Raw genomic sequence first — 109,473 nt, forward strand, 5'->3', positions numbered from 1 at the left:
TGGCATCTCTGATAGGATCAGCGAAGTCTTCCACACGAACGAGATGTGCGGGCAGCACTGCACTGGCCCCGTGGAGAGACACGTTCACCCTCAGGCTGCATCAGGAGGTAGCGGAAGGGTGGTCACCTGCAGGACGAAGGTGGGAGGTCAGCCTGTCACACCCACTTTGGGGTGGGACGAGGCCAAGGTTTGGGTACAGGACACAGTTTTACCCTGATGTTAAAAAGGGCAGACCCCTACAGCCACAGAATCACAGAATGTCAGGGGTTTGCAGGGACCTCCAAAGATCATCCAGTCCAATCCCCCTGCTGGAGCAGGAACACCCAGATTGGGTTACACAGGAATGTGTCCAGGCAGGTTTCGAATGTCTCCAGAGAAGGAGACTCCACAACCCCCCTGGGCAGCCTGTTCCAGTGTCTGTCACCCTCACTGAGAAGTTTCTTCTCATATTTAAGCGGAACCTCCTGTGTTCCAGTCTGTACCTATTGCCAGTTGTCTTATCGTTGGTTGTCACAGAGAAGAGCCTGGCTCCATCCTCGTGACACTCAACCTTTACATATTTATAAACATTAATGAGGTCACCCCTCAGCCTCCTCCAAACTAAAGAGACCCAGCTCCCTCAGCCTTTCTTCACAAGGGAGATGCTCCACTCCCTTAATCATCTTTGTTGCCCTGCGCTGGACTCTCTCCAGCAGTTCCCTGTCCTTCTTGAACTGAGGGGCCCAGAACTGGACACAATATTCCAGGTGTGGTCTCACCAGGGCAGAGTAGAGGGGAAGGAGAACCTCTCTCGACCTACTAAGCACCCCCCTTCTAATACACCCCAGGATGCCATTGGCCTTCCTGGCCACAAGGGCACAGTGCTGGCTCATGGTCATCCTGCTGTCCACCAGGACCCCCAGGTCCCTTTCCCCTACACTGCTCTCTAACAGGTCGTTCCCCAACATCATCAGAGGTGTTCAGGTGTCCCCAGGTGAACTTCCAATGAAACCGAACCACCACTGAGAGTATGGGCCTTGGGACTCACAGACGCCTGTGAGGCCACAAAGACCCTATCATGCTTTGGCCAGAGACAACGTTGGCCTTTTCTCTAAAGTAGCAAGTGACAGGACAAGAGCAAATGGCCTCAAGTTGCACCAGGGGAGGTTTAAATTGGATAGTAGGAAAAAATTCTTCACGGAAAGGGTTGTCAGGCATTGGAACAGGCTGCCCAGGGAAATGGTGGAGTCACCATCCCCAGAGATACTTAAAAGGCGTTTAGACAAGGTTCTTAGGGACATGGTTTAGTGCCAGATTTAGGTTAGGTTATGGTTGGACTCGATGATCCTGAAGGTCTCTTCCAACTGAAATGATTCTTCGAATACCAGAATACATCAAACCCCATTGCTCTCTATTTTTTGACAAGCGCACAAGTGAATTCCAAAGCAAAGTTCAAATTTGAAACTAACTCCGTAACTTTTTCACATTAAGCATGGCATTATTATTAAAAATACTTTCTTGAATTCTGAATTAAAAAAATATTTTTGCTGCCCTTGGTTTCCATATAAAAACTTTAAAATTGTGCAAAGATATGACACTACAATGTCAGCATAATTCTTTAATCTGCTCTACAATATCTACTGTTCTGGTTAGTATGCTGCATTACTCATTTTTACTAATTCTGTGTAGTTCCTACTTATCTGCATATTGCTCTGTAATCATGCTGGATATTCCTGAAAAGAAACAAAAGTTAACATTTTAAATGCTTACTTGTTATCAGAGATCATATTACTGTACTCTTAATACAGTTGAGAAATACTTCCTCTAGTTCCCAAGAGAAAACTAAAAGACCTATATAATCACTTTGTATTTTCCTCCCCCTCCCTAGCACTTTGCTAATTCCAACCACATTCAACAAGGACACAGAGATCTCAAAAGTATAAATTCCTGAAGGTTTCATGAAGACCACTCAATGGACAGCAGGTGGAAAAATCAAACTAGCAAGTCCTTCACTTCCCAACCTTAACACCACCCATGTAACCTGAGACCTACCAGTAGCTAGGAAACGCAGGCGGAGCTAAGTGGCCATACCTGGGCCACAGGAAGATTTAAAGAAGTGGGACAGGAGTATGGAGGACCCCTGGCCGTGCCAGTTCTGCTGCTCACAGCCTGCACAGGCTGGTGTAGAAAGTCTTGTTTTATTATTTTAATCGAGTACTAATTTTGCTCCTTTGAACACAAGTTCAAAATGGCATGACTTTGCACATGTTACAAACAAGGACTTTTGTCTAGCTAAAGCATAACTGAAGCACTCAGTGTGTACTTATTTTATGTACTCAAATTTTTACTTCGAAATAAAAAAATAATTCCTAGAGCATAAAACTCATGTCTGCTGGGTTTTCGAAACATGGTTTGCAGAACAAGTTCATAATCGCTCCCATTTGAAAGTACTTAATCAGTTATTTTGTTATTCTTTGACCTGAGATGTATATACCTTGAGCTGTCTTAAGTAATAGACTACTAGACACAAAAGCCATTATGGATAGACAAACGAATTCAGTGGAATGAAAAGCTTAATTAAACTGTTCAGGAAGTGTTATTACAAGGGTCTGAAAGCTAACCACAGTTATGATAATAGCAATTACACAGCCTTTAAGTTCTGTTGGTGAACAAACCAAGAGGTCTGCAACAGTAAGATCTGAACTATATTATCATGCATATATTAACGACAAAGCCACACAGCTCTGCATTAGTTATTTGATTAGGGTATGACAGCAGCCATATTCCCCATTGTCTGTGGTGACATCAATGAATCCAGGCCGAACAGATCAAAAGTAGAGAAAGAAGTTTGCAAGAAGAAAGGAAAATATAAGAAAATAAATTCTCAAAGTGCAAGTCAAGGGAATAAAATATTATCTTAAAAACAAAACAAAAACCAGAAAACCTTCATTTTTGTGAAACAGCATGATAATTTTTAGGCCCAGTACTTGCAGCCTCCATAAATAAAGGACAGTGATTCTCCTCCCTCTTCTGCAATTCACATGGGAAGGTCAGCAGATACTCTAAGCCCAGAAACATCAAAAACTTATGACCAACAATATGGCGAAAGGTGCTGGGCTCCATTACGGAATGAAAAGTAAGGCTTGTACTGGCAGCAGGAGAGGCCCAAGTGGAGCAAATATGCACTCACCAGCGTATATTTTCTTTCTTCTAAGTCCAAGCAGGAGCAAGTCTTGACTTGTCATGTTGGGAGGCTGCAAAGTTGATGCCTCCATGTTTTCAGTCTCTATTTCTACTGCGCATGCTCCTCTGCTGCACCACGTGAGCAGCTGAATCTGCTACTGGCTGCGGAGAGGAGGTGGGTTTACTGCAGGGGAGGGGCAGGACGGTGTAAAAGAGTTGTGCAATACACATGTTCTGCCGTTTACTGTGAGCTACAGTGGGCGGGATGTGAGGGAGATGTGAATGTGAGTTTCCGCTTGCAGAACATTAAGGAATCACATGCTTGTGAAATACAGAGTGTCCTAGCCTGAGCTTTTGGTGCGGGATGAAAACAGGCAGAGTTCATGTTTGTTAAGTATTAGATTGGTTTAATACATTACTTGCTCACCAGAGCAACCAGAAAGTACATTTCCTTTGTAATGGACCATGGTATGTTGCTTCTATGATCCTAATGGTTCAGTGCCATAGTTTAACATTCAAAAAACATAATAAATTTATTCCTATTCTGTAGAGTTCTAAGTAATGGTTTGCATACCATAATTATAGCCAGTGATTATATTAAAATTATGCTACAATTAAAGCTATTATTTGAATTATTGCTATAGTTAATGTGGTTAATTTAGGTGGTCTTTCACTGTGAAAATGGTCTGATGGAAATACTACCAATACTGCTAAAACACTGATTCTTAAACGAGCTATCTGCAGGAATCAGAAAGTAAATAGTAAAATAGATATTGCAAAAAATTATTCAGCAAAACTAGATTGAATTATATCCTTTAATAGTAAAAATACCAATTAACAAGGTAATTTTCCCATTGCAAATGTTTTTAAACCCACACTACAATGTGTACATTACTCAAAACATGTACTATTCATAATGAGGTTCTTCCATTCATTTTGTTTTCAAATTGTAAATAAATGGATCTATTTACTTACTTTACTAAACACAGATTATATATAGTAAATTGAAGTTTAGAGCAGAACTATATTGAATATTTTTTGCCTTTAAAACTGTTCTGAAAAAGCTTTTTTAAAAACTTTCAATATAACTCTATAAAATATTTTTAACTAATTAATTCCTCATTGAGAACCCTGAAAACATTCTGATCCTTGTATTTACCATTGTGCCAAGAGTAGCTCTGTAAACTTTACTTTCTAACTTGAACTCTCTAAATGTAATTTATATATGTTTATGCACATCGACTCAGAGAGCACAAATACAAAATGGATGTTTAAATCTCCTTCAAGAGACAAAAGGCTTCTTAAACTTATTGTTTCTATGTTAGGAAACATTAAGTGGAAGAACTTTATGTTAAAAAGTGCTACAGAGGTATTTTATTAACAGCACAGGAATAATGAGCTAATATATGAAGATTCTAACACCCACACTGTTCATATACTTGATTCAGAGGAAACTAACATGAAATATGTATCTGTCGATGAGATAAATGAACCCAGAGTATCAAGGCTGTAACACAGACCAGTCAGCAAAATGCTAAGCAGTTGAAGTTTGAATTTTCAAGTATAGGAAGAGCTTGATCTTTAAAATAAATTTAGTTACCATTAAATTCAGTTACCATTCAACTCTTACTTTCAACTAAAAAAAAAATAAAAAAATAAAACTTTAAAGGTTAAGTATTAGAAAAGCTTTAATTTTAAACACATTCTGTGTTTTCTTTCCCTTCAGTAATTTTTAGAGGCATGCTGACAATATCCACCAGTTTCCAGAGTCATTAAATGCAGCTTCACTCTTTGTGGCAGCCAAGCTTGCTGAAGGGTCTCCGCGTGACAGCAGAAAACTTCTCAACACCTGCTCAGTCCAGAATTCAATGCTAGAAAATTGCTTTTTGAAGATTATCATGGGAGAATTACTTTTTCAATTCAGACCATTTTCTAAAAACACCAATTAGTGGCTGATCAGACAAACAGTTAAACTGCCAGAGCAAGGGTAAGGTACATGCTAACAGGGATTATAACAGGCAGACGGTGGCCGGTAACCCCTGAACCCAACTAGCAGGTCCTGGAACAGTTTGCCTGAGTCCTTATTTGCAATGTTACTGCTGCAGAAAGGCAGATACAGCGTGTGCTGAAAGACAAACAAATTTGTACTGTTTAATAGTATAGTTTGACTGTCTCCTTAATCTGCCATAAATTTTCACTGAATGAATGGTATCAGATATTTGATATCTCGAAACGTAACTGAACAAAAACCTGATCAGATCTGCACTTGCTTCAGCTGTACAAGCATCTAACTCGATGCAAGTCAGAGGACAGATCTGGGGCAGGAATGAAAGTCAGATGGTGGAAAAAGAGTGGGACAACTTCATTTAGTGACAGGGCTGACTTAATCCAACTTTAAATGATCAGGAATTCACAGCACACAGCATTGCTTGGGCTGTTTGCTACTTTTTTTCTTTTTCAGCAGCTTCACATTCTAGGTTCCCCTCAGGATTTGGCCAAAACCACTAAAACCAAGTACCTCATACGGATTTTTCCCTGTAGCATGATCTTGTTAGAAGATGTCTTATATCACATGAGAAAGGCCCCAGGTTGCAACTGAGATTTTTGGGGATTTGTGTTAAATCTTCATGCACTGAGGTATATTTATACTTCATAGTGCAAAAAAAATGTGTAGATTGACACAGCTTTCAGAAGCCTAAATGAAGTCTGTTGAGACTCCTACGTTGTTGTGAGGAGTTCAGAAGTAATACCTGGACTCAGGGGCCTACAGAGCTGGGCCAGGGGGCATTCCCAAGCTCCGGGCACTTGGTGCACTGTCCAGGGTGTGGGCATGTGCAGCATTGCCAGGGGTGGAGCAGGCACTGAAACTGAGTGACTCCAGCATTAAAATAGCCCATTACAGTGTTAGCTAGTTACCCTTCTCCCAGACAATTCCTATTATGGCCAAGGACCTAATACCAGCCAGGGATCACTTCCAATTGCTGGTTTGAATGTGTACACCGTATTTTGGAGGGTAAGAAACTTTCATAATATGAATATGGTCAGATTCCCTGGCACTGCTTCATTTACAAGATAGATGCACTGCCTGCTTATCACAGTCTCTTCTATCTGCTGCCCTAGGTAATTGGGTTGAAACATCAGAAATATGCCCAGGTCCCTGATAGGGAGAAGCTGGGTAGCAGAGCTGGTGCTCTTGCCACAGTACCTGCTGCTCAGGTACCTATGAACGTGTCTGGGGCTAATCAAAAAATCCGAAGACCATAGGCTCAATTTTATATGAGGAGTCACAGGCAGAAAAGGGGCAAGGGGCTGGAAACACATTATATATTTCTGGTGCTGAAGTTCATAACTTGTGGTAAGTAACTCGCCTGATTTCTTTGCCCACCTTAAGTCTGTTATTTGGCAAAATACTTGTATTCCAGAAACTTCGGGTATAAAGTTTCTTTCTCATGTCTAAAGGTCTCAAGTCTGAAGTTGCTTTGTGAAAGTGGTTCATGCGTGGAATGTGAACAGGTTAATGCAAGAAGTGATAATGTCTCAATATGTTTTATGTTATCTTGGTTTCTCTCATTGGGAGCCAGAGCAGAAAGACCTTTCACTCATATCCTCCATGCCTTATCTCTTCAGGAAGGACTTTGAAGCTGAAAGGTGGCGAACAGCAGAAAGCCCTGACATGGCATAATGCTCGCAAACCCAGACCGTGAAAGCGGTGTTCTGACCGCCCGTGCACTCCTGTACACCGTCTTTGCAGTCTTCTTATGCCATTAGCATAAAGCAGTAGGAGTAGGTTACAATTGGCCTCGTACAATATTTTCTCTCTCAAAAATACTGTAGGCATGTTCAGAGATCCCTGCTCTATTCTATTTCCCATTTAGGCGTAGGAAGTAGTAAAAATTGTGGTAGGAACCATCTAAGACATTACGACCTCTGATTTTTTGTTTATTCTGAGAGACTATGTCAGATGGGAAGCTTTAGTCACTTCTTTAATTGATCCTTTCAGTTTTGAGAGCAGATTTCTCAGCTCGCTGGAAGAAATGGTGTGGCTGAGCACCCTGAGAGTGAGGGGTGGCTGTGATGAGGTCTGTGCCCAGAAGTGCTGGCTGCTGCCCGAGGTTAACACCTGCCCAAGCAGCCCTGCCGCGCTCCACAGAGCACCTGCCAGCAGCTGCCTGGAGCTCCACAAACGTGAGCAGCACGCGATCAACACATGCGCTGCGATTAGTACTCCGCGGTATGGGCTGTGCGCTCCAGCGCAAGCAAATCTATAGCATAAAACACCAGTTTTCACCATAAAATGGCAGCAGGTTGGCTTTCCTCTTGGGAAGAGATACAAAGAAATTTGAACTAGGTATAAGGATGGGAGAGATATCCTGAGGTCCCTTCCAGCCTGAATTATTCTGGTCTGTAATCCTGAATTCCCCGTTAGGGAGAAGTCTAGAATTTTCCCCCCATTCTGAATTTTAATTGCTATTTATTGTTTCAGAAACACTAACTCATTTATCCTAATAATCTTCCCTTTAAAGTCAGTAAATATTATCCATGTCACAGACTTTTATTTGCAATATTCACATAATTTTATTTGCAGACTTTATTTAATGTCTCGCAGACATTTGTTTTCCTTACCCTGTGGAATAAAGGCAGGCAGCCTGACAAGTCCACCATTGTTTGCAGTAGCTTTGTGTTCCTTTTCAAGAAGTTGAGGAAAGCACGGAGGTAAACAAAATTTTAGACTAAACACAACTTTTAGTCCTTAGCACACAGGTTCCCTTTTCGGGAATACGCATAACCTAACTCAGGAAATTAAGTGCTTGTTTAGATGTTTGCAGGATCAATTCACAGAAAGACGTAGAAAAAGAAAATACACATTTACGTCACATTTAGCTTTAGCTCAGTGATCAACACTAACCCACTTGAAAAACCCGTCCACTAAAGTTCAGAGCAGTATTTTCCCATCTAAAAGATGGCTATGAAGATTTTTAAGTTTTGTGTGGGTTCCTCCCTGCAGTTACACGTTTTGCATGAAGAGGGCTGAATTGCACGAACAGTACAACCCGCCCACCCGGCTCTTGCGCCGCCATTTCCCGCGGGAACATCCCCTCTGCGCAGGCGACACCCACACGGGGGCAAAGGCTTCGGCAGCTGCTCTGCGCATGCGCCGCTCTCGTCTGTGCTCAACTGCGCGCGGTGCATTATGGGAGCGCGTCGCTGCCGTCCCCTTAGCAACGCGGCGCGGCCTGGGCCCCGCGGTCTCCGCTGCGCTGGGGCCGGGGGGAACGGGCCGCGGCGCTGCCCGCAGCTGGAGGTGGGCGACTGGAGAGCAGGCTGGGCGCGCCCTGTCGGGGTGGGGGGGTGTTGGCACCGCCGCGTTGGCTCCCCGAGCCTTCTGCCGCGCCCTGCCCGGTAGCGCGGTTCCCTCCGCCGTGCGCTCGGTGCGGCGGGGCCTTCCCGCCGCACCCGCTCCGGGCGCTGCCCGAGGAATCCCGGAACAAGGAGCAGTTCAGCTTCGGGCCGTGGTGCCGCCGCGGGGGAAGCGGGGCGGGGGGGTGTCCAGCTGCCGGAGGGAACCGGCCCTCGGGGGGTGTGCGAGGCTTCATCCTGCCAGGGCTCACTTGCTAAAGTGCGTGTATTTCGCGTTATACATGAAATCAAGTGTTATCTTCTTAAGATTTTAATGAAAATAGGTAGCCAGGTAAAGAGAGACCTCCCTAGTGTCCTCAGTGAAGGAAAGACCACGAAGCGAATGCAGCTGTGTTAGGCACTAGCGTGTTTGTGAAGGAAGACGTTGGAACCCAGGCTTCTTCAGTTCTGGTTGTTAAAGACCACTTGAATTGAAATGGCAAAATTATATGAAGAACGTTGCATATAGAGAATAGCTGTGGCTGTGTTGATACAAGGACACAGGTGAAGGAAGGAGGTTTTGGAGCTGGAGGAGATATCTTTTGTTAGACTGGCTACTGTTGTTTGATCTAATAATAACAGGCAAACTTTATGAGAGAATTAGTGTAAATCTGAATTATCTGAGAATGTAAAGATACCATTTTAAAAGTAGTACAGCTGCTTGTTATGATCATTTAGTTTTAATGATAAAACAATTTTCATGATGGTGTAAATACCTAACAAAATCTAATTCTGTTAAATGGTGCCGTTTAATATTGTTTATAAGCGAACCCTAGTTTTTATGACTAATCATAGCTTATTTTTAATTTCAGAGGTTGCAATTAAAAACTGAAATGAAATTGGAGCTCTTTTGAACTTGTAGACCTTATTACTATTTATATTTTACATTTTAAAATATATATATAAAACCAGAAAAATGATGCAAAATGTACATCTGGCTCCTGAGGCTGATGAAGATGATCTTTATTCTGGCTACAATGATTATAATCCTGCATTTGATACAGAGGTAAAAATATTTGCTGTTTCCCACCTTTCCTATACATAGGATTTTAACTTTCTAAGTACAAGATAAGAACATGTGAGTACAGTAGTACACAAGTCTACTGCTGCTTTGAAGTTAAATTTTGTTTATTTAGCGAGAAATAGATGAAGTTCCACCAGGATGTCTTTAAATAGTTATTTCTTTGATAGTTTTCTCTTCCAACCAAATACTTGTCTCCATCTCATAGCAGATCTAATATGCTGTAATGGTTAGAATTTATGAAGTATAAAATCCTAGTTATTTGAAGGCCATATTCATATTGAGGCACGTGCAGTGTTGTACTTCCCAGACAGCATAGAGCAGCAAGTTTTCTGACAAAAGAGGCTATTTATTAGTCAATAGGTCATTGATCTCTTACTGTGCTGCAGCTGAAGGAGGTGACAGTAGAGGAGAGTCCTGCATGTCTCTGTGCAATTGGTAGAGCATGTGAGATGACTTATAGTAACCCTGCAGACCACTTTCTGCTAACTGTTCCTGTAGTGGAATTGGAACAACAGGGGATCCTTTGTTCCAAACGCACTACCCTGCTCAAAGCAGGGCTGGTGTTGCAAGGCTTGGCATCTTGTGTGAAATCCCAGTGCCAAATTCATGGGACCTCAGAGACATGAGAAATCTTCATGTGTTGATATGACAGGCATCAATGAGAAAGTTTAGAAATAGTGGTAACAGTAAGCTTTTGAAGGGAAATAAGATTTCATGTTATATTGTATCACTTAAACTCTGCTTCCTCAGTGAGTTTTTATTTTGCAGAAAACAATGATTTTTTACATTTCCTAATCTAAAATACCAAAAAGCATAGACCAAATAATATAATCATTATTGTCAGTAAAACCTGTCATTTGGTTATCTTCAAGTCAGGTATTTTTTGAATAATTGTTTTTCTACCTATCTGCTTTCACTAGTCGTAAGGTTCTGGATTTGTGGCTTTGGGTGTTGTGGTTTTTAAAAGAGTTCATATTTTTATTTTATCTTTTCCAGGACTTGGAAAATGATGTAGCTTTTCAACAAGCAGCAAGAACAAGTCATGGTAGAAGACCCTCTGTAAGTACCTTTTAAAATATTATACATTGTAATAGTGTGGACTTTCTCTAGTGCCCTAACCCTAATTTTGCCACTAACACAAAACTTACCTTGGGAATCTCCTATCTTTTTTCTCTACTATGAACATGATATATTGGGTTTGCATGGCAAGGTTTCTGTAGCCAGGGGGGTGGCTTCTGTGAGAAGGTACTAGAAGCTTCCCCTATATCCGGGTGTGAAGTTGAGCCTGGGAAGAAGGGAGGGATGGGCGGAAAGTGTTTTGGTTTTATTTCTCATTATGCTAATCTGATTTTGATTGGTAATAAATTAATTTTCCCCAAGTTGTGTCTGTTTTGCCTGTGACAGTAACTGGTGAGTGATCTCTCCTTGTCCTTGTCTCGACCCACAAGCCTTAAGTTACATTTTCTCTCCCCTGTCCAGCTGAGGAGGGGGGTGATAGAGCAGATTTGGTGGGCACCTGGTGTCTAGGCAAGGTCAACCCACCACACATGAAGATACAGACTTCAGTTATTTATATGAAAAATAAATAAAAAATAAGCAAAGCACAAGTCCCATTAAGTTCTGGAGCTAAGCTGGAACAAACAAGGAACTTTGGAAGTATGTATTCTTGTTTGATAAAATTAGATAAAACCCTATTAAAGAGCAAAATTATATATTCTGAAAGGACTTTGTTTAATGTTCTATTAATAGAATTACTGGTTCTGACATACGATTATGAAGTTGACATACAGACAAGACAGTGGGATTTAGAAAACCATGTGTTATTGTTCTGATCATTTCTTCCTACATATACATGTAACTTATGTTTATTTTCTTACTTTCATTTAGCTATGACTTAATCTTATATCAGTTTTCAAAACTAAATATAAAGTTGGCACCTGCACTTTAAAAGTATGTTCTGTACATCTATAGAAAAGCTGGAAGTGTCTGATTAATGTTATTTTTTTGCTAGAGTAATCTGGTTCTACAAAGAGAATGCATTCTATAGCAATTGAAGCATAATTTCCATGAATTCTCTACAGAAACTCTATAGAAAGACTAGTAATTAACACAAATAGTTGTTAATTGATTTTTTTTGTTATGTTTTTTTCACCCAGGTGACAGGCAAAATTCCTGGGACGTCATCTTCAAGACCTTTAGCTACTGGATTTGGGGTAGGTTTCTGTTGTGTTGTATTCTTAAGGAAAATTAGGTGTTTACCAAAAAATAAATTTACCATTTAATCCCTTGCACAGAGTGAGCTCTATATATACTATATGTATTCATTAATTTTAATTCATTCACAACTCCATTTGATCAAGGCATGTTACTGATTTGTTTTGTTTTGTTTTTTCTCCCAAACCATACTGCAAATGAACTTCTGTACTGCATAAGGCAGTAGTTTCCAAGGTATTAACTTGGTTTTCTTGCAGAAGGAACTGGATGGCTTGTTATATGGGCTTGGGAAAGTTTTCTGAAAGTTGAGGTGAAATTAAGTCTTAGAAAATATGGGCATTCGAATCACTTCCAGTTTAATGAGAAAAGGTTGGTTATATTCTTTGGTATACTTAAGCTATTGTATCCCTCAAATAACTAACACTTTAACCTGTTTTGCTATGGGAACAGAAGTTACGCACTAGTGATATATCCACTGTCCCCTTATCCCAATAAATTTCCAACCTGTTAGCCTGTCTTGACCAAATTTGAAAAGACAGTGCTCTTGGATATGAAGTTACTGTAAGTTTTATGACAAATAAAGATGGGAGATCACATTGCTATAGATTTCTAATGCACGTTAGCTGGGTAACAATTTCAAGAACACTAAAGTTCTATTATAAGTCATTGAAATACAACTTTACTCTGAACCTTCTGTTACCTGCTTTGGATAGATTCCTTTTGAGACTGCTTTTTCTTAGCAGATTTATTTGCAGATGTTTGGTGTAGTACTGTGCTGTGACAGGAAAAGCTATCTTGTTAAAGGAGGGTGCGAAGAGGCATTTCCTAAGGATAATAAATCCTGAGGTGTTTACTTGAATTAATTGAGCTAGAAGCCTCCAAAGCATTGTCCAGTCCACAGTACTACCTGTTTCACTCTGCAGATTTGCTTCTCCGGCACTACAGTCCTTGTTAATGTAGATTCAGCCTTAGCAGAAAAAATGAAAAGCAGTCATGATGTGTGATGGACAGTGGGTAAAATAGTAAAACATAGGCCTCTGAGTGGGAATTAGGGAATACTTTTTTGTGGCCTGAAAGCGTTTATCTGTTTGTACTGTATATTTGCAGCAATGTTTAGCACTTACTACTAAATATTTCACATTTATTTATTTACATTCTTAACACTACTACAGAAGGACGATATGCGGCATGTCAATTAATGGAAAAGATACCCCTTGGCAGTTTCAAAGTTTATATTTCTTGTAAAATAAATCTTCAAGAAAGTATGACTGAAAATCTGCCCTCATATTAATCTCTTAGCAGCTGTACTGAGAATCTTACCGAACTATTTAACGTAAATGATTTGTTCAATTTAAAGGTAGTAATTTCAGTAATTTAATAATGGAAGGTACTGCTGCCTGAGATAAATTTCTATGAAATATTTTTTTAAAAGGTCTGACAGAAGTATCCACATAAAAACCAATATTGTGAAATTGTGCTAACTGAAGTGTTCAACATCTTCAAGTCTGTCAGGCACCGGCAGTATAGTGCGCATGAATAACATAAATGGGAATTTTGCCATGAGCTTATTTGAGAATTAGATCAGCTCTTAAAACTCAATATCAAGAAGACTGTGCAAAGCCTTTACAGGCTTCTAATGCTTTGTGAATGCCAGTTTCAGACAATTTACTTATTTTTGTAGTCAAAAGCAACTTTAAATTCATCTATGGGAAGACCAGTGACAGGAGCTATACAGGTAAAAGTTTCAATATTTACATCTTAGATTGATTTAGAATGGTGGAGTTTTCTGATAAATATTGGTATCAATCCTGAACACTTAAAAGTTTGTTGAAACAATACCAAGTTGTTACACTGTTTTAATTTGTCTTTTTTTTTTTTTTTTTTTTTTTTTTTAAATACTGTTGTTGGAAAGCATGAGGGTTGTGATGAGTGTTTTATCTGAGCATAAGGTTGGAAGCAATACCAGTGTAGTACTTTGTAGCACTTATTGACATGCAGTGAGTAATTTTTAATTGAAATAGGAGTGAGGTAGATTCTGGTTTAAATGTTTTTCTTATGTACTTGTACTCTAATAAGAATCTGCTGTAATTTACCAATGTCTTTCCCACCACCACCTGTAAGTAGATTGACTTAATGTTAAATATATCCATAGCCCCTATATTCTTTTGTGTCAGCCCAGGAATTATTAGGGAGCACCAAGAGTAGGGCTTCTCCTGAAGGGAAGGCAAGCCAGGAGGGAGCCTAGAGGGAAGTCATATGGCCAGTGGTGCAGGGGCCTCACCAGCCAGGATCCAGTCCTGCAATACTTCAGCAAGGTACGCAAGATACACCCAGTAACTGTGGCCAGGTCCAACCAAAAGCCCAGAACATAAGGCAATATCATGGTGATGAGGGAGATCCAACACCAAGACAAAAGGCCGATGCGTAGGCCAGGGTTAGGACTGATGATCACTGGCCAGGAACATAGTGACAAGGCAAGGCTAAGATCAATCCAGGAGGTCAGTCCACAGGTTGAATGAAACATGGATCAAGGGACTCTGGTGGCCAGGCGTAGCTGTGGCTGATGTGGAAACCAGTAGTCCCCCAACAAAGCTCAGGCAGGGTCTGAGGGACCAAGATTGAGCTTAAAGCTCCTGGAGCCATGGGTAGGGTGTATGTTGCTGGAGGCCCTGGTGAGTCTGGTCAGGGCCATTAAGTCTGATGAGGAGCGGTGGAGGGAGCTGGGGCTGTTCAGCCTGGAGAAAAGGAAGCTGAGACCTTCTCACTCTCTACAACTACCTGAAAGGATGTTGTAGCATGGAGGGTGTTGGGCTCTTCTCCCAAGTAGCAAGTGATAGGACATGAGGAAATGGCCTCAAGTTGTGCCAGGGGAGCTTTAGATTGGATATTAGGAAAAAGTTCTTCATGGGAAGGGTTGTCAGGCATTGGAGCAGGCTGCCCAGGGAAGTGGTTGAGTCACCATCCCTGGAGGTGTTTAAAAGACACATAGAAGAGGTTCTTAGGGACATGATTTAGTGCCAGAATTAGGTTAACAGTTGGACTCAAGGATCCTCAGGGTCCCTTCAAGCCAGAATGATTTAATGATTCTATTAAGGTTTCTTAGTGCACTCAGTGTCCTGATGGGAAAATTGAATAAGCTGGCATGGGGCGGAGGTGGGACGTTCTTATGTGGGGAGGCATTGTCTGGTAATAAGTTACAAATACAAAAAAAATTGTGGTTTGTTTATGCCTCTTCGTTTTGATAAAGCAAAACATTCTGATCCATGCTCTCATAGCATTCTGTTTATTGTCAATAAAAATTTAAAAAGCAACTGACTTCTCAAACACAGATCTGAAGACCAACAATTAGTAAGAATTTTCTAAAAACAAAATATATTTGAAATTAAGTATCTGGAATACATATAAAACTTACACAAGGTAATAAGTGTTCATTTGTTTCAGTTACAGCTACCTTATAGTGATTGCACCTCTACTTTGTAGACAGTTATCACAAAATACCAGGTCAGAAGGGACCTCAAGGATCATCTGGTCCAACCTTTCTTGGCAAAAGCACAGTCTAGACAAGATGGCCCAGCACCCTGTCCAGCTGAATCTTAAAAGTATAAAGTGTTGGGGAATCCACCCCTTCCTGAGGGAGATTATTCCAATAGCTGATTGTTCTCATTGTGTAAAATTTTCCTCCTGTGTCCAGTTGGAATGTCCCTGGGAATAACTTGCACCCATTACCCCTCATCTTTTCCATGTGAATCCTTATAAAAAGGGAGTCTTCATCTTCTTTGTAGCCACCCTTTAAATGCTGGAACATGGTGATAAGGTCATTCCTAAGCCTTCTTTTCTCAAAGCTGAACAAACCCATATTATATGATGTATAATATTTGAGAAATACAAACATTTTCTTAAACATTCAGTTTACTGAGGTGGTAACACTGTTTTTGTGTGTGTGTGTGTTTAAAGGTTTTTGTAGTACATAACTGATATCTGTACTGTCTACAATGTGTGTTTTAGGAAGATTTTAATTAATTTGGGAAGATTTTATTTTAATACATCTTCCTTTTTATTTAAGGATGGGGTTGCTCGACCAATGACAGCAGTGCATGCGGCAGGTTACACTAAGGCAGCTATGAGAGGTATGGTTTGTAGAAATAGCCAGCTGCCAGAGGGAGATGTTATTTTACAATTTGCAGTTCTTTGTTAATTTTGCAGGTTCTTCATTTGATCCTCTTGGCCAAGCAAGAGGTCCCGCTCCACCTCTGGAAATGCAGAATTCAGACAGGTTTGTTCCGTTTTGTATTCAATTATTTCAAAGCATTAACAGCAACAAAAAAAAAAAAAACAACCATAGTTAGAGTTTAAAAACAGCCAGGGACTTATGAAACCTGGAAGGGGCAAACTCTCAACTTTGGAATAATGCCACAAACATACATGCGTGTGGTTAGTTGACTCACCAGAGCAGTTGCACTGACTTTCAGGAATGTCTTATTTCAGTGATTTCTCGTTCTGACTGTAGCTCAGCAACCTGGATGTAGCTGTTGCCACACAAATCCTGTTACATAGAATTGTGGAGGATTATGGAAAAGTGTGTGGCAGGCAAGGAACACCAGCTCTCTGGGAAGAACTTGGGGGAATTTTGCCTGCTGTTTTTCTTTGTTCACTCTGACCTTAGTACTTGAGGTAAAACTGAGGTAGAAGGTTTTGCAGGGTGGTGTGAAAGTTGCGGAGTTCTCTGAGAACAAGTCATTGAGCTTTTCAATACAGAAGTTGTATTCCTCAAATGTAGCTATAAAGGAATAGGGAATCCTGCTGAAATGTTTGGTTATTTAACTGAGAAAAGAATCTAGATTAATAAAAACTATGTATTAAAATCTGCGTTTGCAAGCTATACTTTGAAGTTATCTGTGCAAATAAAGGTTCAATTAATTGCTCTTAATACAATGTTTCATTTTGCTAGGTGTTTGATTTTAAAGCTTTACTAGCCCATCTGTTTGTTCTGTCATTACTTCTCCTGGACAAATTGAGTCCATGAAACTTGCATGTCTGTCTTGTTCTTTTAAGAGGATTTGTTTTCTTATGTTTCTGTTCTCAAATTAAAAGTGTGAGCATGGTATCTTTGGGGGACCTTCTCTGGGCATAGTTTCACATTTTGTTTTCTCTAAGGGGAAAACCAGTTAGTTGTGACATGTGATACATCACTGTGGTATTTTATTGAGAATATGCTGTGTAAAAGCTTAGTCTTTGCAGTTATGTTACTAGTGTTAATCCTTTTATTGTTATTTTCATTTTAGTTCAGAAGAGAAGATTAGGCAGTTGGAAAAAAAAGTGAACGAACTGGTTGAAGAAAGTTGCATTGCCAACAGCTGTGGAGACTTGAAATTGGTAATTTTTCTGGATTTCACTTCACTTTTGCTATTATGTGAAAAACAATCGATATAGATAGACATTTCAAACTGACTTGGGTTCAAACATTTCAAATTCTTAAAATCATCTTAATTCTAACTTTGCTATGACTCCTCCAATCCAGTGATACCTTGTATTGCCCAAAAAAAACCCAAAGGTAGGAGCTCTATTTCCTGTGTATATATTTGTTAAGATTTCTGTGTTACAAAAGCTCCTTTCCACATATCTCCATTGGCCTCTTCAAATGGGTCTGATGAATTAGTCATACTGGCACAGATTGCCCAGTTTAACCTATCGACTCTGTGGGAGGGGGAGACCCTTCTTCAGTACCAGGCTTGTAATAGGTATCTTTGCAGCATTTGATCCTCAGATATGTGAGGATCTTGTCTGAGTGACATTCCATTTCGTTGACGTTGCTTGGGCCCTATAACGTATGGTAGACACTGTACTGCTTTTGTTGCACCATAAGGGGTCAGCATCAATATGAACTATTTCATCTTCTTTCACTCCTTCATACAAGGAGACCTTCCAAGCTAAACAAACCTTAAAGTGCAAATGCCAGTATCCTTTACAGGACGATGGCAATAAAACACATCAGCCTTGGGTTCCAGTGTATCAAAATAGCCTCCAACCCTTCCTTCTTGAGACTGGACTTATGTTTTATGCCATATGCTTTGGACTGGCTGGTTCTAGCTCCTAAACTCCTGGAGGCAGAGCAGGCTCAACAGTCAGAAATAATAAGATATGTTTGGTTCTTAGGAATGTAGACTTCCTTTGTGCACCTTCATTGCCCTCTCAAGTTGATTGCATCTGATCTATAAGGGGAAAAATTAATTAGAGCTGTAAGAGATGGTGCTTCTTGCTCAGTCATCTGAACTGCAAAGTTTTTTATTCTAGGAGTGTATTCTGATGAGGTATTGTTAGAGGACAAGAATGGGTGAAGCATCTCTCCTGAACTGCTTGATGTTATCCGATACAGATCCTAGGCTGGATGGCTGTTGGTTTGATGAAATTCTTATGTTTTGGAGACTAAGAGCTCCAAAATTCGTTACAAAGATTGCAAGTGGTCTGTAATGGTCCAAGCCTTGCTACAAATCAGGAAAATGACAATAGTGTTTGTCCACTGTACACAATGTCTATATTTGTGAATCAAGCAATAGGTTTGTAAATTTTTTAGTGTGGTTTAGCACAGTTTTGGACCAGGCTAACTAGCATTTTTCTAAACAGTTCCTAGATATGGTTGACAGTTACTAGAGATAAGGAACTATTTCCAATAGGCAGTTTGAATGTATTTGATCTGTTGTAGAGGTTACTAGAGCAGTGTCATGCCAGTTAGTAGTGGCTAAATAACAGGTTCTATCCCAGTTGATTTACATCTAGTATAGATGTAATGAGTGAGTTCAAGCTGTTTGGACAAGTTAGCACTTGTAATAAATGTCTTTTTGTCTGACACAAAGGAATATTTTTCTGTCTGCACTCTGATTTCAGACAATTTCAAGTATCTCTTTAGGTCTTGTGAAACGTGGTGGGTAAAGCATCATTTAATCTTACCTCAGCTGCAGTTTGGATCTGTTAAGAAGAATGCAGTCTATATTTTGATAGATCATCTTTGTTCAGAAGTCTTTGTCTTTGCATTGAGGTCTACAATTGATTCAGCTCTCAGGAGCCATGCTAGACATAGTGACCATGAGGGCTCTCTTATCTTGAATGGATTATATATTGTCCAGTGCTTCCCACACACACTGAAGACCTACTTATCTCTTTTATGCAGGGTGATATTGTGTGCCTATGTGGTGCATCTTATCAGACTACATATTTTATCCTTACAGTCTTATCTATACTTGGCAGATTTCTTTAGTAGTTATCCTTTGTTTGCATGTGTGCAATGTGCATATGCACATTTATGTGCACTTTCTATGATAAATGCAAGTAGAAAAATCTTCCAGGGTTAAGTGATTGTGGCGTGTGTATTTGTGTGACTGCACTTCTCTAAAATTATACACCTAAGCAGACTTAGACTAACTGTATGTCTGCTTGATGCTAATTAACAACTTTCTGTGGGTTATATTGCTGCTTTTCAGGCATTTGGTACAGTCTGTGCATCTAAAGAAAATGGACATGAGTATATCCTTTTTGTACTAGTTTGGAATGTATTTTGCCATCTTGGGTTAGTCAGATTCAAGGCATTGCTAAATTCTATTATTTTGTTTAAGGCTCTGGAAAAAGCAAAAGAGGCTGGAAGAAAGGAAAGAGTATTGGTGAGACAACGTGAACAAATTGCTACTCCAGAAGACATCAACCTAGACCTCACTTACTCAGTAAGTGCTTAGAAATCTTTGATGAGTGAAAGGCATTGGTAGCAAACATCCCAGAGACATTTCAGTGTTTGCTGAGTGTGTGTGTTGTAATGCTCTTAGCGGTGTACCAAGTCAGATATGGTCTACATTTGCGAACAGGGGAAGTTTATGAAGGTGAAGTGAATGACTTCCTGAAGTTAAAACTTAACATTAGATTGTAACGATCCCTTTTTGTAATTGAGTCTCTTCCCTTGTAATCTCAAGTACCAGAGAAATGACATAGTGAACATTAAGTGAAGAACAATGCCCATGAGCATCTGCTCCAGCTACCAAAAAATGCTTATCAAAATATAAGAGATGTAAACCCTGTACTTCAAAAATAGTCTAGAAAATGTAACCTGCCAAGAGAAGAAAACAGATCAGACACTGCCTTTACCTTGAAGCATGAAGTGACAGAGAATGTATTGCATGAAATAAGATATATTAGTATTCCTAAATCCTGAATCTTAAAGCAGGTATATAGATTTACATTCTGGTTTTCAAATTAATAGTAGACTTTTTTTTTTTTTTTTTTCCCTAAACAATACAATCGACATAAATATACTTAGAGGGAATTTGAAGTTGTGCTCCGGGTAGTTCTGTAGAGAAAATTATTAACAATGAATACATTGAGTTAGGCAGACCTAGTAATTTACTTCATGGTGAAGGTCGGAGTAAAGCTGGGGGAAAAATGTGAAGATATTTTATCTGACACCAACAGAACTTCTGTTTTGAAACAGCAATTTGGAAAAATTCTGTCTTCATAAACTAAGTGACTGCAGGTAATAGGACTGTTTTCCACAGGTCATAAATTGGAGTAATAAATTAGATTTTCTGAGAATTATCTTGTATGGATGTTTTTTCATACCTGTGAATTATCAAATTGTGTTTACACATGTTTAAGGTGTGCTAAGCATGATCTTTATTGGTAGCTATTTAAGTACAAAAATAAAATAATTACCTAAAATAAATAGATTTGAAACTTGTTTTCTCTGTGTCAATGTGCAAGAACAAAGGAGCATGGGAAGCTTAAAACTGGTAAAAGCAATACTTCCAAGGTAAATTAACTTCAAATTATCCATTTTGAATTCACGTTTATTACTCTTGAGAGAATATTATTTTATTGTACTTATAATTCAATTTTTCTATAGGTTCTTTTCAATCTTGCCAGTCAGTATGCTGCTAATGAAATGTATGCTGAAGCACTGAATACTTATCAAGTTATAGTGAAGAATAAGATGTTCAGCAATGGAGGTAGGTTACATTCCAAAGTGGATTAAAATTGGTAGTCAGGCATTCAAAATAGGGACTTTATCTGCATGATGTTGACTCGCAGAGATCTCAGCCTTCATGTGTGCCAGTCAGAGTGGCTGAAAGATACTCATAATCTGTGACTGAGTATAACTTAATGAGCTCTTTCCTTTCTGTAGGCTTTCTTTCCATAGGCTAAGCTACACATAAAGCTAAATATCATTTTCTCATGCAGCACTATATTCTCTGCTCTGATACTAATTTTTTCTCTTTTGACTCAGCTTTCCACTTCTGAAAGCTTCTTTTAGTATTTTGCACATCTTTGAGACTCCTATAGCGCACTTTTCTCAGAGATGCCTGTTTGCAGCTGTCTTCCTGGAGAGCACTATAAATAATCTCTACCTCATCGCTTAAGTCACAATCAAAATCAGAATACATCGTCCATCAATAGTTCTTTTCTAGGTTTCATTACTACTTCATCTTCTGAGTGAAAATTCACAGAGAGCTGTTCTGTGCAGCACTTCTTTAAAGGGCCAGTGGTACCCCATAAAGAAGACAAATTTATTAAGAAGTTGTTCTACTCTGTCACTCTGAAACAATTTAAAAATGCCGTAACTATGCTTCTAAAGTCTGTAACTCATTGACTTCTTCTGACAGGTAGACTGAAGGTGAATATGGGAAATATATATTTAAAACAACGGAACTATTCCAAAGCTATCAAATTCTACCGTATGGCTCTAGACCAGATTCCTAGTGTCCACAAAGAGATGAGGTGAGTTTCTACCAGTAGGCATGGTTTTGAAATACAAGTTTTGGCTACAGTGTGATTTGATAATTAAAAATATAACCTAATTCTGATTTCTTTACTTAGGATTAAAATAATGGAAAATATTGGAGTTGCATTTATTAAAACTGGCCAATACATTGATGCCATTTCTTCATTTGAACATATAATGAGCATGTCTCCAAACTTGAAGGCAGGCTTCAACTTGATCCTATGTTACTATGCTATTGGAAATGGTGAGCAAATGAAAAAAGCCTTCCAAAAACTGATTGCAGTTCCCTCAGAAGTGGATTATGATGACAAATACATTTCACCAAATGTAAGTTTGAACAAAATAAACCGTGTCTTTATATGATAAATCAGGAGAAAGAGTGAGAGACATTGAATGCTTGAACTATACTGAATATATAAATGCACATCTATTTATGTATCTAAAATAACTTTTTTTTTTTTTTTAACCAGAAAATCCTAGTTTGCAAATGCTTATTTTAGTTTATTAGACATTGTTGGGAACTGGACTTCCTTTGTACCACGAAACCAGCAGCTTCTGATGCTAAAGGCAGGAAAAAGTAATTAATAGGTTTGGGGTCCATATCAGAAAAGTCCTATGTAAAACGATCAAGTCGTATTCTGTTTACAGTCTTTTTTCAATGATGCAAAGCTTCCACTTTTGGTCCTGAAGATCAAAGATATAATTAGTCTTCAAACTGTTGGCAGCTTAAGAGTAGCTGTTGCTTCCTATTGTCCTAGCATAAGCTAATAATATTTAATATATGAAGCATATGTATTTATTTTTATGTATCAATAAATATGTGTATAATATCTTTTTATGCGTAATTGATATGTGTATAGTTGTGTTAGAAATTATGGAACAGTAAGGGTCATTAAACATGTGAATTAATTGTAAACTACGTAACATCATTAATTGGAAGAAAAGCTTTAGACTGTAGAAGTCCTTTCTAAGGATAGGCAGGCTGCAGTTTTAACAGGCATTCCAAGTTCTGAATTTTGTTATGAAGGGGTCAGAGGAAAGATCACAAAGTGTCCTTCTGGTCTTTATTTTGTATAGATCCATGATCTGTTCCCAATAAATGAGAAAGCGGTGGCTACACAGCATAGCTGCATTAGTTCTTTTAGATCCAACAGAAATGTGTGATAGAAACTACAAGGTGACCATGTGAGTTGTGGTAATAAGAAGGTAGCACAAGTCCTCATCTGCTGAATAGCACTGCAGTTCAGCAGATTCTTAAGCGTGCTCTTATTTTTAAGTATGTGAGTATTCTCACTGTGATTTGCAGCCTTCCCAGTCTGACACACAATATTAACTACATCTGTTAACAATCCTAATGTGAGCTATGACCATAGACATGAGCAGAAAATCGGGATTAAAGTAGTTATAATGCCAAATTTCAGTTTTTGTGCTTAGAAAACTACTTTAAACTGGAGCTAGCTTTTTGAAATGTGAAAAGTAAATAACTGACATTGTAGACTATGTGATTTGCATCAATTTATGTTTATGCATCAATTTATGTTTAGTTAAACTGCATGTACACTGGCATAATTTGCAGTTGTTTTGTCCCCCTCCAGGATGATCCACATACAAATCTGCTGATTGAAGCAATTAAAAATGACAGCTTAAGACAAATAGAACTTGAGAGGTAATGGTGGAGTATATTCTTTCTTGAATTTGATTCCATGGACTTCAGTTCCTGAAAGTATTATCAGTCTTCTCATGTGCCCACAGCTCTTGTTATAAAGTGTCCTCAATTCTTAGGCAAGAACATGCTTGGAAGAACTGGTTGGATCACTCAGTTTAGTGTACTGCATTGAAGTAAAATATCTACCCCAAGTGCTGTAGGTTACACTGCTTAAAACTTGCAGCATTGGGTTTTCTTTGAAATACAACTACCCTGTGTGGTGAAAGGAAAACAGAAAAAACTGAGAACTTCATCAAGATACAAGGTAGTAGTGGTAGCAGAGGACTAGTTAGATTGATTCTAAGATTGTCCAGAGTGCAGGAAGAAGCAAGAATGAGATTTTATTTTTTTTTTCTACAGATATGTTTTTGAAATGGTGATGTGTTTGTGTGTTGGCGTTTAATTTTTGTTTTCGTTTCCTTAGGAAATCCATGGCAGAGGAATACATCATGACAGCTGCTAAACTCATTGCACCAGTAATTGAGACATCTTTTGCAGTCGGCTATGACTGGTAAGAGTCAAGGGGGGCTTTTTTTGTCTGAACTATATACCATTCTCTCATGCTGGTTGTGAAACCAGACTCACAAACAAACAGCCTGGACAAGAGTTTGCACATCTCAAACACAAGTGTCCAGGCAATTTTCAGTTTGCCTCCAAAATGCTGTGGAGAACAAAACAAAGCATTAGACTCTCTTCTGTGTTAAAAATTAATTTCATTTATCATTGAAACTCAGCTGTTAATTACACATTTTGATCTGTTCTGTGTTAGCACAAAAAGAGCTCCTTAAAGTTCAATTGAGTTTGAAAGCTCAGTTTGAAAACTGACAAACTTTTAAAGCTCTTGATAGACAAATGCTATACAGAAGGCAGTGGTTGCTACTCTTTACTGTTAGTTTCAAGGTAGCGTAAGGAAGACTTGGGGTGCCTAGGAAGTTTGCATTACTCCATGGAGTCAATATTTAAAACATGTGAATCTAAATACTTTTTAGGTTTATTGGTAAACTTAATTTACTGTTTCTTAAAATGTATACAGTGGTAGACTGCTGATACAGTTTACCATTTTGATTTAATGTCCACTTTTTTAATTTACAGTTTAGCTTTTGCTTTCTGTAGTGTTTTCTACAGCAGAATACTCTTCGCTTTAAAACAAAATAAGACACACATTTCCTTTAAGGACAGTCTAAAAATTATTAGCATAACTTTTCAAGATGCAGTTTTTAGTTTGCTATTACAAGGACTTACTTGGATATTTTTAGTATTTTTATAATGTTACTGGAAAACAACATGTATGCAAATGAATCTGCATCTGCAGCCACAACATTACTAGCAGATATGTTCAGTGTTTGGGAAGTGAAGGAAGTTTGATGGGAAAAGAGAATGTTCCTTTACCTCTTTTGTTTTGCTTTGGGTTTTGTGGGTTTTTTTTGGCCAGTTAGTTAGGATTATTTTCAAATTTTGCAGGTCCTCTAATTATAATTTACTGATAAAACTGTTTATACGAACACAAAATAATCTCACACAGACATGTTTAGTCTGCTAGAGTCCACAAGGTGGTGTTTGATGCTTTAATAATCATTATAATCTTACAATTTCCCTACTTCCACCATTCTTACTTACCAGAACTTAAACAGTATTTATTGTGAAAATTAGCTTGCTGCTTCAGAACATGTTAGCATAAGTAAATCAGGTTTATTTGCTCTGTATCTTGGTTTTTGTTCAAGAAAAATGGAAAATGTTGACACATATTCAGTTTCCTTAGTGCTGTCCAGAAAATCCTTGTCATGAAGTAAAACACTTTCATACCTGTTCTGGCTAATTAATCACTTTCTGGTGAGATGTGTGGGATTCTTTGTGTATATCGGGACAGATTTACACTGTTCTTCTTCACGGGGCTTGAATTCCCCAGCCTAGAAGTTTAACCAGCAGTTTGAGCTTTGTTTTCCAAATACTGCGCTTTGTTATGAGCCCTCCGAGTGCTAAATATGCTTTTAATCAGATTAATTTTATTTACAGAAATAAAGTCAGGAAAAATAATCTTCAGATTTCATAACTTCATACTTAAAATGTGACATAATCTTGGGATTATTCCATCATGTTGCATGAGGAACAGTTGGATAGTTAGATTTCATTGCATTTTATGATTAAAAGATGTTAACAGTAACACTTGAAAACTAGTTTTTGATTTTTATTACAGATGTCTTTGCAGAAGTTGCTATTTTTTTAAATATAATTTTTCCTCCAACATCAAAAGGCACTTGTATAATTTGTAGAGAGACTGTCTATGTGCCAAACCAATTATAGCAGCAGGCAGCTCGTTAAATTAAACTTTTGTTGGCAAATTAGCCAACTATTATTAGAAGAAAAGAAAAAGGCTTTCCAGCACTTCAAAGAGAAATGGAAGGGATTGAAGAATCATCCTGCAAAGTTGTTAATTTAGTGTGCTTAGTTCCAAACACTTCGAGAGAACAGTATATGCATACAATAAATAAAGGTCTTGCTTCAGATGATTAGCTGATTTTAACACAGCACATCAAACCCTGGAAGATGGTGTGTGTGAATGAACACCTGAACTCTCTGCTATGTTCTGTTCTGCTCTTATTTTGCAGAAGACCCTAAGGCAACTGGGGGATGACCAGAAAGAAGTTTAGTATTATGACATTAATATTATTATGTAGCTCAGGGACACGATCTGCAGTCTCTGGCTTTGTTCACTAAGTTGGCTTATGGGTTTGGTAGTATATGCAACGGGACATCAGGTTAGAAAAATCATCTGGTGGAATGTATCCAAAAAAAATGGTTTGAAAAATGATCTTAGTGAGTATCTGACATCAAGCATCACTAATTGATGGACAATAACGTAATATTTAGGTAGCTGACTGAAAAAAAAGAGATCAGAGATAGCATTGTTAAGGTAGGTTATGGGAATAAAATGTTTTTTCAAATATTTTTAATCAAAGTGCTCTTTGCCTCTGTCAAGAAAGCATAACTAAGAACAACTCATTTTAAAAAGTGAGTTGGCTGCAAAAGCGTGTAACTTAGTGGCATTTTCACAGATGCATTTTATTTATCTTTATGGCTTGCTTTCTGTTGCAGGTGTGTTGAAGTAGTTAAAGCTTCCCACTATGTAGAGCTAGCCAATGACCTGGAAATAAATAAAGCTACTACTTACTTGAGGCAGCAGGATTTTAACCAGGTATAGTAACTTTTCAAATTACTATTTTTAATACTGTATTGGCAAAGATATCTTTCTTAGCCACAACATATTTTTCAGCAAGGAAAATAATGATTTATGCAAACATAATTACATTGATGTTGCTCAGTAAAATAACTTCATAGAAACACTGGCAAGAGATGGGTTTAATATAAACGAAATTTCTACCACAGAAGTTACAGTGGATGCAGTTCATTTCAAAATTAAGGCACCTAAATTTAGTTATCTCTGCTGGGTGTCCAAGCTGTCATTAGCATTATTGGAACTGTAGTCAGTACAGTCTATAGAGCCTGAGAAGCATGTTGCTAATCAATGTGGAGCTGTTTTCATTAGTATGAGCTGAATCTTTCTCTCAGTCAGGTTGACTATAGTACCAAAACTTATGCAGATGCACTTTATATGCATCATTGTTCTTTATATTATGGTATTCTCACTGTTCCTTGTGTGTTATGGCATGCCCTAAAATACTATAATCTGACCTTGAACTTCAGTCATTGAAATAAAAACTGGAATTAAATTAAGCATCTGGTCAGGAGATTGGACAGTTCTGCATCTCTCATAAAAGATTGTTTCCCTTGCGGGCACAGAGGGCCAGCATGAATCACCATTGCTGAAAAGACGTTACAGCAGTCTAAGCAGTAGTGTATATTAAATGAGAAAGGTCATAGAAAAGATACAGTATCATTACTTCCACGGAATAGCTTATTGCTCAAAATTCAGCTGGCAGAAGTTCAGACGATAGATCTACCAAAATCTTTGTGATTTTTACAGTTTTTATCGTGCATATTATTATGTTCCATTTTAATTGGTTTGTTATACTTTTAAATATATATGTAAAGTAACTTTTGACTATGTTGAAATTATTTAAGTAAGTTTATGTAGGTTAGATTTCTTTCTGCAACCAGCCATACAAGCACAAGTTAGACAAATTTCTGCCAATTAATTTTATGCTGAACTGCCTTCATGTTAAAAATCATCACCAGTCTCTTGCTGATAAGTACAGCAGGTTATTAATTGTAGTTTTCCTTTTCTATGCATATAAATTGCCAATGTAAGTGTATAAATTCATACCAAAACTTACCATGTTTAAGTTTTTTATATTATCTAAGTGAACGTGCAGCTTTCTTATAGTGTTTTAAGATGTGCAGATTTTTTTTGCCTTTAATCAAATTTTTGTAGGTTGTGGGACAATTTACAGTTCCAGATTTTTGTCAAAATTGTCATGTGGTCTTTGCCTGTGAAAAAAGGTGTGGTTTGAACTATGAGCAGTTGCAAAAGAGCTTTATCTGAACAAAAGGAAACTTGGGTACATGACAAGATTTGCTGAATTTCCTTCTAACATGCACCGTTCGGTGCATAAATGATATGAATGCTGAATAAATAAGGAACATAGCAACCCCCGGGTTTGCATGTGTGGCAAGAAGTATGAGGGATCATATATAGCAAAATGACAGCTGAAGCTGAATACCTCTGTCGTCTCGTAAGGTTCCTCACCTTCCCATAGCCTGGAGGGAGGCACAAAGGGCCATGTGCTTAACTCCAGCACGCTTTTCATTCTCATATTTAAGCTCTTCTGGTTTCCTGAGCAGCTCTTGCTTCTCCTATCCTCAACTCCCTTGCTGTATCTACAGGGAAGGAGAAATCCTTTATTGCATTTCGTGTTGGAGAGTTTGGGAAATTTGGGGCATATCTAGTAGCTTTATTGATGATAGCTTTTGAAAAATCAGAGTATTACAGGTAGGTAAACAGTCATACAATCTGAAGGGTTTACTATTTTGGTGGTATTTTTTTGTGATTTCCAGATAGCATCCAGTATGGGTAACAAAAAAATAATTCTGAGGTAAAATGAGATACAGAGATTGTTGGTGATGTTTCTGTGGAGTACTCCAATGGAGGGAGAGGGGAGGGTGCTGGCAGTTAGGAGTAAGGGGAGAAGATGCCCTTTTTAGTTTGATTATGTGATAGAAGACCTTTAACCTGCTCTGCAACTACTTAGTAGCAGAGTTGGACTGCAGAACGGTGATTGTAGAGAGTCCTGTTGTTGTTGTTCCAATAAAACTGCAGCTGCCACTTAGATCCATCCTGTCTGTTGTTCATATACTTATCAACTCGCCACCTGTTCAACACACCTTTGGCTGCAGAACAGGAATGGAAACTTCTTGAAATATTCAGTTTCAAGGCTGAAAGTTTTATTGTTTTGCAAAAAAAAGAACTAAAATAGATTTCTGCTGTACATATAAAGGGCTTAACTATGTGCTCATTGTAATAAATACGTTATTATAAAACAATCCTAGCCAAAAAAAAAACCAAAACAACAGCAAAAACCCAGGGTACAAATTACCCTAATATGTCTAGATTGTTATTTATTAATAAGGGTTCTTGTGTGTTAGATATTTTGAATATTTTCTTAATTTCAAAGAAAAATGTTGAAAACTAATTTAAACCCAAAATTCTGTGGTTAGCCATGCAACTCCATAACATCTTTGGCAGGCCCAGCTTGGGGCAGGCAAGATGCTTTGAAGCTTAACTTCTGTAAGCAAATAACTTAGGTACATGGGAAACATGCTACGAAGAATAGTTTGGATAGTCTGTGTTTTGATTGTTGAATCTAAGTAATTGTTAAAAAGTTAGAAGTTATTTAGAAATATATACATCTAGCTGATGATACAGTGAGACCATTTTTATTTTGCAAGGATGAAAGGAGAATTGCTATAGATTTTCGTCCAAGGGCTCATAGTTGCTGAAATGGTTCAAGAGACCTGTAATGTAATTTACCAGTAACTGAACAGAGTTCAGAGTCGTATGAATTTTTCATTGTACATGAGAAAGAGATTACTTCCACGCTGATGTTTATCTTCAAAGGTGCCATTCAGCAGTAAAAGCAAAGGTAAACAAATCAGCTACAATGAGAAATGGCTTTTCAGAAAGTGACTTTGAATTATAGCTTGAAGTTCACTAAAAATAAATTCCCCGAAGAAGCAAGTATTTGCTTAAGAATAGAGTACCTCAGATACAGTAGTGTTACATCTGTAAACATTTGGGACCATTTCCTTTTTGGAGAAAGTCACAGATGTATATAGAAGTTTAAAATTATCATAGTGGAAGTCTTCCATTTCAGAGATCACGAAATCTAGAGCCTAACTTTTGAAATGCTTTCCTTGATTGAAATCTGTGTATTTCTTTAGAGAATTTTCTATTATTAGGAAAAATATTATTTTCTTTAGTAGTTCCTGGTTCTTGGGTGGAATGTAGTCGACTAAATCAATGAACTGCATCTAGTTGTATATACTTTGTCATTTTACACATCATTAGTGGTCATGGTTTTGTGTAAAGTAACTGTAAAATATGTATGACAGTCAATTAAAACTTGTTTCCTTTATGTTTGTTTTGGCATTCCACATACAGTATCATGCATTCACTTTGACATGTGAACAACAGCTATAGGTTTCATACAAAGGAAGAAATAAACTTTTGAATTCCCAGTGTTAATGGCTAAACTGAGGTGTCCACATCTATGTTGTAATAGATGATGGAACTGGGCTCACTGTGATATTCTAACAGTTTGTGTAGTTAATATAAATATTTAGTGTAAAGTAAACATTTTCTTAATAATTTAGTCTGCAGTTATGAATGTAATCTCATAGTCTGTGAAACAAAACCACTCCCTTTTATTTCAAAGTTGTTTTGATAGTTTATTAGCTATGAATTTGCTTACTTTTTGTCCACAAACTTCTTCATTTTGAAGTTTATGAAATTCAGTTTTCTTGTAAAAGTTAAATTCTGATGGCCTCAGTCTTCACATTTGAATACTTCCTAAACTTAGACAGGTGTCAGCTCCTTATTGCACAAAACAACTGCAAGTTAAAATTCAGTCCTATATTGTCTTGCATTTTTAAATGTATATATAGTATGTCCTTTTTTAGCTTTTTTTAATAAGAGTTCTAATGTCAGTCCTTTTGTGTTCACTTGAAGAAAGATAGGGATGAGAATTTTCATTAGTTAAAGAGATTAAAAGCAAATAATATAAATTTGTGGTTTGTATGTATAGAATTGTCGTATCTGTGTACTTCAAGGCAGCCATTTCGCATCTACATTTTGAACAAGTAATAGTCAATGCTATTGAAATTTTGTGACCAAGATTAATATTATGTATAATATATAGTTCCGTGTGTACATGTTTACAAGTGTGTGTTACAAGCTCTATTAATTATCATGTATGTGAGTATGAGTGGATAATTTTGGCTGTTTGTTACTGTGAAGTTTATCAGTGCTTTCTGAAATAATTTTGGTATACATTTGCTACAGCGGGAAATGAGTTGTTTCCAAATTACTTTTAGGCACTGGAGACTTTAAAAATGTTTGAAAAAAAGGATAGCAGACTGAAGAGTGCAGCTGCAACAAACCTTTCCTTCCTTTATTATCTCGTAAGTGTTTGCTTCAACAAAACTAGTTAAGAACAGTTTATGTAGCAACTTCTGTATCTTTGTAGTGATTTTTGTGTCTAAGTAATCTCTGTAAGCAGCAAGAAACTCCATGTTGTCGGAGTTACTCTGAACAGCCGTTGTTGGCAGCAGCCGGGTTCTCTTGGCTGTAGCGGGGGTTTGTTGGCTGTAGCTGGGATTTGGAGCATGTCCTCTGTGTCCTGTTGCTGGGAGGGAGGGTGAGGTGGAGCCCCAGGCCCCAGATGTTCTCCTCAGTGTGATTTGTGCAAAAGCTCAGCAGCTGCATTTAAAACCTGGGTCCTGGAGAGCCTGGCTGAACTCGAGAAACATGTGAAGTATGTAGCTTAGGCAGGTGTGTTTCTGTACGAAGTTTGTAGGTTATGGGGATTTATTTTTGTTTTTTAAAGAGATACCATTTTGTCGCAGCAAAGAGAACGTCCAGACCGAAGGGTGCCAAAACACATCTCAAGGGTTAAGTTCTTTGAAACTTGAAAGAGCTTATCTGCTGTTTGCAAATCCATAAGGAATATTTTAGGACTGAAGATGTTGTGGGTTTTTTTCATTCTCAATTTTTGAAATTCTACTATATTAACTGTAAGAAGCCACAGCTGCAAGAAAATTGACTGACAAATTACTAATACAATGTTTGTTTTGTTCATGTAGGAGAATGAATTGGCACAAGCAAGTAACTATGCAGATTTAGCTGTAAATTCTGATAGGTACAATCCAGCAGCTCTAACTAACAAAGGAAATACTGTTTTTGCAAATGGAGACTATGAAAAAGCAGCTGAGTTTTATAAGGAAGCTCTTAGGAACGATTCTTCATGCACTGAAGCACTTTACAATCTTGGTAAGCCAAAGGTGCTTTTGTGGTTTAGCTTTTGTCTAAAGGTAAAACTAATGTTTCTGAGAATCTGGCTTTCAAAATTTTCTTGTATAAAATATATACTACTTATTATTACTCTATTCAGTCATCTGTGATATAGCAAGGTATTAATTTATACTTCCTGTCTGTTCTGAAAAAAAAAAATACCAGTGTTAACCATATCATCTAGTAATTTGAGATGATTAAGTCACTTTGAAGATAAAAATTTTTACTATCTACTGAAAATATACCAGTTTTAGCATTATTAAAACATCAGAGTGATTCCCCTCTAAAAGCTGTCCCTCTCCCTTGTTCATGTTCAAAAGGTGAGATTACATATGTTCCTGGTCTTTGATTAGATTTGTCTTCCTTGCATTTATCAGTCTGGTAAGTCATACTAGCTGGTAAGAATTATGAGCATGGCTCTCAGGAATAGAGTACGTCAGTGTCAAGGCAGTTAAACTGCCTCTGAGCACTGTATTCATATTTCATTTTTCTTGGTTATTCTGTCAGTCAATAGGCTGAAGTAAACTTTTTCTCATTCCATTAATACTGTAATCTTTATTTTCTTAGGTTTGACGTATAAGAAGTTAAACAGAATAAATGAAGCTTTGGATTGTTTTCTGAAACTCCATGCAATCCTTCGAAATAGTGCCCAAGTCCTTCACCAGATAGCAAACATGTATCTTTTTCTGGATTATGATAAAGGATGGTGGTTTCAGTAAACTCATTTAATCTGAAATATGTGTTTCAATCATGACACAATGACTTTGAATTTTACTATAGTGTCCATTATCATTAGGGTTATCATGCATAGATTCATTTTCTGATGTTGGTGAAAATGAGAACAGAGCTTAAGACATTCTTGGACATTTCCAGTGAAGCAAGTGAAGAAATACTTTAAGACTGTTCACATTACAGGGAATACATTTACACTCCGTATTAAACTGTGTCCTGAAATATTTAAAATGCTGCAGATTTTATTATGAAAATAATGTGACAGATGTAAACATAATTGAGTAAAACTTAAAAAAAAAAAAGTTCATGAAAGTGAAATTCTGCTCTAAAAGCTGTTTTCACATTGCTTAGTGTATGTGTAAGAAAATAGTTGTATTCCAGCCCTGCAAAAGCTCAGCAGATTGAAAAGCTGAGGAGGGGAGGGGTTGGTTTTGCGCATTGCCAGTGATATTCTACCCTATGAATTTCTCTAACAATGCTTCTGAGGATGTGCAAACCATAATAAAATCCTCCACAAGGCAGAACAGATTCCAGTTGCTGTACTACACTTTTAAGAATAGTGAAAGTAATAAAAATGTATTTTACTCAGTAAAAAATAAGTAAACTCCAAAGATACAAAAGGTTATGATCTCTATTCCTCACATAGCCCCTTTACAACAGCATGAATGTTCCTATACTTCCCAGTTCCCATCTAGGGGAGAATTTCTGCGTTCCACTGCTATGTAAAACTGCTTTCCATCAATATTCAAGCTTTTTCCATGAAGGGCAGGATGCAGCAGAAACTGAAAAACAACCTTGGGCGTTGCTGCGCAGGTCAGAGCTCTTGTGCTGCGCAGCGGTGGCTGAGCTCGCTGCAGGGCTCATCAGATAAAGCTGCTGCTCTTCTCGGGACCAGAATCACACACTGTGCTGTGCTGCTGGGACACACACAGCAGAAAATCTCGCTGCGGGCAAAAACCCGTTGTGAGGACAGCACTTTTATCTAACCACTTGCTTCAAGACATAATGACACATGACAAAAAACTAACCAAGTTGTAAAGGCTACAAATAAATGACCTGGTTCTCGCACTCCATACTTAGAAATGAGGAAGTCAAAGTAAAATCAGTGAGGGAGAGGACAACCAAGGCCAAAGCTCTGTTGAGCCTGAAGTGTGATGACTTTTCTTTACAGCATATGGATTACATTATGTAAAGTAGTAAGAATTTTTTCAGTGAATCAAAATATCATCAGCATCAGTCCTTGACTGAAGAAAACTCAGATATGAGATCATGGAAGATCCCAATCAAGCTACTGAGTGGCTCTTGCAGTTGATCAGTGTAGTACCAACTGATCCACATGTACTTGCAAAACTAGGGAAATTATATGATAATGAAGGTGATAAATCCCAAGCTTTTCATTATTACTATGAGGTACTTGCTCTTTATTGCTTTTCTAATGCACTTTGTCATAATTTAAAAAAAATTGCCATAGGTTCCTATATCAAACAGTTCATTCATTTAAACTTCTTAAAATGTCATCCAAAAAAAAAATTTGGAGGGAGAGTTGACAAAATCTAATTTTTGTAGTCAGATCATAAGGAAACACATAGACTCATTTTCCTATGGTGGTTATTTACACTAACCCCTAACAATTTTAATTTAAAATATAGTCTGAGATGAAATTTTAAAAATGATATAATAAATTTGATTTTAAAGGTGTGTAGCATGACTACGTTGACTGGAAGCTTTATATAATGAATATGGAGATGTATGTATATATAAAAGGTGTTTGTATGTAGGTTCATATGTATATTAATGGTATATATAATGATGTGTGTATATATATATAAAATGGTATCTATATATAACGGTATACACATTATGTATACACAGTTGCCTGAAGCTCAGCATCCTCTGTCATTTGAAGCCAGCTGCAGTACTGTCTAGTTTGTAGAGATTCTTCCAGACTGGAAGTTGATTTGCTGCAATCTGAGAATTCCTTTATCCACGTAAAGTGAGGATCTCCAAAGGCTGTTTTGCAATCTGACTACTCCTGGGGTTGTACTTGGTGATAATTTTGCTGTCTATTTCAGTGGGAATTTCTAAAAAGCTTAAAATGTTACTTACGTATGCATTTCATAGCAAAGAATGTTTTTAGGTGAGTTTTCCAGCAGACTGATTTGAGTGTGGAATTGTCCACATTAGTTAGCACCATGTAATTTTTTTAGGTAACTTAATCACATGTAGACATGATCTAAGTAAACATTTTTGTCATTGCAAACTATTTAAAATAATATTTCAAATAAGGTGAGATGGAAAATGTGACAAACTCATCTCAGGTAGGTTCTAAAAAGCATTCTGTAATTAGAAAACTTGCTGTGCCTCTTTTTTTCAGGATTACTTACTACAGCACACTACTTCTATTCATATATTACACGTTTTTGGCATCTGGAGAATTAAACACTTGAGTAAGATATTCCAGAAGTAACATAAAGATGTTGTTTATCACTAAAATTGTGTTTCTTTCACCTTTCCTATTTTGTCAGTCATACCGGTATTTCCCTTCAAACATTGAGGTCATTGAATGGCTTGGAGCCTATTACATTGACACCCAGTTTTGTGAAAAAGCCATTGAGTACTTTGAAAGAGCAGCATTTATCCTGTAAGTAATTATTATTTTCGGTCTACTCAAATATTTTGCGATTAGACATCCGTAAGTATACCTAGAGATAAATAAGTTAGATAACTCTGGTATTTTCCTATAGTATTAAAGCTAAGAATATTTGGGATATTATTTAATTTTCTCAATTTACTGTTTGTTTGCAGTGTGTTTTGCTCTTACTGTGCGATTTCTGTGTTATGTAGGGTCCTCCGTTGGGCCCAAGATAGTTGTAGGTATTAGAATATCTTTTCTCTATCTTCTGCCATTAACCACAACTATGAAGTGAGGAGCAGCTCTCCTAAGCCACCATGACCCTCTGTCTCTGGCTTTCTGTGAAATATTTCCTTCCTGTTATTTTATTGTGTGGTAAGGATGCGATGGTTTATGAAAATGCATTTTTTAGCAGTTCTCGCTACATTTGCAATTTTGCATAATTTCTACTTCCTTAAAAACGAGATTACAAATGAAGTGTAAGAGTAGGCAAAAATGTGCAGTGCAGAATTACTAGTGGTCAGTGAAAATATTAATAAGTTGACAGATCAAGTTGATCCTTATATTTTAGAAATACACTGAGTTTGGTTCAGCAGCTGAATTGCTGAAATTGTCCTTTAGCAGAATATGACACACTTAAGAAAGTATATAGGCCATATATTTTATTTTAGATCAGAAAGTGAGCTTACCAGACAAATGGTTAATAAACAAAAATTTGGTCAAATTTAAATTTGTAATCCAGAGTTCAAAAAGAATTTTAAAAAGACATGCATGTGGTCTTTATATGTGGAAACAAGTATTTGTCTATATGTTCATGAAGAATTTTGAGGTATTACACCAACTAAAATCCATGCAACTAAATTCACTCAAACAGGTGTGAATTTCTCTATTTTGTGTTTCGGGAAACCTATTGAAAATCAGGTTAAGCAAAACTCAGTCATGGCTTGTCTTGTGGTTATCTAAAATTTGACATTCTTTTTGTTCTGTGAATCTGAACAAGACAGCGTATGAACAAAACTGTGTACAACATAATTTAAGGCAAGGTTATAGTGTGGACAGGTTGTTAGAGGTTCAGTAGAAAATAATAATTCTGGTTTTGAAAGGGCTTGAGTTAAAGTAGATATTCATTATAGAAGAGAAAAATCTGAGTTTTAAATAAGGATTAAAAATCAAAACAAAAATAAATAGAAAAATATAAACTTCACCCAAATTGTGGTGTAAAAAATTAGAGGTGTAGATTAGATGAAAATACACAGGAGATAGTTTACAGAAATCACAGTTCACAGGTTTGCCATAAATACTGACCACCTTAAGTTACATTTTAGCCAAGCTGTGAGATCACATATGCTGACGTGCACGGCCGCCTTAGACACTTTGGAAAGAAACAGCTGAAACTAAAAAGAATTATTTCATAACTTGTTTTGGCAAAGATCTGAATATTTTATGCTTCATGTTGCACTCAGTCCATGCGTGAAACATGAAATATGTGGATTGTAAAGTACTTAAAAATAATTGGCATATGAAAATCTTCATTAATATTTGTATTTGTAATCTATGTGTAATACAGACAATTTTTTTTCTCTATGGGATGAGATTGTTAATGACAGTAACAGAACACAGATGTTTTGGTGTTTGTTTGGCATTAAAAATAGAGTCCAGATATGCTAATTGATAAATATGAATGTTGGGTTATAAATTGCTACTAATTGTAAATACAATTACATTTTTAAATTACAACTTTATTTTAAGCGCCACCAGCATTTTTTAGTTTATTGTTTACTGTGTTCAGTGTTTTAATCACAATAATTATATTTTAAATTGCATCCTAAAACGTTAAACAATGAAATGAGAAACAGTTTTTCAGTATTTTACATTTACCAGCATGCACAAATCTATCATTAATAAAAGGAGTTGTGCAGCTCATGTGCAGGCTGCTGACAATTTATTCTCTCTAGAATTTTCATACTAAACTGCATAATAAACTTTATTATGGTGTCTGCTTGGCTGCCTTTATTGTTTGCGGGAGACATATTCAACCAAGACTCAAAAACGTGAAGCAGCTGTCCTTCATAATCTAGTTTGGCAACTACCAGGCAAACAGATTACTGAGAGTTAAAAATGGCCTGTGCTGTGACCGGAGGGAAAAACTGCGGGGAAAAAGTAGAAAATTCTTCTGGAAATGTTAGCATACAGTGCCATGGGGATATGCTACTGAAGAGTTGTAAGCCGTATGTGAATAGTGCTTCAGCTTACAGAGCATCCTTACACTGCTGACATGAAAATTTCCTAATTTTCACATTATCTTGGGAGGAATGAGGAGAGAGTCCAACAGTTTTGTTGCACTTGCTCAACATCTCAAATAATATTTTCTCTAACTGTATCTGTCCCCATTATGTGCTAAAAAGAGAAGGCCAGGGAGCAGCTAGGGCATCGACGTGGCGACAGGGGCGAAGCCGGGGTTGGGAGCTGTAAGTGGGGAGTGTGCTTCGGACAGGGATCCCTTGGATGTGCGTGGGACCCTGCTGGTAGAACTCCCTCCAAATACAGTTAGCATGTTGTTCTCCCCCATTGAGCGGTTCTGTACCTCAGACAAAGATCAGCAGTTCACGTGTCAGGTCTAATTGTGTCTGATGCACAGAATCATGAGCAGGAGAAAGACAACAATATGGGACTACAAACGAGCAACATCAATGCCTGCACACAGGAGCATGATGAAGCTCTGTGTGAACTGAGCAGGCTAAATTCTTTCTAGGAAGGCAATAAACTAGGTATAAAATTTTAAGACTGGTTTAGTAGTAGGTCTTTACCAATGCCTCACAGATTATTTTGCTTATTTGTTGTTTGGCAGTGTGCCTAATTTTATTTTATTTATATGCAGACCAGCACAAGAGAAATGGCAGCTGATGGTTGCCAGTTGCTACAGGAGAAGTGGTAAGCTTTGTAACTTTTTTCATAATTGTTTGGATGTTGTTAATGTTTTTTTGTAATTAGTTGGGGTTCAGCTTGGAGAATATGTGAAGAGGGCTTATGAGAAAGATGGAGAGAGACTTTTTACCAAGGCCTGTAGTGACAGGACAAGGGGAAATGGTTTTAAACAGAAAGGGAGTAGACTTATGTTGGACATAAGGAAATTTTTTATGACTGGGGCAGTGAGACTGGAAAAGGTTGCCCAGAGAAGCCGTGGATGCCCCATCACTGGAAGTGTTCAAGGTCAGGTTAGATGGGGCTTTGAGCCTGATACAGTGAAAGATGTCCCTGCCCATGGCAGGAAGAGTGAAACTAGATCATCTATTCTGTTTAATATTTCCTTAATGATGTGGACAAGGGGATCAAGTGCACCCTCAGTAAGTTTGCAGATGGCACCAAGTTGGGTGGGAGTGTTGATCTGCTGGAGGCTAAGAAGGCCATACAGAAAGATCTGGACCAGCTGGATCATTGGGCTGGGGCCAGTTGTATGAAGTTCAACAAGGCCAAGTGCTGGGTCCTGCACTTGGGTCACAACAACCCCAGGCAGCGCTACAGGCTCAGAAGAGTGGCTGGAAAGCTGTCTGGTGGAAAAGAATCTGGGGGTGTTGATTGACAGCTGGATGAACATGAGCCAGCAGTGTGCCCAGGTGGCCAAGAAGGCCAACAGCATCCTGGCTTGTATCAGGAATAGTGTGGCCAGCAGGACCAGGGCAGTGATTGTTCACACTGTACTCAGCACTGGTGAGGTTGCATGTCGAATCCTGTGTTCAGTTTTGGGTCCCTCAGCACAGGAAAGACATTGAGGTGCTGGAGAGAGTTCAGAGAAGGGCAACAAAACTGGTGAGGGGTCTGGAGCACAAGTCTGATGAGGTGATAAGGAGTGGTTGAAAGAACTGGAGCTTTTTACCCTGGAGAAAAAGAGGCTGGAATCTCTCTCCCACACCCGCGGACAAGGGGAACCCTGCATCACCCATCCTCTCTGTGTGAAACTTCTCTCAAAATAAAATTTTCTGATTTATAAACCTATCGGCTGGTTCCTGTTTCTGTGGTCTTTTTGGGGAAATTTGTCCATCTCTTTTCCCAAGTAGCAAGCGATATGACAAGAGCAAAAGGCCTCAGTTTGCACCAGGGGAAAATGAGGTGCTAGAGCAAGTTCAGAGAAGGGCAACGAAGCTGGTGAGGGGTCTGGAGCACAAGTCTGATGAGAAGCAGCTGAGGGAACTGGGGCTGTTCAGCCTGGAGAAAAGGAGGCTGAGGGGAGACCTTATCACTGTCTACAACTACCTGAAAGAAGGGTGTAGCACGGAGAGTGTTGGTCTCTTCTTCCAAGTAACAAGTGATAGAACAAGAGGAAATGGCCTCAAGTTGCACCAGAGGAGGTTCAGATTGGATATTAGGGAACACTTCTTCACAGAAAGGGTTGTCAAGCATTGGAACAGGCTGCCCAGGAAAGTGATTGAGTCACCATCCCTGGAAGGGCTTAAAAGAATGTGTAGATGTGGTGCTTAGGGACATGGTTTAGTGGTGGACTTGGCAGTGTTAGGTTAATGGTTGGACTTGATCTTAAAGGTTTTTTTTCAACCTAACAATTCTACAATCTTCAAAAGTCTTTTCCATCCCAAACCATTCTATATTTCTGTGATTTCTTTTGTTTTCACTGATGTTTTGATTTTTTTTCTTTTGATCGTTTCTGTGTGATTTGAATACTGCTCCTAAAGTTTGTTTGAAAATTATCTTACGTGTTATTTTGTTACAAATTTTCTGTGTTATGTAAAAAACCATGACTTTTCTTTTAAGTGCAGGAAGCGTGCCTACACTGACTTATGCATGAAACACTCCTTGTGCATTTAAATAAGTAAAACAAAGAAGATAGCACAGCATAAATTATCTGATAGGAATTTTATTTAATGGAATTATAATACTATCTGATCCAACATAAGTTATTAAATTTTAAAGTTGCATAATTCCCATTCATTTTCAACAGCAGGTATAATTTTTCAGTATTAAAGTAGTATTTGCATTATACACACAAGACAGCCTTTTTGTGCTGTGTTTGCTTACTGGGAATATTATATGCCAGTAAGCAAAATGAAAAAAGACTAATCATTCTGGGGCTTTTTTTATCACCTAAAAGGCATTCAAGACACTTGATGATTACGTGATTTTCTTCTTTCTTGCTATCCCATTGTGTCATTCTTGTTTATGTTTCCTTAGAACTTTGCAGAACAGGCTTCCTTAATAAATGAGTGCATTTTCTCATTCTGCTCAATTACCTAGTACAACAGTGAGAAAAGGAGCAGGACGTTGGGAAGTCAGTGAGTTAAGAACAGTCAGCACCAGCCAAAACGAGACAGATTGTGCTTCTTTGCTGGGAAAACAGTTAATGGCTTTGGCTGCTTTTTAGATCATTTATGACTCACTGGCAAAATTCCCAGCTCATTGTGTTAACACACAGAAGGTCAGTTTGATCGGTACCTTGCACTAAGAAAGTAAAAATAGCAATATCTCAAACTTTTTTAGTCGGATATTTTATGGATACAAGATTTTAAATTTGCAGGGTCTATCAGTCCTTTCCATAATAATCAAGCTGAGACAAAATTGAAGGCAAAAGTCTTAAAGAACAATTACTTTGCTACCAGATCTGGGCAAAGGAGAGGCACTCAGACAGGATTGTGATGGAAGGAAGGGCAGGCAGAACTCCACCGTTACACATTTCCATCTGACCAGTCCATACATCTGCAGCCTCAGATAAGCCCTGGTATGATTGATGCATCTTGTTTTGTGTCATTCAACAGTGGGATCCTAGAAGAAGATCAAAAAAGGGCAAAAATCAGGAAACTCTTCTTCATTAATTCTGTCATTTACTGGTAGTTTGCACTGTTTTCAGATGCTCTTAGTTTTTATTATCAGTAATTAAAGAATGTTAAGTTTGATTTTGTCACATTTGGTTTTATAATGTTATATACTCAAACTAAAGATATGAGGTGATGTTAAACTGTGTCAATATCTCATCAGATATTCTTTTTTATGTTTGGAAATGTGGACAGAAGTTTGTTTTGTTTGCAGGTAACTACCAGAAAGCTCTAGAGAAATACAAAGTCATTCACAGACAATTCCCAGAGAATGTCGAATGTAAGTTGTTTCATTGAGTGGTACAGCTATCAAAGGAAACTTTGTTATACTGAATATGTGTGTTAGTAACCATCTGATATAAGTATTTTTCATGTAAAAATATTTTCATGAACTATCATTTTTATTCATGCTAATGCTGCACATTTTCTGTGGCAACACTAAAGCATGATTTGAGAAATATCGGAGTCATGCTGAAGAAGAGAGATGAAAATAAACAAATTGGTTGAGTTGTTTCTCATACATACTTCCTAAATTTGACACCTGTGTTACTTACTTTATCTTTCTTATGATAAAATATACATATTTTTACTTATAGCCTTTGCTAGTTGAAACTCCTGCTTTAAGTTTCTAGACAGGAGAAAGTCTTACTATGAAGTTTTACCAAAGCCAGACCGTCCGAGGGTGAGATTTTGTTGTTGAGTTTTTAAGTACAGTTGATCAACCGGTCTCTGGAAAATCCATAGAGAATTTCAAACTAAACTACAGGAGACATAACTTTGAAGCGTAAGACATTTTGCAGAGTCAGTCGCACTTGTACTCTGAATGAAAAAGTGCCACAGAAAATAGGGGTTGTCACTGGTTGTGAAAACATCCTCTGACGTGCCACACTGTGCGTCACTAATCTCAAAATACAAGGTTGTCACCAACAAGCCTACGCTTTTTAAATGCTATGTGGGAAGAACAGTCACTGTATTTTAAAATAAAATTGTATCGTTCTGCTTTAACAGAGGTACTGGTTTTTTAAAGAGATATCATACATCTCTGTTGCACAAGAGAAATTCAGTACCATGACTTGTCAAAGTTACAAGCAAAATGTCACGTTCATATTGGTTGCACATATTTCAGAGGGGCAGAGTATTTAGCAAACCTTTTAGAATGCTGATGTTTTTCTGAATGTAGTTTCTACAAATTACGAAATGGAGGCAGGAGTTAGACAAGACAGTTTAACTGATTTAAAAGTTTTTTGCTGCTGAAACAATGGTTCCTCACTCATCCCTCCCTGGCCATGTGCTTCCAACCATCTTACTGATGCTCATGGTGGCGCTTATCTGATCCCTCAGTGACAAGTTCAGCTCCCTAAACCAGCACAAAACTAACTCAGCACAACAAGAAAATAACATTTTTGAAAGCAGTGAGGAGAGTAATGGATCATTTCATAGTTGTTGCTGCTTCAGTGGCAGCTCTTTTCACAGAGATGTTGATAAAAACATAGGAATAGCAACAATGTTTTCAAAGTGTGGTGTAGTGCCTCAAGAGACTGTTTTTAGAACTTCTTTTGGTTCCATCATACAGTTACAGTTGATCTTCATGCCTGGTTTGTTGTTGTTTTAATTCTATAAATACTAATCTTTAACAAAATCAACCACAGCAACAGAAAAAACAAACCATTCTGATTCACTGGGCATTTCTAAAATTGTTTTCAGCAAAATGCTATTGATGTGGCTCCTCAATAATAACTTAGTATCGTTATTATGCTTTCCAGTTTCCAAAATACGTTGTGAATGTCAAGAGTTCAGAGCCATATGAGTTAGTATGTCTTGTGCCTTCCACATATATGCATACTATTTGTACTGTTCATGGATATAGACACTGCATCACAGAAAATGTTGAATTATTTTAAAAAAATCACAACTTTCATAGTGATACTGGAGTCACTTTGTATTCAGTTATTTGCATCGTTTGCCATTCTTTATGTCCAGTTCTTTTAGGGTACCAGAAGCTTAACAATGTCTTGCTTTTCAATTAGGCCTCCGATTTTTAGTTCGTCTCTGCACAGATATGGGGCTGAAAGAAGTCCAGGAATATAAAACGAAGCTCGAGAAAGTGGAAAAATTAAAAGAAATAAGAGAGCAGGTAAGCTTGGTTTTTTTCCTGTGATTATACAGTATCACTATGTACATAGATGGAGCTAGAAGAGCATTTATGATACTTCAAGACAAAATGTGTATTAACTTCCTGGTTTAGAGAGACTTGTGTTTTGTATTATTTGGGTTTTTAGTTTTAAATTACAGATCAGCGTGATATCTGTCTGAATGGTCTTTGAGCCGCAGCTTTTCTGTCATTGTTTTAAGTACTAGTGAAAGACAGTTTATGTGGATGTGATGGGAATGCTGGAGCCACCTGCATAATTCCATGTCTCTGGAATGTCATCTTTCCTACTTGTTTGCCAGACTCTATAAAGTGTATTTCTGAGCCAAGTAATAGCGCAGCTATAGGGAGAGAAGGGGAGCCTAAGAATTTGTCCATGTCCTTTTTGCTATATACAAAGCTGCAACATTGACAGATTACATAGGTAAAAGTAAATTAATCACGTTAGTGCCAGTTTTTAAACTGAAAAAAAATCCATGGAAGAGCTACAGGCTGTGAAAGGTTTGAGGTCATAACTTGTGCTCTGTTCAGAGGAGTGAGTGTGTGTGTGTGTGTGCATGTGCATCATTTTCTTGCTATTCTTGTGATAAAGTAAGATTTTAAAATTAAAATCAGCTTCTTGTTTAGAAAGCTGCTGAGCCACAAAGTGTTCAAGCTTGCTCTTCCTATCCAGTGAACTGCCTCAAAGCTACATAGTCACGTTAGGAGACATCAAGTCTTACCTAAGGTATTCTGCTCCTACTAACACTTGCTGGCTCCTTTTTGGTGTCAGGTGATGTGTAAATGCACCCTTAGTTATTTCACTTTTATTTCAGTTCCAGAGAGTAAGTATGTACATGTACACTAGGACATTTTAAAAATGAAAGTCACAAAGGGAAACACTGATAAAATGATTCCAAATTTATGCTACAAGTATATTGGTTTGGATTTTCAGTAAATGTAAAATTTAAAGCACTTGGGAAATGGACAGATGGAAGCCGTTCACTAATGTAGTAGGGCTAATATTCTGCAGTGTCTCCCCCATGATGGTATCAGTAAGCAAAGCAGATCATCAGATATAATGTTCCTATTCCACAAATCTCATAATTAAGAGATCTCTCTGAAGTGTGTTAAACAGGCTTTGCTTGGTTTCTAGGGAATATCAGTTCAATGTCAGTGATACACATAGTTCTTTGCAATAACTTCCAGTATCTCAGTGCTTTACTCAGGAAAGCTCAGAGATGAAACCAGTTAAAACTGGATTATTTTATAGTTTGTGAGAGAGAGATGGGTCCTTGGAGATGGAGAGGGTTATCTATTTCCTCACATATAGTTCTAGCATTTTTTACACTCAAGGTATTAATTTGGTACTATAGATCTGCAAATTTTGAGGATTCTAAGAAAAGGGTTTTTTCCTTTAAGAAAGTGAATGATTGAATAGTGAAAAAAAATAAAATTGTCCCATCTCTTCCGGTTTATTTCATGTTGGCAGCAGGAGCTTCCCTGAACACATTTCTGTGCTTTCTGTTGGGGCAGAACCTACCAGTAAAATATTTAAAAGACTAAATAATGTAAGTTATTTGAGATTTTAGTAACATAATTAATGTTTAAATTCTGCCCCAGGGGTTCATAGCACATTCTCTTTGGAACCTCTGAAGCCTGATCGGTTGCTTTGTGCTCCTTCATGCAGCTCCTTGTCGTGGAGGGACATGCTCCCATCTCCCTCTTGTCAGCCACACTCTGAAATCTCCCAAGTTCAGTGTCTCCTCAAGGAAAGGAATAACTTTTTCTGTCTGCCAAGGAACCCACTGACCCAGTTTTCTTAAAAATAAGCAGCCACTGTAGATGTAAAGGAACAAAGACTCTAAGAAAGATCTTACAGAGGGCCCTGTCATTTAGTGAGCTGCTGCCCTTTATTAGAAGTTGAGTGTTTTCCCGTGACAGAATCTCAACATCAGTGCTGTCTCGCAGACAAGAGCCCTGCAGTTTCTTGTTGCTGTTGGTATTGGGTTCGCTGCCCCTGGTTTTGGGGCTGAGGGTTTTTTTTTGTTTGCTTCGTTGGTTTGCGTGTGTCTGGTTTTTTTTAGTCTTACGTCCACCATCTGGATTTGGAAATCACTAGGTATTTTTGTCCTAAGAAATTCCTTCTGTCATCCATGAGCCTGTAGTCATAAACTGTGTCTTCAGGTTCTAAAATTATGAAATTTTTGTATTTCACCACCAAGTTTCCAATAGGAACACTGGTTTCAGTTAGCAATACCAGTTATAGTTCAGTTCATGCTCCCAATTTCAGACTTGTGATTTCTTGATTGTACCCAGTAAAGAGAAAACAGATCAATGCTAGGGTTATGTACCTACATTTCAAAGTCCGCACACAGACTTTGTCTTCCCGTAGAAATTTATCAAAGTTTGCTATGCTGGCATTGTTTTTCCAGAGTAAGTATATCCACATGGAGTTTATACCAAAATAAATACTCAGTTCTTAAATATGGACAAGTTGTTAAATATTTCCAGCCAAGAATCTGGAAACATCTGTGGGGTTCATTCCCTGTAGAAGTTTTTCTCCCTGCCTCTCACAGCATTGATTTTTTTACTGTAACCTTCATATGTTGGTGTGGTTTTTTGGTTTTTGTTTGTTTGCTTTTTTAGACTGCATTAATTGTTTTCATTGTAAATCGTTTTCAGTGTAAAAAAAGACAGGTAATCATGTAAAAAGCTCACACAACCTTCTTGGCACTGATGTATACACGCTTTAGTATTTATTTCCGTTAAGTGTGCTTAATGACTGAAAATGAGGGACTGATTTGGTGTGGTGTGATGCAGCGATGATAGGGGCAAACACTGGGGGAACTTGATGCCTTTACCTCCAGGCATCTACATCTGGACTAATCATCCTAAATTTCTTTCACAGTCATGGGAGTGAAATAGGCATTTTTAGGGTGGAAATCATTGGACATGTTTTAAATGTCTGCTTTCAGTATGGGATGACTTACAAACTACTCACTTGGAACTTCACAGGAATTACTCATATGCTTAAGTTGTAGTACTTCTATCATATTTTGGGGAGGAAAGTCCTGTTGTGCCGACGCCATGAGGGCACGATGGGACAGGGACCGCTTTCCTCTGGCAGGCAGAAGCTGAGCTTCCACTGGCAGCCGTGCTGTCAGGCTTACAACATTTGGGGAGCCTGAACATGCTTCCTGAAGGACTGAAACATGCTCCTTCACTGGGCTGCCAATAGGATATTCAATCCAGAATTCAGAGAACATATTTCAGACTTGAAGATTTCCCAAAATAAATAAAAAGTATGAGAAATTCTGGTCCCAGACTGGGTCATTCCAAGACCGTTCCTGGTTTCACGCTGGGCTCACTGCTTTCCTGTCTGACTCCTGTGAGTTTTGATTTAAGGGTTCGTCCTTTTTCTGTTGCCACAAATCTTGAAAGTTCTTTCACTTCTGTGTCATTTCAACTTTGCCAAACTCCATGATGTTTTTCTGCTGAAAAATGAGTGAAGCTGCTACAGTAATTCACTTGAAGATACGGTTAGGTAGTGTGCTCATGTGTTTTAATCAGATCCTGAACACGTATTTTGAAATAATATAGAGAGACTGCTTTATTAACAGCTGAGTGCTTTATACACCAAGTTTTTGTACCTACCCATCAAAAAGTCCCTCACTGAGATGCACCTTCTTGTAATTGAGGCGATACGTGCATGAGAAAGTTGGTGTTTTGCCAGGAGAAGCGAAGTCTGCCATGTGATACAGAGGTTTTGCTGTGGTAAACTGTTGAAGTTTTCAAATAACACTAACAAAAACGCAGCTGGAAGATGTTTATGGTGCCTTCCTCAGTGCAAGAGAGCTGACTTTTTAAACACAACTTTTAAAATATTTACCTTCACCTTTATCTTGCATTTAACACTCAACAGCAAATTAAGTTTTGCTGTAAAGTACAGTGCTGTGCCAAGTATTCAAAATTTAAGATCTATGAGGTGAATAGTTCTTTTTATAGCTCTCCCTACTTCCCCCACTTGAATCTTTACAATAATAAAACGCTTGTGGGATTTACAAGACGTTAATAGGCAGAGGCTACTTTGAACTCATGCATGGAGGGCTATGTTGCCTGTTTTTTCAGCTGTACTTTAGAAAGCTACATTTGAACTAGTCCTATGCACATTCCTTGTATAAATTTTATCTGAAGAAAAATAATTTGTTGAGATATTCTCTTTGAATTTCATAGAACTCTTGTTTAATGTAAACATTGGATTTAACACTGATTTCAATGACAATTTTGTGCATTAAAAACCAGATTTATTAGTTACAGTATAGTAAGCCTAGTTTAATGTTGTTCTATTGTTTTATTAATAAGCTGAGTTTTCAATCATTATCTCTAATGTATATTAGTAAATGCGGGTTTTGTTGTGTTCTTTTCAACCTTTTTTCTCTGTTCTGCAGCGCATTAAATCTGGCAGAGATGGCAGCGCACGCAGCCGCAGAGAAGGAAATGCTGCTGGTGGTGAGTACTTATGCCTCTGCTTAAATATCAGATTTGTCAGGATCCTAAAGAAAGTAGTTTTTCTTGAAGTGTTTCTAAAACCTCCTTACATTCTGAAATGCACACGAATATGCATTGAGTAATACGCAAGTACTTCACAAATGTTATTTCATACTTTTGGATTGTCTCATTGCTGTATGAAACCTCAACCAGTATAGTAGTATTGATTTGGTGTAAGATTTGTGCTTTGTAAATGGATCTCAGTGTATTCCTAAAGCTAAATTTCCACTTGTTTTCAATACTGTGGACTGGAACATTTTAATCCCATTAACTTGGAACTTGAATATTTTTATTGCATTAACTTTGGAATATTTACTACAAGGAATCATTTATTGTAATAAAAACAGAACATGTAGGCCATGAAAAACAGGAATTCACTGAGTCTTTATTTAACACGGAGAAAAGGGAACTTTGTGTCCACTATCTAGTCTGTTACTTTAGGTGTTCATTACAAGGTCAAGAGGCTATTTTGTGCAACCAGCTGTGTAATAAGGAGAAGGCACCAGTACTGTCTTTGAGCTCCTTCTTCCCCTTTTCCCCGTGTAGCAGAGCGGAAGTACTACAGCCTTCCATAGAGGAAAGCTTGCTCTCTGCCTATGAAGTCTCTCTGCTCCTACAGATTTACAATGCTGACTTTCATAAATGTAAAACTCCAGCAGTGTAAGTCTGGAGGCTGGCCTGCTTTGTCACTTTTGCACTAGGTAGTCTGCATATTGCAGAGGTAATGATTTTTCCTTCCCATGATTAAATCCATGAAATGTTAGTAATTTTAAACCTAACTGTTCCCCGCTGCTGTGCTAAGGAAACTACCAAACTTCAGGCTACTTCAGCTGCCTGGGAAAATATCCCTATTTTGACCCAAACAGGAAATGGTTTCTTTGTATTCTGCTTTTGGTTTATCTTAATATCAGCAGGTCTCATAAAAGGGTATCCTGCCGCGATTGAGAGACGGGGACGCAACTTGATGCAAGCAAAGTGTCCACTTTATTGTTCTCTACACAATCCTTTTATACTGTTACATACATTACAACTACTATCGTGGATTATACTGATTGGTATACCAACTAATTAGCTCATACATATTACAAAAGCTGAGCTCATGATAGGTTAGTAAGAAAGCATGCATATCTTATCTTAGGTCCTTGTAACTACATGCCTTTCGTGTTAGGAAAGCTTCGCGCGACTATAACAAGATACTGTTGCCAAACCACCAGTTCCTGTGCTTTGTTCTTACACCCATCGGCTGTAATTTTCCACAACCCCCCAGTAACTTCCCATGCTAACACAGCAGGTCCAATAACTAAAATCAGCACATTGCCTATAAATACAGCCAAGATAACCCACATCTCCCCCTTTTTGTTTTCAAACATTTGCTTCTTCCCAAGGTCGGCGCCCAACCAGTTCGAGGACGTCTTGCTTCACCAACATTTCTGTACTGGGAGTTTTCGGGAGGTCTTGTGCTTGTACAAGAAAAATCTTATTTACTGAAGCGGTTATCGACTTTTGTAAGCACTGCAAAATACATGGAATCGTTAGTAATAATACACAAATTACTAAAAGGATCAAAATTCCCTGCGGTAGCACAACCCACTGATATCTTTGCAAAGGAGCTTGCATGTTGACGCTTGGTACAGAAAAGGCAAATTTAGGGGCATCGTCTGGATGCAATGGAATGTTGAAAAAACAATCTTTGAGGTCTATGATGGTTAAATGCCAATCTCGAGGGATCATGGTAGGTGATGGAAGCCCAGGCTGCAGGGTCCCCATGTCTTCCATAGCGTCATTAATTTTTCTGAGGTCATGGAGCAGGCGCCACTTGCCAGTCAGTTTTTTAATAACAAAGATAGGCGAGTTCCAAGGACTCGTTGAGGGTACAATATGTCCCATAGATAGTTGTTCGTTAACTATTTCTTGGAGGGCGTGAAGTTTTTCCAGTGGCAGGGGCCATTGATCAATCCAAATAGGAGTGTCTGTCTTCCAGGTTAACTTTGGGGTTTCACGCCCCTCAATGGCCCCACCTAAAAATGTGTCTGGATAGACACCCCCCACTGAGACAACACGTCACGTCCCCACAAGACCATAGGTACTGGTAAGATAAACGGTTTGACTGAGGCAACTTGTCCTTCTGAATTTTGAACTTGTATCATTTCTGCGCTTTGGCGGCTAGCTCCGCACCCCCCAATCCCTGCTAACGTCTGAGAGATATCAGCTAAAGGCCACCTAGAAGGCCACTTCGCTTGAGAAATAACGGTAACATCTGCACCTGTATCAATGATTCCACTCAACACGACTTGCTGACCTCTGCAAATGAGGGTACATTGACATATAGGACGCTTTTGTGAGATGGCTTGAGCCCATAAAATTAGTGGTTCTCCCGTAGACCCAAAGCTTCCCTGTCTCCGCGGGAGCATTTGGTCAGGGATTGAGACATAGTCCTCCTTAGGGATCAGTATCAATTGAGCAATACGACTTCCCTCTGGTACTGTGCAAGGAGGAAATGGGGTCCAAGCCATAATTTTGATTTCGGAATTACTGTCAGGATCAATTACTCCAGGCAATACAAAAAGCCCTGACAGGGTGGTGGATGATCTTCCCAATAATAAAGCCTGCGTTTGAGGAGGCAAAGGGCCTGCAACTTTGGTAGGCAGTAAGTGAACAGAGGAATCAAGCAGCGTTACTGTGTGGGCGGTTGCCAGGTCCAGGCCGGCGCTCCCTGCTGTTGCGGGAGAGAGACTGGAAACCCTCCGGTCCCCCGCTCCTCCCCCCGCGCTTGCAGGGGCGTTGAGGCTGGCCGCGGAACTTGTGTCTGTGCGCGCCGCGCTCCCGCGCTCCACTGCCGGTTTCCCGGTATGGGATGCCCATTCACATCATATTTAGATTTACATTGGTTTGCAAAATGCCGTCCCTTCTGGCATCTGGGGCAAATACCAGGTGCTGGGGGTCTCTTCCCCCCGGCGCTGCGACAATCTCTTTTAAAGTGACCTGGCTTCCCACAACCGAAACAGTTCTGTTGCTTACTGTTTCCCACAGGTCCGCGCATGGCCGCAAAGGCAGCAGCCATCGCTTCATATTTATAATCCATAGTGCCAATTCTGTTACACGCCTCAATCATCTCAATCAAAGTAGGATTTTGGTTCGGAAGCGATTTTAAAAGTTTTTTGCAATCAGCGTTGGCATTTTCCACTGCTAATTTAAGTAATAGGATATCTCGAGCCTCGGTATTATCTACTTGCCGATCTAAGGCTTGTTTCAACCTGTCTATAACTTGCATATACGGCTCTCGGGGCTCTTGGGTGATATTAGTAAACGCTTTCTGAGGCTTTTGAGAATCAGGAACTTTCAATAAAGCCTTTTTCGCTTCCTCCCGGACTGCTTCTAAGGCTTCTCGGGGGATATCCCTTGCCTGTCCGGCCGGGTCTGCATGTTGCCCAGTCCCAGTAAGATGTTCTATGGTTAAGGCAGCTAGGGCAGCATTCGCGTGTCCTGCATACCCCAACAAAATTGTCTGCAGCCCCGTTCTCCATTGAGACTCCCACATTGTATATTGCGTCGGGGTTAATAACAATCGCGCGAGAGATTTTAAATCATGTGGGGTCATGACATATGTATCGAATACAGAAGATAAAAGGCTTGCAAAATAAGAAAAAGACAACCCGTGCTCGGTAGCCGTACGACGCAACTCCTTAATCACTGAAAAGGACAATGCTTCCCATTGAGCCGCCCCCCCCCTTCCTTGATATATAACAGGCGCTACTATAGTCCTTGCTATCTCTAACTCCCCCTCCTTTAAGGCTTGGCGTTTGATCTCTCCCCAGGCATTATGAGGATCAGGAGGGAAAAGATCGGGTTCTTTTTCGGGATCAACAGGTCCGGGATCAAAGGGATCATCCTCCGGGGGATACCCCGCTGCACAGGCCAAGGGGGGTGGTGACGGTAATGATGGTGCAGAGGGCTTTGTCTCCCCTTCAGAACCTCGCTGGCTCTGCTCTTGCGCTTTCACAGTCTCAAAAATTTTTCTCCAGCGTGGGAGCATATGTTGCGCTTCCTCATCTCCAGAGGTAGCTGCATCCCATAATTTCACCCCCACATCGTCCCAAAGTTCCCGGGTAAAAATCGAAGAAGCAGTAACTGTAGGGATCTTAACCTGGACCCATTTAAGGATCAGCTTGAGGTCCTGACCCGAAAGGGTTTTTCCCCCATGCTTCTTAAGTAAAGCTTTCATTAGCTCATAAACGTCTCTTTCAGGGGAACTCGTCTGATTCCCCATTTTGCTAGTTTCCCGCAGCTCACCTCTCGTTCCAGACGGAGGGATTGTTTGGCCGGCCGGCTTATCCTGCTTCCTTTCAGCAGCTCATTCCACGTTCTGCGGGACTCGCGACATGCCACCAGGTAGGCGGTTTTTCAATCCTTGGCGGTTTCGTCGCTGACGATCACGTCGGAGGTCACCAATTTGCCGTGATTGAGAGACGGGGACGCAACTTGATGCAAGCAAAGTGTCCACTTTATTGTTCTCTACACAATCCTTTTATACTGTTACATACATTACAACTACTGTCGTGGATTATACTGATTGGTATACCAACTAATTAGCTCATACATATTACAAAAGCTGAGCTCATGATAGGTTAGTAAGAAAGCATGCATATCTTATCTTAGGTCCTTGTAACTACATGCCTTTCGTGTTAGGAAAGCTTCGCGCGACTATAACAAGATACTGTTGCCAAACCACCAGTTCCTGTGCTTTGTTCTTACACCCATCGGCTGTAATTTTCCACAACCCCCCAGTAACTTCCCATGCTAACACAGCAGGTCCAATAACTAAAATCAGCACATTGCCTATAAATACAGCCAAGATAACCCACAGTATCCCCTATAAATTCTTGCCTCTCTTCCCTTCCTTTTACAGAGACATAATTTATGGATTTTTTCTTTCCTATTTGGTAATTTTATTTCTCCACCTAAATAGTAGAGGCTTTACTACATTTATAAAGACTGATCTCCTGGGTTCTCCAAGGGTTCATAATGAGTGTTGGATGCTTAAGAGGGATCTCGTTCCTTTTTCAGCTCAGTAGTTGCACTAGAGAAGCTTTTAAATCATTTTTGGTATGTAGAAAAAAACACCATTCTTCTAGGATTGAATTTTACCTGTTCTGGGCCTCAGGCCAAAGTCATTCTTGGGGTGAAATTCCTTATTTTGATAACAGAGAGGGATGGAAATGTTTCTGGACTCTTCTTTGTTATATGAACCCTCTGATCAGGCAGCCATCTAGAGGTGCCAGCAGAACAGCAGTTTGAGACAGCATCAGGACCTGTTATCTGCCAGAAAATTGAGACCCACTTTGCCTTATAATAAATAGAAATGAAGAGCAGCATCAGTAGCAGGGAAGGGTATTTACAACTGTGCAAAACATTGCATTAGGCATACAGGCGAACAGCACAAAGAGTCTCTTTTTCTTACAGCGATAAGACTACCGTCATTAGTAAAAAAAGGGGTATGTTATCAGGAAAGAGTCAGTAGTTTAGCAAAAGAGGATATAAAGAGCGACAAAGCTGTAAACATGCTAAGACAACGTTACTCCCCCAAACTACAAGTTTGTCGACACTTATTTTGAAGACAGAAATATCTATGGAAAGTTGTCATTTAAAAAAAAATTTAAAATAAAATAAATCCCTTTCCTCCCCTCGCAAAATGGAATGTGTGAGGAACTGTGACTGCAAGCTCTAGTAATTCCAAGTTATTATTCTTTCCCCTCGTAACCAGCGTGATGGGGATGAGCAAATGCAGACATTTAGGATGTCAACATAAAAAGGACGAGAGGGTAAGCAGGATCAGAATTGACCCAGAGTTTGGGAACGAGTCTGTATAAAAGCATGTTTGAGAAGTCTCTGCTGTACAAATTCAGCGCCAAAGATCCAACCTTTCTGGAAATGGCTGATCAAACAAGCAGAGGTACAAAGAAGGTCCTGTCCTGAGCCTGGAGCTAATTCTCTGCTGGGATTCCCAGTTAAAGTTGTGGTGAGATGTACTAAGAGGTATTTTTAGAAGTCAAAGGCATTAAACATTTTTAACTAGTGGTGTTGACTCTGGGGAACCTTATCAATGAAGAAGCTGTACACTCACAGCAATGGATGTTAAGGACTATGTTGCAGTGTGTTTACCTTGTACTCAGAATGACTCAGAGAAACCTGAAAACCCAAAACCTATTTTGTCCAATGTTTGGCATTATTTGCCTAGGGTATGAGGCTGTATTTTGCAGTGTAAGAAACTTCTGTACATGGCCTGTGTGAAGACACACATGGAATACAAACATGAGTTGTTTTATTTCAGAATCTTAGTACATTTTTGATAAATTAATGGCTTAAAAAAGAAAAAAAGAAATTTTGTATACATTTTAAGATTAATCTTTTCCAATGGTGTTGCCAAGAACAAAAGGAATCAATTTGCTACAATGTATGAGGGATTTGCCATCACTACTGAACGGGTGAAGCATTGAATCGTGCTTAGTTGAGTTCTTACTAGCTAAATTAAAGTCCTTACTAGCTAAGTGAAGGGTGTATGCATTCCAGATACTCTAGGTATAATGCATGTTTTATTTCTTTCGTCTTACCAGCTCACTGTCCCTATACTTGCTGATATTCCTAAGTGAATTTCTTTTTTCAAGTATTTTGTCCCTACATAGTTATTTATATTCGGAGTATTAATAATGCAGGCTTCCTTGTTTTAGGAAATATGATCTGAAATTAGTTTTAAAGAGGAAGCTAAGAGGAAAGAGAATTAAGTCAGCAGGGCTTATATTTAATAGGATCCCTACTGCTTTGTCAATATAAATTAAAACTAACGCACCAGGTCATAGTTTTCAGCATAGTAGTATATGCATGGATAGTAGACAGAATGGAAAAAGGGAGACCAAGAAAACTGAGATCCACATCAGTGTCAGCTGGAGTCTGTTCTTGTCTTGTGAGAAGGACATGCATTAAATCTGAAATCCCTACCCAAAATTGAACATGTTTGTTAACTCTTATTATAAGAAGTGAAATTTTCTTCTCCCCATGAATATCAGATTTATTATTTTCAGTCTTTTTGATTCACGTTGGAAGCAGATGACATTGGTACACTCCCTTAAAATTCTTTTTCATTAAAAAAAAAAAGGAGAGAAAAAAACAAAACAAACAAAAAAACTCGCTAAAAACTTGAAGGGAGCTAACAGTACATCTCAGTTCTCAAAGGTTTAATTTTCAGTAACTTTTTCTTGTTTTCATACTCACTTTTTTGTGTTTTGCAGAGATGTGATACTAACATCCAGAATTTGGAAGTTAGGACATTGTGGTTTGTACTACCCTAAGAGATTTTTACTGTTCAGTAGCATAAGGCCTTTCACAGATAAAGGAGAGTCTGACCTTGAGGAATACATTACCATAGCGGTGTTTACTTGGTCTCTGCGTTTGCTCTGCTCTCTGAATGGGGAGTTTTGTACTGGATGAGAGGGGAGCTGTGTGCAGGGGGAGAGGAGCCGCGCAGTCTCGGACAGGAGCCCGAGGAAGCATGTTGAATTCCGAAGATGAAAGGCTGAGCACTTTGTATTCTCCTTGTTACCCGAGCCTGGCCGGATGAGCTTGGGAAGGAAACAAGAATAATCTAGGTATCTTTTCCCTTTTTCATTCCACCTGTGGTGGTGTCAGTGGCAAAATGGGTTTGTCCATCACAAAGAAACATCTCATATTCAAACACCCTTTACCAGCACCTCAGGATCTCCTCATATAATATGCAAGCACATTATAGATGTTAGGGCAATAAGCATTGTAATAATCTTCACTGTGACTGAAGCAAGAGGTTCTCCTGTTATCCTGCAGCCAGGACTTCAGGATTACTTATTTTTTTTTACATTTTCAGTGCCTGTTGATGCCTCATTAATTACAAGTCTTTGTGCAATGGTTCCATTGGTTGTGTGTACAAAAAGAGCCCAAAGCTTTGTTTTTATGGACAGGGAAAATACTGGAGTGAAAAGAACATCTTAATCTGTTTTCTGTATCTGAACTCACCTAAGGTGTTAGCTTCACTGACACACCAGAAACAATTCTCATTCAACGGAATTTCAAATCTAATTGAACTGCAGTGGAGTTCAAAACTGCATCTGCTGCCCATGCCATTTCTCAGTTTTAATATAATATTCTGCCTGCTATGCTGAACTCGCTGTTGCCTTCAGTCGAACCGAACCAAACCAAAGCCCTCTCTTCTCCAAAGATGATGTCTTCATCCCACATATGAAAGATGCACAGAACTGCATTGAATCCCATTCTGGATTTAGTGAAGCATCTGCAGTCTTTAAAAGCGTTAGCCCTCTGTGCACTTTGTTATGTAAACATTTTACAGAGGAGGGAGATTACCAAACCACCCTCCACTTTCATATCTTTTTCCTGATGAGTAAAGTGGCACTAAAAATTCTAATTTAATACCTTCATGATACTGAAGGAATTTCAGAGGCGATAGTCTCATTACTGTAAGTGCCACCAGCGAGAGTCCTTTAGAAAATAAACATAAAATCGTGGATTTTGTGGGTTGAAGTGACATACAATCAGGTGTCTTGCTAAATAGGAAGTACAGAAATGCAAAGATTTAGAATCCTGTTTTCTATCACTGCTTAAAATAGGATTATTCCAAAATAGAATTAATTTTGCTGACTGTTGTATTATTCATTATTCTGCAATATAAAATTAACCATTATTTTTAAAATAAGTTTTATACTTTGATTCTCTTCTTAAATTTTATGTGGAGGATTTAGTTCAAGTTAGGTTTTTTTATGGGAGTTGAAGAAATCTGAATGGACAGAACATATTATAATACACTAATGTAATTAAGTATCTTAAATTTAACATTATGGGCATGACTTTAAAGCAGATGAGGAAGGAATGCACTTTAACTTATACCAGTATGTAGAGTATATTTTTTTATGCATTTATATGCATAGCTCCCAATTAATGCTATTGCACACAGTCTGAGGGGAAGATCATGTCAGCATGATAACCCAAGTCTCAGGTATAATCATTTTACAGAGTAAATAAGTTTATAAATCAGATTTTGAAAATGTAGTGACCAGCTCTGCTCTAATCAGTTCCTGTTGCTTTTTCAACTGAAATCTGGAGCCGTGTTCCTGCAGTCAGTTTATGTTTATGTGTATATGTGCACATTATCAACCCAGAGTGAGTACACTGGGAGTGGTTTCCATGCGAGCTACAATAATAACAGCCATTTAAATAAAAGTACAATAAGTAAATAATAAGCATGTATTAATTGCAGTAAAGGTTTTCTTGGACACAGAGAGCAATTTAATTCAGCACTAATCTTCAAGTATTCATAAATTTCATTTAATTGGGGATGTGTTTTTGTACAGTTACTAAAGTTGGTCAGCTGCCATATTGGCAGCCAAATCCTGGATCCCATGGCGGAGTGTCAAGAATAAGCCTTTACCCCAAATGGCTCAACAACTAGGACGTTCCTCCTGAAAGATGGAGCTGGGTGTTTGGACTCCCTCATGTGAGGGAAGGCATTGAATCCAGACCTCTTGCTTCCTCACATCTACATGTTCTTGGAGAAAAAAATCCACTATTCAATATGTAGAGTTGCCCCCCTCCCCCAAATATAAGCTTGACTTACAAATTGTTGGAGGCTAGGAAATAATTCTCTGAGAGCTACTGTATGTGCTTGCTCTACTTTTGATGCTTATCCCTAAGTATATTGTTGGTCAATTTTGACAGGTATGCAACCTTATGTAGTAAGTATTGAGGACACTATATCAAGGTGGTATGTACTGATTGAATAACTTGCTGCTTGTAGAAGGAGCAGCCCATACCCCACCTCAGCACTTCTTTTCATTCCCATTCCTGGTCATTTATTCTTGCTGCTTCCCTTGCGCTATTGCTGGCATTAATCTAACCCTTTGGTGAGCTGGTTCAGTTTATTAAACTGACAATAAATAATGCGTTTGGGCAGCTGAATCAAATCTGAAGCCAAAAAGGCTACATTTGTGGGAAAAGCTTAACAGCACCAACATTTCCATTGACTCTATTGGTTCATATACTGAAAGGGGGAGCTCACGCTCCCAGGCCGAATGCTGAACACCCGGCAGGCATCTTGCTGCTCAGATGGCCATTCTGGGGAAGTCAGTCACACCGGTTCAAAGCTGTGCGAGGGGAAGCTGGTGAGGTTTAAGCACTTCAAGGGTTGCATATGATTCTATATCCACTAGAGAAGAGAGAGAAAAGAGGGGAAAAATTTGCTTCAAATTTTGGACTTACTGCTTTATCTTTTTGGATGTAACCCTCATAAAGCGTAAAGGTCCTAGGATGTCCAAGAAAGCTTCTGCTTTCAGCTGTTTGTTTTGGAGCAGAAAGATGTACAGGTAACCTGGGGGCAATATGTTTATCTCAGACATCTTGGTTTGTCTACCATCTTTATTTTTCTTCTTTTGGTTAATATCAAATCCCTCGGCTTCATCTGGTTGTGTCAATAAAACCCACGTGTTTCCCTCATTCACAGTTGAAAATATTTGATATGCCATATTCTTCCTCTTTTATTGTTGCTACACTAAATTCTTCCTTCCTGGAACCAGCCCGTTAAACCTCTGGAGTTTCTCTGACTAGTTCAGCTGTCTCCTGGCATGGTTTCTGCTGTATCATTCCTATCTTTGCATCTCTTTACCACTTCTTCCAACTTTATTCCTTATTTTATAAATTGTTTTCCCTTGTACAGGAGTCTGTGCCTACTCCTATATAACTTTTCTCTGCTTGTTAAACATTCTGTATTCTCCTCCAAACTGTCCTCAGCGTGTCTTCATCCACACCATTTGTGAAGCTCGCCACTTGCCTCCTTGCTGCGCAGGCCTGTCCAAAGCCCCCTGGGATCAAGAGGTGGCTCTTGTGTAATTACAGAGCCCTTTGGTTGAGACCCCCCATTGATGGGTTTGATTGAGTCAAACCCATTGATTTATTTCAGTTTCTTCGAATCCTTCATTAAGTATTCACTTCTTCCATGGGACCTGTCAGTGAGAGTTGATGCAAGGGAGGTTGATGGACATTGAAATAGATTTTCCTTGCTTTGAAGTTTCAACAGTAATCTGTGTCTTGTAAACATATTAACTGTTTGACATGTGACTGTATGTATTAGATCTTTCTTGGAGTGGAGACATTGTCTTCCAATTCAAGGCTGAATAAACTGAAGTCTACAGTAGTATTTTTAGAGAAATAAAGATTTGTCATCTTTGTGGAAGATTTTTTTTTTTAAATAGTAACAATATTTACGAAAAGAACATTTACAGTAAATAAGACAATGGAAATGTGTCGCCAAGTCCAGACTTTGTAATTAATGTTTGCTGAATGAAACTCATTTTTCCTCCTTACAGATGGAAGACTTTTAATACCAGCATTGTTTCATGTTGTAAATGAGCATGTTTGTATTTGGCTGCTTGGCATGTCCTGCCTTGTAAATATACCAAGCCAAACACGAAACGTTTTCTCCTAGGAGAAAAAGATTGCATAAAAATTTGTTGCAGCAGACAAGACTGAAAACTTGCCATGAATGTGAAAAAGAGATTCAGAGGTGAACAGAACATTTAGAGTGTCTGGAATACTGCTGTGGCAAGAGAATGTTAATCTGACCTTGTCTGGGCACGAGGCAGCGCTCGGAGCCGACACATTCCTTGGGGCCCCGCTGCAAACTGAGCTGCCAGCGCGGGGTTTGCAGCGAGACGCGGGGCCAGGATGGCCCGTGTACACGGTCCGTGCCTGCCCGCCACGCAGACAGCACGTGCCAAATAATGCTCTCCTAATTAAAAGCAAAGTTAGTGTTGTATTTAACCTTGACAGCATTCAACAGGTGGATCATACTACTATGTTAGTAAGCACACAGACATATGAAATGTCCGTATACATCGTGACAGTGTTTATATTTATCATGCTTATTTTAGCTCCGAAAGGTGACTGCAATTTATAAGCAACTGAAATGTCAGCATTTGAAGCAAAAATATTTTAATGTGTTTACTCCAAAGAAAGTAAGGCTGTATATATTTAAAAATTAAAAAAAAAACAACCACACACATGTGGACACACTGTCCATTGTGTTTTAATGACTACTATTACAACTGAGAACTGTATCCATCATGAAAAGATGGTTTCATCCAAATCTTGTTTGACAGATAGCAGCTGAATTTATGTTGTTCTTGTATCACATAGCAGCATGTTATTTGTCTTCAACTTTTTTTTCCCCCCCCAGATAGCAGTGGTACCAAAGGGGAAAGACTGAGTGCCAAACTGAAAGCTTTGCCTGGAACAAGGGAACCCTATGAAAGTAGCAACAGTAAAGAAATAGGCAAGTGGGCATCTTCTACCTTCTTACTTTCCTGGCCCTCAAGGAGAGAGGAGATGGAAAAAATAAGTTCTTGGAAGAGCATGTATAATTAGACAATTGGGAAAACATGTTCCCCATGAAATAAATGTGAAGAATGGCTTTGGTTTCATTGTTCAGAACTCACTATAAAGTAATTGTAAATATAAAGAAATGTGGCCCATGGAAATACTTATTATTTTTGCTATCTGTCTGTTACATCCTTTAGTCAGTTCTTGTGGTTCTGCAGTCATAAGTGCTTCACTAAGACTGAATTTTCAAAGGGGGTTAAATCCCAAATCCATGTGAAATGTCGTACTTCCTAAACTGCCTTCTTTAACCAGCTCATCTGTCTTCCTGTTCCATGCACTTTCCGAGGTCTTTTTCTCACTTAATGATTGTAATAAAATAAAGAGAAATTTATTTTTTTTTAAAAAGAAAGGAAAAACATGCTTCTGGCGCTCAGGTACTTTGGTCCTGTGCCATGCCTTACTTCCCAAACGTGGTACCTTGTTCTCCTTCAGCGTTCACATGCTCTGTCTGGTCTGCATTTCAAAGACGCCTTACAAATGTGTCATGCTAAAACCTACTCTTGTGTTTGATTTTATATGTTTGAAACAAAGCTAAAATTACTTGCAACTAACTATTTGAAATGTATTTATTAAACCCTAGATGCCTCTTACATAGACCCACTTGGCCCGCAAGCAGAAAGACCAAGAACTGCAGCAAGAAAAAGAGCTGAGGAAGATGACTTTGCTGATGAAGAACTAGGAGAGGATTTGCTTCCAGAGTAGCATATGGTCCACTCATGACCTTTTCTCCTTCTAAAAGCTTGAGCAGGACAACATTAATGCAGGATTTTTTGTAGTGGATTTTGATAAAATATTTGTGAAATACTTTGGATATATGGTATCTTACATTAAAAACATGGATTTGAAATTGCAGTGTTTTTTATAATTGATTTTTTTTTTAAATGCTGAGATTGTTTTACTCATGCATAAAAACTACACAGGCATTCAAACTCATTGCAAACCATATCAAATGCATAAAACTTTTGTTTTCAGAGGTATGTCTGATTATAATAGGAAACATAGCAGTCTCTTAAATTTCACCTTTCAGTGCAAAATACCTCAAAGCAATATTATGAGGTTGAAAGTCCCATATCCCTCATCAAAAGCCAGAACTTACTTAAAGCCTGTGAATTGACTATCTGAAAATGCCTTTAAGGCCCAAATTCAGCAAAGCCCTTAATACCGATACTGAAGAAGGCATCTTAATTTTAGTGTACGCTTAGCTGAGCTAGGGCCATTTTGCAGTCTCTTGGCAATCTCCTAGGTATGTTTGCAATCACAAAGATGAGGGAGTTTTATTTTGAATGGTCAGAGCGGGCAGGATTTCAATCTAGTTTGTTCAGAATTGCTAATGAGATTTCAGCTTTTGAATCATGTTGGGGACTGTGGCACTGCCTACACAGAGGTAGCTTTCTACAGCCTTGGTTGAGTATGTGCAGAGTTGTTATAGAAATCATCATTTTGCTTATGAACTGAACAAGTTTGATCCAGAGTCACTGAGGCACGTTAAATAGGAACATGGGGTTCCTAATTTCTGTCACTTTTTGGAGGTAAAAATATTAGATATTCAGAATTTCCTAATAAATACTTACAAAACTACTACAGTGGGGTGGCAGGGACTTGTTTTTGAAACATTGGTGTGAGTTTGGTGTGACAGTTAGACTTTAGTTATTGCACTTTGAAATGCAAGGATTCAGTCTTCTAAAATTTCCAATGCTGATTCCAAGTGTTGGTGCTTAACTGCTTCCTGACAAGTGCCACTGGAAAGTTTTCTTCATATCTTCAAGAAACCTTCTTTTCAGGTTTTAAAAACATCTGCCCAGTCACATAAGATACCTCTGCAAGTCAGAGAATGATAGAATGTCTTGAGTTGGAAGGGACCCACAAGGATCACTGAGTCCAACTCCTGTCCCTACACATGACAACCCCACAGTTCACACCATGTGTCTGAGGGTGTTGTCCCATCTCTTCTTGAACACTGTCAGGCTTGGGGCTGTGACACCTCCCTGGGAGCCTGTTCCAGTGCTCCAGCACCCTCTGGGGGAAGAACTTTTTCCTAATGCCCAACCTAAACCTCCCCTGGCACATTTTCCTGCCATTCCCTCGGGTTCTGTCATTGGTCACTGAAGAGTTCAGATCCTGCCCCTCCTCCTCCCCTTGTGAGGAAGCTGTAGCCACCATGAGGTCTCCTCTCAGTCTCCTCCAGGCTGAACAAACCAAGTGACTTTAGCTGCTCCCCATACAGCTTCCTCTCCAAACTCTTCACCAACTTCGTGTCCCTCTTCTGGACACTCTCCAGTAGCTTTATATCCTTTTCATCCTGTGTCACCCAGCACTGCACACAGTGCTCCAGGTGAGGCTGCACCAGTGCAGAGCAGAGCGGGACAATCACCTCCCTGCCTGGCTGGCAATGCTGTGCTGGATGCACCCAGGACACGGGTGGCCTCTTGGCTGCCAGGACACTGTTGGCTTATGTTCAACTTGCCATTGACCAGAACCCCAAGATCCCTCTCCACAGAGCTCCTCTCCAGTATCTTGTCCCCCAGTCTGTGTGTACAGCCAGAGTTGCCATGTCCCAGCACTCGCTCTTGTTGAAATTCATGTGTTTGGTGATTGCCCAGTTCTCTAGTTTGTCCATATCTCTCTGCAGGGCCTCTCTGCCCTCCAGAGTGTCAACAGCTCCTCCCAGTTTTGTGTCATTGGCAACCTTAGTATTCCCTCAAGTCCCAAGTCTAAGTAATTTATGAAGACATTAAAGAGCACTGGCCTTAAGATGGATCCCTATGGGACCCGCTAGTGACTGGTCACCAGCCCAACATAACCCCATTTACAAAAACCCTTTGAGCCCAACGTGTCAGCCAGTTGCTCATCTACTGCATTGTGTGTTTACCCAGCTGTGTGCTGGATGTCTTGTCCAGGAGGATACTGTGAGACACAGTATCAAAGGCTTTGTTGAAATACAAAAAGATCACATCAACAGGCTTCCCTTGGTCAACTAGGTGAGTAATCTTGTCATAGAAAAATCAAATTTGTTAAGCAGGACTTTCCCCTCATGAACCTGTGCTGGCTGGGACCAATGACTGCGTTGTCATTCAGATGTTTCTCAATAACTCCCAGAACAGTCTTCCACATGATTTTGCCAGGCACTGGAGTGAGGCTGACAGGCCTGTTGTTGCCGGGATCATCCCTGTTGCCCTTCTTGTAGCCTTCCAATACCTCTCAAGGTTCCCAGGAGCATTGAAAAATCACAGAGAGAGGTCTTGCTTGACGCCAATCAGCTCTTTAAGCATCGTAGGATCAATCCCATTAGGCCCCATCGACGTAGGGATCTAGCTGGAGTAGCAAATCCTGTACAAGTTCCAGATTGATTGGGAGTTTATTGTTCTTGCAGCCTGGTTTTCTAGCCCAGGGCTACAGGGCCCCCAAGTCCATCTCTGATGTGGTCAGAAATACCTCTTTAATGGCACAGTTGTAGGAATGTGATCTTGTGAGGTTTATGGTAGTTAACAAACTACTTTGTATGTAACGTGTTTCCCAAGTGCTGTAGCTCTTGGTCTAAGAGCACACCAGCTTCCCCTTGGTGCTATAAGCAAAGCACATTCAGTGTGGTCTATGGTGCACCCTGAAGAGGGCAACAAAGCTGGTGACAGGGCTGGAAGGAATGTCCTGTGAGGAGCAGCTGAGGACTTTGGGCTTGTCTAGTCTGGACAACAGGAGGCTGAGGAGCCACCTCATTGCTCTCTACAGCTTCCTGAAGAGGGGAGGTCGAGAGGGAGGTGCTGAGCTCTTCTGCCTGGGACCCAGTGACAGGACACGTGGGAATGGTGCAAAGCTGCACCAGGGGAGGTTTAGACAGGACATTAGGAAGCATTTCTTTACCAAGAAGTTGGTCAAACACTGGAACAGGCTTCCTAGAGAGGTGGTTGATGTCCCAAGCCTGTCAGTGTTTAAGAGGCAGCTGAACTAGATAATCATTGTAGGTTCCACCTGAAATAGTCTATTCTAATTCTATTCTGTGTTTTACAAACAGAATTTTACTTTTCTTCTGCCCCCGCAAAAACTTCCAGGAACTTCCGGAACATGTTATTTCCTATAGTGTGACGATCTGATTATGATGTATTTGCATGTTATTCTGCAAGCACTGTTTAGCTTGCTCTGAACTGACAGAAAGCCATGTGATCCAGCTCCAATACTGGAATAACAAGTCCTGCTCAGTCAAAACGATTTAGCCCAGGTTCATTTCCTTCAAAACCATGTCAAGGATGGCTGCCTACCTCTCTACCAGAGCTGCAGCACTGCCAGGGCAGGCCCAAAGCAGAGGAGCTCATGTAGAACCTTCCATATTGCAAGACCAGCAGCACATTCCTCAGTACTGTGACTATTAGCAGCCCCCCAGACAATGCCCTTGCATGACCCCAAGGTTGGCCTGGGCCAGGAACCATTCTCCATTAGCAGCTTAGGTGCAGCCGCCTCCTTCTGCTGGGTGAAATATTCTGTGTGAGGGAACAGAAGATGTGACATCCCACATGAGTTCCTTGTCTTGAAGGAAGTGTGGCCATGCTAGTGGGGTGCTGTGTCTAAATTAATCACCTGGGTTAGATGTGATTATCGTGCTACCTTGATGTGATGACTCTGCCCCTGTCCCGGAGCTAGCCAGTTAGCATTAATCTCAGGTACAGCATGAGTTGAGTTCCCTGCTGCCATGCAGGATGCCCTCAGTCCTGCGGTAGGTCTCAGAAACTGCAGGAGTGGAAACACTGCATGAGCTAAATAATTCTATCTTGATCCCAGAAATTCAAGCAAAAGCATTTAGTCAGGTTCAGTTGTGCAAACCAGACTCCATCTCCACAAGCCACACTGCAGCTATGTGCTTCCAGCACCATTTAAGCCCTGATTTTGTGTTTATCATTTTAGAATTATCAGATCATTTAAAATTCCTGAATAAAGTTTTGATAAATGTGATAGCACTGCTGTTATATTAGTTTATTTAGTTTTTTAATCTTTGGAAGGCAGCAATACTAAACCTAGGAAAATGTTAATCCTCTGGAAGAACTGACTCATGCGCTATTTTAGCTTGTATTATCATGAGAAAGGCATTGGTCACAATATTAAACAATTCTCAGTTGACTTCTTGGGCCTGAGATACTCTTTAAGTTGTATTCAGGATGTGCTGGATTCAGTTAGATACAAGTTACCTTTCTCTTTACAGGTATGAAAAATGTCTCTTTGTACAGTAGGTACTCTGGTAATGACCCTATGAATCACTGACAGTTTACAAAACATACAGAAATTCAGTTTCCTTGGATAAAGGGATAAAGGTGGGAAGTAATCACAGCAGTTCTATCCTCTGAATTTGCCTCCTTGATTGTCTCGAGAGTCTCCTATATGTATTACTGCTTCAAAAGTGGCCAGAGGAAAAATCATTGGAGAATATCTCTTAGAGTAAAGGCTGTGGACACTAGTTGCTTACCTTTGTGATGAGCATCTTGGCAGCATAAACAGCCAAATTAAAATACTATCCAGGTAATAATTGTTTGTTGTTGTTGTTGTTGTTTTTTCCCTAAACAAGCCTAACTCCACAATATCAATGTATTCTTATTCACATATTTAATATTTTGCCCTGAACATCCTTCACTACAGATTGCCTAACTCATTACTTTTAAAGCAAAGCTATTCTAGAGGAATGCGGGACTTGAAAGCTGTACAAAGAAAGTATAAACAGTTGTGCGAGTCTTATGATGAAAGGCTGTTTCTCTTCTTGGTTCCTTTGCAAGAGTAGTATGAGACCATAAGAAATTAATCTCATTTGCTAAGCTTTGATTGTTCCTGATTTCAAAGGCACAGTTTCTCAGCTTTTCAATAGAAGAGCTATTTTTAACCTGTTTGCTCCTCAGAATGAAGGCCATTAAGGATTCTCCACTTTGCAAGAATTCAGTTTTGCAAAGCTAACTTGCCTAACAACTGTAAAATACACTGAGGTCCTGCTGTAGAAGATGTTACGCCATGGAAGCTGCAAAGTGGTGTGATAATGGTTACAAATGCAATGAAGAAGGAACAGGAACAGAATCAGCAGTCTGGGTGACAGGTATCTGCAAAGAGAATGTAAAGGAGAAGAACATCTTTGGGGAGCAATTTATTTCTCTGTATGAAGATTTATACCTGCTGGTGATGCCACCTGAATGTTTGTTGTATACAACAATAGGAGTTGTTCAGCTTGAAAGTCTACATGATGATTTTTCAAAATGTTTTTCAGATCATTATTTCAGATAGAGATGGGATCTCGTTAATGTACATCCTGCTGCAGCAGGATGGGGATGAGCTTTTGGAAAATGTCAGTTTAGGGCAATTGTATCATTGCTGTGACAAGCACATTGCTACAGCATCATTAATAATGCTTGTTACAATAATATGCTTAATTTATGTGTGAACCATAGTATATGGAACCAGCTGCTGTGGAAGACAATGATCCCAACCAAGAGAAACTCCTGATGAAGTTGCTCATTGCTGATTTGATGTGTCTGGGAAGGGCTACGTTCTTATACTTTCTGGCAGGTTTTCATGATCATTCTAATAGTTCTGAAACAACTTTCCAAATTATCCTAATCATCTGATGATAAAATACTTGAATAGGATTTTTCTTCTCCTCCTATGACATATTTTTTCTCCAGCTGTTAGTAGCAATGTAAGACTGAAGATAGAAACCTTGTGTGTTTTTTGTACATGTCAGTGTTTAACATCGCATGAACCATGCTCCCTGATGGAATTGTGCAGAAAATGTTTTTTCTTATTAATATGAACTCACTAAAAATGTCTGCCTTGTTCTTGCACAGCTCAGTTCCCTTTTGAACATCCTGACTTTCTCAGAGCAGGGGTTTGTGGAACTGTGCATCTTATTAACTATCTGGCATTGATCACTATAGCAATAACCTCAGGAAGAGGCAGCTGCCACTCCCAGGTATAAATGCTGCACGACAACCCCCACAAGGAGCATTTAAAATCTTAGGTAAAAGTGAAGTAAAGACTTTTTCCATTACTCAGTGGACTTCCTTCTGTCTGTCCTATCAGCAGCAAGTTTCTCTTCCCCTTTCTCTCAAACTTTTCCTGCTTGTTTTTGCTAAAAAAGGATAATGTAATGTGAATAAGGGAGGATAAGAAATGGTAAGGCACACCATGAAGCTCACCAGAATCCAGTTATAAACAACATGAAGATTGGATCATATTACAATTCATATATTAAATGATTGCATAGAAGGAGGTGAAGTGTTATCTTCATTTGTAATTTTGGGCCAGGAAAGTGGAAAATTTACAATAACATACTGTTGAAACACTAAAGGGGAACACCAGAAGCTTGGGTTTGGTTGATAAGAACACTTTCAAATAATAAAAAATAACTGTCATCTTTTTCCAGCAAGTACAAAAGTGCCTAGAATGTATCAGAGAACAGAAGTCCAGGAATCTTCTAAGGATGTAGAATATTGTAATAAAAATGTTTGTATTGGTGTGAATGGTAAGGAAACGTGAACACATGGGTGCAAAATACACGCAGGAGGAGGGCTATAAAAACAGCATGAGCTGCTGACATCCACGGCAGCAGGTCATCAAGATCCTAGCACACATCTACCTGCGGACATCAAGATCCTAGCACACATCTGCCTCAGGACAACCAGATCTGAAACAGAGGCATTGACTAACTCCTGATGACTCACAGAAGTGGGTCAGGATCAAGAGATTAATCACTGTCAATTCCTGATGTACAATGAGGGTCATCCAAAAACAGCACCCTCCTAAAAAGAACTCAGTAAGTCTAGGGAATAGGCCTGTAAACTGGTACTCCTTGTCCTCCACGTCACTGCAAGCCATCCTGGACAGACTCCCTGGATACGGGTGTCAGTGCCAGACTGCTTGGTGGACTGCCTACATGCATCTTGGTGCTTGTATGGACAAAAGTGTGTTAGGGGCTGGAATCAGTTGTGTTTTAACATAAATTAGCATTTCCTTACTATAAGCTACCACATTGAGCTATGTTGTCGCTTTAGTGTTGTAACATGTATTTCTGCGGTCATTATGTTTTCAGGATTTACTAAAAGATAGGAATTCTACAATAAACAATTCAACACCCATTCATATAATTATAACATGTGAGATAAAATGCTCTATTTAGCAAAATAAAGGGTCATTTCTAGTGGTAAAGCAGAGAAGAAAAGAAGCATTCCTAGGGGTGGGTTCCTCCATTCAGACAGAGCTCTTAAGCAGTTCAGATGACCACAATCACCAGAGCACAGACTCAAGTCTCTCATGGTATCTGTCAGCAACGTATCGATTACAAATTTAGAACTCTAAATGTTGGAATGCATTGAAAATGCCTAAACATATTTATGTAGAGCCGTATCTCAGACTGGCCAGGACATTCACATGAAGCTGCCATGTATGACACATGATCTATGGGGCGTCCCTGAAGTGGCCCCTGGGGACTGGGATAGATACTCTAAGGTATCTGAAATGCACTATAGACCCAGCTTTAAGCACTTGAATTATTCTGTGCAGAGAGTGTTCAGTTCCTAACAGATAAATATCTGACACATGGGGAAAACAGCTCTGTCTTGGCTACTCCCCCCATGGGCCTGAGTTATGGGATTTGTCCATCCCACTGTGTTTGAACAAGGCAGAAGAACAACGGCCCTTCTTCCCTGGGCCACCAAGAGCTGGGCTGTCCATGAGCCCTGGAACCCCTGGTGATGCAGTCAGTGGCTGTGCCACAGCAAGCAGAACACTGGTGGTGGCCATGTCACAGAGGATTGGTGACATGGCCCCCAAGACAGGTATAAAAAGAGCTGCATGGTGAGGGGGTCCAGACTGGAGGCAGGTGGGTGAGAGAGGGCTGAGGCGAGAGGGCAGGGAGGGGAGGCCTGGGCTGCCCCCAGCACAACAGATGGTGGCTCTTCCTCTTTTGTCTTTTAGAACTGAAGGCTCAGACAAGGACATGACCAGACCATGGCACACTCCTGTCCTCAGCCAGTCAGACAGAGAGATTTGTTACTTTCTGCAAGGACACTGACATAAAGATAAGGAATCAAAAATGACACCAACTTCTGGCACCAACCCCAATGGTGCCACACTATGGTGGGCAGCAGGGTGGCAGTGGCCCATGTCACCATGGGGCTGGTGATGGGTGTCTCCTGTCTGCCTGGGAGATGTGGGACTGGCAGCCTTGGCCTGAGGCTGTGAGAGCCCTGGGCAGCAGCAGGGGCTCCCCATGGCGTTGCAGGGCGGCTGCTCTGGTTGTTGATATTACCCTGCCTTTTACTGCTGCAGTCTGCACTGCAGCACAGTCTCACAGGCAGCTGGAATCTCCCACACCCGTGGACAAGGGGAACCCTGCATCACCCATCCTCTCTGTGTGAAACTTCTCTCAAAATAAAATTTTCTGATTTATAAACCTATCGGCTGGTTCCTGTTTCTGTGGTCTTTTTGGGGAAATTTGTCCATCTCTTTTCCCAAGTAGCAAGCGATATGACAAGAGCAAATGGCCTCAGTTTGCACCAGGGGAAAATGAGGTGCTAGAGCAAGTTCAGAGAAGGGCAACAAAGCTGGTGAGGGGTCTGGAGCACAAGTGTGATGAGGAGCAGCTGAGGGAACCAGGGCTGTTCAGCCTGCAGAAAAGGAGGCTGAGGGGAGACCTTATCGCTGTCTACAACTACCTGAAAGGAGGGTGTAGCACGGAGGGTGTTGGTCTCTTCTCCCAAGTAACAAGCAATAGGTCGAGAGGAAATGGCCTCAAGTTGCACCGGGGAGGTTTACATTGGATATTGGAACAGGCTGGAAGTGATTGAGTCACCTGGAGGTGTTCAAACACCTGGAGGTATTTAAAAGACAGGTAGATGAGGTTCTTGGGACATGGTTTAGAGGTGGACTTAACAGTGTTGGGCTAATGGTTGGACTCAATTACCTGAAAGGTCTTTTACAACCAAAACTTATCTATGATTCTATATATATGTACAGAAATCTTTCTCTATAAATCTGTATATTTTACAGGAACATTTCCTGACATAATAGAAGTGGGGAGCCAATCAGAGGGTGCTCTGACATCATGTCGGTATGGTGGTTTCAAAACATCACAACTGTCTGATCACAGTTGGAAACAGTATGAAACACAGGAAGGTGTGACACCACAGTGTCCTGGCAGCCAAGAGGCCACCCATGTCCTGGGTGCATCCAGCACAGCATTGCCAGCCAGGCAGGGAGGTGATTGTCCCGCTCTGCTCTGCACTGGTGCGGCCTCACCTGGAGCACTGTGTGCAGTGCTGGGTGACACAGGATGAAAAGGATATAAAGCTACTGGAGAGTGTCCAGAAGAGGGACACGAAGTTGGTGAAGGGTTTGGAGAGGAAGCTGTACGAGGAGAAGCTAAAGTCACTTGGTTTGTTCAGCCTGGAGAAGAGGACACTGAGAGGAGACCTCATCACATCTACAGCTTCCTCACAAGGGGAGGAGGAGGGGCAGGCACTGAACTCTTCTCTTTAGTGACCAAAGACAGACCCAAGTGCATGGCAGGAAGATGTGCCAGGGGAGGTTTAGGTTGGACATTAGGAAAAGGTTCTTCCCCCAGAGGGTGCTGGAGCACTGGAACAGGCTCCCCAGGGAGGTGTCACAGCCCCAAGCCTGACAGTGTTCAAGAAGAGACTGGACAACACCCTCAGACACATGGTGTGAACTGTGGGGTTGTCATGTGCAGGGACAGGAGTTGGACTCCATGATCCTTGTGGGTCCCTTCCAACTCAGGACATTCTATGATTCTATGTACACAGTGGGCAAGAGCTTCCTGTTGTAGTGTATTGCTGGGAATGCTGTAAGGGGTGGCTGGACCTGCCAGCCAGCCACAGGCCAAGATAAGAGCATGTGGGCCATGACACTGTCAGAAATGGCCAATACCTGCCATAAAATGGCATTCAAAACAACACGGTGTCCCCTGTGCATGTTGTAGGAGGGGACTCCCCACTCTGAGTCCCTTCCTGGGCTGTCAGGACGGGATGGCTGGTGTCAGGAAATGGCTGTGAGTGAACCACATTGCTGTATGAAAACAAGTGGCTCATGTTTTCCAATCTGGCGGCTCAGTGCCATTACAAAGAGCCAAGAGTCATGTCCCTTGGCCAGCGGGATGAGGCAGGACACAGTCAGTGGGCTCCATACAGATTTCACCACCGACTCAGTTGTTGTCAAGGGCACAGGCAGGTTGTTCTGTGCTCAGTCACTGGGAATTTTCACCTGAGGCCATCGAAGGAAGATATCTCACTTTTAGAAAATAGCCATGAGCCGTGGAATTCCCTATAGATTCATATAAATGTGCTTATGGCTGCTATTCTGAATTTATTGATTGAAATGTTATCACACATTGCATCAAATCCAGGAAAGACTTTATATTACTAAAGATTTATTCCCAATGCTTCATTATATAGGTATGTTATAGCCCCTCAAATTCTCAGAAAATTATAAATCAAAATCAGTGACAATGATACTGGTACGTTAGTAATATCTTAGTAACTTCTCAAAGTCATAGTAGAACCTAAGTAGAACCTATTTCAATTCCCATGTAGTGGAATATCATTTGCTGCCCTTCTGTTATTCTTATTATTATTATTTGAATCAGTGAGATTGCTAACCAGGCAATACAATCAAACTAATGTACACAATTGGGATATTGCCTAGAAAAGACTCAAAGCCTTAAACTCACTGGCAATTTAATGTTTGTGCTGTTGTTTGCTCTACTTCTGCTCTGATTTTTTGAGGCAGACCTCCCCAAGAAATGTCAATGTATATCAAGGTAGTGCATGAAAGTCACGTTTTGCAAAGCAAAGTGTGACATCCTCACACTACTCAGAAAGTGTGATACAGGAAGAGTAATATAAAAAGATCTGTCATGATAAATACTAGTCATGTTGCCACACATATCACTCAAAAGTGTTGAAGTGACACAACACATGAGCATAGAGCTCGGGGTTAGGCTGGACTGGGCTAAATGGACAGCTGCCTTGCTCCCATCTGTCACCTGAGAATAAAACTGCAAAAGAGAGTTTTGAATTCAATTTCAAACAACTGCAAAGGAGAGTTTTGAATTTGACTTGAAACTAAGTCCTTCCTCAGAGTAAAAACATTATTTAAATCCCACACAGTTCAAGATTAAGATACTGCTCATGAGTGAAACTGATCTGTGACAGATAAGGTACCAACAACACTAAATATCACACTTTGACTCAATCACTTTTCAGAAACCATGAAATCAAGTCACTTCATCACATTAGGAATGCCAGGTCATTCTGTTTCAATTCCAGCCTGGACTGTGAGGCTGCTGTTGTTTTGTATCTGTGGTGCAAATATTTGATTCAAGTGATAAATCCTAAAAGGCTGTTTTTAGGGAAATCATTTCAGCGGACCTCATCTTTCATGACCTGGAGTACTACAGATGCTTATTTTTGTGAGTTGTGCCAGAGACCCTGACTATATTGTATCATGTGTCTGTTAAAAGTACCGGTAAACCAGCACAGAATGGATGGAGAAGTCATTAGAGGTAACTCACCTCAGTCTCATTTAGACAACGTATGATGCAAGTTTCTCACCTTCTGAAGCAGGCTTTTTAGCCAGAGGAGAGTGACATTGTGGTGGGTGTCTGCTGTAGCTCACCTCAACAGGAGGAACAAGTGGATGAGGTCTACAGACAGCTCCATGCAGCCTCGTGTTTGCCAGCCCTGGTCCTCCTGCGGGACTTCAACCACCCCAGTGTCTGCTGAAGGATCTACACAGCCAGGCTGTTTCTGGAGAAGCAAACCAGAGGTGCTACCTGGAGCTGGGCATGTTGGAGATCCCAACCCCCTACAAGGAACAGTGCCAGTTGCTCCAAAGTGACTGAAAGGGTCTGAACTGCAGAAATCCCCTCCTCGGCTGCAGTTATATGGCCAGAGTTTTGCTATTTTCAGCCATAAAACTCCACATTTTTTCTAATGAGCCTTGACACCTGGGCTCCCACTGGGCCCAAGCCATCCTGGCTCAAGCTCAATTTCATGCCCTGACCTGGCAGGTCCAGCTCAGGGCTCAGAGGTCCAGCAGGCTGGAGGAGAGCGCAGCTCATCTCCATGGCATGGATGATGTGGAAGGGAGCGCCGGCTCGTCACAGAGCAGAGAAGGGGATGGGGTCCGCGCAGCCCGTGAGGGGCCGTGACACCCCCCCGAGCTGCAGGGACAACCGGGCGGGGCGACCCGCGGGATTGCTGCGACCGGCCCCCGGGGCAGGAGGGCGGCTGGTGGCTGACCGAGCCCGCCCGTGCCGTGGGGCTGTCCCCCTGGGCGGCGGGGCAGGGTGGCGGGTCCGTGTACGAGTGCGGGACCGGCAGGATCCCGCCGCTGAGCGCTCGCCTGCTCTGTGAGCGCCTAAAATGTTCCTGGCATGCAAGGCCAGGGGAGATGCAGTGAGGAGCGGGGCACTTTTCCAACAGCTCCTCCGCCGAGAGAGCCAGTGGCACGGCGCGGCTCCGCACCCCGCCGCTCCCCTCGGCTTCCTCGAGCAGCCCGACCGACATGCAGCGAGGCAGGGTAAGGGGCCGCGGGCCGGGGACGGACAGGGCTGCCCGGGGGGAGCACCTCGATCCCCGGGCAGGGGGCTCCGGGGTGTGGGGGGGCGCGCCCGGTCCCAGCCCCGCTGATGGCAGCGTCGTTGCAGGTGCGGGCGGCGCTGGCGGCGCTGCTGTGCGCGGCGCTGCTCCCGCTCCGCCCGGAGGCCGTCAAGGCGCCCAAGCGGCCGGCGCGGACCCGAACCTGCGGCGAGCGGCCCGAGGAGCTGCTGGAGCAGCTGTACGGGCGGCTGGCGGCCGGCATGCTCAGCGCCTTCCACCACACCCTGCAGCCCGAGCCGCCGGGCCGGCAGCACAACGCCAGCTGCCCGGCCGGGGCTCGGCCGGCCGCCGACAAGAGGTTCCGGCTCCCCGTCAACCTGCGGAGCGCCTCGCCGTGGGCTTACAGGTGACTCCGGGGCGCGAGGGGAACGGGCGAAGCGGTGCCGAGGTCCCGGCGGGATGAGGGGACATTCCGCTGTGCGGGACCCGCCCGCGGTTTCGCGCCTTTCCCGCGCGGTGCCCCGAGGGGTGCGGGAGGCGCCGCTCCTGAGGGACCCGGGCAGCAGCCGGCGGAAAGGTGTGAGAGCAGACGGATAAGCTGGCAGATGTAAGGTAGATACGTAAAAACAGCTTGTGTGAGGAGTGCGTCTAATGAGCAGAAGGAGACATGAAAAATGAATGCGGTGGAGCAAAGCTGTGAGATGGAGCTCACAACCCTCCCCGCCCGGGAGCACAGACCCCAACTCAAAAAGTCACTTCTGCAAATTGTCACATGTGAACTTCACTCAGAAGGCCCTCAGCAACTCAGCATCACCAAGAAAGTCTCTCCTGACTTTGTAGCTGACCCAAGGGGGCTCAGATGTTTTTCCTGAGATGTGATTCCAGACGCTGTGCCAGTTTCTAAAATATATCAGAGTACAGCGTGTGTTCTGGGTGCACACCGACAGAGCTGTGCCTTCACGTACCCGCTGCCAACACTCCCCAGGGCTTGCTGTCAAGCTGCTGTAGGAGCATAGGCAAGCAACGAGTGCTGCCGCTTTCCAGATCTGCGTTTTCAATTGATGCTTTGCAAACCTGCCTCCCCTGGGGCAGAACACGGGCTGACAGACTGGTTTGAACGGGGCATAAAAGTAACTAGGTAAAGTAAATCTGTTGTTAGGCTGGTTGATACACAAAACAAGGGTCTGCGCTTCTGCAGGGAGCTCTGGAAAAGCTTGGAAATCACAGATCTAGAACACTAAAACCAGCATTTGATCACATTCTCACCATCATGACTTCTGGTAGTTTTGTCTGAATGAGACTGACAGAGTCGGGTTCTCTGTTCTCAGCTTTCTGTTAAGACACTGCAGACAGCAGGAAGCTAAAACATGCACAAACTTAAAAGGAACTGACTTGCCTCTTACTTTCTGGACACTATCCTTTGTATATACCTTGATGCAGTTACTGTGTATTTGGCAAGCTTAAATATCTCCTTGTTAGTGATCTCCAATAAACATTCATTTTGTGGCATTTTTTTTGCTCGCTTTTAGTTTAAAAAGTAATCCTACTGAGAGAAAAATGGTTTATTTGCTCAATAAGCCTTTCATAAACAAAGTATTTTTAGAATTAGTATTTTTAGTAATACATTTTCTGTAAGCAGACTGAGGATTTTTTTTAAGTTACCTAAGCGTGCTGAAAAACCAAGTATGATGAATGGAACACCTACCATTACGCTCGGGTATTTTTAATGTGGGTTTTGCCACATAATAGTGCTATCAGAAAATTATTCTGGACTGAAAACAGTGACTGCCATGCTCACATCTTGTTGGGCAGGTATTTATTTTCAGTTGGAGCTCTGTATAGGCTTCTTAACAGAGAACCAGCTGCTGTTTGGAGCCTGTCTTACAAAAAGTTTATTAAGAAACCATAAATCCACTATACTTTTCATGAAAATGTTTTCAAACAGACCGCTAACCATTCACATAGAAGCAACTTGATGACATCTCCAAGCTAGAAATTTTAAAAGATAGTGCAAAAAAGTATTACACCACCAAAAGCAAAATCTAAAATTGTATTTAGGGGAAACTTGGTTTCTCTGGGGTACAGAGACCTGAGTATGCTGTCTAGTTGATGGATCTCATTTACAGCTTTTTTCTCAATCCCATTTTTACTGTATCATTAGTGTGCAGTGAGACAGCAACAGACATTGCAAGATGTGTAATGAAAGCGTAAAATGTAAAAATGCTCATTATGAACAGTAGTGTGTATTTGCTATTACGATCTGCTACCTCACAGATTTTGAAGCCAGATAAAAGCATTGTGAAGACTGGTCTGATCTCTGGTGTCCACCTGGTTACTCTGGAAGCAAGCTTCCAAATCCCAGTAAAGCTACTGCATATCTTTAAAAAGGACATATGTCTCTCCATTAAAGATTGCAAGTAACGGCACATTACATCTTGTCAATGGTTAACCAATTTCAGTGGTATGATCCCAACAATTTCTTCTCTGTGGCTGGGGTGTTAAACTGAAAAAGTACACACAGCTCTCTTCTGTAGTACAGAACTTTCTTGACAAACCTACTTGCATTTTAATGTTTTCTCATAAATCGCGCCCCTTCACTCATTTGTTGCTGTCTCCTGAACTGCGTCCTGAATCGTCAGCATTGTTCTAGTAGCGAATGCGCAGAAATTAATTCACTGTAGGCAGCTCCCTCTTGTCCACCCTGATGGGACACCCCTCAAAGCACAAGTTTGACTATTTAGAACTTGCATCAGAATTCCTGCCCTGTTTCAGTGTGTCTCACAACTGTGCTCCAACTTATTTTCTGCCCTTAAAGAGTTACAGTGCAATTAACTTCTTCTCTGTACACAAAGGGTCTTTTTTCTTTTGGACCTGCATTTAATGTCTGAGATCTCTCGTGCTGTTTCTCTGTCTTCATTGGTGTTGCAGCAGTTCCCGTTGTTACCATCTGCAGATTTCATTAACATGCTGTTTATACTCCCTGTTCCAGGGCATTAATAATAATGATATTAAGTCTGGCTCTACTTACCTTCCCCTGCATATCTCCCTAGGCACCTGTTCCCAGCTGTTTAACACTTCTTGTAATTCTTCTGCTCACACGACAGTTCAGTTCAAGTCAACTGAAATTTTTGCATATCAGCATTTGTGAGAAAGAAACACATGTATTACTTAGGGATGTGTGTATAACACTCACTCTACTGCATCATGTACATCCAAGTTTGTAATTCTATTTAGTGTGGAAGAATTAGGTTTGATTTGCTCAAAGTACAGGTGATCTTTGTGTGGTTTCTTTCCTTGTTTTTGTTCTGTGCTTACTATTTATTTTCTATTACTTGGTCGTCAGTTTGGTTATGCAAAAATCAAGACTTAAAACATTTTTGGCTTGCTACAACCTAGAGATACAGGAGTTGCACGTGGATTGCACCACAGATCCATCTGCGGCACGATCCTGATGCTGGAAGCAACCAGCAGTTGGTATTGGAGGCAGAAGTTAGAGGAAAAATGTTAGGTCATCTGCCTGCTGCTGAAATTCCATCGTGATGGCCACAGGGGATCAGTATATAACTCAGAGCACAGGGCTTAATCCCCCAAATTCTCTTCACCCCACAGAGCTATAAAGAGACAGCAAAATTCCCTGGAGTCAGTTGAGTGAAATCTTGAGCGTACTGGATTTGCTCAGTACTTCAGAAAGATGATCTGAGAATTATCCAGGTTTAAAACATACAGAGCCATCAGAAGCTCAGCTCTGAAGTCATCAGGCTGTGAAGTCATCAGGCCAACTGTGTGCCAGCTTGTGACATCGATCCAGGAGTTGCTTGTCATTTTTAGTAGCATTACATGGACAGCCAATGAAAGCCAGAAAGCCTGCCCTTACAAGGAGGTACCGTCACATGCTGTGGTCCTCGGCCATCGCTATGGCTCACAGTTGCGTCACAAGAATTAGTGCTAGGGGTTGTCTTACCAACCAGGGACCCCTGGCGACAGCACAGTGTGGCTGGAATAGAATCATAGAATAATTTCAGATGGCAGAGACCCTCAGGGTCATCAAGTCCAACCATAACCTAACTCTTATCACTAAGCCATGTCTCTAAGAACCTCATCTAAACACCTTTTAAACACCTTCAGGGATGGTGACTCCACCACTTCCCAGGGCAGCCTGCTGCAATGCCTGACAACCCTTTCTGTGAAGAAATATTTTCCAGTATCCAATCTAAACCTTCCCTGGCACAACTTGAGGCCATTTCCTCGTGTCCTATCACTTGCTACTTGGGAGAAGAGACCAACACCCTCCATGCTACAACCTCCTTTCAGGTAGTTGTAGAGAGTGATAAGGTCTCTCCTCAGCCTCCTTTTCTCCAGGCTGAACAGCCCCAGTTCCCTCAGCTGCTCCTCATCAGCAGATTTGTCGCCCTCCTCTGCACTCTGTATAGTATTTCCATGTCCTTCTTATGATGAGGGGCCCAAAACTGAACACAGGATTCAAGGTGCAGCCTCACCAGTGCTGAGTACAGTGACACAATCACTGCCCTGGTCCTCCTGGCCACACTGTTCCTGATACAAGCCAGGATGCTGTTGGCCTTTTTGGCCACCTGGGCACACTGCTGGCCCATGTTCATCCAGCTGTCAATCAACACCCCCAGAACATCATACAGTCTGCATAGAGTTAATGATTTTGGTGGGAGATTATTTACTGCTGTACAGTATGGAGAAATAGTCTGCAACATTTCTCAGCATCTTTTTATTAATAGAATTCCTTTGTAGACTCTTTTCCTGTAGAGTTCCTAGGAATCAACATTTAGTAGGAGAGATATTTAACTTTTATTACCAGCGTTCATCTGAACATGAAATCCCATGTTAGCCAGTCCCTTTCTCAGACATTACCCAGCTTGTTTTTCCTGCTTTTCAAAAACCAGTTTCAGTTTATAAGCATCCTTGGTTTAGTGCTCATCTACATAAAATCTTAATAAAAGTACTACAGGCAAGTCTGTCTTTACTGGTAAAAGCCAAGCCTGTCTGCAGTGCTTTTAAAGAAAGTCATACAAGAGGGGCTTTCCTTTAAATAATAGTCAAATGATTTTCAAGTACCTTATCAAAAACATTTTCCAGGATTTATCATTATCATGTGGCACAGTGAGCGTATCCCAAAGATGCAGCAGAGGGAAAGAATATACGGGGACGCAGAACTGCCATCCTTTTTGAGTACATGCTTGTACAACTCTTCAGAAAAACGCTGTTGGCACTAGGCTGTTTTATGAAAGCACTGTACTTACTACCTGTATATAAAACAAACCAAGCATAATGTGAACAAAAGAACATCTGCCATAGAGAAATAAATGCCTTGCCAAGAGGGGAAAAAAAATGTTGTTAGCTCTTAATCCCGTAAGTATTTCAGAGTGTGAAGTAAAGGGATGATGATCTGCTTATTAGTCTTCTGATAGCATCCAGCTGTTAGCCTAGTGCTGACAGTGATTTTCTGAAGAGTCAGCTCAATCTGTCTGCCCCAGCACAGCATCTGACCCACTGGGTTTAGAAGCTTGGAAACTATGAAGTGATAATATTGTTTAAAATACTACATACAAAAGTAGCAGTACAGGACAAGCCAGATGAAGTCTTTGCAAGAGTTTTACTTCTCACAGAAACTTTTCTCTTGAGTTTCCAACCTTAGTACATAAACGGCAGGAAGTTTGTTTTTCACTGTGAGCTCTCAAAGCGCTCGTAGGGTCGTAAAGAAAAGCAGCTTAGAACCAGTCACACCTCGTGAGCAGTTCCAGCTCAGTACAAACCTGCGTCTTGTTCCAGCAGATCAAAACACCGCAGCCCAGCATCACTCACTGCTCCTGCCATTTGTAGACCAGGAGCGCTGGCTGGGCAGACTTAGCCTGACGTACCAGTGTCCCACGGTCACAGGACAAGGGCGACCCTCCTCGAAACGCCTGGGCTGTCTAGTTTGCAGCAGTGGCCACAGCAAATGGCACAGGGGTGCACGGGACACTTGGGTGCCAGCGGAAAGTTGCACTTCTCTGGTTCTCCACCACTCTTCCCAGACGCTTCTGTTGTGTCCACCCCGGTTAGGTGCCTCTTTCGTCACTTACAGGAAAGAGTCAGGGGGAACTTGGAGTATGTGTTTTGTTAAGTTAAAACATGTTTGCCTTGCTCTAGGAGAAGTCATAATGACATGACCTGTAGTGCTTAGAGAAATGGGGATGCATCAAACTACAGCAGCTGAGTCTGTTGTCATTACATGCACAGAGTGATGATGTTCAGTACATCAAAACAGAGAAAGCAGGTCACACAACTGCGTTTATCCAGCTAGGTTACTGGTGTTTGTTAGCGTTTCAGACACAGATCAGGCTGGGTTCCCTAGAAACATGAAAATGAGGCTTTAGTTATGTGGCCTTCTTAACAGAGGTGAGATGAAGATGCAGAACCTTGGATGTGGCTCCAAAGTTTAATGATATTTGAGTTGGGTGTTTAATTTCAAGAGGCATTACTTAGAGTCTTCAGCCTTAAAGTTTTGGTCTGGATGCAAAACCACATCCATATTTTGGATCTGTCTTTGGGTTTGTATCTTCTCTGATTCTATCCATCACATGATGGAGCGGAGGTATCTACAGCAAACTTAGCAATACAGGAGAGTTTTCTATAGGATGTAGAAAACCATGCCATGCTTCTAAAAAGCCCCTCATTTATACTTGTTTTTTGCCACATGGGAATCTGGAGGGGAAGCTTGTTGTAGTTCACGATTCCAGTGACAGTGTTCTCTTGTTATTAGTGAAAATTCTGGTGTTTGCATCCAGAAGCATGTTAATGCTTTCCAGTAACATCGTAACCCAGGTGCTAGAGATAATACAGTGGAGGAAATACCAGTGACTTGACATATGGTGTGTTTAACAATCCACCACTGAAATTATTCACACTTGAGTTTGAAATGGAAATGTATCATGGGAGAAAAGTCTGTATTCCACTTTATTCCCTTCTGCTGGCTACCAGACATTTTATTTCACATTGGTGTGAGATCCTGTAACATGAAGGTATTTCCTGGGGAAAATAAGCAAGTATAAATGGGACAGAGAAGCTTTGCAGAAACTATCTGCAACATCACACGTCTGCCTGTGAGAGAAATGGTCAGATTTTTCTGTGAGGAAAACAGATTCCTTATATAGACAACAAATCCAGATTATATGGCCACTGCAAAAACCAAAAGTCCCTTTGGTGACAGGATACTCAAATTTGTGTTTGGCTAAAGCTGTGATTCCAGATTTGTTTTCATATAATAAACTGGTGTTACTTCTGAAAAGACAGGTCCCTTCTGCCTCCCTGATGTTTGTTCACCCTGGCTTGTTTGTCTAGGGTTCTGTGTGTAAGTGGCAAAACAGCTGAAGGACCAAAATTCAGCTTTTGATGAGGTTACTTTTCAGTTGGACGAATTCACTGATCCATCCTGTGACCAGAAGAACATCAGCACCAACCCAGGGGCAGAGGTGAGGGGGAGAGCTGGGCTGCCTGTGTTGGCAAGTGCAGCTTGTGTTGACTAGAAGTTAACTCCGTACTCACAGCTCGAGGCAGACTGACACTGCCTCTTCCATGGCTGGAATAAGAGCTTCCACCTCTACTCATCTCAGAGACCACATCGAAAGACGAAAGGCTAATGCTTTGATACCCAGGGACGTGGTGAAAACTCTGGTGGAGTTCTGGGAAACACAATTTAGTCCACACTTTAAGTCCATTATATTTTTCAAAATTTGTTACTTTGAAAACTGCTGTGGGAAGGGAGGCATTGTATATCCAGTTTGTATCACTCCATAAATAATTATATTGTTGACGGGTATTTATTTATTTTTCTTATGTGATTGCACCACTGTGTGATGGTCCCATCCTGATCCCAAGTAGAGGATGGTTTAAAACTCAGTGCAAGAATTTTTACTGGTTTTGCAGCACTTCACAGTAAACATTAGAGGCTTGAACATTCTCATATTAAATCCTCTGCTGCTACTCAGTTTTTTAGCCTCAGTTGCTGTGACTTCCTGACCAAATATTGGGAAATGATGGATTTAGTTTGCAAGAAAAAAATGCTGCACTTCGTTGTTCAGAAAACTTAGCAAGTAAAGAGGTGGTGAAATACAGGGCCTCTCGGCAGGCTGGGGAGCTCCTCTGGAGGTTTTTAAGAAGAGGCTGAGCAAGCTCAGGCAAATAGATCTGAGCCTATGTGTCTTCACACTCGTGTGCCAGCAGCAGCCTGTGGGATACTTCTGCTGTGCACCATGTGTAGGTGTGACTGTCTGCTGTGTGAGAGAAAGAGGAGGGACAAAGGGCAGAAGAGGATTTTCTGTTAGCTGACGAGTGGGTAAGGGCCTCTGGTAACATTCTGGGGGTCAGCATCCTCCCAAAGCGGGGCTGGGCTCTGTGCAAGGGGCACCGAGAGGCTGGCGGTGCTGCTGGGCTCAACGCTTCTCCAGCCCGACTGAGAAGTCGTCCCGTTGCAGCTGTGCAGGGCAACCGCTGCTGGAGCGGGGCTGGTTCTGTGACAGTGCGGGAGCAGGAGGTGGTCTGGGGGAACCTTACAGGTACCCAGAGGACAGCTGGCACGGGAGGTTAAACATATATTTAAATCCTCGTTTTCTGGAGGTGCAAACACCTTTTCTAGAATAATGACAAGCAGTTGCATTAATGTACAAGTTACAGCCATGTCTAGCAATTGCTTCCTGTATCAGCAGGAAAAGCGCATAAAGAACTAAGCAACAAATGCAGGGTGTTCCAAAACGATGGACCCAATTTGAATTCACTACCCATTTGAAATTGGGTCCATCTTTTTGAAACACCCTGTACATCACCAGCACAATAAGTAGTGTGGCTACACACTCCTGTACATGTACTCCGCTGTGTACTTAGTCTTTTATTTCAAAAAACAGACTTTATCAGCTTTTACTCTCTTTGCTAAAAACAATGGCAATAGGCCAGCCAGGATCTGTGTGACCTGAGACCACAGTATCACATCTTTGTTTCTGCCTCCAGCATCCAGAGAGGAACGCTGGAACTTGGGCTTTGTTGGTCCAAGCTGTACTTAGGTTACAAGCTTTCCAGCTCCTGCTCATCGGGAATTTCCAGAAGCAGGGCATTAATAAGTAAAAAGAAAGGCTCAAACGATAAACTGTAAGATAATAATGAGGCAATGCTTTACTTCAAAATGTAGCAGGAGAGGGCAGGAAAAAACATTAAGTTTGAAGTTTATCTCAGTGTGGGCAATGGGAATGTTATGCTGCTCTCGTTACAGGAAGAAACAGTGGAGGTGAACTACAGAAAGCAAAACAGAGTTTTGCTTTCAAGAGGAAGGTACCTTTATAATCCCAGGTATACTAGGGAGCAAAAGCTATTGCAGAAATAATAGTACAATTTAATTCTATTTAAAATATAAATTTTAATCAAGTGTCCTTTTAAATGCTCTGTTTACCCATTCAGTTCAAAAAGCAAAATTTATTCTACTTAAACCCCTGAATCTCACATATCAGAAAGCCAGTCACTTCATACTCCAGCTTGTACTGTAGGAGCTGATCAGTTCTATAAGCTCTTCATGTTTTTTCTTTACAAATAAGAAGCCAGACAGCAACAGCTACAGCTATTTTTACTGGTGAAGAAAACAAACATTATCACAGTATCACAGTATGTTTGGGATTGGAAGGGACCTCAAAAGATCATCTAGTCCAATCCCCCTGCTGGAGCAGGAACACCTAGGTGAGGTTACAGAGGAAAGTGTTCAGGCGGGTTTTGAATGTCTCCAGAGAAGGAGACTCCACAACCCCCCTGGGCAGCCTGTTCCAGTGTCTGTCACCCTCACTGAGAAGAAGTTTCTTCTCATATTTAAGTGGAACCTCTTGTGTTCCAGCTTGATCCCATTACCCCTTGTCCTATCATTGTTTGCCACCGAGAAGAGCCTGGCTCCACCCTCATGGCACTCACCCTTTATATATTTATAAACATTCATAAGGTTACCCCTCAGTCTCCTCTTCTCCAAACTAAAGAGCCCCAGCTCCCTCAGCCTTTCTTCATAAGGGAGTTGCTCCACTCCCTTAATCATCTTTGTTGCCCTACACTGGACCCTCTCCAGTAGTTCCCTGTCCTTCTTGAACTGAGGGGCCCAGAACTGGACACAATATTCCAGATGTGGTCTCACCAGGACAGAGTAGAGAGGAAGGAGAACCTCTCTCGATCTACTAACCAACCCCCTTGTAATACACCCCAGGATGCCATTGGCCTTCCTGGCCACAAGGGCACAGTGCTGGCTCATGGTCATCCTGTTGTCCACCAGGACCCCCAGGTCCCTTTCCCCTACACTGCTCTCTAATATGTAATTTCCCAACCTATACTGGAACCTGGTGTTGTTCCTGCCCAGATGCAGGACTCTACACTTCCCCTTGTTAAATTTCATCAGGTTATTCCCTGCCCAGCTCTCCAGCCTGTCCAGGTCCCGCTGGATGGCAGCACAGCCTTCTGGCGTGTCAGCCACTCCTCCCAGCTTAGTGTCATCAGCAAACTCGCTGATAGTACACGCTATTCCCTCGTCCAAATCATTAATGAATATATTTAATAATATTGGCCCCAGCACTGACCCCTGAGGCACTCCACTAGATACTGACCTCCAACTAGACTCCGCACCATTGACTACCACTCTCTGGCTTCTCTCCTTAAGCCAGTTTGCAACCCACCTCACTACTCTATTGTCCAGACCACACCTCCTCAGCTTAGCTGTGAGGATGCTGTGGGAGACTGTGTCAAAGGCTTTACTGAAGTCAAGGTAGACCACATCCACCGCTCTGCCATCATCCATCCACCTTGTTACATTCTCATAAAAGGCTGTGAGGTTGGTCAAGCATGACTTACCCTTGGTAAAGCCATGCTGACTGCCCCTAATAACCCTCTTATCCTTGATATGCCTTGAGATGGCACCAAGGATAAGCTGTTCCATTACTTTCCCAGGGACAGAGGTGAGGCTGACCGGTCTATAATTACCCAGGTCCTCCCTCCTGCCCTTTTTGAAGACTGGAGTGACATTTGCTTTCCTCCAATCCTCGGGCACCTCTCCCGTTTCCCAAGACTTGCCAAAGATGATGGAGAGCGGTCTAGCAATGACTTCAGCCAGCTCCCTCAGCACCCGCGGATGCATCCCATCTGGACCCATGGATTTATGGATGTCCAGAGTATTTAATTGCTCCCTAACCCAGTCCTCATCAACTAAAGCAAACTCCTCCATTGACCTGGCTTCATCCAAGGTCTCAGGGGTACAGGGCTCCCCAGGACAGCCTCCAGCAGAGTAGACAGAGACAAAGAAGGCATTCAGTAGTTCTGCCTTCTCTGTATCTTCTGCCACCAGGGCACCCACCCCATTCATCAGTGGGCCTACATTATATAAATGTTTACGGTCAAATCACATTATAATAATATTTTCCAGATGAATATTTGTATTTTTAGATATATTAATGCATCTTTATTATTTACTTCCCTGTAGAATTTCATATGATCCCACAAGATACCCGAAGTACATTCCTGAAGCATACTGCCTGTGCAAAGGCTGCCTCATGGGGATCTTTGGCGAGGAGAACTTCCACTTCCGCAGCACCCCGGTGTACATGCCCGCCGTCATCCTGCGCCGCACCTCCTCCTGCGCTGGTGGCCGCTACGTCTACACGGAAGATTATGTCACTATCCCAGTGGGCTGCACTTGTGTGCCCGAGCAAGAAAAAGAGGCGGAAAGCGTAAATTCCAGCATAGATAAGCAAGAAATGAAGTTGCTGGTAAGTCAGAATAAGCCATCATCAGAATGAAGAATATATAGAGTTGTGTTACAGTATTGGTCTCACGTCATTGTTTTACCGCCTCCGGAAACTGCACCACAGCAGCAAACACATTGACTTACCCTCTTTCTGTACTTGCAGTTATTTCAGTTATGAGATGGAAAGTTTTGTCCAGTCTCTCTTATCATTAGAGATGACAATTCATATTAAGAACTTCTTTAGTTCATGTAAGTATTTGTTGCAAATTCCAGCGTATCTTTTTTTTTTTCTTAGAGCAGAACATTTTATCCTTGCTTATTCACAGTAAATTTTAGAAGATGATGCAATTCTAAGACACGCTAGCTAGCTATTACTATAGCAGACTACTGGTTGTAGATATTTTTAAGGAGTCTCTTATAGTCTACTTTTAAATACTCATATAAAAATCGCATAGCTGCTGTACATGTGCCAAATCAGCACTTAGTTACAAGGGTATTTTCTTAGGCTGGGAGACCCTTTCTTTATATTGCATATCTCAACTCCAAGCAGCGTGCTTGGCTGTTACATCTTTGGCTATTTATACACCACAGCAAGGAAACGTTTGCTCAGTTTGATTTTCATTAAACAATTTTCTATGAGTTTGCTGTTTTTAAGCTTGCCAAATTGCTGAGGGTACCAAAGCGTTGAGAAGCAGCATGCTAGAATATTGTAAAACTGCATTGAGCTTTTCTGATGTGGACTAAGTCTAATTGCACAGAAAATATCCATTTGAAAAAAACCCACATTTTGAGTTCCAATAATTCTGTATTAGATTTCCTTCATCATGAACTGCTTAACTGTTCCTTGTGACAAAGCTGTATTCTGTACAGTTGAAAGGACAAAAATCTTTTCCAAGTTAGTAGAGGAGATTCCTCATTTAAAAAAGAAGTATGAAGGGTAGGGTTCACCTCAGGTACACTGCAGATGAGTAAGCAGGGTAGGTCTTAACTTGTAGGTGCTATAGAGGTCATTGAGGTGAGTCTCAGCCAATCCAAACGTGTTAAATCTAACTAGTGTTATATCCAACTATACAATTAGTGTCACTCATTTTTCCCTATGTAACAGACAATCACCTGCAAAAGTGCAGTCTTCCATCTTTGCAGCTTGCAGGAACTTGATGGCAAGCCCTAACAACAAACCCTAGACACACGAGAATTTGCATTTCAAGAAAATGGGACTGAAAGTTGACTCAGCTGAGTGAATGATAATCAGGAATAACCAGGTATACCTTGCACAAACATCAGAGGGCCTCAATCACCAAAGCTGATAAATCGATGAACGCACAGCAGAGAATGCCGTTTATAGCAGAAGGATCATGACTGCAATATTGTTACAAAAAATAAATGCCATATGCAGCAATGTATTTGCTACACCAAGAATCTCAAAATCGGGCTTACTTCATAGTGGAGAAAGTCCCTACACTACACAGACACGCTCCTTTGGAGTGTCATTGGATAAAGAATGCAAAGACTGAGCTAAGCAGAATGAACAAGGTCAATGGAGAATTAAAATAATATCACAAGTCTTTGTCTTGGTGCATAACTATTGACTGTGCTCCTTATGAGTCAGTCTAGTATAACTATTGTTATAGTGCAATCTGTATAGTTTCTTAAAAAGCCTAAAACAACCTTAAGAATGCCAGAAACCAATAAACAATTCCTATCACAATGTCAGATTGAAGTTTACAAGAGTGTTTCTTGGGCAGATGCTTTTCTACCATTCTACTTGTCTTCAGGTCTGTGTTTCCTCAAATTGTGATGCTTCTATCTCAAGGGGATTCTCAGAGGAGGCTTCAAAGGTCATTAAGTGTTTATACTGCTCAGAGAACAGCTAATTGCATAGCTGCTGCCAGCAATTAAACGTAGTTACCTGTTCCCTGGAGACTGTAAATAAGTTGCAGCAATTACACCCACTTTTCCTTCCTCCTAATGTGGAAGAACTTCGCACCCTCTGAGAAGAGGGAAATGGTTAATCAAAGACACAAGGGCTCAAAAGGGAAGCACTACCACAAAACTGGAGAAACACTGCATTAGAATAATGCTGCAGCAATCTAACCTCTTATGGTTTCACTACTAAATCGTGGTTCTTTTCTGCACACACACACCCCCACATCAGACAGGGTCAAGTTGGACCTTCAGACTCTGCAGCGTGGAAAGCAAAGTCTCCACAGTGAAAGGCAGTAAAAAGCCCCAACAACAAAAAAATCCCAAACTGCACAGCCCTCAATATTTAGTAAATACCCAGAAGACCTACCAGCTAAAGCACTGGTTAATCACTGCCCTCCAGCAAAACTCGTCTGTCTGCCAACACACTTTTATTCTACAAATTTGCCTGCAACAAATTAGTTACTAGAGCACATGAATTTATTTGCATGATGTGGAGAAAAATATCTCACTTTTTGTTGCAACTCTCTTGTCCTGCAGGCATGAATTATGGAGTCAGTTTGAGGTTTTCAAGTAACTAGAGCATGTTCTGGGAATTCCTGGGAGTCACAGGCGAAGATCAGGTAAATGGAACACAGTCATTTTCGCCAACAGATGCCTTAGTTTTACATACATTGGATGACTGAGAGGAAAGTGCAAAACTCCAGTGGATCAATAGATTATGTATGTTGGTGGCCTCCTTGTCATTCTGCAAAAAGTGCAGAAAGCTTCCTTTGGTTACAGGCAACCTCATGGTATCTTAACTCAGAAGCCCATTTTCCTTTTTTAATCCTCACCCTCTTAAATGACAGACGTTTTAGCTCAGCCAATTTGCTTCCTGATCCAGATCATCGGTTAGGCGTCTCTTAAAAGCTGCATTTATGCTTTAGTGTGAGCAACTGTTTGATAGTAATTTGTTAGTGAACAACTGTTTGTTAATGCTTAACATCAAGAACTATTAGCTACACAAACATTTGTTAACCTTCAAAATATCCTCTCCACATTACTCATGTGGAAAAGGTTGAGTATTAAATCTAGTTTGCATTTGTTTGGATTTTTTTAAGAGGTCATTACATCATGGATTTATATCAGTTTCACTTCAACTGTGGTGTGACATTTTCCAGCTTCTAACTTTCTGGTTGCAGCTGCTGCAGCCTTGCCTTTAATTTGCATGAGGGGAGGGGGGGTTCATTGGAGTTGCTTCAAGGCTCACAAACTGTTGACACAAGGCAGACATGAAATGCCTCCTTGAACCAAGTCCAGGCTCAATAAATGCAAACAATTCAAAGCTGAAGCTATCTGGCAGCTGCAGCTGATTTGAGAAAATTTTTGTTGTGCCAGGAAAATCTTTTCCTTCAATGAGGTTGTCCCTGGAATACATTAGAAGCCACAAAACACAGAAAAATATCCTGGTAAAGAGATTATTTTCTTCTCTGCCGTATCACTTAAGATAGGTTGGAAAATTCACATCATGCAGGAAGATTGAGAAGAGACTGAGATACTAGTTTTCATTTACTAGCCAGTCATTACATGAAGGTGCAGGTCTGCAGCCATGACTAGACATGAACTCGCATGGGGGAACATGAGAGCAGCAAGGGAAAAAGGCTCTTATATGCTCTGAAACTATAAACACCCATTAATCTTGCTGGGATTAGGGAACAGCCATAACTACCTGGACTAGGGCACATGAGGGAGATCTAATAAATCCTGCATGTTTTGCTGAGTAGTGGCATGAGCTGCCACTAGTTTTTGCTGTACGCTCATCTATGGAGGCTGCAGAATATGAGCAGACCCAGAGCAGCAGCACCACTGACACCGGCTGGCGAGGGGCTTGTGCAACCCAAATCCTGCTGCCCAGCTTCCCACCTCACTGCCCAGCACGGGAGCGACAAACACAACCGCCAGAGATGGTCCCTCTTGCTCTGGTGCTGAGGGATGCAGGCAGAGGGGTGAGGGCAGTTGTGTGGTAGAGCAAGGGGCCAACTGTGCAACACGAGCGGAGAGCAACACCATCTTTAATGAAAAGTGCAGATTAGATTTGAACGGCAGCAGTACCTTGGACTTCATGCAACAGCGTTTCTAGAAATGTTTGATTTCTCATCCTGGGGGAGGAGATGCTGACAGCTGTGGTATATTCCCTTCCACCTACAGCCATCAGGCTGTGCACAAGAGCCCGTGTTTCCTCTGCCAAGTGTCCCATTCATGCTGCGAGCAGGCACTGCGGTGTCCTGCTGCTGCACAGCGCCTGTCACTGCAGCCAAGAGGCTGTAGTGCACACACCTCTGCAGTCTGAAATGCCTCTGGAAAAGCAACATGCTGCTAACACTTCACCACAGTCTGTTCAATAGAAAGTTAATCCATGACACACCCACAATAAAGCCAATTGCTACTCAACACTGAGGGTTTTTTCATAATCCTATTACAGAAAAAAAAATTGCTGTCACATAATATTTCTTAAAGTTACTGCAATGGCACAAAGTACGAATTCACTACAAATTTTTGTGACTCCCAGCTTTCTCAGAAACACAGCTCCTTCCTCAGAAATAAGTATGACAAAAATAGTTTCTCTCCTATCATTAAAGAAGGCTGTGAATGCCACTAGTCAGGCTCTGCTTGGGCAGCTGCCTGTGCTCCCCTGGCTTTTAAGAGTGAAGCCAGTGGACAACAGGCTGCTCTGTTGGGTGCATCTACAAAAATTTACCCTCGTTTTCATAACTGAGCATCTTCACAGTGCCCCTTTTCAAAGTTGTCTGACCTACATGCAAGAAGTAGCAGTTATTTTCTTGGTGAACTGCATTTCTTAGTACAAATGAATGGTGTCCTTTTTTTTTTTAAGAAAGGTCTCTGATGAAGTTAGCAAAGTTTTCTTTGACTTCTGACATACAGAGCCCAACTGCACACATTCAAGCAAAAACAAGCAGACATCTGAAGGAATTTGTAGCAAAGCAGCAACACAGGTGAAGCTTGTATTTGAACAGCATGTTTTAGTTTAGGTGGGTGGCAGGGGGATGAATATCATCCCTTCTGGCAATCATACCCATCCCACATGAAGCCTCCATGTAGTTAAAAATAAAGTTTCGGGAGATACTTCATTGTCTCCATGTGCTTGGTGTGCAAGACGTTAGGGTAACAAACATAAAGCAGTTTACAACTGTGAAGACACCTGTGCATCTAACATTCTGGTTTGCTTTATTTTGAAACTGACCATGTGAAAGTAAAGGCGTAGCCTCTGGGAACACAGCCAGCCCCAGCTGTGTGTCACCTGGGGGCACCCATTTTCAGGGAGATTCTGGCGTTATTGGGCTCCGCAGCAGTGACGGCTTCTGGTTTGAAAGGCAAAACTGAACCAGCCGCTGGCTCACAGAGGCTGTCGGGAGAGACTCGGCCTCCCCATGAGCTCTTCCCCTGCCCTGTGCTTGTTCTCACAATACCTGTTACTGCTCTGATAGAAACCACGGTGTGCGAAAGGGAAAACTGGTACCATGAAACTCAGGAACGCGATATGGGGGGAGACAGAGGAGAAAGCAGCAGATACAAAATGTGAGGCAGGTAAAAAGGCTTAGGAAGCGAACACATCTCTGGGAAAGTGGGGAAGAGAGCAACAGTGGCTTGGGTGGGTATTTCTGAGGCAGCATCATGTCCAGCTCAGGAAGCACGATCTCTGAGCACTGAGAGAGGATTATAGTTCATCTGCATTATTTCAGCTCATGTGTTTACCAGATGGCAAGATGTGCATCAAAACAGCAGAAATGCACATAAACATGAGTATTATCTCTACCTCATTAAAAGCCTTGTCTCACAAGCTTGATTAGGTTTATCCCCACTGCAAAATAAATTTAATACTTCATTTTGCAGACACAGCATTTCTGTTACAAAATCTCAATATATAAATATGGCATATAAATACAAGTACTTACGTTTTGTATAGTACTTATAGCTGATAAAACTGATTAGTACCTTGGAATTTATGAACCAGTTTTCACCCAAAAATACATTAGTAGTGTGGCCAAAGGTTAGTCAAAACCAGCTTTAAAAATTCCCAGTAACAAAAATCTCTACTACCCCAAAGCAAAAGTTTTTCTAATGTATCATCTGTTTTGATTGAAATTGATTGAAATATAGCCCAAGCCTGGTATATAAAATTTAATATTCGTCTATTAGAAACAGTAGGAGTTTATCAATACATTATGTTATGCCTCAGTGGCCTTGTAAAGTTCAATGATTTCTAAGACACTTGTATTCTACTGCTCTGCTGCTGTCAGTGGAACAGGAGGTAAGGATAAAACTGGGCAACTGGAAAAAAGGACTGTTCTTGTAGTCACAAAATGGACATACCTGTAAGTCAGCTCCAGCGGTAAAGAGCAAGCATTATATTTAATCAGATCCATTATGAATCAAGATTTAAGGGACCAACATGTATGGGTCACATTACCACACAAGTATCTTATAACCAAGAGTAAGAGTAACTCAAAGGGAGAACCCATGAACAGTCTGAAGCACTAAGGCAAGGGCTGGCTGATGTGTTGCATTTTTATTCAGTAATTACTTTGTATTTCAGGTGATTTGGCCTCACTAATATATAGGATTTGCGTGAAGGTAAAGTTCTCGCTAATGGGGAAATCCTTATTGTGCTTCTTTCAAGGAAACATCAGGTTTATACCACCTCTGGAGATTAGCTTAACTAGTAAATAGAAGAGCCTAGCTGTGTGGGATTTTAAAAGCTCATGACTTATTGTTGCTCTAACAAATAAACATTGCAAAATAAATGCACCATACTTGTGCAAAGAGACGTAACAAACTACTTTTTCTCTAGTACAGCATACATACATACACAAGTTTATATGGTGGTAAACGACGACGAAATAGATCTCATCTTTTACAAAAAGAAAGTCTGGGTTTGTGACAAGATTTTAGAGAAAAGGTGAAATAGTAACCACAAGTTTTTAAAAACACCAGTCTGGCAACAACAGTGGGTCTTATCTTACTTGGCAACTGGCAGGTAGTTCTGATTCTGATTAAAAGCAACTGGAGAGGCCTCCCCAGAAGGAGACCTATTTTCTGGTTACCTTTAATAAAAACAGCAGTCTGCTGAAAACACATGACATGTTCAGAACAAACGTCTCTCAGGATTGAAAGGAGACCACTATTCACGCTCTTGACAACCATTCCATAGCTACCAAGTCATCACTTCTTATGCAATCACGGTTCTGCTGTCTGTGAAGCAAGCACCTATGTGTTGTTATAAGCCAATCAGCTAAAATCACTTCAGAGAGGTCACTGAAGAGTCCTTGAATGGTAAAAACTACCAGCTAGAATGAAACTCTAACAGAGAATTTCCCATTATCCAGCACCTGCATTGTTTGGTCCCCATGTACCCGGTAGGTAAGATACAAACCACAGTAACTGCAAATGATTAGGCATTTAAAAGGGAGAGGCTATCGCACCATGTTGATCAAAGCTAGCCCAGAAAAAGGTACTTGGAGCTGAGTATTTCAGCACTGAGAAATGTGAAGTCACTGATAAAAAAAAACAGAAAAGAGCTTGACTGAAAAAGTTACAGATCTTCTAAGGAGAATCAGTCCAGTCCAGAAGCATAGTTCACGTAACATCGAAATTCATTGGCTAAATTTCGCGAGTGTTTTGGAATAAACTTGCATATCTTCACACCAAGATGCTTTGCTGCCTGTTCCTCCATGATTGCACCTGCAGCAAAAGTAATTAGCATTCAATAAGAAAAACAGTAACAGTATGTTTGGGCTTTTTTAGTAGCCCCTCCCAAACGCCATCTATGTAGAGCCTGCTTTTTTTAAAGAAGCAAGGCTTAAAGTAGCTACACTGTCAGCCTTCCCTAACAACTGAATCTATTGGGAAATTAAAATAAATCTGAAAGAACTGAAGATGCCCCAAGAAAAAGAATGTCAGAGAAGTTTCATAAAAACAGGGAGAGGGTAAGATCAGTGCCCCTTTTAGAGAAAACAGACACTTGAACTCAATCTTCTTGCTATATGCCAAAGAAATGACATGGTAGGGAGCTATGGGAAATGCAAACAAACTACATATACTCTTCCACTTAAATAAACCATAGTGCGATATTTACAGCTACGCACTTGAGAAATCACTTCTTTGAGCAGTATTTGTCAAACTTTGTAAACTGAAGGGCCACCTATCCATTTTAGGGAAGAAAAGCTCTGAAAACCATCCCTGTGAATGACTGCCATGTGTAATTAAACAAAGAAGCAGACTTTCTATAGCCATGTATTATTTTAATTTCAGTTTATTTTGCGTACATGCCTGGATTCCCTCGAATGGTAGGTAGAGAGGGGTTTTGTCAACTGTTTGTTTGCAAAAGTTTCCTGGATGTCTTTGGATATCTTGTAATAAGATTACAGTTTAAGGAACACTATGACTAAGGCAGATACTCATCGCTTCTTAAACCAGCAAGTGCATCTTCATGAAGAAGGAACATCAAGTACAGTTTGTAATTTTCCAGTTTCACTACTCTTATCACTGGTTTTTAATTCTTCCTGTTGCATTTCAGTGCCTAAGATCTCCTAACTTGAATCACAGTGGCAGAATTCCCTCATCCATTCATTCACATTACAATTTCTCTGTTTACCAGTAAGGACAGGCGATATGAAAAAGAGAAAAGTTAACTTTGTTCTTGTTTTCAAGACTTAGCTAAAATCATCCCGCTTTACTCAGCAAAATTCTAAGGTTATTCAACAAGACATTAACAATGTCTGTCACATCCAGTTTTCAATGACTGCAATAATAGAGTGGCCCTTTTACAGGAAAAAATGTTTCTGGAACTTTGCAGGATGACCTTCTGCAATAATTTTGTAACATTCATAATGCCACATCTAAAGGGTTCTGACTTCAACTATTAAGAAACACATGCCTTCAGTTCAAAATACAGGTGGAACTACAGTATTCCAATAAAAAGCTTAGGATACATATTCCCCCTTGAATTAATGATGAGTGTTACTGAGCTAGTATTTTTCTCACTTGAGTAGGTTTGTCTTTTGAGAGAGAGAAAAAAGATGTTTAATGGCGACCTAATATTTTTATTAACTATACCTGTGCAAAGCAGAATCTTTCCTTTTGTTAAGTACTTGATGGTCTCCGCAGTTTTTTGAAGACATTCCTCCGACAGATAGGGTGGATCTGCTATTACAATGTCAAAACTGTGTGGCAGGAGATTTTCCGGTAAGTTCAAAGGGTGGTTGTAGTCATAGAAGATAAATTCTTCTCCATATACAGAAAACCTTCTGTCATACTCAAGTATACACACTGAAAAATCTTTACCATCCTGTTCTTTCAGTTTCTGGTACACACTTGGTGCACTAATACATGCTATCCTGAAAAAGAGATAATAACTTAGAACATTAACTTAAAAGGCAAACAAAAATCTAAACTATTCTTCCTCCATTCTAAGAAATAACTAGCTTAATACCAGAGTTTTAAGTATTAAAGCCATTACCTATTCAACCTCCATGCTGCATGAAGACCTTAAGCTTAACTACAAAGAAAATCTTATGTCAGAACAGCAAGGAAATATACTTGAAAACTTAAAATTAAACATTACTTCTTACAGAAATAGGAAGAAAACCAAGGTTTTCCATCTGTTCTACAGAAACCTTGTATGAAAACAGATAAAAGAATTACAAGTCTTTAATATGCTCTGGAGCTAATTACGTTCCTCAAAAAATAAAAAGGTTCATAGTAAACTTTTATAAGACAGAGCCTACACCATTCAATGAAATGCTAAATGCTAAGATCAGTATGAACTATTATATAACAGCAAAGTGTTTCTGCAATATCTCAATGGAACAAAGTATAACGAGTAATGAATTAAACTGCATGCCCTGTCTACATAGTAGAAACGAAATATTTACAGAAAAGATGTTAAATCTACAACTTAATTATTAAAACCTACCTGCCACCTTTTCCAGCTGCCACAACTGCTTCCTTAGCCAGGCATGAGGCAGTGTCATCGCTGTACCAAAACTGGCTCAGTTGCTGGGAAAGATAGCGCACAATTATTTTAAAAACAATATCAAATCTTCTGACTGTGCTACATACAGTGAGGTGTGGTGAGTCATACTTAAAGAAAACCAAATTCCACAGCAACTTCTCCGTTCACAAACTCTAAAGCTACAAAGCTGACTATTTTCTTGACAGTCTTCTTACTTTTGCAAGCCAGCACCACCATGCAGTAGGGTAGGTTACACGGTGTGTTTCCAAAGCATTTACTGCAGTATCAAGAAAACCAAGTAATGCAAAATCACAAATGAAGTTAGTTCAAACCCATTGTGCAGATGCAGAATATGTAAGTGCTTTGAAATTGGGTTACTTTAGCAGAAGAGGAAAAAGGAACTTGCAAAGTGATGGTACAGAAGGAAATAAAGGGTGAAAATACTAAATCAGAAGAGATTAGAAAAAGGAAGAGTAAACAAACAGTCAAATAAAAAATCAGTCTGTCAGAAGGAAAAAAGCATCAAAGCAGCCATCCATAAAACCAAAGAAATAAAACACAGAAAGAAATATGATGTGAAAGGAAAGATCACTTGATCTTGTTGCACTGTGTTTGTCTCAAACTCAGGGAACAATCTTTACTACCTTCACATGCCAAGCTGGAGTTCCAATTTCCAGAAGGGACAGATGCTTCTGTTGGCTGCTTAATTCCCTTTCCATGTAATTTCAGTTTATACCCCCCACACATGTAGAACAAACAACTATACCCAGATTTAATATTAAAGCAAATATCCCTACAGTATTATTGTCCATGAATAGTCTGATATTACTACTCTACGAACATCTTGAATGTTCTCCTTTTTAATTTCATTTCATTATCCATCCACAAAAGAAAGTCGGTAACAACTGACAGCACTTCATTCACTGAACTTTATAGTTTCTTACCCAGTCTTCCTCTATTGAGCCAATGGAATATTGATTAAACCCTTGGGAGGTCTTCATGCCCTCTCTCTGCTGCTGTTCCAAATAGAACTCCTGGAGGGCAGCCAAGGCGTGGGATGAAAGCTGGGGAATGTCATCATCATCATCATCATCCATTTTTCTAGATGTCAACCAGAGGGGAAAAAAATTAACCCTTTTCAACGGTGAACACTTTTAATAGTGACATACTCTGCTGAGGTAAAGCAACCCCCACCAACACGGCACAATTAGTCTCTAGGAAAACCTCCTTAGAAGAGAAAACATATTCCCTCTATTTAGGAGCTCTTAAACCAGTGAGAGGCAGATTGGAAATAACACGTCTCCAGGGAGAATTCAGGAACAGCAGCAACACTGATCACTTTCTATGCAACAGAGATTTGGTTTTTATTCCTACAGGGAAGTTGTCAGTTGTTGCAGTTCTTGATTTCACAAATCCATACACCTATTTTTTGATCACCTTGCAGAAAACAAAAGCAAAACACTACAATCAAACAAACAAAACACACACACACAAAACTAAAACCAACAAACACACACCACTTAGGTGGATTTGGCAAATCCATTCCCTCCTAGAAATAATGATAGCTACAGGTCATTCCTTCCCATGTTCAAAAGTCACACAATTTTGACTCAGAATGAAGTGAACTAGTATTCTAGGATTAGCATTATCTGGCTTTAACTTCCACTCCATAAAAAGATTCAATGCCAGAAACCTACACACAAAACCAGGCAAGAAGCTCAAGATGTTTTTCTAAGATAACACTACTTGACCAAAAATCTGTATATTTTGTGCATAAGAGCATTAACATAACTCTCGTATCAAAAAGACACAGTCTGTACTACTGGAAAAGTGCAGCCGTTTTCAGAAAACTCTGGAAGTGGGTGATGCTGCAGGGGTCCTCAGACCTGCTCACCCCAGCAGCATCTGCCCCAGGGGAAGCTGCAGCGAGTGTGTCCTTCCCAGAAGAGACAGTGCCACCTGCTGGGGTGAGGGACAGAAACAGGAACCCAGAGTGTCACAAGTATTGGAGAAAACTGCAAAAAGATTGTTCTCGCAAGAAACCCATTTTCTCCGCGTCTGATCTAAGCACTAGTACACGAGCAGCGACTTTAACAGAACCTGGAAACGGGCACATGCTGGCCTCTGTGCAGCAGTCACCGGCAGAGCCACGTGCCATCTCAGCTGTCTGCAACGTCCAAAGTTCACTATAATTTCAGGTACAGCTGCTCACGGTTCTTCTTCTCCCCATTGCCTGCATTACAACTAGGGAATCCTTCAGAGCCTGAAGACCCCCATGTTCATCAGCCTCACTGAATCCTGGAGTCAAGCTACCTTGTAAAAACCAAACAGCTAATTTTGTCCCTAGCTTTTTTTTGCTTTAAGGTTATTTATATTATTAAATTGTGTATTTAAATTTAAAGCATTTACTATGAGAATGACTGCAAGTTCACACAGATCATTCAGTTTCTAGCAACAATCCTCTAACAACGTGAAATGCTACAATGCATCTTAGGCCCTATCCAAGAACCTTTTTCATTAGGACAGATGTTAGCAGTTTGAAATCACTCCTCATCTCACAACTTTCTTTTTTATTAAGTGCACCATACATGTAGTAATCTGGTTTGCTATCATCCCCTAGGCAAGGATACATCTATGTTTTGACACAAACTGAAACACATGCAAACTTTTAGTTCTTAAGTCAAAAGTTGAAATTTTGACTCTGTGTTCAGTGAGCCCATATAGGCATTTGCAAGGACTAAATCCATACCCATGAAATGAAACCTTCACGGATAAAATTGCTGATTAAGCAATCACCCATTGTTTCAGTAAATAAAAATACAGCCACAGACATATTTTTCCTATAAATACTATTTTAGTTGACTTTTTTAGAGTCTTCCTTTCGGTTTGTAAATTGAAGTTTTAGGATCCAAGCAGCAATTAACTGTCAGGTTGCAAGGAGGAGTAACGCTGAACATATGGGAGAAATATTATGTACATCTATTAAGAACACCTTCAAAATCAAAGATATTTTTCTGAACACACATCTATTGTCTACATATACTGACTTAGGTAAATATCAAGAAGACATTTTCATGCTCAAAAAAATGCATCAGAAAACTATTAAAGTGAGTTTGTGTGAACAAGACTTTAAAATTCCTTTGGCTTCAAGGGAGCAGAAAGTTCTACCATTTGAAAGCTCGTCTATACCTCTTCCAGAACGTTCACCGCTCGCAAGTCCAGAAGCAACCCTGAAAGCTTTTGGCTGGGGTGGGAGGAAGCAAAGGAACCTGTGGTGCCTTGAAACTCTTTCTAACCCGCAGGGCCCTGAGGCACCAGCTGGCCCACCCGCGCGTGGCCCAGGCCCGGGGTCCCCATGCAGACCCTCCACGGGAGCCACCTGGGGGGATGGGGCTGCATTTTAGGAATGCTCTGGGATTCAGAGTGCTCAGAACACATACAGCGCTGATACAACCATATTGCCCACAGTAGTTCCTTGCACTAATAGGAATACAAGGTTTCAAACTAGCAAAATGACAAGTCTTTACTGTTAAGTCTTAGCTGAAATGTCGCATTCGCACTTAACTAAAAAGCAAAACAATAAAGACCTCAGATCTCCAAGAATACCTCAAGGACACTTAAACAGAGTTTGGAAAAACAGGGCTCGTGGTGAAGTCAATGTTCATCTAAAGGAAAGCAGGACAAAAAAAGGGGGTGAGCTCCCACAGATACAGTGGAACATGAACAGGCAGGGTTGTTTACATAGGGTAAAATGGCAACTTTGGACACTACTGACCTCTAAAGTGCCAAATCTCCCCACAGAACAGGCAAAGCAAGATGACTCCAACTACATCATATGGCCTACAGCCCACACAGTGGAGCAGGCAGGCAGAAGAGGTGCCTGCAGAATCCTTAGTCCTCTTCCCCGTGCACAGCTCAATCACTTTACAGACTCACAGAATGTCCTGAGTTGGAAGGGACTCAAAGGGTTCATTGAGTCCAACTCCTGTCCCTGCACACGACAACCCCACAGTTCACACCATGTGTCTGAGGGTGTTGTCTGTCCAGTCTCTTCTTGAACACTGTCAGGCTTAATCATTAGCTGATGAACTGTTCAGGTAAATTTCATCAATACAGAGTGAAAGCTCTGTAGTCCAAAGGAAACAAAAAATAAAAGAGATAATATCAAGTGAAAATAGTAGCACAAGATACTCTGGGGCCTTGTCTACACAAGAATATCAATTTATAAGTAGTTTCCACCTGTCACGTATGAACATATAGCTCAGTCCTAAAATGGAGAACAAACGACAAGTTAGAAGGAACATTATGGAAAAATTAACTCAAAAATTCCTACAGTCTTTCTGTCCCCCAATACATTTGGTCCATCCATAATTATGCAGTTATGATAATCTGGAATCCAGTACTCTTAGAGATAGGGTGCAGCTTCTATGCCCAAATGTAACTGTGTGCCCCTATCCAGAGAAGTCTGCAAAGCTGCAGTCACCAGGTCAGCTGAGGAAAGTGCCCGTGTGCCCCTGCACCATGGCTCACCCCATAAAGACAGAACACGTAGTCTGCTCCAGAGGTCAGATCCTTCTAGATCCTCAGCACTACTTGGGAGGAAGCTCCACTCCTGTGGGGTAAAGCAGGCAGGAGGTAGGACCCATATTTACAAAGCCACCTCAAAAATACTCTCATTGTAAAGCATGCAACAGCTTCTTCAGAGCTTTTACCAATACTCTGCAGCAGAGGTGACTGGCTACCACGTCTCTGCCAAAGAGAGACCTAACTCATCTCTGTAAGTCAGGCTTCCCAATGCCCACAGCACTTAGAAACACCAACTGCAAGTGTACAAGCAGGAGGACACGTTGCTGCTCTGCCCGTTTCCAACACTCATTCTTTTATGGTACCCTAAAGATGTAATCTTATTGTATTAATAACAGATGTCCCTTAGCTGAAGGGGGAAAGGGAAGACAACTGAAAGGCCACAGAATAGGAATACAACAGGATGGCCACCCTGTTCATCACTGCGAGAGGGGAAGGAAGAGGATGATGTTAACCCCTTAGATCTTTCTCCAAGAATACAAGAAGCGCAGGTGCAATTTCAGAAAATATTTTATTCTATCATAACTTGGATCTAAAGACAGATAGCATGAAATGGATTTAAGTATAGTTGTATCTTTCCCAGTCAGTATTTGAGACAAACAGCTCATCACATATGGTGTTTGCAACACGTATCAAGAAAAGCTGGACAATGTTGTGCCACCATAATGAAAATCACCTGGAAGCGGCTGCAACCACCTGACTGGAGGGACTGAAAAGTTATGAAAAGGCTGGACACACGCCCTACTACCTTAAAACCAGCAGGTACAGCGTTCTGCTCAAGCTCCTGCTCCTTAATGTGTACAGGGATCCAAATCCCCCATCCCCAGACAGACAGCAGAGGGGTGGCCAAACTAACACCCATACACAGGTGCTGTAGGGGTCTGTCCCAACCACAGTAAAAGTCCAGACAGGAAAAGGATCTCTCCTACTAGAAACATTTTTTCAGGTCTTTAAATGCCACAAAGAGTTGATTGTCAATTATTTGACAAGATACTGGGAGTATTACCAAATGCACTTTCCCAGGAATGACTGACAAGACAAAGCATATAAAATGCAAAAGTCTAAAATAATTTAGGCCAAAAAAATCCTCCTGCTAGCTTGTGTGGCTTAGCCAGAAGAAACAGAGAAATACTATGCCATACCTACATCTGTTTCCTAAGTGTCTTCTAATACAAATCAAAACTTCTCAAACATCTGAGAGGTCATCCTCAGGCCCAGGCAGCCAGCTTGTGCCCCCGCACTCAACTGCAAAAACTCAAAGGTTCAAGTTTTTGGGGCCCAGGTGCCACGAAACAGGATGGCCAAGCCAGGGAATGTCAGAAAAGCAGAACTGACAAATCTGCACACGCACATGAAGTCCTTTTCTTATGTACTAATGGTTTTGTGGAGCAGGGGAAGGGGGACAGGGCAGGGTTGGTGGGCCAGAAGCAGCTCACCTGCCATGGACCTGGGAATGGCTCCGTTTCAGGATTAAGCCTGGAGAACTTTTTGTTAACAGCCACAGCAAATGGTTCAAGAGGAAGCTGTGAACTAGTTCAGACAAAGCGTTGACACTGGTCATTCTTCTATCTTGGAGGTGGCCAAAAGCAGCTGCCTCAGAGGAGCGAGATAAAGCAAGTATATGTGATACCTGCCCACTCTATACTCTTCCCAACTTTAACCTTTTTCTACTAAGGGAGCTATTTCTGCAGCTGAAGTGATTTATTCTACGAATGCAGTTCTCTTAGAGACACTTGTCCGGTATCACTTAAATTCACATGAAGTTTTGTAATCTGTAATATCAGCTACTAAGAAATTTTACAAATACCTACTTCTTGCTGTGAACTTAGCCTCACATGATGCAAATACTTCATGTGTCAGAAGACAAGGAAATTTGTTCTTTCCAAACACCATTTCTCAGACACCTGTAAGTCACCCCCCTTCCCTCACTCCCCAAGGTGGCTTTTTTCCAGGCTGAAAGGTCTTCATCCACTCCACTGACTGGCTGACAAAAGTCCCTCTATACATTTGTTCATCCTTGTTACATGCTTCTAATATGCCCTTTTTTCGAGACAAGGCGACTAGAACTGTACACAAAATCTAAGATAGGGGTGATCACACATTTATAATGATTTATGCTGTCATTGTGTGTGGTTTTTTTTTTCTGTTACGGTCTATTTATTTTCCTAGAAAATTCTACATTTGATGTGTTTTTCTGGCTACCACCAAACACCGATAGGATGTTTTTGAAGAATCATATATCATAGTCCCAAAGTCTAATGAGAACACGATTAAATAGAATTTACAGGGAATTTTAAAAGGATCTGCCAAAGAGCTGCAAGATACCAGCACATACAAAACAAACCTAAACAGGAGTTCTGGTCCCATCATCTCAGCAAAAAGCAGAGAAAATATTGAAACTAGAAAAGGTTCAAGAAGGGTAGTGAGACAGCCAAAGATGAGAATAATAGCTTTTGCAGGGGAATGAGTAGGAGTAAGAAGTTAACTGTGAAGGGGTGTAACAGAGCCTGTAATGAGGAGCAGCATGGACAGCGCAGGCAGAAATCAGCTGCTGTTTTCCAAGGCAACAAATAGAAGGCAGCAAGTGTGCGCTGCAAGGAACTGGTTTGAAAACGCCCAAAAGGAGCTGGTTCTTGACACAAGGTGTTGCTGAGCTACAGAATCCCCATCCGTGATGAAACCTGATAGAGCTTCGAAGTGACACAAAAATGTTTGTGGAAGAAAACTCTCAGCAGATTCCTAAATACGTAGAAACTGCTTTGGATTACGAAAAATAAAGTCTGGAGACCACGTGGCTACTTGAAGGAGAAGAAAAGTGTTATCTTTCGAACCGAATTCTCATATTTTTCAATAAGTACAGAGAGAGGGAGTTGGCTGGGCTCAGAACGGCCGCTACCCTCCTGCATGGCAACAGCTGAACACCGGCCGTTTCTGAGCAAGAAGGCCTTCTTTCCCGTCCCCTCCTGTGCTCAATCGCGCCGAGCGCGCACTGTGCGCAACCCCTCCCGCCGGGGCCGGGCCCAGCCTGCGCACCGCGCTCCGCACCGGAGACCCCAGGCCGCGCTCCAGCGGCGGGAGCGGGAAGCACCGGCCGGCGGGAGGTTCCGCTCCGCGCCGCCCCAGCGCTGCGGGGTCACCCTCCCGGCCCCGCCTCAGCAGCCCCTTCCGAGCCGGCAGCGCCGCCACCCCCCGCGCCCGCCGCAAGGACCGGGGCGCCAAAGGCCGCCCCGCTGACAGAAGGGGGCCCCGGCCCGCAAACGCCACTCGCGCGCACCTCCGCTGCGGGGTCCCCGGCCGCGGCAGAGCGGCCCCGCGCCCCCGCCCTCACGGGAGGAGAGCCGAGCGGACGGACACGCAGCGTCCCAAAATCTCAACCCCAGAGCAACCCGCCTTCCCGTTTCACTCACCGGCCAACAGATCCCTCCGCGCACGCGGGCCTCCCCCGCCCCGCCCCCCCGCGCCGCACGCGGCGGTGCCAGCCAAGGGGCGCGCGCCCCCTGCCGGGGACTTCGGGCGGAGCGGTGGTCCCAGCGGCTGCTCTCCCATTGGCTGGAACGGCCGCGGGCGGGGCGGGACCAGGCGCTGCTCCTCCCCCGTCCCTCACGCACTGGCGGGGCGCCCGCGCTGAGCGGGCCCGTGCGCGTGTGTGTGCGCCGGGCTGCGGAGCGGCCGCCCCGCTGTCCCCGCCCTGCCGGCCAGTGTCCGCCTGCGCCGGTGTCTCGTCCGGCCAGGCGTGGAGGCGCTGGCCCGAGGCGCAGCCGCCTGAGGGAGCTGGCGGGGCGCGGGTCGGCCGGTGGGGAGCTGCCGCTTCGCTGCGCCCTCCGGCACTGCGCGGGTGTGGCGGCTTGACAGCGATCTGCAGAGAGCTTTCCAGCTTCACAGGGAGCTTCGTGAAGACATGGGCCTGTGCAGGGAGGCACCGCCGGAGCTGCCTCAGCGCGGCCGCGGGTTCCTCCGGCCGGCTCTGGGCGGGCCCATCCTGCCAGCGGCTCTGCGGGCCAGGCCGGGCAACGCCTGTCTGAAGCAGCGATTTCCACAGGTACATTAGCGATAGGCAGGAAACACCTCAAGTGTAGCCAGTCAGCGTAATAACGTAGACTTAGAAATCACAGGTATATCTCGCGTTAGATGGCAAGTGTTCCAAAGCCGCAAGCTTTTGCCTTCAGTAGCAGGCTGGCTCTCCAGTCTCTCTGTTTGCATTGAACATTTTCAAGTTTGAACAAGCTCCTTTTCTTGCATACAGACAGAGGTTGAGCCACTTCCTAGAGTTTCAAAAGATAAGAAGTTGTCAGTTCGTTCCTTGTTTCAATTAATTCACCGCATCTTTCCCTGTAGGCACTCATCTGCTACTTCTTGTCATCTCATATTACCCCAAAACAAAAAGTTAAGAACTTCCTCACAGCTGTGTTTTTTTTTTTTCATTCCTTTATAAAATCTGATCTTACTCTGATAATTTGTAAAAGTAATTTTCATTACATTATCTTTAATTTGTTCAGTGACTTTCTTATAAACCAACTCACAGAAGGTGGCCTATGAGACCGTTTGTAATAAACACAACAGCAGACTCGTCAGTCTCCAGCGCTAGATGTTCCTATCAGCAGTGAGTATGAAACTGCTGCTCTATGTACAACCTGTGGAGAATCTCTGTCTGCTGCAAGACCTCATTGTGTCTGAATGGAAAATCTATGCTCAGCACCTGGGCAGAACAGAATTATTTCCTTCTGTTACTGTAAAATCAGCTGATTTAGAAGACAAACCCACTAAATTCTGATTAAATAGAGTTGCAGCACAGCTTATGTAAGCAGCAGAAACCTAAACTTTCTTGCCAGAGCAGGTCATAGGGGTAGGCTGCTTTTTCCTTCAGATGCGCATACTTTTCACCTGACTCTCCCCTTTATAAAGTTTTGCAGGACAGCAGAGAACTGTGGGCCTTTCCTTAGGTTTTAAATGAATTCCCAGTAGCCTGGATCTAGCATTCAGTGCATTACCTCCTCTGGCTTGTTTGCAAGGTCTTGTCAATAAAGGTCTTCATCCTAGCACAGAAGACTGTCCTACATGAAGTGCACCCATATCCATTGATGCTAGCACCACTGCTGCAATTCAAAACAAACAAAAAACCCCTTTTCCTTGCATTGCTGCAAAGTGACAGTTATCCGACACCTGCATTAGTGAGTACAGTACGAAATCTGGTTTAGATTCTGCAAAAAAGTGTTACTTGATTAATTTTCTTATTTCATACATGTTTGTAAAGCATTTTATGTGAAAAGTGTTCCGTACAGGGTTGGTAATGAAAGGACAGAGGAGACGGGGCAGACAAATACTCCCAGTCCATATTTTCTGGAGCAACAGTCCCCCCGTGATGAACGATTCCTCCTCACCAGAAGCGTTGCACAGATCATCTAATGGCACATGGCTGTGCATAGGCTTGGGGGGATGGGCAGGGTGATATTATCTAGGTTTTGATATCAGATCCTGCTTGGCAGCAAACACACAGCTCAAGACTTTGCTTGAATCCGCATTACAGGATGGTTCTAGAAGGAGAGCTCAGGAGGAGCTGGGGTGACCCTGCAGGAAGGAAAACAGGTTACATCTTGCAATACAACTTCTTTAGGATGTGAGGACAAATAAACCACAAATATGGGAACACCTTTAAAGTGTTCCCTGCAAGAAGTGTCTTAATACTTAGGTGTTTTGTTTTGGGTTTGTTTTGTTTTTAGAAAGGTGCTTCTAGTTAAGCTATCTCCTATTCTTTTCACCAACAGACCCATGTCACACAGCAGTGACACCGACATCTCTGAAACTTGAACCCGATGATATAGACCACTGCTACTTTGCTAACACATTTACTAGTACTCTGTGTTGGACCAGATCAGGAACAGAACATGAAACTGAGTTTTTAAAAACACAGTTCTATCCTGGTAACTAATAGCATCCTGTTACTCATAAGGCTATTGTAATGAAAAGCCTATTTGAGTCCTCTTGCTGAAGCACAAACCATTGCCATATGAAAAATAGAACCTTAACTAAGATGAAAATAGATTGTTAAATCCCAATTGTAGAATCTCTGCTGTTGCCACTAAGTGTAAAAAATTTCTTAACATCTTTCTTTCCCCACAAAACCTCAACATTGTTAGGGCTGGCAAACCAACTGCACCTTTCATTTGGAAAGCAGCCAAGCACACGATGCTTTACAACCATACAGGATTGCTTCTAGTTAAAGTCAACATAATCCTTCTTCTGAAGACAGAAAACAACAGAAGTGGAAATACCCTACTTGCAGAGCAACCTGCAACATCTCATCCTTCTAAGAAAGGCTTTACTGTACTTTTTCTTTCGATACCGAGCTGTTCTCCTACAGATGCAGGTTAAATGTGTTAGAGCCCCATGAGCCAGGCACACCACAGCTTCCTGAGACCTTGGGTCACACAGCAGGACAGAGCATCAGCCTTTTACAAGCTTGCAGTCTCTCTGCATTCAAGTACAGTAGGAAGTTTTCAACCTCAAACAGCTTATGGACTCCCAGCTCTCTGTTGGAGATGCAAATCTTCTTAGAAGCATTATGGTGATACATGATCACAACAACTTTGTATTTGGCCAGGCTTTGTGGATCCCTTGGAAGTGATTCAGGGACCACAACAAGGGCTACAGATTAGATTGAAAAATGCTTTTCTTAAGTGACTATTAGTCAATACCATCTAGTGGTATTGCTGTTTTAAAAGTTTTTTATTTTAGAAGTAATTAAAAAACTGAAACAACAACAAAACAACAATAACAAAAAACCCCCTAAACCAGAATTACCAGTACCTATACCTTCATACATTTTAATATCCCCATTGATTTTCCTTTGCCATATTGCCTCTGTTTTCTCAAAAAATGCCCAGATATCCATGCTAACATGCAAACTTCAGGGAGTTTTCTGGCCAGAGCCTTCTCACAGTTTTTTTTGCCTTTTCCCCCCAAAGACGTAATCACTCTGCCATCACAGGAAGCAGGAAGGAAAATATATAAAATATATTTGGCAAAACCAGTAAAATTAAAGTGAAACAGAAAACGCAGTCAAGTAGCAAATGTTATGTACAGCAGCAGATTTTACAGTTTTTCTTACACACACCTCTGCACTTATTTCACACACTCTTTTTAAGGAGGAAGAAGAAAATAGAAATAAGCTAGTGAAAGAAAGCAAACACGTTTGGTTTTTTTTGGTGTGTTTTTTTGTTTGTTTGTTTGTGGTTTTTTGTTTGTTTGTTTGTTTTCCTGAACAGTAAATAGGGTTTATAATTGTTTTTTACTTTTGGAACTCCAATTCAGACTATATATACTGCTAAGAAAAGTAAGAGATAGACACCATTTTCTCAGTCCCTAGAGTAAAATGGCACTGTCTTTTTACAGACTACTCGTGTCTTAAATAGTTACAGGATCTAGACATTATCTGGCCATCTTAAGGGATGTAGGTAACAAGCATTTTAACCAAGATACAAAACAGGTATCTGATTTTTCCAGCTTTCCTGAGGCTGAGTGAATTGTTTAAATACATGTGCGCTTATCAAAATCCACGTTACAGTACATTTTTATCAGTAGCTTGTTAAGAAATCATGAAAGTGCATAACAGCCTAAAAGCAGGCAAAAAGTACTTCAGAAGAACAGTCTCTCCTTAAAGTGGCAGAAGAACGTTAAGCCTTCCCCATAGCAGTGTTGATCTGTGTGAGGACATCAGGGATCTTCCTAAAGACTCCACCTGTGGTGGTGCGGTTTGGTTTTGGTTTTTTTTTCTGAGTTACAACAATCATTTGAATGAACAAAAGACCATTAGAAGCATCAGTTCAGTTCTCAAATTAGAGCAAATGTCGTGAAAACTTATTAAACCAAGTTACAAATGAGGCTTTCAAATCAATACTCGTGTCGAAGTCTAGTGATGACTTCCATTCAGTAAACACCAGAGACTGGAAGTGGTTTGAATATACCACAAACCCAAACTGCATCACTGAAAACAATAAGTTAAAGCAAATCAAACATACACGCCTTCGCAGCCAGGAACAGTAGCCAGACACAGTGGGAAGGAGAAGAGAAGAAATCACACCCAAAGCTCTGCTGTACTCTCACTTGCAAAGGCAACACAGTGTCAGAAAAATCAAATCTGATAACATCTCATAGATGTTAAGGTGAAAATAGTTGTTCCATGAGATTGAAATATAGACGGGAGAAAAATTAGTAATGAATTATGTGTCAGTCACAGTGGGTAACTTCAGTATTCTCTTCAGAGACGTAAATTTGTTTGGAATGTTTCCCAAAATAAAGAAGATCTTATTATTTAAATAACAAAACTCACACCAACATGCAATTCCCAAATAGCACTTTATCTTTTCCCCAAAAAATGTATTGATGAAATGGCAGGCTTGTACTAATCCTTGTCAGAATGACACAGTTTACCAAGTTATGGGATAACACCTGTGTTATGGATTTCTTCATGTGCATTAGCTCAATTTCTTTTTTTTTTCTGCACATAAGGTTGCAAACTTCTTACTTTCTTCTCCTCCTCCTCGCCTCTTCCAGTTCATGTATGACCTCCTCCGTGGCTGACATGCCAGACAAATTCCACTTGGGAAGGTTGGGCTTTCCTACTTTTCTGCTTGTACTACATGGCAAATCAACGAAGAAAAAAAACCACCACCAACTCCACCACTCGGGACTGAAGCAAGAATAAGTTTCATAAAAGCAAAGATCCATGGGTTCTGCATACACTTACACAAACAAGTGTGAATAACGGCTTTTTCGCCAAATCATTCAAGTTTATTCCAGACCTCATACTTAAGGTAAAGCAGAATAGTTCAATTTTCTGTATGAAAGGCTCTTGGATACGCTGTTGCTGTTAATCTTGCCAGCTGCTTTCAGGGATGTGCTGAAAAATACCTTAAATGTTTCTGTCGTTCACCAAAACACTCACTGAACTAAACCAGGCCAATATAAATATATAATTGCAATAATTTTACTTCTGAAACCAGTAAAATTCTAGTGATACATACAGCCAAGATGTATAGCAAGTTGTGACCACCATAGTTGTTGCGTAGTTTTAACTTTGATGATTTGTGAAGCTTTTTTTTATTCCTTTTTTATTTTCCCAAAGATGTGAGTGCATGAAAATAAGAGGGGAGCAATAGAAAATAGCTGTCGTTTATCCAAATGTAATTGTATTATAGCATATTAGAAACTGCTGCCTTTAACGGAACTTTTCTGATATACATGAAGTGACATGCTGTTGGATATCGCTTACGTGGGAATAGATTACAAGCCTGGAGAACATTTCCATGCCAGATAGCATCAGAAGCTGTTTAGATTAAGTCTACAAAAAAATTTCAAGGCCCAGAAATTAGTATTCCTTCCAATAATAGCAACCTAAAATGTCACTTCTGGTAATTCTAGTCCAGTGGAAGATACTCTGGTCCCAACCTAATAATTTTTTTTCCTGTTGATGGCCAAACTCATGCCTTAAGTGCTGAT

General features: G+C 40.9%; 3 protein-coding genes and 1 long non-coding RNA gene across 13 annotated transcripts; 2 read left to right on the forward strand and 2 right to left on the reverse strand.

Moving 5' to 3' along the window:
* Window positions 1–8,327: 8,327 nt before the first annotated feature.
* IFT88 (intraflagellar transport 88) lies at window positions 8,328–60,960 on the forward strand. Of its 7 annotated transcripts, none has more exons than XM_065049645.1 (26): window positions 8,328–8,464; window positions 9,372–9,565; window positions 10,580–10,642; window positions 11,740–11,796; window positions 13,479–13,532; window positions 15,861–15,924; window positions 16,001–16,070; window positions 17,080–17,170; window positions 19,405–19,509; window positions 20,679–20,781; window positions 21,436–21,550; window positions 21,650–21,881; window positions 23,150–23,220; window positions 23,684–23,770; window positions 26,353–26,452; window positions 30,808–30,894; window positions 31,576–31,762; window positions 32,351–32,459; window positions 33,775–33,925; window positions 35,041–35,156; window positions 38,026–38,078; window positions 41,181–41,246; window positions 42,994–43,100; window positions 47,546–47,606; window positions 59,911–60,006; window positions 60,694–60,960. In XM_065049645.1, exons 2-26 carry the CDS (start codon window positions 9,476–9,478, stop codon window positions 60,813–60,815), a joined length of 2,457 nt encoding a protein of 818 aa, XP_064905717.1. In that variant the 5' UTR covers window positions 8,328–8,464; window positions 9,372–9,475; the 3' UTR covers window positions 60,816–60,960. The 7 variants fall into 7 exon arrangements, with proteins under 7 accessions (XP_064905717.1, XP_064905727.1, XP_064905707.1 ...); XM_065049613.1 differs by having other exon boundaries at window positions 8,378–8,464; window positions 9,472–9,565; XM_065049655.1 differs by lacking the exon at window positions 59,911–60,006.
* On the reverse strand, window positions 48,611–52,168 carry LOC135578290 (uncharacterized). Its single transcript, XR_010469757.1, has 2 exons — window positions 51,936–52,168; window positions 48,611–49,157 (listed from the first exon to the last, which is right to left on the reverse strand). It is a non-coding gene; the product is annotated as an uncharacterized LOC135578290 (long non-coding RNA).
* Window positions 60,961–73,474: 12,514 nt separating the features above from the next.
* IL17D (interleukin 17D) lies at window positions 73,475–88,063 on the forward strand. 2 transcript variants are annotated; one of them, XM_065049742.1, is made up of 4 exons: window positions 73,519–73,673; window positions 73,801–74,099; window positions 85,194–85,479; window positions 87,921–88,063. In XM_065049742.1, the coding sequence occupies exons 1-4, from the start codon at window positions 73,659–73,661 to the stop codon at window positions 87,924–87,926; spliced, it is 606 nt and encodes a 201-aa protein (XP_064905814.1). In that variant the 5' UTR covers window positions 73,519–73,658; the 3' UTR covers window positions 87,927–88,063. The 2 variants fall into 2 exon arrangements, with proteins under 2 accessions (XP_064905811.1, XP_064905814.1); XM_065049739.1 differs by lacking the exon at window positions 87,921–88,063 and having other exon boundaries at window positions 73,475–73,673; window positions 85,194–87,170.
* Window positions 88,064–90,585: 2,522 nt separating this feature from the next.
* Window positions 90,586–103,500, reverse strand: EEF1AKMT1 (EEF1A lysine methyltransferase 1). Of its 3 annotated transcripts, XM_065049721.1 has the most exons (6): window positions 103,386–103,406; window positions 99,925–100,006; window positions 96,339–96,495; window positions 95,356–95,438; window positions 94,497–94,777; window positions 90,586–93,122 (listed from the first exon to the last, which is right to left on the reverse strand). In XM_065049721.1, the coding sequence occupies exons 2-6, from the start codon at window positions 99,927–99,929 to the stop codon at window positions 92,995–92,997; spliced, it is 654 nt and encodes a 217-aa protein (XP_064905793.1). In that variant the 5' UTR covers window positions 99,930–100,006; window positions 103,386–103,406; the 3' UTR covers window positions 90,586–92,994. The 3 variants fall into 3 exon arrangements, with proteins under 3 accessions (XP_064905793.1, XP_064905789.1, XP_064905800.1); XM_065049717.1 differs by lacking the exon at window positions 99,925–100,006 and having other exon boundaries at window positions 103,386–103,500; XM_065049728.1 differs by lacking the exon at window positions 99,925–100,006 and having other exon boundaries at window positions 103,253–103,395.
* Between the last annotated feature and the right edge of the window lie 5,973 nt (window positions 103,501–109,473).

The sequence above is a fragment of the Columba livia genome, chromosome 1 (assembly GCF_036013475.1).
Source record: "Columba livia isolate bColLiv1 breed racing homer chromosome 1, bColLiv1.pat.W.v2, whole genome shotgun sequence".
NCBI classification, from domain to species: domain Eukaryota; kingdom Metazoa; phylum Chordata; class Aves; order Columbiformes; family Columbidae; genus Columba; species Columba livia.

Bases quoted from the DNA above. Each gene is read 5' to 3' on its own strand.
- IFT88 (XM_065049645.1), top strand. From the start codon at position 9,476: ATGATGCAAAATGTACATCTGGCTCCTGAGGCTGATGAAGATGATCTT. The intron at 43,101-47,545 runs GTAAGCTTGGTT...TCTGTTCTGCAG, and splicing joins TAAAAGAAATAAGAGAGCAG to CGCATTAAATCTGGCAGAGA. The intron at 47,607-59,910 runs GTGAGTACTTAT...TTCCCCCCCCAG, and splicing joins AGAAGGAAATGCTGCTGGTG to ATAGCAGTGGTACCAAAGGG.
- EEF1AKMT1 (XM_065049721.1), bottom strand. The intron at 95,439-96,338 runs GTAAGAAACTAT...TATCTTTCCCAG, and splicing joins GCTCAATAGAGGAAGACTGG to CAACTGAGCCAGTTTTGGTA. The intron at 94,778-95,355 runs GTAGGTTTTAAT...TCTCTTTTTCAG, and splicing joins GCAGCTGGAAAAGGTGGCAG to GATAGCATGTATTAGTGCAC.
- IL17D (XM_065049739.1), top strand. The intron at 74,100-85,193 runs GTGACTCCGGGG...ACTTCCCTGTAG, and splicing joins GCCTCGCCGTGGGCTTACAG to AATTTCATATGATCCCACAA.